The sequence below is a fragment of the Trachurus trachurus genome, assembly GCF_905171665.1.
Source record: "Trachurus trachurus genome assembly, chromosome: 4".
Lineage (NCBI taxonomy): Eukaryota > Metazoa > Chordata > Actinopteri > Carangiformes > Carangidae > Trachurus > Trachurus trachurus.
Window position 1 is genome coordinate 22,953,498 of NC_139898.1, and position 143,471 is coordinate 23,096,968.

Sequence of the window (143,471 nt, forward strand, 5' to 3'; positions counted from 1 at the left end):
TGTTTTCATTTTACTTTTTATTGTTCTTATGCATTTGATGTTTATTTGCGTTTTATGGAGGTGAAATGTATTGCATGCTGTTTAAAACAAAACCTTTTGGTTTAACAACATCAGATGATGTTAAAATATCAGTTTTTGATTTTACTATATATTTTTTTGTCTTTTTGTTTTTTCTGGTAATATTTGTGATCAGTGACTTGAATATCACACACTTCACTGTCTAAAGGAACATTAGAAAACCTGGAAATGAGTGAGTTCATCTTCACCAAGATTTTCTTTAATTGAGAGAATTTCAATCAGGAGACACATATTTTATGTTAAAACTTTGAGCTTTTTATCTTTTTGTTTTTAAGCCTTTTAAGATTTAATATTTCATGAATAAAGCAATTTTAGAGCATTTAAGATAATCTGTGTCACAAGGTTCTGAATCTTCTTAATGACTGGTCCAGAGAACCAGATGTCTGATTTTATGTAAAACAATGAAAAACCTGTAAACAGTGACAATCAGAAGGCAAATTGAAGTTGTTGATTACTATATATCCCATTGCTTGATTCCTATTTGTTAACCAATCAATAAATCTCATAAATCAACTCATATATCATGTGTGCCTGAGTTTTTATCAATCATTCATATAGAAATATCTTGATTTGATTCTTTTGATAATTTGTTTGAGAAAATGTTGTTATTGTGGTCAATAAATTAAATCGAAGCCATTTTAAAATAAACCCTAATTGGATTTATCTGTTAATGTGTTTTTCAAAACTTTTAAGACATTGGTTTAATTTTTTGATATAGCTAATAGTTATCTCACTCAAGATAGGTAATCAGTCAAGGTGATAAAGAACTAGTTCTGCTCTCAGAACTTCACCAAACTAATGTTGCCTTGATTATACTGTATACCATGTGCACCACAATAAAAAAAAAAACATAGTGCTTGCTGATATGTGACAGATACCAAGATTTATAACCTCTGTAAAATTTAGACACCTAGCCAAGGCTATTATCACAGCATGACGTGAAACTCAGGAACAAAAGCAGCCAAACCACAACCGCAATAACAAAAGTTGTTCTCACGTTCTCATGTAAATAAATTACAACATTGTCTTTTGTTACAAAAATAAAATGAAACCCAACCAACTTGACACACGTTGGACTCATCCACGTCAGACTTAAGAACATGAGAAACCTTTCCCCCCCCCCCCCGTCATTATGCATCATATTACAAATGCTTTAACATAAGTGTATTCATTTTTAGGGGCTGAATCCTCCTCTGATGACTGCTGGTCAACTGTTATCACCTGCTGTGATGGCATTGTTCAGGGCAGCAGCAGCCAAACAAAAAGGTTGCAAATGACAGGACGTCACAAACAGAAATAAAGAGCGAGTTTAAAAAAAAATATATTCATGCAACAAAAGTTGGGGCTGGGCAGTTTCTTCACCAATGAAAACTACACCTGAGGAGACAAGTTGACAAACAACCGAGAAAAAACAACTAAAAATAAAAAACCTCACTTGTATCAACAGACAGAAATGTGTGTTTTTTTTTTTCTTTTTTTGAACAATAAAATGTGATTCATGACATAAAATGTAAAGTTGTGACGATACACAAGATACACTGGCATATGGTCATAAAAAAATGTCAACACCAACTTACAGATGCTTAAAAAAAACAAAGAAAAATTAAACTCAGTGCAAATGCACAGCTCTTCTCCCAGTGTGATTTCTGCAATGGTCGGTCCAGAGGAAAACACCAGAGACTTAATTTTTTTTATCTTCATGTACTGAAGGAGTAATCGCTCTGTATAAGAGGACGTGCTGCTGAGGGCACCGAGTCGTCCGTCAGTGCTGGTTCTTCATTCCCTGTGGTTTGCCTGGTTTCTTATCCTGCTGCTGCTGCTGCTGGCCTCGACCTGGGCCGCTCATTCCTCTGCCACGCCCGCCAAACAGACCTACGGAGACACAGAAGAGAAACGTATATATGTTAATTTTGTCAAAAGAGATTAATCACTTACAATTTGCCTAATTTCATTTAGGTGGAAGTCTTCCAATGCAAGAGACGTGGTTCAGTTAAAGCTGAGGTTTCTAAGGTGACAAGTCAGGAAGAGAGACAGTGGGTGAAAACAAAACTGAGGCTTTTCTCCCAAGAGCCACTAGGGTTTATAAGTCACAAATGTTGTGTGTGTTAAAAGAAAAAGATGCTCTGCCGTTAAATAGATATGTAAAAGTTATTTTGAGTTTGTGTGTGGTTTTGGTGCTGCAGAAGGAGCTGGTATATAACAGAGGTGAATGCACTGAAGAGAAAGCAAAGTGTTTTCACACTGCATTTCCCATGAGCCTCCGTGCGCACGGTGAAATTCTTGGATCGGCGCGAGACTGACGAAAGCAAAAGTATTGCCAAGAATGTTTTCATTAATCAAGAACGAAAGTCAGAGGTTCGAGGTAGTGCCATTAGAATAAACCTTTGGGCAATGTAGCTGCTTTGGCAAAGACTTAATGTTGAATTTAATTAAATTTCAAAGGCTATTCTGCCCTCTAAGTCCCAGTCTTAAATAGGCTACAGTTGTATCTCCCGCATCTTCTACAGCTTTTCTAGTTTTAATACATTTTATAGGATGATGACAACCTTCCAGCTTAACTGTTCACATCCAGATAGATATAACACACAACACATTCAAATTACAGATGGGGTGAAGTTTCTTCATCTTTACACTGTTGGCGTTCAGTGGTTTCTGCAATCTGGTATTTTAAGCACAAATCCTGTGTTTATTGGTCCTGAGTTGGAACCACTGGTATCCACATAGCGAAAACTGAAGCAGGATTGCACTTTTTTTTTTTTTTTTTTTTTTTTTTTTTTACATTGATCAGAGGGTTAGCATATTAACACAGGGATTGGTAAATCCAAACAAGCAGCATTACCAAGAGGGTAAAGGAATGGGGAGCACCTGGCACCATGATAGCTCTCTACTGACATCTGCTGGACAGACAGGGAACGGCAGCGTCTCAGATTGTAGGAGTGATTTAATGCATGGTAATGGTATTGATTAATGTGGCTAAAGGCAGAAGAGGTAGAAGGTGGATGAAACAGACACCATGTCAAAATCGTACTTGTCCACCATTTATATAATAGTAAAAGAAATAATTAAAAAAACACAAATATTTGGTGCTACCCAAAATTAGAAACACTTCTCAGTACAGAGTAATATGTCCAGTAAGACAAGGACTAAACATTATGATTTTTGAATAGGTCAATAATGAAAGAATTATTCTTATTTATTTCAGTGTTGGTTGCTTCTCAAGGTGTGTCATAGGTACCATCACTACAGCTATTACTTTTATGACTAAAAGTACCGTCCATAACTAGAAGTAATGACAAAACTTGTACAATGCCTTCTTCTCCAGTCTTACCTTATTTTAATCACTGCATAGTGTTTCTTTTAACTATTTATATTCAATGGAAGGTCTAATGATAACCTGTGTCTAATGTTGGAGCCTGAGATTGTCTTTCAGATATAGAATATACTGCCACCTAAAGGCAAACATTGTGGAAGTCTGTGTGTGCATTTTAAGATTATTGCAGAACATGTCACTTAACATTGTGAGCATAATAATCCGGCTGGCTACCACTTGATAGTGATAAAAAACTACTGCCGCTGGGGAGTGTTCATCAATTCTTAAAATAATGAATATAGGTAGCGGTACTCTAATGTAGTTCAAGCATTTGCTAAACTTTAGAATCACCATAAATCAGAGAACTGATAATATAATCTGCTGTAAAGGACTATTTACTTTACTTTTTTGCTTGATTGCACTTGAATGTGCCATGTGTTATTTCTAAGTGTATATAGCCTCAATATTTACATTAAGTTAATTTTAATACTGTATCTGCTCCCACTTTACCTGCCCAGGGACTACAGGCGGCCATTAGCAATTGTTGCTATAACCTGGCTCAGAGCATCTCTTCTTGTTTTACAAGATTAATGTTTTTTTGTGCATTGTCCCTGTTTTAAATATATAAATTCATTCATTCATTCATTCAAGTATGTTGATGATGACAGTAGAAAGATAAAACAATTAGTTGATTTGCTGAAGAATATCATTTTGATAATTCTTTTACCCTTTAAGCCACTGAGATGTGAAGATTTGTGGCTTTTCTTTGTCAGGCAACAGTCTGTTTGAAAATAGCTAAGGTATTACTGGTACTTCAGGTTTTAGAAGAGATAATTGTGTTATTGCTCAATGAAAGCAAAAGCCAAGACTGACGCTCCTTTTCCTCATAAATGAAAGTGAAACTAAGTGCATCCCCTCAGTCATAAAGCAAGTCATCAGCTCAGATTTTCACTCTCAACCATGGAAGGGTGATGAGCAGAGACAAGGTAGGCTTGCACAACAAATTAATGATTTTCACTGACTCATGTAAGACTATTGTGTTGAGGCAGGGTAGACATGAATTAATTGTTTGTTTGTTTGTTTGTTTGAAATGAATTGTTGGGTCTGTGTTTTTGGAAATGTGTTTGTTATTTGTTCAATCTCTTTGTATTATCTGCTTAGAGTATTCTGAATTTAATTCGCAACAAGATTAAATTTAACTTTGTGCTCTCTGGTGAACTCTGTGTTTATCGATAAGCCTGCGCTGTGTTGTAGCGGAAAAATAATCGCAGATCAAGGCGAAGAAGGAAGTGAGACGAAAGTATAGTCCACACAACCTTTTATATGTCACAAGGCAACCTCGTGCATAACACGTAGATTCAGGGGCCGATGCGTCTTTAAGAAGTAACACGAAGTCTACTTATGTTCAGTAGCCTATTGTTTTTTTTAAGTCTTTAAATTGGATTTTACGTTGTCGAATCGCTTTATGCAGACTTTATTCTCTGAGTAAGGTAACATCCACTTTTGTTGCATCGATGTTGTTGAGTACTTTCCGCATTAACGTCGGCCAGATCAGGACACTTTGAATTTGTTTGAGGCTAATTAGATGCTTTCATAACAGCAGGGCGCTGTCCGCCAGCTGAACGAGGCAGACATTTGTTTGCAGTAGGCTGCGCCAAGGAATGGGCAGCCCCTACGTTTATACGGAAGTTGCGTAGGGCTGCGCAAATTACGCACTAGTATGATGTCCCTCTTGTGTCAACGCATGTGTAAAAGTCAAGACAATCGAAACTCAAAATTGCTAACTCAGCTAGTCAACAGATGCCAAGTATCTCCTTGTTATGTTCGACTCTGATCTCCACACCCATCTACCTGCACTGGGGCGAGATGTATCAGATATACAGACAGACATCCAATCATATAATTAAAGCAGATATCAGTGGAATGTTTTTGTTAATATAAGTCCTAAATAGTCCTATTTTCCGTCAGCAATCACTTACATGAAGTATTTCAGCCTAAACACGAGTCTCTCCGTCACTCTGCTCTGCTGTAACCCGAGGAGAAAATTTTCCTTGTGGGATACAAGTGTTATCCAATGAGGAGAGAGAACGGCATGAAGGGCTGTGTGTGCAGCCAAGGGATGCGCGTGAATGTGGTGACGTAGCACGAGGACCAATTGATGCCTGACAAGGGCGGGGGCTGCTAACTCATGGTGCGTTCAAAGAAACTCGTACTTTGTGTTTTTCCTTCCTGTGAAGTCATACCAGTTCGATCTGGTACGAGTTCACGGGTCGGAAGTTACGAGTGGCCGTTATAGGGAACTTTCACAGACAACAGGATGGTAAAAACACGAGCTACGGGTTACCTGGAACGCTACCAAGTCGTAGTTGTGACTTGAAGCTGTAACTTACGGTTTCAAAAGCCTGCCTTGAACGCAGCATTAGCCGAAACGGCCGTGAAGCTGATATCTGCTTTAACTGCAACATTGCTGACACTTTTGTATCCAGTTCTGAGTTGGTAGTACATTTTGTTTCAGTGGCATCAAAGAAAATTGTAAAATTTGATTTGCCTCAAGCCGCAGGAACCATGATTATAATGCTTATATTGTAACTGTAAATGCTTGCTCCCTTTACCATTTTTCTGTTTCCACAGGACATGCATCATGATTTGCCCTGAATGTAAAACTTCATGGGGAAAATCATTTAAGTACTGTCCTGAGTGTGGTATCAAGTTATCTGTTTTGAGTCCAAATAGCACCCAAAGTAAGTTTCCAACCAAACTCGACTTTATTAATTTCTTGTGGTTATTGTATGAAATATAACTAATGTAACACCCATCTCTTGATTATTACAACACAATGTTTCAATGTTAAATGACGTAGTGAGTAGCTAATGTTATTGATATAACAAAAACATTTGGTATTTTACATATTCATAAATGACGTATGCTGAAGTTTACAATTTTTCATTTTCTTATGCCAGCTGTATAGAGTACAATAAAAAACTGAAACTAATGCATTTACTGTGTTTAGAAATATGTAATGAATGTCACATTTATTGTTACACAGATGTGAGCACATCAGCACCTCAACCCTTAGTCGTGCATGAGAAGAGCCAAAAAGAGGGTCCAGGCCAGGTGCTAAAAGATGTTAAAGAGGAACAGGAAACTTCTGCCCCAACAAAGGTGAAAAGGCTAACATGTCTTTCAACAACACAAGGCAGCACTTTACAGTACAACACCGCCAGCAATCATAAGGATTATGTATAAGCAACAAAAAACAAACACACAATTTAAAAAGTGGAACTGAGTTGTGGTGTTGGATATCATTGTACATACAGTAGATGTTCTTTGCTACATATGAGACATAAAAAATATATGCAGATTTATATATTGTTATTTTATTCATATTTATATTCTTTTCAGGGACAGTTGGCTTGTGATGACTCAGAACCTGCAATAGATGATGCTGCACCAGCGGACCTATCAAATAATACATCAAGCACAGCCACAGTGGACACTAGTACCTCAGCCTCATCCATCCATCAGACACATGTAAGAAGAGAGGAAGAGAAGCTGTCTAGTACAGTTTCTGAAAGTAGCCCTCAACCACACAGTGGAACAGCCAGTGGGAACCCATCTGTTTCCACAACACCTCCTTCTCCAAAACCCTCCAGGGATGAACTGACAAAACAAAAAACAGAGGGCCCATCAGGTATTAGTGCAGAGGCTAGCAGCTCTGATGCAGTTCAGCTTCCTGCTGACAAGTCAGGTAATATTCATTCTAGGCTGTCTAATTCTACGTCTTCTCTAACATCAACTGAAGAAACTGTCTCCACTACACCCGGATCATCTGAGCAAACACCTCAAGGATGCAATGTGGTGTCAAAACACTCTGGTCAGGATGAAAACAAGTCAACCAACAATGAGACACGAAATCTGTCTGGCAGGCCAGATGCCAGTGAAGATCATACCAAGACTGAGCAGAATGCCTTCGCTCAGCAAACTAAAGACCATGCTGGCGGAGATAAGAGCTTGTGTGGCTCAAATGAAAAAACTGTCAATAAATCTAAAGAGTTTTCTGCTACTCCAACCAAGGAAACAACCCAAACCCCTGAGGTACTGTTGTCATCAGTCAAAATGTAGTGTTTTATTCCCTAAACTGACTCAAGAACATCATAAAGCATCAAATACTTATTGCTCCTTTTTTCTGAATTCCTTCACATACACAGATAGATAATAATGGTTGTTATATTTGACAATTTTAAACTTGTGTAATGATTTTCATTATTCTCAGGTTACAATAATATACACTGTGACATGTATCCATGGCTTATATTCCTGGACATAGATTATTCACTACATAATAATATTATTTACTTGTCTGTTACCAACCAAGACCAAATTAGAATATCACAAGTGAAACCTTGACATTTAGAGGTATGGTTATTCCACTCATTCTTAATGCAAGGCAGTCATTTTCCTATACCCTTCATATACTGTACATATGTTCTTTGCTACATATGAAACAAAAAAAATGTGAGCAAACTTATATATTTTTATTTTATTCATATATTTATGTTTTTCTTTCAGGGACAGTTGGCTTGTGATGACTCAGAGCCTGCCATAGATGATGCTGCACCAGCGGACCTGTCAAATAATAAATCAAGCACAGCCACAATGGACACCAGAACCTCAGCCTCGTCCCTCCATCAGACACAAGCAGGAAGAGAGGAAGAGAAGCTGTCTAGTACAGTTTCTGAAAGTAGCCCTCAACTGCACAGTGGAACCCCTGAGATAAACCCATCTGTTTCCACGACACCACCTTCTCCAAAACCCTCCAGTGATGAACTGACAAAACAAATAACAGAGGGCCCATCAGGTATTAGTGCAGAGGCTAGCAGCTCTGGTGCAGTTCAGCTTCCTGCTGACAAGTCAAGTGGTACTCATTCTGGGCCGTCTAATTCGACGTCATCTCTAACATCAACTAAAGAAACTGTCTCCACTGCACCCAAATCATCTGGGCCAAAACCACAAGAATGCAATGTTGTGTCAAAACACTCTGGTCAGGATGAAAACAAGTCAACCAACAATGAGACACAAAATCTGTCTGGCAGGCCAGATGTCAAAGAAGATTACACCAACACTGAACAGAATACCTTCACTCAGCAAACTAACCGACACAAAGACCATGCTGGTGGAGATAAGAGCTTGTGTGGCTCAAATGAAAAAACAGTCAATAAATCTAAAGAGTTTTCTGATACTCCAACCAAGGAAACAACCCAAACCGCTGAGGTACTGTTGTCATCAAGTCAAATATGTATTTATTCCCTAAACTGACTCAAAAACATCGTAAAGCATCAAATACTTATTGCTCCCCTTTTCTTAATTCCTGTGCATACAGTGATAGATAATATTGGTTGTTATAGTTGACAATTTTTTAGACAGTGTAATGGTTTTCATTAGTCCCAGATTACAAAAATACACTGTGACATGTAGCCATGACACATAATCATGGATACAGATTATTTACTGCATATTATTATTAATTTATTTACCAAGACAAAATTTGAGTATCTCAAGTAAAACATTGAAATTGGGAGGTCTGGTAAATCTGCATTATTCCACTCGTTCTTAATGCATGGCAATCAGACTCGTATAAGACTTCAGAGACTTGATGTTTTAGCTGCATACAAGTTGATATCCTGAGCATCTATACTCTTAAACTCTCTCCTTCTCCCACAGGCGACTGACCCTGAGTCAGTTGACCAAACAAGCACACACCTGGCTATGCAACAACAGCAGCCCGTCAATAAAAATGTAGACTCCAGGTCTCCCAGAACAGAGGGACTGGATGTTCAAGTGGAAGCAATTATTATTAAGGAGTCCACTAAATGTCCACACATGTAAGTACATTACAGTAGAGTTTCTAAATCTAGCCTAATTAACCTTAACCTTGAAACAACACTTTAACTTGTGGGATCAATCATTTTGGAACCACAGAACTGTGAGAAATGGTACTATATAGCGCTCACAGTTTTCAGTCCTCAGTAATATAATGAGCCCCCTACACACACACACACACAGGCTATGGTGGGTGAAAAAACATGAAGAACAAGGCACCCATACACTCATGTCCACAGCAATATATTACTCTTCTTCTGTGTTGGTGCCCTTACCGGGCAAATAAGCGGAACTATCACTTTATGTTGACGTTTATTGACAAGGCTTATTACTTCTTTTTTTTTCTTTTTCTAGGTCATCTATCGGTGAACAAATACAAGTGTACTTCCATGCTATGACCTTCAAAGACTTCGATCCAGAGAAGGACTTTGTTTGTTTACATTCTGAAGCATTGTTTGGAAACTGGAACGGTCATAGAATGTGCTCTAGGTATAACTTAGTATTTCCTATTTTCATGATGATATCAAAACATCTCCTATGTAAAATTTCTACTGGAAACAAGATTGTAATTCTTTTTTCCATACAGTACATTCCTTATTTTCAGTCATGGATCACTTATCTGCATGTGTCTTCTACCTACTTGTCTTTACAGGCTTCTGGGGGACAAGAGATATCTTGTTGAAACATTGGTTATGATTCCCAAAAATAGAATTCATGAGAAAATTCCCTACAAATATTCTGTTTTCAAGTGCGGAAGAAATTACGGAGACTATGAGATCCTCTACCTGACAGAAGAAAATGTGTACATCAACAGGTGCCTTTCAATCAGGCAGGATCTCCTATCACACAAAGGTAATTTAAATGGACATTGGTCAGACAGAATTTTTCCTCATGACTTATTTCACTCAAATGTTTTTGTAAGATTTTTGTATGTATAATGCACAGTGTCTAAACTTGTGAAATACAAAACATTTTCCATTTATAACATACTTGCATAGTACGTACATCGTCATATTGTTTATTTGACCTATGTTTAACCTAATATATTCACACAAGACAGTGCTAAAACAGGCAGATATTGCTTCTGTAAAAAAGTATCTCTGAAAATTTTCCCCTGGGTGATAAACTCGCCATTACAGATTTCACTATAAATCATACAAAACATATTAAAAAAAAAAAATGTGTTGGCTCAATATTGGTAGAATAGAAGCTGCCACCTTCATTAGAGAAAGTTTACAAATTGTCCTATTAATCTTATCTGGTTCTTAAAAATAAGCATCTCTCTCATGTCAATCTTGTATTGTTGGACAGATGAGTGGCACCAATATGATGACGTGATCCATGACAAGATGATCAGTTTCTGGTCTTGGAATTCTGCCAAAGACATTCTACTGAAGGGGAGAGACCTGGCTGGCAAGGAAATGCTGAAAACAATACTTGATGTTCTTACAACCTGGGATGAACAAAATGTGGACAATTTCTTTTCCATGCTAGAACAGTTCTTTTATACATATAGCTGTCCTGTGCTTCATGATGGCAGGGAAAGACCATGGGGATTACCATATGGTCAAGAACAGGTAAAAGTCAAGAATGTTGTTTTACAACAATACTATGTACTGTACTCCCAGAATGGTCCCCTAAAAGCTACTTGGTATAAGTCATTACTTTTTTTCCTTTATAGGTTAAAACACTGCTAAAATGTTTCTTGGAGGAAAACATCATTCCTGAGCCAAGCAGATGGAAAGGAAAACCTGAATTCCTCTTACCACCTCTGCATGCTGGAATTGTCAGTTTGCTCATCTACAACAAGTATCTGCCGGAGAGCATGATAGGTCAACTATCTCATCTATGCGATCTTCTTCGTCTGCCTCAAAGGCCACAGCACCATTTCATCCCTTTTTGGGAAGATTTTGTCAGGCCACTACAAGATAAAAAGAGGTAACTACTGGGTGGTTGAAGTTCAAGCATGAAATAATAGAGTAATAAGAGAGTGGTGTTTGATAAATAACAAGCAAGAAAGGGATGGAGAGAAAAACAAAACAAGACTGTATTCCATAAATGGAAATATAAAAGGACAATCTATTGCACGGACCCATTCCCAAACAAGGTATCAGCTGTTAAATTCATATTTATTTATGTAGTGGTGTATTCTATTGATTACTAATTTATGTGCATTGGTGCCATGCTGCTGTTCATGCACAGTTTGAAAATATAGTCTTTTCTCTTTTTGCCCTTCCGTCTTCACTGACTAGTGTATCTTGTCCAGTATAACTGGAGCCTGTTGGTCCTTATTGTGGATAGATTTAAAAATATCTGATACTTTTGTCATACTTTTTACACCAAAAAAGCAATGGTTTTGCCAGGAGCATGCAGAAAAAAAAACCTTATTCATGCATTTAATAGAACTCTTAAAGTTGATCTGAATACAGGTCTTCCATCAACATTAGTTGGATTAGAAACAAAGTTTCTGATGCAACATAATTTTAAAAAGATTGTAAAAATGTCCAAATATTGATTAGTCTTCTTTTATACAGGATTGCCATCATAAATTTAATACACTCATCTTCTTCACTGTCACAGTACTATTGCAGGTGCTGTTGGGATGCTTTGCCACAATGCCAGACAACAACATATTGAGAAGTGGGTCTTGCTCATTCCACTGATTCATTTACTGAAAGGAGAAAGCAAGCCATTTGAGCCAGCTCCACCGGTCCTGAATCAACAGTTTGACTTCCGCTTCAAGGGGAGCACAGAAACACAGATCATGAAAGACCATGCATACCTTGCGGATATTGATCGTCGTCTTGTACACTCTTGGATGTCACTGCTGAGTTTGGAGGATCTAATGCCCCTCATGTCCACTGTGAAAGTGGACCTCCTAGACATTCTTCATCACATACAGTTTAGAGTCAAATCTGGAATATGTCACTCAACCTACAAAGTATGTTAACCAAAAGCTACTATTTGTATTTGCTTGAATTGCCTCATCACTGTTGACCTATGTCTACAAGTAATGTTGCCTTTGTTCTTTGGATTGTAGGTTTTGAAAGAACTGGCATTGCATCTCATCAACAGAGAAAACCATCGTAGTAATGGGTAAATTTAAAAAGCTATCTGTCAGATTTTCGTGTATGTATCAATGGTTGATGATATGTATACACAGCAATAAATCATATTATCTTCTCATAGTTTCAGTGATCAGTATGGAGAGTTCTGCCTGAAAACTGCAGTAAGGCTTCTTGGCTTTATCTGTACTCACACAAAAGATCCAGCCCGCTGTGATCTCCCCCTTCACTTCCTTGATCTGGTCTGTCTGATTACCAAGGCATATAATCACAATGATTCCCAGGTGAGCAATATGTCTTGATACCATCATGTCGTAGACTAAATTTAATCTTTATTATAATTTTTCTTTTTAAATTAAAAAATGCAACTTTGAGTACAAAATACCAGAACAACCATTAAAGGAAACAAACCTTTAATCTGATCTAATCTAATTAATCCGAAATTTCAGCAAAATCCCAAACATATCGAGCAGGAATTGCTGTTAAGAGTCCCTAAGTGCAGACAAGCAGTAACATTACAGATGCAATGCATCAGGCATGTGCTCAGTTTAACCTAACCCTCATATAGTTTTGATGTTAATGTCAGGCATCATAAGTAACCATTTAAATTCTGATTATGTGGCCAGTTTTTCCAAATAATACCTGTTAGAAAATTTTCTCTGATGCATTCTGAGATGGTAAGACCCATTGGTGATACTGGCGAGACCATAGATATATATCTATGGGCGAGACTGCTAATTTACTGCTGTGTCTGTTGTCTATGGGGTTTTGGATGTGCCTGAATGATATGCAAAAAAAAAGCTATTTCTGAATCTGGAAGTGTCCGTCTTTAGGGCTCTGTAGTATCTTCCAGATGGTAGTAATGCAAACAGGTAATGAAAAGGGTGGGAGCTGTCCTTGATGTTGCAGGTTGCTATGGCAGCAAGACCTTTAAATGTCCTCAAGGGGGCAGTGGGAGATTGGTGATGTCAGCATGCCTTCTATTATGGTAGAAAGACATCATCTGTTTGGAAATAAAAAATAATAATAATGACATGATTTTGTTTTGGGCCTGTACCAAACAAGTTGATGTTTGTGCATCCACTCTTGTAGCTGCTCTTTGGGGCCACTACTTGTTTTTGATGTTTATCATTAAAAATAAGGTACACATCAGAGCTAAGATTTAATGTTTAAATGAGTGCAAGTCACATTAGAAATTGAATGTTTATATGTTTTCATTGAAAAATTGTCATTATTACTACATAGAAAAGAAATTAAAAACATAGTTATCCAATAATTTATACATGCTATCTATCTCAGTCAAGAGTGAGAATTCATGAAGAGTCGATCGGGGAATCATTAGAGACAATGAGGGAATGGCGAAGAAACACCTTCCAAAACAGGCTACTTGCACCTGATGAAATGCAGGTAAGAAGAAATGGATTTCACATGCACATTGTTCTCTTTTATTGTGTTACATTGATTTAAAAAAAAAAAAAAAAAAAAAAAGACCAGTGGTGTTGCCATTTGATCTTATAAGCAGTATAAAATCTGTTTGTCTTTTTAGGTGTGGAACCAATTGCTCTCACTATCCTTTAGTCATGAGGAACACACTTTAAGCTGGAGAAACACCTTCATGATGGATTTTGAAGGAAAACTAAAACGGGTAAGACTCTATTTGTGTTTACATTCTTTCCATGTAGTCTAGTCTTCAAAAACAAAACTAAGAATATGTGCATTTGGGATAGGTACGACCAATTGATCGAATTGGAATATACTGTGAAAAGATGGAAGAACTGGGCAAAACAAGTTCATTGTTATGCAGCACAATGGAGAAATGTGCAGTGGATGCAGTTGAAGGTCTTTGTCAGGTATGATTCTGAGAAGTACACACAATTAATTGAGTCAATACATCTCCAAATACCACCCTGCCCTAGTTGAAGTACTACTATGGATACCTAATTGGTCTGCATGATGTTCTTTCTTTTAGCAAGATAAATCTGGCAAGACCCTTTTAGCTCAAGTGGAGAAATATGATATCACAAAGTTTGGGAAGCTGATGTCTGTTGTTGTGCTGAAGACGTGGCCCACAGATGCTAAGGGAGTTTGCATTGAAGGCGATGACTTGATATTTGAGTATCTTCTAAACTGGCCCATGGCTAAAGCTGTCTTCCAGATGTCAGGTAAATGCATAAATTTAACATAATGTACGACCATTACCAGGTATTTGCTGTTCATTAATGTATGGTGTCACATTCGTAGCTGTGTGTGTATGCATTTCCCAAGGTCTGTGCATTTAATAATTATCTCACAGTACAAAAAATTGTATTGTTGTACTTTTTTTTATTTGCACAGTAAATAACACATTAGGATCTGTTAAATAGTTGATGTTCTATGTTTGTTTTTCAGGTGCAAAAGTAAGGCTCATTGACAAACTGTCAGATGAAGCAAAAATCAGGATGACTTTGGCAAGTTCAGCATTCAAATCTGTGTCAGAGAAGCTCCTCAGTGGAGAAATCCAAATGAAAACCTTAAACCAAATCCTGCTTAAAAGAGATGAATTCATTGAGTTGTTGAAAATAGGTAAATATAAATATTTATTTCTACTACTTATATATTATCTATATTTCCTTATAGTTTTTACTTTTGATTATGTATGTATACATCCAGTAGCATTATTGAAATTTACATTTATGGGTCCTGAAAGATATCTAGTTGCTTTAATGGAGTTTTGAGATCCCCACCATTGAGACCTCAACTCCATTGAAAAGAAAATACTGTAGATAAATTGAATTTGAGAAACTCAAGGCGTAATTGTCATTCTGACGATTGTTCCCCACCATCTGCTCCAGATGCAATATGTAGCAAATTTGAACCTTTTTGTTATTCTGCCCCGCAATTCTTCAAATCTATGTTCCAAAACTTTGGTACCGTTAAAACATACACTTCCTTATAATCACTGTGTTATGGGGAAGCCTTAAGATTTTTGTGTGTTTATCTTTGTTGAGTTCATCTGTTCTTGTTTGTCTAGATGGGCACTGTGATGATGGTCGCTGTAAAGATGACAGAAACATAAGAAGATTACTGAAATCAAGAAAAGATGAAGTAGAAGCTGTCTACTATGAGAGGGAACTGGCCAAGTGTCTTCTACAAATGTGTCACGAGCTTCCTCAACATATCAAAGGTAGGCAGTGACACACAATTATGCTATTTAAGGTTGTTTTTTTTAGAGACGTAGTCTTACAATAAAGAAGATGCTATACTATGGCTAAGTTCATCATCATGAGTCACATTATTTACTCTAGAATTATATGTATTGTATTATGTAATTGTTGAAAAATAGAATTCACTTTAGTCACTTAAGAAATAAAAGTATTGTAGAAGAACTACACACATTTTTAATATTATCCTTTAAATCCGCAGTTGACTTTGAGGGGTTGGACAAAAAACTTAAACAGAACTTCGAGATGATGAATCTGGATGACTTTATGAAAGTTCACACTGTTGATGGAGAGACATCTTCTGCAATTGAGAAGGTCACTTATTTCAAACTTTGTGATGTCACTCGTCAAATGGCCTCAGAACTTCTTGACATTAAAGACAGTTTAATCTTCAAAATGTGTTGGAGGATCCAAGTTGAAGAGCTTTTAAAAGACCAGCCTGATACAGAAGACACTGAACATCTTGATGGAAATGAAGAAATCTATACTCTTGAACATTTTTACAGAACATTTTTTCAGAGCTGCTACAACAAGTACAAAGAGCTTTATGGTAGTCTGAAAAGTGGGAAAGTGTTGCTGGAGGAAATAGACAACATGGTTGACATCTATAAAGACAACTATGAAGAGTTGCAGAAAGATTTAGACATCATGTGCAGAATAAATCGATCTGATAATAGAAAATGGATAAAAGTAACAGTTTCCCAGATTCAACACTACCATGATCTTCATCTGGCAATGGAATCTGCCAAAATCATCATGGATATCAGGAAGACACTATGTCCTGAAGGAGACTTCACCGTACTCGAGAAACTGCTACAAATGGTACATTTACATCAATATATGGTTAATAAGAGTCTTTAAAGAAACATCTGTCTTTACCTGTAAGATATTAACAGATATTACTATAGATTTGGCTTCATTCATAAAGGAAAATGTATTCTCTTGTGTATGTAGCTGTTGTAAGTTACTGCTCCTAAGTTCATATTTCTTGTTGAAGAACATGATGGTCTTGTAATACAGAAATTCTCTGAAAAATAGACTGAAATGTGTGGAAAAGTGGAGGTTAAAAAATCATGGGGCGTTGTTTAGCTCAGTTGGTAGAGCAGGCTATAGTCCTCGCTGCAGCCGGCTCCGTATCGAATCCCAATTCGAGCGGCCCTTTGCTGCATGTCATTCCCCTTCTTTCTGCCTCCCCATTTCCTGTCTGTCTCTACAGTACTACACTATCAATTAAAAGGCAACCCCCCATGACACCATGGTTCTACATAGAATAACGTTTGATGAAAAGTAGCACTATGTCACTATAAACTGTTGTGATAATAATGAATGAAAGTTTTTATACCCTATAGTGGATTACTGAATCATTCAGTCTGTGATTTAATTCTATAAATGTATCTCTTTCAGAATCAAGCTGACTTCAAGAAAAACAGCCTGAATTGCATCGATGATACCTTAATTAATGCCAAAAACATTCTTAAGGACATTACAAATAATCGCAAGGAATGTCTTCAGGCAATCAGTGTGAGACAAAACTTTGTGCTGTGGGTAAAAGAATCACTTGAAGGTACAGTAGATGCCAATGTTTGTCACCACTAGTAAAACACAAAAACATTGTATCAGCTAAAGGAAATCTGTAATTGCAGATATTAATGAGCTCAAAGTCTTTGTTGACCTGGCGTCCATCTCTGCTGGAGAAAATGCCCTGGATGTGGATCGAGTGGCCTGTTTTCATGATGCTGTCCTTGGCTATTCATCCATGCTGTATGGACTGAAGCAGGACTCTGACTTTGAAGACTTTAAGACAGCGGCCACAAAACTGTGGAAGGCACTTGAGAATGACAAATGTATACCAATGAAGTTGGTGAGATTCAAGCCTTTTTGTTTCCATCATACCTTATTGATACTACAATTGAACCACATCCCATCAAAATAAAGTTAGCACATTATTTGAAGTGAAAGGGTACAGCATACACATACAGTAAATGGTTGCCCCTCTTCCATGCCTTGACATCCTTCAGAGCATACAAACACTGTAAACAGACCTAACACCTGCCCATCATAGTGCTGTTAGAAGAACTGTGTCTACACCTTCCACTGAGTGTGGAAAATACACAATCAAGCAACACATCTCACACTTAGGCCCCATCCACACGAAAACGCGGCTTCACTGAATCCGATCTTTTTCTTAATCGTTTTGAAAAAAATCTCCGTAAACACGGCATCGTTTTCAGAAATATCTGCGTCCATACTGATCCAGTGAAAACGACCCAAAACGCTGTAGTACCTACATACTGCAGGCGTGTGTGTGGAGTGTGTGTGTCGCTGCAGCGCTGCCTGCCACACATAAACACTTAAAACAGCTGAAGAAGACGGGAAGTCCCCGCTGTAATTCAATAGAAGAAGTTCCCCGCTGTATTCAAACTCAAACATGGGATTAAATGTTGACAGGGAGTCGTGTCAGAGTAAATATGATGATCAGTGATGATTAAACAGGCGCGATTCAGCCGCAGCGTCTGAGCGACGCGACGTTAGTCGGCCGTTGTTGTTGTTACGTGCATAGACTGTCAGTGTGCAGCTGCTGCAGCGGTGTGTGTGTGTGTCTCAGGTTACAGGTAGAGCGGCGGGGGGCATGACATCATCGTTTCTGAAAAAATCCGTATTGGCCGTCCAGACGGAAACGCTGGGGCGGCGTTTTCAAATTTTCCCACTCTGGGACCCGTTTTCAAAAAATACCGTTTTCACCCCCTGAAAACGCCGGATCCGTGTGGACGCGAGGCCAATCCGATAAAGTATTTATCCGGATTCGGAAAAAAAACGGCTTCGTCTGGACGGGGCCAGAGTTTCAATACTCCAAAAAGTGCTCAAGAAAGTTTTAAACTAATTAAGGCAAGGCAGGCCGAGCAGACAACCCTGTACACGCTCATGTGACTTAACAAAAACTTGATTATTTAATTTACGAACAGCCCGAATTAGAGTTTTAATGTCTGGTGTTTGATTTCAGAGGGATACAGCACGCCATTTGGAATGGTTTCAGACTGTTAAAGAAAGCCATGGATCTGTTGAATTTTCATCTCTGTCTCTGGCTACATCCATCAATGAGAGAGGAATATACATCATCAAAGCCCAAAATCAGAAAAAGGTGAACTACATGAAATTAATATTTTAAAGAATTACAGGACTACTCAAAATAAAAACATGATAGTTCTATTAAAATTATAAATGCTTGTAAAACTCCAAAACTTGGCTCAAATCACTTAACAAATTAAAGAGCACTTAAAAAATGTTTGTTAGTGCAAAATATTATATTCTCATTATGTTCCTATCTTTACAATTGTCATTACAATTGTTTCGTCATTGTTAACAAGGAAACTAGGAAACAAACATTAGTACTGTAAGTGCAATGAGTACTTATTGCTTGGGTAATTATCCTATGAGACAATTTTGAATTTTTTTAATTAGCTCATAATGTTTCCCTCTACAGCTTGCATTAGAGACTTCCCTGTTGCTCCAAATTCAAGATGGACCCGAGAAGAACATGACATGCACCTATGAGGACCTGAAAGAATTACAAAATAAGCTTATGCTGATGTCTGGGAGAGGGGAACAAAATCAGAGTGAAGTGGAACAGTTCATTGAGGTGTTGTATATTAACTATATATATATTTTTTGTTTTTTTTAAATTTTGTCAAAAGCTTTGTAGTTTAAATTGGTGTTCATATAAGCTGCGTTAAGTGTAAAATTAAATTTTATAATGTATGGTTTTTGTATTGTTTTCACATTCCTGTTTATTTTTGCTTTATTTTACTCATATTCAGGTGTTCGACAATGTCCAAAGGCTTGCCAAAGCATTTGTAGACCTTTATGCTGCAGGGAACCCACTGTTCAGGTGTTGGGAAGCCAAGATTTATTGCAAAACCCCGAAAGACCCATGTATTAGTATGGAAATCAACTTTTGCAAGACTGTCCATCACATCCAATTATGTGGAAGTGTAGCTGACCAACTTACAGCGCTGTCCAACAAGATGGAGTTGTTTCTTGATGACTGGCAAAACTTCATGGGCAAACAGAGATCTGATCACTACTACTTAAACTACTTCACAGCAGAACAACTATTCTACCTTTGTAGTGTTGTGACTGAGACAAATCTAAATGCCGAAATAGAGGAAAATGCGTTGATGATGCTTTCTTTTATCAAACCAAACTGCACAACATCGGATGTCTGGACCACTTGGGGAAGATTTTGCAACCAGTTCAAGTCTGACAGAAGGATGAATGAATGCATTCACTTTCAAAGCCTCTTTTTTCACCAGGATGACAGTAGTATGTCTTCAGTTGAACCAGAAGATAAGACAGACCGGACTGTTGGTTTGAAAGAGCTGGAGGAGTTGTGGAATGGCTACATGAAGAATGAGGAAATATTTTTCCATGACCTCTTAGACATAAGGAGTTTAGGGGAACTCTTGATGTTGATGACTGTCACTGACAACCAAAATGAAAATGAATGGGAAGAACCAGTGCTTTCAGAGACAAAAGACCATTCCCTCAGAAGACGGCTCCCAACTGGCCTCTCCTCAAAGCAACCTAATGTCATAGTCTGCCAACGCGATGAGGTCCTGATCTCAAGTATCTGCTTGTACATGACCAGTGACTATGAGCCACTGCCAAGTTATGATGAGGTTCTCTTGTGTACCTCTGCAACATCACATGAGCAAGTAGAGCTTTTCCTGAGGAGGTGTCTCACACCAGGTGACACTGGTCAGAAGATCTACACATTGCTCTGGGCAGACCAACTTACCTATGACGTGAGCTGTTCAATGGAGAAGTGTTTTCAGAAACTACACTCTCTGTTTAAACATGATTATAGGCTAGTGATCTTCTGCAGCTCTGACAGGGAGCACACTTACATTCCCACTGCATTCAGCCAGTACAAAAGAGACTTTGTGCCACAAGAGCCATTGGAAAGGATCCAAAAATATCTGTCAAGACATCACACAGTTGTGTCAGATCAGAAAAATGTCCTGTTCAAAGGTGGCCATTGTGTTGGCATTGTTGCTTCCCAACGTGCTGGAGTAGGTAAGCAGTAGTTTTTCTTTTTGTTCTTCTATTGTCTTTCATTTATTATCTGTTCCAGAGCAATGTAAAGGAGTTACATAGATCAACTAATCAACTATATAAAAATGCTGGTTCCTATAGTAGTGCATGATATAATTGGATATTCATATATGTAAGTAAGCCTTATATCCCACATGTCTTATGCATGTGTTAACAATATGCACTATGGTTTTTAGTTAATTGATTTTTATTTTTTATTTCACTTCACTTCCCTTTTTATTTAACTCAAGACCACATAAATGGTATGGAGCACAGACATTAAACAATATCAATAAACAAACATAGCAAGAGGCAAGTCTGTACATGTTTTCCATGTCTGACACTTGGAAAAAACATCCCACTTGAATAAAGGAAGGACGCTCTTCAAACAGGCACCTAACTTATAAATAATATTTAATTTATCAGATTGTAGTAATGAAATTAGTTAAAACATAGATGGGCAATTTGCATAATACTTTCTTTACCTTCTAATAATTTCAAACAAAGATCATAAGACTGCTAATGTTGAAAATCCCCTTTAATTTGTATAATTTGCATTGGCTGTCAGTTATACATCATTCTCTTTAGAAAACAAGGTGTACAATTAAACTGATTTAAACTCCCCCCAGTTATTAATAATACCATGATTTTGTCAGCTAAATTATATATTGCGCTTTCACTTTTTCAGGCAAGTCATTGTATGTACAAAGGTTGTATGAAAAGCTGGAAGGGTGTGCTGAACCAGGAACTGCATTTAAGAAGTGCATCCCACTAACTGACCATGAGGTTGATGACCACAAGGTTCTCATGTCTTTGTACGACACACCAATACAAAATGATATCAAAGTGTTTCACTTTGATGTCACATCCTCGGTAAGCAATATTTATATACGTATATTTTTTAACAGATTGTTTTGAAAATAAAAGTTGCTGAATCAGTAAGATAGAAAAAGTTTACTTTGTTCAATAACCCTTTACTAACTACACAAATTTTGATTAACAGGTGCAAAAAGGCTTGAATGAATTCCTATTCAAGCTTTTCTTCTTACGGTACATGATGGATTCAGATGGACGAATGTGGCGCTGCAGCCCAAAAGACTTGTACATCATTGAGTTACTGGAACCCATGAATTGTTTGCCCAGATATGTCCAGAGAACTGTAAGTTGAAATTTACTGTTTGCCAATTTTTCATTATCTGAAATCATACTATTGCCGTTGTTTATTAATTATATTGTTGTTTCATCCTAATCTGGTGAGATTTTTTTTTCTTACACTTTATTTTTAGGGACAAAAGGAAAACTTTGCATTTTCAGACATTTTCCCGAAGGTAATGTGTCGTCCACCAAAGGAAGTTATGACTTTGGAATTGAGGAGAGAGGAGAATGTTGACATGGAGACTGATGACCCCCTCATGGATGATGAATGTTTCAGGAGTGAAGCTTACCAAAGACCATACCAGTACCTCACACGTTTTCACAACAATCAGAATCTTGACAACTTCACTTACCAAAGCATTGAAGGGAGTCATGGAAAGTGTATTCAGATACTCTTAATCCACTGTGGCATAATAGATCCATCATGGGCGGAGCTACGAAACTTCGTCTGGTTCCTTAATCTTCAGTTGCAAGACTGCGAGAACTCAGTCTTCTGCAATCATAAGTTTGTTGGAGACACTCTTCGTGGTTTCAAAAACTTTGTGGTCGAGTTTATGATCTTGATGTCCAAAGACTTTGCCACCCCATCACTATGCATCACTGACCAGAGTCCAGGAAGACAACACGTTGAAATTACTGGTCTTAATGAAAGAGACTTGGCGCCATTCCTCATCAGAAAAAGGTGGGAGTCTGAGCCTCATCCATACATCTTTTTTAATGACGATCATGTGTCCATGACATTCATTGGGTTTCACCTCAAACTTAATGACCAGAAAGGGGTTGATGCTATACATCCTTTGACAGGAGAAGTGATACAGAAAAACATCATGACTCAACAGCTGTACACTGGCCTAAAACTTCAGAGAGTCCCTTTTAATACAGACTTTGATCAGCTTCCACGAGCTGACAAGATTGAACATCTCTGTAGTGTGCTTGGCGTCAAGTGGCCAACAGATCCTGATGAAACATATGAACTGACCACTGATAATATCCTCAAAATGATGGCAATCCATATGAGATTTAAATGTGGTATCCCCGTCATCATAATGGGTGAGACAGGATGTGGTAAGACAAGACTGATAAAGTTCATGTGTGAGTTGAGAAGATGTGGAGCACCTGCAGAAAACTTGAAACTGGTCAAGGTTCATGGAGGAACTACTTCAGAAATGATTTACGAGAAAGTGAAGGAAGCAGAGGCTCTTGGAAAGGCTAATAAAGAGAAGCATGAATTTGATTCAGTTCTTTTCTTTGATGAAGCAAACACCACAGATGCTATCAGCAGCATCAAGGAGATCATTTGTGACAACTCTGTGCAGGGACAACAACTTGCTACTCAATCAGGGCTGCAGATTATAGCTGCCTGCAATCCATACAGGAAGCATACAGACAAGATGATTGAGAGGCTAGAGGCATCAGGATTGGGCTACAGGGTCAGGGCTGAAGAAACTGAAGACAGGCTTGGCTCCATCCCTCTTCGACAGCTTGTGTACCGTGTTCACGTTTTACCCCCCAGCATGATTCCTCTTGTTTGGGACTTTGGACAGCTAAGTGACTCAACAGAGCAAATGTATATCCAACAAATAGTGCAAAGACAGGCAGATGCCAACTTGGTTCAGAAGCACTATATTCCAACTATAACTGAGGTAATGTCAGCATCACAACAGTTCATGAGGGAGAGGAAAGATGAGTGCAGCTTTGTCAGTTTGAGAGACGTTGAGCGTTGCATGCAAGTGTTTGTGTGGTTCTACAAAAATCACCACATGTTTGCCAGGGAACTGAAGGCATTTCATCAAGAGAAAAAGAAAAGTAAGGAAAAAAACACATTTGTACCTGCAAGTGACAAGGTAATCTGGTCACTTTTGATGTCCACTGGAGTGTGCTATCAGTCCTGCTTAGAGGACAAAAAGCTATATCAAAAAACTATCAGCGAGCTGCTTTCTGGTCATTACACCCTAAAGGAGATACAGATACGGTGGGAAATGCAACTTATGCAGGACCTCCTGCTCAAAGGTGTTCCTATGGGCAAGACAATAGCCCGAAATGAGGCTTTGAAGGAGAATTTTTTCATGATGGTGATCTGTGTTGAGCTAAGAATTCCCTTGTTCATTGTTGGAAAACCAGGAAGCTCCAAGTCACTGTCCAAAACTCTGGTTGCTGATGCAATGCAAGGCCCTGCCTCACACTGTGAACTCTACAAGAAACTGAAGCAGATACACCTGGTGTCTTTTCAGTGTAGTCCCCACTCAACTCCTGAGGGAATAATCAGTACATTCAAACAGTGTGCCCGCTTTCAAGAGAGTAAAAATTTGGATGAATACATCTCAGTGGTTGTTCTTGATGAGATTGGATTGGCTGAGGATTCCCCAAAAATGCCGCTGAAAACACTGCATCCATTACTGGAGGAAGGCTGTGTCGATGATAACCCTAAACCTCATCAACGGGTTGGGTTCATTGGAATTTCCAACTGGGCACTGGACCCGGCGAAAATGAATCGTGGAATATTTGTGTCCCGTGGAGATCCAAATGAGCAAGAGCTGATAAAAAGTGCCCAAGGAATATGCTCATCTGAAGAAAAGGTTCTTGAGAAGATCAGACACCTCTTTGTGCCCTTTGCTAAAGCGTACATGACAGCATGCGAAAAAGGTGCAGGCTTTTTTGGCTTGAGGGATTTCTACAGTCTGATAAAAATGGTGTTTTCAATTACCAAAATCTCCAATGAATGCCCTACTCGAGATGAAATCACCAGAGCAGTCCTGAGAAACTTCAGCGGAAAAGATGATGTGGATACCATGGCCATATTTAGTGAAATACTCTGGAATGATTGTGCAAATGTCAACATCACCACCATTGATATGGTTGAGGAAAGCATCTCAGCTTGCCAAAAAGAGGAAAATCGTTACCTCCTAATCCTCACAAAAAACTATGCTGCTCTTGAGATTCTGCAACAGATATTTCAACGCCACCACATTCACCCAGAGATCATCTTTGGGTCTAGTTTTCCAAAGGATCAGGAGTACACACAGATTTGTAGGAACATCAATCGTGTCAAGGTTTGCATGGAGACTGGACAGACAGTTGTGCTTCTGAACCTTCAGAATCTGTATGAAAGTCTGTATGATGCACTCAACCAATACTATGTGACACTAGGAGGCCAGAAGTATGTTGATCTTGGCCTAGGAACACATCGAGTGAAATGCAGAGTTCACAACAATTTCAGGCTCATTGTCATTGAAGAAAAAGAGGTGGTCTACAAACAGTTTCCAATCCCACTGATTAACAGGCTGGAGAAGCACTACCTTGACATCAACACTGTCCTCAGGGATGAGCAGAAGTACATTGCCACACAACTGCAGCAATGGGTTGATGATTTTGTCTCCTCAAGTGGTCGACGCTCCACCAAAAAGCAATATGATCGAAAGGACGTCTTCATCGGTTACCACTCAGACACATGCTCATCTGTGGTCTTGCAAGTAACTGAAAATCACAGTGTTGAAACAGATGATCAGACCGACCTGGACAAAGCCAAAATCATACTGCTGAACTGTGCTACTCCAGACTCAGTCATCCGGTTGGACAAATCCAAACTGCCGGATGAGGAAAGAGAACAATTAACATCAGATTATGTTAAAGAAGAGATGCACAGGTCATTGGGTGACTACATATTGTATCGCACACAGCAGATGGAACTGCCCAGCTTCTTTACTGAGGTAATTTTTTTTACTCTCAACCCTAAAAACACAGCCTGTAGAACATATCTTGCAATTTTGGCTCCAGCGATACTATTTTTGTGCTCAGTTTAACAAATATGACTGGCACAATGCATCAGCAATTTGGCACACAGTATGTCATTCCAGGCAAAAAAAATATTGAAAATAACAATTTATGTAGAAGAAGAAGAAATCCAAATGTGTAACTGTTGCCAAGGTCACTCATGCTCAGATTTGATATTCTTTGTGTATTAACATTATTATTGATCTTGATACACATTTTTCATTTCAAAGCTATAATTTTACTGTCACTAGTTGACCACGGAGGCGGCAGTCTTAATGCCTAAGACATGGTTGTTGTTGTTGTTGTTGTTGTGGTTGTGGAACAGCCTAAATGTTTTTAATTAACATGGTCTTGTATTACTGGTACAGGCACGGGGACAGCGCTACCTGTATTTAACCTTGTGTTAAGGTAGCTTTAGGTTGTCCATTTCCCCCATTTTTAATTTTGGAAGTAACAAATTATTTTATCAGTAATTACAAATAAGAAATTGACTGCATAATAGTCAGTTAATTATTAATTTGTTCTTTTGCTTCCTGCTTAATTTGTTATTTTTCTTTTGTAAAGGTCACAACATTTTCCAGGCTGCTGACTGCCGGAGACACTCAAGAACTACAGAATGTGACAAAGCTTGAAAACATGAAGTTGCTATCACTGCACCAGTTTGACACAGAGTTCTCCTTTCTTAAGGAAATCAGGTCTGTTATACAGTACAGTATATAAGCCTCAAAAGCAAGTCATTCACTGAATTCAGTCTAAACAGTGACCTTCACCCACACGTGTGCTTCTAATTTCTTGGGTTTCTCATTAGGACTTTTAGGACTTTTTTACTTTTCTGTAAACTTACACTGTGTTCTTGTTGTGTCTTCGTCCTGGAATTAGGGAATTTCTTGGCTCAACACGTGAAGACAAAGTACTCATTATCCAAACAGAGTATGAAGAAGATTCGCACAGAAAGAATATTCTCTCCTCAGCCAAGTGTGTTGACAATATTCACATTATGACTTTAATAACATCTTCCTCTACCATCATGTAAAAAGTTCACATTTTTCTCACCTTTAACTTTTTCTTATGTTTAATGTCTGGATTTCTTAGATATTCATGCATCAATGAAATAAGCAAGCTGACCACTGTGGACAACACAAAGATATTTGTGTACTTTGTCACCAAGCTTCCTCGCATTGAGGGTGGGACCTCCTTTGTTGGGTTTCAAGGCGGTTAGTTCTGCTGTTACACACACACACACACACACACACACACACACACACACACACACACACACACACACACACACACACACACACACACACACACACACACACACACACACACACACACACACACACACACACACACACACCAGTCCCCATATGCAATAATGATAATATGGTGATAATAATTTCGAAAACTCTGTTCATACACAAAATTTTGTTCAAAGTGTTTCACATTAAGAAAAACAACAAAAAGATGAGCAAAGAAGAGCGAGAGATTCAGTCAACACCTACATGTTGTGTCTTCATTCGTGTGGCTTTTTTTTCCCCCAGGCCCATGGACATCTGTTCACATTGATGACCTCAGAAGATCAAAGGAGTTTGTGTCAGATGTTCAATCCTTGAAAAATCTACGCTTAAGTGACCTTTTTAAAGATCCTCCTAAAGGTAATGTATCTAAAACTGTTTTTTAAAGAATGTAATCTATATAAAGTAATTCAATAAATGATCTCATAATTCTGTCCTTTCAAGCTATGGAGAAAGAAGAGCACATTGACGTGACACAAAATGATGACTCCCCTGTAAGTTGAATTTACTATTCATATTATTAAACCTGGATGAACTATAACCAAAGTAGAATTTTCCAAACTGTTGTATGTTTCAGCAAAATTAACTTAAGATATTTAAACACAAGGGCCTATGACTGAAATAGATAAAAGTGTAATTATGATACTGTGGCAAATAATTAGAAGGCAGTTCAGATTTGAGAATTGGTATCTCTGCTTTTTTTTTTCTTTAGTCTTTAAGACTCAACTGGACATTCATTGACTTACTCTGTTAGACAGTTTAGACGGTCTGACTCCTGTGTGAAAGATGTGGCCTGTCAGTTACTCATGGCCTCTGAGGGATATTCGACTCGCTGAAATTTTTCCTCTTCAGATGTTGCTGTTGTTTTTTTTTTCTTTATGTTTTATCTTTTTTCAGGATTTGGGAGATTTGTTTGATACTAAAGATCTGGTGAAGAGCTGTGTGCAGAGTGCAGTGAGCATGCTCAGAGACGCAGAAGACAGTGGAGAACTCACCACGAAGAGAATTGAAAACCTGCTCACACTTCTGGATGGAAGTCAGACACAAGGTTAGACAATCCATCTACTCTGTGTACAGTGCAAGTGCAGCTCTCTGGGAAAAACATTATTGTAAATCAGTTTTGTTTTAAAGGTTTGTTTGCAAACATTGTGAGGAAGCGTCTTCACATGTTGTTAGAGGAATATGAGGCCACTATGCACAATCCAAGAAACTGGGTTTTAAGTGAAGCATCCAATGTCACTGCTCTTCAAGAAGGAGGAACATTCCTGTAAGTCTCCTCTTTGTACCACGCACCTTACCAGTCCACATGGCAGTGTCATCACTATATTTGCATTCAATCTTTATCTGTTGTTTACTCATTACTTATTTATGTGTCAAGTTTCCTTTAGTATGAAATGAAAATGTACAACTGTGATTTCAGGTTGAGCAATTTGAGATGACTTTACCACTCTCAGCTGTCATTTGTAATACATCTGCAGCTAGTTAATTTTGAGAAAGTCCTGTGAATATTTTGCAGACACACATTGTGGAGGAAAATCCAAGCAGTTGTTACTCCACTTCTGGCCAACTTGGTCTCAGTCATCGACCGAGATTGCAATTTGGACCTTCTGCTGTCTGGTGGGGATGACATCAGGAACCTCTGGCTTGAGATATTTGGGAGCAAAGAGATGCTGCCTGTACCCTATGTAGGGGATGAAAGACAGTGAGTAGCTTTTGGTTTGTAAGACCATAGGTCAGCTCAAGCTGTCAGTTGCTTGTTCTGGTTGGTTTTTGAATTAAGACAAGTACAAGTAAAAATACTATTAATATTTGCATTATGGCTCTCTTATATCTACAGGGTATTAATGGTACAAAGCCATATCTTGGGTGGCACCACCCTGCGTTGCCTCATGCCTTTCAGCTGGTGGATCAAAGACTTCCTGGATGGGCTCATGATGCACACATCCAGACATGAAAGTAACTAACACATTGTATAAGTAACATGCATTAAATGTTAAGTTTAAGAATAGCAGTGTACAAGTATTGGCTTTGTAATGGGAAGTCTTCTATTAGTCTGACTCTATCTTTTCTTTGCAGCTCATTCACCTGGTCATTTCCAAGACTTGTTCTTGACTACTCCACTTGGCAGTTACATGGCTAAAAATGTGAATGCAAAAATGGGAAAAGATTTTTTTTGGTCGTACCTGCAGGATTTTGTTTCCATGTCAATGAAAGTGGCATCAGATGAAGAATTAGAGGTGAGGGAAATACAAGTGCTTTGTTCCTGCATCCATTTTCTGAAAAACCACCACCCTTATTGACATTTCTCACAGTTGTTGTGTTGTGTTTTGATGCTACACATGTGAGAAAACTGAACTGAACTCATGTAAGATGCTACTCGAGTGTAGCTATGCTTAAATCTAAATAATGTAAATGTACTATTATCCTACCTGGACATTCACTCCTCAGATCCTATGTCAAGCCCTGGCCAGCTGTGTGGATGAAATACAGAGACGAAAAATACATGAAGATGACCTTTCTCTGCCTCATGTTCACATCGCTTACCATTTCTACCAAAGTCGTCTTCAGAACCTCTCGAGGATGATTTCTCTTCAGCCTGAGATTGTTAAAGCTTTGCGAAAAAACCATCACAAAAGACATTGTCCAGAGATGGTAAATGGATTTCTAAATTACAGCAACATTTTCTGAGGAAACTTCAAAGACTGCAAGAAGAAAACACATTTATGTCCAGCATGACCTGTTTTCATATTAGATGAAGTCTGTTTAATTCATCATTTGGTTATTGAAAGGCTCACTCATCCATTATACTGCAAGAGGCCATATTCATAACTCTCAGCTAAATCAAAGGTGGCATTCTGCAGGGTACACAACACTGAAATTATATAGTACTGTACATAATTGTGGAAAGTAGATAATTTCCTCAAATTAGTCAGAGGGTGCTTTAAATTTAACAAATACTGAATCACTTCAAAAAAAATTGTTGCCCTGTAGGTTTTGGATGTCCATGCAGCCATGGCTTGTGTTGAGTACCTGGAGTCTCATGATTTAGACACAGACGCTCTTTGCCAGCGCTGGCTGAAGCAAGTTAAGAGGCTGCAAGCTTCATTGGAGCTGATTTGCTCCCAGCAAAACACAAAACAGTCTGGAGAGCGATGCAAAGAAAGACTCTATGTCAGGTAAGTCAATGATGCACACAATTGTGTGTAAAAGAAAAATATTTTTGATGAAATGTAATACGTCTTTCTCAACAAAAAAAAAAAGATTTAAGATTATTTTAGACGCTATATAGATGGCTACCTTTCATTTTGGAGTTCCATGTTCTTTCTCTGTTTGCACAGAGTAAATGGTTTTGTGTGTCCATGTGTCTGATACACAGGTGATCTGTCAATATTTCACACTGTGGTAAAAATGCTACATGTGCTCCTTAATGGCCAAACTATTGCAGTGCACAAAAAATAAGTTAGAACTTTTAGTAAGTCAAAAAGTAAAGCAGAGTTTGTTTTCTTTCTAGATCTTTAAATGAAAATGAAAGAGCCAGTTTATGTCACACAGTGTACAACTGTAGAGAAGTGATTATTCAAGAAATCTAGGGAATTATATAGGAGACTAACTGTGATTATGATCTGTAATATTTTATAGTAACAGCTGGAAGCGCATCCATGTCCTCTCTCTGTTTGTGGAACACATGCTGCTGGGTTTCCATCATGAAGACAATCAGCTCAGGAAGCTAGTGTTGAACCATATTCAAAACTTGAGCAGGGTGAGTTGATTTTTAAATGACCAGTACATTCTACAAAAACATGCATATACGTAAGTTGTGGTCTTTATACAGTTTGATCCTCCTTTTCAGTTTTAACTTGTATCTACCTAGAGGATAATTTTGTTGTGATGTGATGGTCCTTAGTCTGTTGGCACATTTTTGCCCTATTACTGTTGAATTTCACATTTAACGGATAGTTCTACATTTTTGGAAAATTTGCATACTGTATTGCCATAAACCCTATAGTTTTACGGGTAGGTTTGTTACCTTTAATTGTCGTTGCATGCTGTTTTTAGATTGGTGGGGCAGAGACACGAGCTGCTCAGCTATCGCAATGGAGACAAACTGTACTTTCGCTTTTCCCTCAAAACTCATCAAATACATAATCCAACAACTCCAAAACGCTCTCGTGGAGAAGTTTGCCCTACTGATCTAAAATCAGCTTGCACCAACAGTTAAAAGTGATGAACCGACCCCTAAAACTATAGGGATTATGGCAATAGGCAATTTTTCCAAAATGTTGAAGAATCCCTTTGAGTCCAGCAAACTGATTGACTTGAAAAATGATCCATATTGTTAAATATATGTTTGATGTGTTCCTTTCTACCTATTAAGGTTTTGGAGGGAAACTCAGATGTGAAATCACTGAAAGCTTTTCAAGCTGTGATTGAAATACTGAAGTCCTGTAAGCAGAGGGCAAGTGACCAGATTTTCAGGTAAGAGTTTGTCCATTTGATGTTCTTAATTTGTCCCTAAGTAAATTTGATAGATGTTGGTCCTGCTTTCATAAAGGTTTGGACCTCAGTGTGTGGTGTGTGTCAAAGAGCCTGAGGAACCCGTGGGGCTGCCGTGTGATCACATCTGCTGCTTGACATGCATCATGGCCAGCCTGGATGCAGGACGCACTTCTTGTCCCAATTGCAGGGAGCAGTTACCAAATGACTTTCAGCCTCATGTTTCTGAAGATATCAGGTGAGAAAAATCCAAAGCTGAAACCATCAAGTACATGAACTTGATTGCCACAGCACCACAAGAGGAGCTGTTTTTTCACTGTAAATGATCAGTGGTTTAGTTTATTGAGCATAAATCAGATCACTGTTGTTCCTATTGTGTATAATTCTATCCAGCTGAATTTGATTCTAATACGTCATCACACACTTATTTTGAACAACACGCAATCTGCTCTTTTTAGATTACCAAGCAAGTGGCTTGCACGCTGTATGTGCTGTATGTGTACATATCTAGTGGGTGTGAGCATGTCAGTGAATCAGGGGATGTTACTATAAAACATAGCATCACCCAGAGGATGTACAGTGACACACAAAGTGAAGCAAGAAAGTGACAGAGTCTCTAATGATAATAAACAAAGATAAAACATCATAACTTTTTACATTTCATTTGCAGGGCTTCTTTCAAGAAGAATGCCAATTTCAGGCAACGTTGCAATGGTTTCTTCATAGACATGCTCTCCACTGTGTGCTTCAAAGACAACATGCCACCAGCCCCGGGTGTCATCGCCCATCTGCTGTCTTACATGAGGGTTGAGACAGGTATTTGCCTGGAAGGATAACCATGGTTTTTGCTTTCTTTTCTTCACCTTATTCTCTAATGAACTTGGGAGTTTTTGAGCTTTGACCATTTTTAAATAAAAAATATAACTGGTACATGTTCAAATATTGATTGATTGATGGATTAGTATTGGCTGAAATGTACTACAGTCAAAATCTGATCTTTTCTTCAGAAAACTCCTGTGTTTTTTCTCCATCACAGCCTGTTAGTGTTGCATTGCTCCAAAATGCAGACAATTGCACATCTCAGATAAATCACTCCTCTCATAGTTACTAACATTTTCTCTAAATCATTTTTTCAACTAGATGATGAACAGATTCACACCAAAGATCTGTCACCTTTTGACGAGTCTCCAGATAACAATCCTGTTGTACGATCTGTGATTCTCAAGTTGCTGCTGAAGTTTAGGTGGGTAAATGTGTCATCTCTTGAATTCAAAATGCTCTCAGCAGAGAAAATTGACATTGTGACGTAGCATTGCTGGTTTATTGTACAGCAGGAATTTGTAGTGAGAGATTTTTAATCTAATCTGCTTCACCATATGAAGCTCTTCTGCATTGGACCAAGTTTATGATGAACTTTTATCAACTGTGTTTCAGCTTTGATGAAGTCGAGGAATATTTGCAGCAGTATTTGTCATCTGTTGAAGAAAGCAGATTTGTGGATGAGGATGATGAAGCAGAACTTTATGCCCTGTACATCAACTGCTTGGAGGTAAAACATTTATTAAATTATGAAATTGAACAGTATTATTGTGTTATGTTCAACAGTGTAGGAATTGACCAATATAAGATGGATTTTCACAACACACTTTTTTGTGCTGGATTGTGGAGTTTTTTGGGCAATGTCAGGGTACTTGTAGTTCTACAATAATTACAACTTTCACTCATTATTTAGACAGTTTATAGTCAAATACCCTGCAGTATTTGGGACAGTTTCAGTTTCAGCTCATGGCTGACATAGGTCAGTTAAAGTGAAAGTTAACTGATGGTTAACTGGTTTTTGCAGGACTCCATGTGGGAGAAAATGCCTCAAGAAGACAACAGGTCTGAAGAGTTTTTCAGGAATGAGACACAGTTCCTTCAGTTCTTCTTGGATAAAGTCAAATCTGTGCCAACACCAGTGTCTATGGAGTATCTACAGCACATCGCCCGATTGCGTCTGTCCCTCACGATGGCCACCAGTATCATCACTGACTGTCTGTCTGGTAAGATATTCTGTAAATTCATTACTGCTGACAGTTTTTATTGGTTAGCAATGAAAATAACTACACATATGTTGGTTAATAAACTTGCAGACAACAATGTCCCAGATGGAGTAGAAGATTTCCTGAAGGTGGTAATCAAACTCTGTGAGGACAGTGAGAATGATTGGTACCGCGTTTATCTGATCCGCAAGCTCAGCGAACGCAATGGTGTTGAACGTGTCCAGACACTGGTGACACAACCGGAGTTCAGGTGGCTTTTCCCCCCAGAGATCCATGAGCAGGTACATCACCATTCATGAGAAAATCTGCCATGTAAAATGTTTAAATCATGCAACAAGTAAACGTCACCATTGTTAAATCTTTAAGTCAACAGTACTTGATCCAGTTGGTTCATTTTATACTGTGCATTGACTACAATATGGAAATAAACCATGGCATGAGATGTAGACAACTTATTATTCTCTTCTGTCTACATTCGTGGTGTGAGCAGAATGAAGATGGAGGCCAGATGGACCAGTATCTTGTATACGGTGAAGAATACAAAGCAGTGAGGGATGCAGTTGCAAAAGCAGTTGTGGATGGTGAAGTTGACCCAATAGAAGAAGTCTGTGAGGTATTTAAATTTAATTTACCAAACTCTTTGTTGCTACAGTAATATTCCTTCATCCTGTAAGTATTTTAACAAACATTGTAAGGGTATGCAAACTTTGTTATTTCCCATAACACATAATATCTGGCAGGCCTGGAGTTTTGTATCTTTTAGCCCTTTAAACAAAATGGAACAAAAACTGTTTTCTGTAAATCTAGATCTAAAAGTTTTAAACTACTTACGAGGATAAAATTGGACACATAGGAACTTTAAAGGGGCATCCTTTGTCAGAACCTGAGACCTGTCATAATCATGGGATCATGTGGCCTGCATAGCATGATGTAGTTACTTGCCTCTCCCATTTAGAATTGCAACACATCACCAAGGAATCGAACAGTGTTCATCATCCTCGCGCTTTTCCGAGAAGTTACAACTCTGTACAGGTCTGCCAACGCAGGTCTTCATCCAACCGCTGAGGTATGAATGATAAATATGACCGTGACTGTTAAATGTTGCAAAATTAAACTTCTCCTATCTGTTAAGCCATCAGTCAGTGTTTGTGTGTGAACATTGTCTAATATTTTCTCTGTAGAGATGCCAAGAATTTGAAGAGCTCATTCAGGGGTCAAGATTTCTGCATCAAAGAGAAGTAAGGCATTTTGCCTCAGCGTTGGTTCACAACAGGTTGGGAGACCTGACCATTCACCCTGGAAATACTATTGTGGAGAATGCTGTCATCGAGCTGACGATCCATCTGGCAGCTGTGCTGCTCACTGGAAGCCACCACCTGCTGATGCCACTAAAGCGACTTGGTCTGTTTCCTGAAAATATGCAGGTAACCATGTCTCATATCTGCCTTTTTAGACTGTCAGACCTCTTCGGCTTCAGCTGCTGTATGCAACAAATGATTTGATGCTTCAAGGTGTACAAAACCAATGTTCCTTATATATACAGTGATTTGAATATTCAGTTTTAAATAATGAATACAAAATACAATATCTTTCACTAATTTGTATACCCCGCCCTCGTACATACATTATATAGATATTTGAAGCAATGAAGCACAATGCAAATTCATTTCTAAGCCCTCTGGTTTTTAATACCAAAATCCAACAGTTTGAAGGAAAAGCTCTGCAATAATAACAAATTATTTACGTGAGACCTTAATGCCAAATGTAATATTTTCATTTGATTCAACCCAACAGAGGGCCTTTATACCTACAATGCCTGATGACATGTTAGCTGTTGCTCAAGCCGCCATACAACAAAGGCATGGGCAGCTCACTTGGTATGGTAAGTATTGCATTATTTTTTTTATAATTTTCTCAGCAGATTTTATTTCCTATAACAGACTTTACAGACATTGAATGTTAAAGGAGTCTTGGAAACCCATCTACTAAACTTTAAGTTAAGCTTTCTCAATTATTATGTAATCATAAATGCTATTTTCATGGTTCATTGTTTTCCAGTTTGTCCGAACAATCATCCATGCTTTGTTGATCAGGTAAGGTGTATGTATACATTTCCATTTAATTTATCATCACAGGCATGCAGCAGTAACAACTTAGAAATCAAACTTCTGAGTTACAATGATCTGATCTGATCTGCTGTGTTTCTCTGCAGTGCGGACTGCCCACGCAGAAAGGCAACTGTCTTGAGTGCGGTCTGGAGGTCGGAGGGGAGCACCATATACCCTTACCTGGATTTACATCAATTCAGTTGCAGCAGTGAGTGTCATAAATGGCCACGAAGCACATTCAAAATCCCTCTCTGTTTACTGGCTGATCTATCTATCTATCTGTTGTGTTAGGGATCGAACAAGGCCTGGACACATCCTGGGAGACCCTGAGCGGAGAAACAACCCAGACGCCCTAGACACCAAAAACATGTCTCTGACTCCGTTCACTCTGGTCAGACTGGTTACACATTTAGCCATGTTACTGGGAACCTCAGAGAAGTCCCAGGTGAGCAGAAGTTGACTTTTTTCAAAGTTTATTTTAGTGTAATTGCCACCGTTTTTGAGTTGACACGTACAGCCGTGATATCAAATTATTAATTATCTGTTTTTTTTATAACATACTATATTGTTCTATTTATAATATAACTTATAGTAGTTATAGTTTTGTTCCTGTCTTTGAATCTGACATTATTTTTCTCCCCTTCCCTCTGCTCCTTTAGTTTGTCCAAAACATCATCCAGCCTCGTGTGGAGGATGTCTGCTTGTTTCTCACTCAACACATAGAGACTGATCTGGATCAGTTGTCGCAGGCACTGGGCAGAGGAGTTGATGACACCATTACAACTGTCCACTTGATGCTCAGATCCCTAAAAGACCTACAGCAGGGCAGTCACTGTAAGCCCACCAGTCTGTCACTGTTCTCTTCTAATTTTAACTTTATCTGATTCGTCTAAACAATGAAGTCCATATATCTAGGCTAATTGAGAGAGACCGTTCTGTATGAGCCCAAACTGAATTCTTATTTCTCATATCTCTGATGTGATTTGGTATACAAAATATATTTTCTTTGTCCAGCTGGTATTGATCCCAATCTAACAACAAAAGCATCCAGAAACCTGTGGGAGACTACTACGGCTACAGAAATTATGACACCTAAATTGAAGGTAACACACTATTGCATGTATTTTTCCCTTCGAGAATGAGCTATAATATTTAAAAATGATATTAAAAGTTGCTACCACCACTCCCTATGTTTTGTGTGCAGGATCTTGATCAGCTCCTAAGAGAAGGAAAGGACAGCATCAGGACCGACTCTCGTGTATCTTCCAACTTCATCATGAGAACAACCTTTGGTGATGATTGTACCTTCCTCACATCGCTGCCACAGGACTCTCAGGTTCACAGCTCAGCAGTGTGGAGCTGCAGAGAGAGGCTCTCACTGCTCAGCCTGACCCACACTGTGGAGCATAATGACCAAAAGGAGGAGCTGCCTCTGCTCTGGAAGTTCCTGCAGAAGGTGAGCGAGTGAGATGTGAAGTTTTAACTAAATGGCTCTGAATTCACAAATCTGTCCAGCAGTGCGGCACTTAGCATTTAATTAGATGTTTTAGGCTATGACATGGCTATCATCTCTTTAATTTGAGTTTTTCTTTTCCAGGAGAGAGAATTTCGACAGATTAAATTCCTCCCAGACATCGTGATCCTGCAAAAACGATTAGTGAGAAAGTTCCAGAACGCGTCTGACCAGATCGTGGGCTCCATCCAAGAATTCATTGAGAAGCAAACAGGTAAAGCTGTGCAGTTCATACACCTAACTATGCATTTACACCAAAAGCATCATGATCGCCTGCAGGTGCTCTGGTCCCGGGCATCGTGTTACTTGCTCGGTCTAGCAGGCGCCTGCAGAAGGCAGCCAAAGGGGCGGTACTTTGAAGCTGCGCTGCAGATGTGTCCATTTAGTCTCTCTCAATTTCTCCCACTGTGAGAATCCCAGTCTGCAATTGGCCACTGCTTCGGCGGTGACGCTGCTCACGGACATAAAGTTGAGCTTCTCTCAATTTCAAATTGATGCTCTGGTTGCATCTAAAATCTAATGGACTGACTTATAGTAGGGGCCAGAATTTTTTTTTACTGATCTTCCAAAGAACCAGAGACATAGAGTATGGTACAGAAAATATTTTCTTTCTAATTCAGTTTTTTGTCATGCAGACATCCTAAACATTTACTCTTGTTCCAGAAATGAGGTCATGGTTTGAGAAACGTATCGACATCTTCTTGAAAACATGGAATCTGCTCAGAGTCTCTGTTACCAGCAGTAAGTACAGTAAAGCACATTGGGCCTCATTCACGAACCGTTCTTATGAACAAATTTGTTCTTAAGTCCTACTTACGAAGTTTTTACGAAGATTGTGGCATTCATGAATGTTTTCTTATCCAGAATTTGTTCTTATCTAAGAACAAAATCTAAGAACAGTCAGGAGTATACTTACGCACTTTTAGGTGCTGAGACTTCTGCAAAAATAACCGATTATAGCGTTTTCTTTTGTTCTGCAGTTGTATGACATTATATGATTTGAATAAGAATTATTTTCTTATCTTTTATGATGTTTTTAATAATCATATATATTAATAATAATAATTGACAAATCATTGCAGTCTCTTAAAAAACATTACAGACACTAAATTCATATCTTATCTTTTTTTGGGGGAGGGGGGGGGCATACAGCTGCCGATATGATTTTTTTTTTTCCTAATTGCGGGCTGCAACAGTGCACTTACTGTAAGTGTTCACACTACACACAACTGTTTTTTTTTTTCATATGTGATAATATGATATTTATGATGGCACACGTGAGAGTGTGGTCTCTCTGATAACAACCGAAGAGCTGCATCCACTGCTGACGCTACTAAATATAAATATAAAAATATAAACTAAATATAAGCCTTTTGTTTGTTTCTTTGTTTCATTCCTGTCGCAGTAGCGCCACTTCACTACTTAAGTTATTTTTACGTTTGGAGTCTGGTGCTCCCTCCCAGATTTTCATTTGCGCATTTCAACTTTCTTTCTCACTCCACCTTCTCTGCTCAGTGCCTGTGGTCTCTGTTTGCACACGGCCCTGCAGTCTCATGCCCTTTTACAGGCATTGATGGGGTAGTTACCTATGCTAATCCTATGTTAATTAGACTCACCTGGCACACGCCCTCAACTTACGAGGAGATGGCATTCATCAAGTAGGAACACAGCTGCGAACAATTCTGAGGCTTACGAACGCGTTGATGAATCTGACGTAGGGTTTTCTTAAGGAACTTCTTAAGAACAACTTAAGAAAGAATCTAAGAAGGTTCTTAAGAAGATATTGGTGAATGAGGCCCATTGGGCCTCATTCACGAACCGTTCTTAGGAACAAATTTGTTCTTAAATCCTACTTACGAAGTTTTTACGAAGATTGTGGCATTCATGAATGTTTTCTTATCCAGAATTTGTTCTTAACTAAGAACAAAATCTACGAACAGTCAGGAGTATACTTACGCACTTTTAGGTGCTGAGACTTCTGCAAAAATAACTGATTATAGCGTTTTCTTTTGTTCTGCAGTTGTATGATATTATATGATTTGAATAAGAATTATTTTCTTATCTTTTATGATGTTTTTAATAATCATATATATTAATAATAATAATTGACAAATCATTGCAGTCTCTTAAAAAACATTATAGACACTTAATTCATATCAGTTGTTTTTTTTCTCTTTTTTGGGGGGGGGGGGGGGGGCATACAGCTGCCGATATGATTTTTTTTTTCCTAATTGTGGGCTGCAACAGTGCACATTACACACAACTGTTTTTTTTTCATAGGTGATAATAAATATGATGATATTTATGATGGCACACGTGAGAGTGTGGTCTCTCTGATAACAACCCGAAGAGCTGCATCTACTGCTAACGCAACTAAATATAGCCTAAATATAAATATAAAAATATAAACTAAATATAAGCCTTTTGTTTGTTTCTTTGTCTCATTCCTGCCGCAGTAGCGCCACTTCACTACTTAAGTTCTTTTTACGTTTGGAGTCTGGTGCTCCCTCCCAGATTTTCATTTGAGCATTTCAACTTTCCTTCTCACTCCACCTTCTCTGCTCAGTGCCTGTGGGTTCTGTGCACACGGCCCTGCAGTCTCATGCCCTTTTACGGGCATTGATGGGGCCGTTACCTATGCTAATCCTATGTTAATTAGACTCACCTGGCACACGCCCTCAACTTACGAGGAGATGGCATAAGAACACAGCTGCGAACAATTCTGAGGCTTACGAACGCGTTGATGAATCTGACGTAGGGTTTTCTTAAGGAACTTCTTAAGAACAACTTAAGAAAGAATCTAAGAAGGTTCTTAAGAAGATATTGGTGAATGAGGCCCAATGTCTGCATCAATGTTGATGGATGGAGGTGGTCACAGTGAATGCACTTACCTTGCATCTATTCTTGTAATCTTCCCCTTTTCTGTGTAATTTTGCCTTGATAATGAATTTCTAACCAGAGTAATGCACTTTGTGATTGTTTGTTTTCATATAAGCGATCTTACCTGACATACAGTACTGATTCATTGTTGCATGAGAATCAAGGAATGATTTATCCATCTGTTCCAACCCACAGGTGAGATAAAAATTCCAGATGAGTTTTGCAATGATCTGGACCTGGACAGTGACCTGCAGTACCTCCTGCCCCGACGGCAGGGTCCAGGCCTGTGCACCACAGGGCTGGTCAGCTACCTGGTAGCACTACAAAATGAGCTGGTGTACGCTGTGGACAGCCACACCAGAGAGGACAACAGGTACATAACATACAAGTATCTGCATAGAACTGTATCTCTGGTAACACTTGATGCTGTATTTATCTTCCTTCCCAAAGAGCAGGGGAGGAGTGCCTTAAAATGAATTTATGTTGCCAATTTATGTTGTGTTTGTGTCAGTGACATCTGACCCCCACCTTTCTGTATCTTTAGGGCATTATATGTAATAAAATGTTATGATCTAACATCTATTACTGCAGCAGCTACAAGGTCAGTGTGGCGGAGTTGGCAGAGCAGCACGTGATCCGTTATGAGGTGGAGAAGGACCTGCTTCCTCTGGTTCTATCCAACTGTCAGTACAGCTTGGAGCGTGGCCATGAGACAATATCACAGTATGACCTGCCCAGGATCCAGCAGCAGATCCTCACACGCTTCCTGCAGGGAAAACCCCTCATCACCTGCACAGTGAGTCCACACAGTCAGACTAGATCAGATGTATTATATCCGGGTGAATCCAGCCAGAACTAGAGAGACAAACATGTTCTAGATCTGGTCTGTCATTATGTACCAGAACCTAAATGATAAGAAAGCCTAGTTGGTATTCATTTTGGTGGTTAACAAAAAAGTAAAACACTTTACTAGGTAAATTGTTGTTGATTTGCAGTTCTGTGCTATCTAACTTGTTTTACAATCTTATTTCTATGTTTTCCTGCTTCACCTAACTTAGTGTTCTTCATTTTAGGGAATTCCTACTCTGGTCAAGACACAAGAGAGAGACAATGAAACCATTTTCAAAGCTGTAAAAGGAAAAGTGCAACAGGTGAATGGCTGCGCCCTGCATTCTTAGAGAATTACCAATTTTTACATTATAAGCCACAGAATTGTGTTTGTGCTTTTGACTACAGTGTACACATGTGAGGGATTTAGGAGAAATCTTCTTTATTTCATGCAAACACACCATATTACATATACACTTAAGGAAGTATATTCAAAACAGATAAAATAACATTTTCATCAACAGTTAACAATTTTTTTTCTCTCTATCGAAAAACAAAAGCTTTTACTCAGATATTAACAATAATTTTACAAAACATGTTGTTAAATGGCAGGTATTCATCTTATAAGTAATATATCTGCATTTATAGACATTTATACATTCACTGAATTCTACCTATACAGTTAGACGACATGAAAAATGTACATCCAGTGTTTACACATACATTATTGTGTCGAATTGTGTTTGTAGTTATTGCTTAATTATTGCTTAAGGATTCAATCTCACTTTATTTCTCCTTCAGGTGCCTCTGTCCTCTCTGATCCGAAACGCTGTGTCCAGAGGGCTGGAGTCCTACAGTGAGGTGTGTGAGGCGTTCAAGATCGTGGAGCTGCTCCTGGGTTTCCTCGTAGTGACCGGTGGTGAGCCCCTGATGACACTGGTCAGCTACCTTGAGGATGTGCTGAAGATGGCAGACAATAACCATCACATATTGAAGGTCAGTGCATATGCAGCCTCTTTGTCAGTAGTGACTGTCACGATTCCTAGACCAGACTGAATAGTTATTAAAGCTAAATAAACATCTCTAACAACAGAACTCTAGTGAAGTGAGAGCTTAATCCACAATTATTTAAAGCAGAAGTGAGTGATCCGGTCGTTTTCGCTAATGCTGCGTTCCAGGCAGGCTTTTGAAATCGTAAATTACAGCTTCAAGTCACAACTTACGACTTTGTAGCGTTCCAGGCAACCCACTCGTGTTTTTCCGACCTGTTTTACCGGTGAAAGTCACTATAACGGCCACTCGCAACTTCCGACCGGTGAACTCGTACCAGATCGAACTGGTACCACTTCACGGTCGGAAAAATACGAGTTTCCTTGAACGCACCATAACAGTCCTCGTCACTACGTCACCACATTCACGGCGTTCCTTGGCTGCACACACAGCCCTGCATGCCGTTCTCTCTCCTCATTGGATAAAAACTGTAGGATACGATAAATGTTTTCTCTTCGGCTCAGAGCAGAGCAGAGTGACTGAGAGACCCGTGTTTCAGACCAAACACTCTATGTAAGTGATTGCTGTCGGAAGATATAACTATTTAAGACTTATATTAACACAAATATATCACTCACTTCTGCTTTAAGGAACTAATATATTGGAAATACATTGGAAAAGAGGTAGCTTTGTCATCCCTGGAAAAATCCAAAACAGAGCATAGCTAAAATTACCGCCATTGTGAAGGCGGGTTACTCCAAACTGTTTTCTAGTTCATGCTTAGTTATTACTTCCATGTTGTGGGTGAAGAAAGTGCACAGAAGCAGGTGCCTTGTTACCACTGTGCCTCTCGTTAATATCCAACCACAACAACTGGACACGAGACATCAGTGTCTTAACTTGGAACACGTCGCTTTTCCAATCAAAGAAATTCAATTATCAAACAATTATTTAGTTGTGTGTCAATCACCCCCAATAATCATTGGTAAAAGAAGATGAGATACAAAACAAAGCTCCACAAAAACAAATTTCATCAACCTATAAAACTAAAGACAGTTTTGTCGTGCTGTTTGCCCTCAGACTGTTTACTCTGCTGTGTTGTTTCTTCAGACTCTGGGCAGATGTTCCCTCAGACACTGTGTTTCACTGTGGCAGCTGCTCTCCTCCCTCAAATCTGAAAACATGCTGCGTCTTAAGAAGGTAAGTCGCTTTTGTTCCATTGCTAATGGGCCGGTTGCTCATTTTAGCACGTACTTCGAACACAAAACTTCAATTTAATACTCACAGAAAATACTTCTCTCCATGTTTCTATAAAAAGGAGCCCTTTTCTGGATATCCAGCTGAGTACCAGCAGCCGCTGACAGAAGAAAACAAGAATGAGCTGAAAGGCTTCATGTCCAGGGGAAACATGGACCAATGGTTCCTTGAGATGCACGAGTTCGTCTTGTTGAGACTGGGCCGCCCACGAGCCACTGATGACTACAAACCTGTTTGGAGGTGAACCTGCTGAATAGATGATAATAAACATTTCCTTAATAACTCACTTGTTCCTCTCGTAGCCCTAAGTAAAAGAGATGTGGATTAAACCCCCTGTGATAGTGAAGTTGTGCAGCCAAACATTTTAGTATTTTATTGACAATCCCAAATACTTAGAAAATGTGTATAGATAAAACATTGAGCGCAGGTTTGATCATTCAACTCACTGTTAACATTATCACATCACATACTTGTTTGTGTTAGCTCCGCTGTCACACCCGATGACCGACTTGATATTGGGTAAACATGTATTGTGAAAATGAATGATAGGCTATGGTTAAATACATGGTCCTTTCCTTTAAATGATGCTTAAAGTTGTGTGTTAAACTTCCTTTATTTTCCTCCTCCTCAGCGTGAAAGAAACTCTGGTTGCTCACATGGACCAAAAAGAAGTGGAGGTGCCTCCTCACGTGGAGGAAAGTTTCCCTGAAAATCTGCAGCTATCCCAGATTGTCGAGACCTGGAAATTTGCCATCACCACCAAACAGGAGTCGGTGATTGAGGGATGAGCTGGATGAGAATATTTGAGTTAATCAGATTCATATGTTATACATTTTTGCTTTTTTTTTTATTTCTCTAAGATAATTATGCATGGAAAGATTTGAAAAATAACCTTAAGGTACAAACAATGAAGCACACCAACACTGGTTAAACTTGAGTGAATGTTGCCTTGTTTGTGTTAAGTTGTGACGAGCCAGCGGCTCATTTACTTTACTTACTGCCTTTCCCTGATAAAAATGTGATGTTTAAGTGTCTTAGTCTCATTTGAAGAAAATCTCAGAATATACTCAGGAAAATGTTTGACTTGAAATGAGCATAGATTGTAACTAACTTTTTCATCATGTGTTTTGCATTGTGTTTACTTACATTTTTAATATTTAGTTTGTCAACCACCAAAATCCAATGATTAAGAGTTACGAGTCTGTACGGTGGTATGACGTCTTGTGAAAAATTATGATACTGCATGTTTTCATTTTATTTTTATTTTTATTACACACTGAAGTGTATTGTGCATTTTATGAAGGTGGAATGTAACATCAGATGTTAAAATATCTCTGGTACAGTTTTTGATTACCTTACCTTATTTTTGTTCTTACTATTTGAAGATGGTGTCCTCAATGACACACACTTTGCTGTCTCCATGAATATTACAATATTGGATACGAGTGAACTCCGATTTTCTACCATTGAGAGAATTTAAATCAGGAGACACAACAAGGCAAATATATTATGTTTAACTTTTAAGATTTTCATCTTTTTGTTTTTATGCCTTTTAAGATTTAATATTTCCATTAATAAAGCAATGTTAGATAATATAGAAGAGTATCTGTATTAGGTTCTGAATCTTCTTAATGACTCTTCCAAAGAACCAGATGTGCCTGATTTTATGTAAAACAGTGAAAAGCCTGTAAAATGGTGACAATCAGAAGGCAAATTGAAGATGTTTATTGCTTGATTCCAATTTGTTAACTAATCAATAAATCAACTAATATAAATAGATGTGTGTGAGTTCTTATTAGTCATTCATACTAAAAATATCTTGATTTGATTCAATGTTGGTATTATGGTTACTAAATTAAATTAACGCCATTTTGTCATGGTTAAGAGATTCCAAGATAGGAAATCCCTCAAGGTGAAGAACTACTGAGACCACTTAACTTACTAATAAATGAAATTTGCCCTGATGATATACCATGTGCTCCACAGATCAGAACTGCTTTATCACTGACAATTTAAAAAAAAACATACTGCTTGCTGATCTGTGACAAATACCAAGATTTATAACCTCTGTTAAACTTAGACAGACACCTGAACTTTGATTTCACTCAGTTTAAACTGACAGGACCAAAAGCAGCCAAACCACAACCGCGTTAACAAAAGTTGTTTTATTCTCACGTTCTCATGTAAATAAATTACAACATTGTCTTTTGTTACAAAAATAAAATGAAACCCAACCAACTTGACACACGTTGGACTCATCCACGTCAGACTTAAGAACATGAGAAACCTTTTTTTCCCCCCCGTCATTATGCATCATATTACAAATGCTTTAACATAAGTGTATTCATTTTTAGGGGCTGAATCCTCCTCTGATGACTGCTGGTCAACTGTTACCACCTACTGTGGTGGCATTGTTCAGGGCAGCAGCAGCCAAACAAAAAGGTGGCAAATGACAGGACGTCACAAACAGAAATAAAGAGCGAGTTTAAAAAAAAATATTCATGCAACAAAAGTTGGGGCTGGGCAGTTTCTTCACCAATGAAAACTACACCTGAGGAGACAAGTTGACAAACAACCGAGAAAAAAAAACAAAACAACTAAAAATAAAAAACCTCACTCCAGTGTATCAACAGACAGAAATGTGTGTTTTTTTTCTTTTTTTGAACAATAAAATGTGATTCATGACATAAAATGTAAAGTTGTGACGATACATAAGATACTAGAGGAGAGGTCTATAAGCTCTGACCGATACACTGGCTTATGGTCATAAAAAAATGTCAACACCAACTTACAGATGCTTAAAAAAAACAAAGAAAAATTAAACTCAGTGCAAATGCACAGCTCTTCTCCCAGTGTGATTTCTGCAATGGTCGGTCCAGAGGAAAACACCAGAGACTTAATTTTTTTATCTTCATGTACTGAAGGAGTAATCGCTCTGTATAAGAGGACGTGCTGCTGAGGGCGCCGAGTCGTCCGTCAGTGCTGGTTCTTCATTCCCTGTGGTTTGCCTGGTTTCTTATCCTGCTGCTGCTGCTGCTGCTGCTGCTGCTGCTGTTGTTGCTGCTGCTGCTGCTGCTGCTGCTGCTGGCCTCGACCTGGGCCGCTCATTCCTCTGCCACGCCCGCCAAACAGACCTACGGAGACACAGAAGAGAAACGTTTTGTCAAATGAGATTATCACTTAGAATTTGCCTAATTTCATTTAGTTGGAAGTCTTCCAATGTAAGACAGGTTCAGTTAAAGATGAGGTTTCTAAGGAGACAAGTCAGGAAGAGAGACAGTGGGTGAAAACAAAACTGAGGCTTTTCTCCCAAGAGCCACTAGGGTTTATAAGTCACAAATATTAAGATGCTCTGCCATTAAATAGATATGTAAAAGTTACTTTGAGTTTGTGTGTGGTTTTGGTGCTGCAGAAGGAGCTGGTATATAACAGAGGTGAATGCACGAGGAAGCTGGTCAATGAAAGTGTTAAAGAGACTACAGCGAAGTGTTTTCACACTACATTTCCCATGAGCCTCCGCACGGACAGTGAAATTCTTGCCAAGAATGTTTTCATTAATCAAGAACGAAAGTCGGAGGTTCGAAGACGATCAGATACCGTCATAGTTATGACCATAAACGATGCCAACTAACGATCCGGCGCCGTTATTCCCATGACCCGCCGGGCAGCGTCCGGGAAACCGAAACTAGGAAATGCTGGGCGAGTCGACCACTAAATAATATAATAATATCAAACTAACTATAAAGACAAATGATATATTTATCGAAAATGGACCCATTAACAAGTATGGGTAATGTAGATTCATCCACATTAATATGAGACTCTTTTATAACCAAATACAAATTACTCGTGGTCTCTTTAAGCTGCACTGAACACAATCTCCTGTCGTCCAACATCAGAGCTGTAAGAGCTGTGCAACAATCAAGTTGAGTAAAAATGTCACAGGTTCTTTGACACATCGAACACCAACGAGGAGGAAAACTTCTTTTAAATTTAGAATTTGTTTGGATGAATGTGTCTTTAGCAAGTTCATCTAGTAATTTTTAACATCTTGAACTGAAGCTTCTGACGCATGTTTTGTCGGTACGGGCAAGTATCTGTCTGATGAACAGGGAGCGTTTCCACTCACCTCGGCCGGCTCCTCCTCTTCCTTTGCCCTGCTGTTTGTTCTGCTGGGCTCCTCCCCGTCCGCGGCCCTTCGACACCACCTCCTCCTTCACCATGTCGATGATCTCGTCGGGGATTCGCAGATACTTGATGGTGCTTCCTCTGATATAGCACTCAGGCATCCTCCAGAACTTATCTCCATCCTGTCAGAGTTTAGTCGAGGGGTCAACACAATTTTTTTTGTTGTAGACACCTTTTTGTTGTGTTGTATTGTAAGAATTGTTTTCTTTGTTGCCTGTGTTCTGCATTTTTGTGTTATTATTACAGGATGGTCTCATGTAGTAAACAAAGTGAGTGGAAATTTGTTAAAACATGACAACACTAACATTTAAAGGGATAGTTCGACATTTTGGCAAATTGGCCCATTGCCATAATCCCTATTTTAGGAGTAGGTTCGTTCTAAAAATAGCTTGCACCGACAATTAAAAGTAACAAACCGACTGCTATGACAAGAGGGATTATGGCAATGGTACAATTTGCCAAAAAAGAAAACTAGGTTTCTGCCTGTTACACTGACAGAGAGATGCTCCTGGGCTGAACAGCATCCTCTTCAAACTACATGTTAACAGTGGCCTGCACAGACACGAGTTCAGCTTTACCCTTGAGGTGCAGATGACTTCTCTCAGATTGATGTTCATCCAGTTGTCACAGCTGACCAGGTGACCGTTGTACGTCTCTCCATTCTTCAGCTCCACCAGCTGAGCGGGAAGTAGGAGATAAACACACACAGACATGAGGTGGGTGACAACAGCTACAGCTTTTCTCTGCTCATGATGGGATAACAACACACTTAATAATACAAAGCAACTGTAGGCTGCACAGGTGAATAAAACAAAAACACTCAACTTGAGTCTGTTCAACAGAAAAACTCATTTCATGCTAAACTAATAAATCAATAGATAAACAGCAGTGTCTTCTCACCATAGGGTGGTTCTGGGCAGTCTTCAGCAGAGACAGGGGAAGCTGCAAAAGGACATAACAACAGATTACAGAGAGGAATTCACTCACCATGAACAATATTATTTAGTTATCAGAGTATATTAGACAAAGTATTTAGACATTTTAGTTATAACTTCACTGAGAATCCAGTTGTCCTTAACAAAAACTTTCAATATCATCCTGATGTAACGAGCAGTAGTCAAATAATAATGACAACAATTATATTATTGCCCTTTTATACATATTTAAACTTGATCTGGACTCATGTCACTGAGACCAGGTGTTTGGTCCCGACATAGTGTGGACTGGATTCATCTTTTATTTATGTGTTAGTTTATTTAGTAGAGTGAATAAACATTGCTGTAGATGGGCCAGAGTTAGTCAACAAGGCTGTTTTTCGTCTGTAGTCCTTAACAGACCATTAAAAACACGTCTACAAAGACAAAACAACCACAACCAGTGTCTCTGTGTGTGTGGCGGTCCAGGGTCCCAGTGTTAGTTTTACAATGCGTCTTCAACACCTTGGACATTTTGTTTGTTTGTTTTTCTTCTAAAGGTTGCTCTGTCTGTACTTCACATTAGAGTTAATAAGCTTTTCTCCACTTGAGCACATGCAGCCTGTAGCAAAACAAAAGCTGTGTAGCTACTGTGTTTAATTTAGCTTCGGTTGCTAACTTCACTTAGCTCTGCGGGACATTTACCGGGCTTCATTACTATGACCCGAGGGATCAGAGCAGAGCAGCAGGCTGAGCTGCAGACACTGTCAAATATCACTACTAACGCTTTGTGAGAGTCCTACAGTTAAATACTCACCATTGTGACTGTATCTCTTAAAGATTTTCGTTGTCTTGTTTTCTGTCTCGGCCCTTCAACCACACGGATTTTGCCTCCTGTATTTCTGCTTCTTCTTCCCCTAAATGAGTTTCCGGGCGGCGCCGCGGTGCAGCGTTGAGACGTGCTGCCCTCTAGCGTCAAAACACGCACTGAGAAATCATATACAATCAATAATCATTTATTACTAAATGAATGAACGCATCAATAAATAAATATGCATATGATGAAACGTGTATTCTTTCCACTACCATCAATCAACCCACCAGGTAAATGTTAAGGCTAAAACTACTTGAATTAAAGGGGCTGGTTATTGGATGTATCAACACTATTTTCAGATATGGATCAATACATGTGAGTGTTTGAACCAACAGAGATCTATAGACAGAGACTACAGAGTTCAGAAACAGATATGATCTATAAATCAAGTTTATTACAGTTGTGTCTCAATAGGCTAGATACCTTGAATATATCTATATTAGATCTCTATCTGACTTTCAGTGAGATAAAGGCTTGATGACATAATTGTCTGTCTGTCTGTCTGTCTATCTATCTATCTATCTATCTATCTATCTATCTATCTATCTATCTATCTATCTATCTATCTATCTATCTATCTATCTATCTATCTATCTATCTACAGACATAGACTACAGAGTTCAGAAACAGATATGATTTATAAATCAAGTTTATTACAGTTGTGTCTCAATAGATACTTTGAATATCTCTATAGATCTCTATCTGACTTTCAATGAGATAAAGGCTTTGGATGACATAATTGTATGTCTATCTATCTATCTATCTATCTATCTATCTATCTATCTATCTATCTATCTATCTATCTATCTATCTATCTATCTATCTATCTATCTATCTATCTATCTATCTATCTATCATATCATATCATGCAGGCTAGTGTTTGAATGTAGTGGCGGTTTCCTATTTTAAATTCCTAAACCTTGGTCTTTTACAGGCTTTTCTCATCATATAGGAGAATTATATCTTCTTCTCTCTTTTTTTTTTTTTTTTTTTTTTTTAAGTTTAAGCTTCTTTTTACAGTCTATGCTTTATACCAGTTAAAGTTTCAAACAAATGTCCAACTTTAACACAACAGCATTCATAAAAATGGGTACAAGTTGTCACCATAGACTGTAAAGGTTGTCACATAAACAGTAGCGCGTAATGGATGACGCAATCACGTCACGTCTCACGCAGCGCGCTGAGAAGAGGAGCGTCGCCGGTAGTTGAGCTCTTTGAAGCAGCAGCAGTCATCAGTCTGTAGCTGTGGTGGTGAGTCAGAGGTGTCGCTGCTCCGACCGTGGCTCAAAAAAAAGTCAAAATAAAAGACCGAGAGAAGGAAAATAAAAGCAGCTGATCCTCCGCAACAGGAACGGGAGATGGACAACAGTAAACGGACTGTGGTCGTCACAGGTTTGGCCGTTTTGTTTTGTAGTTTTTTTCACCCAGTTGTCATTGTTGTCGTTTGTCGCCCCGGCTGAAGTGGAGGAGGAGGAGGAAAAGTTGGTGGAAATGACAGTTGTAGTAGCGTTAATGGCGTCAGACCGCTGCTGCTGCTTCACTCCGCTGTTGAAGGAGATGTTTTGTACACGGCTTTAGTAATAAAACATTGTTATGTAAGGTTATTTATCAGAAAAGACTGATGACAGGCCCGGCGAAACTGTCTTTTGTTTTGTTTTTGTATTGTAGGCTATGTCTTCTCTTACAAGGCCACGTATGGCAACATTTAGTTCAAGTCAGCTTTGACAAAATTTCGCCCATATTCACAAATGAGACAAAGTTATCACACATTAGTTTGTCGGTATCAAAGCAGTTAATAATAATAATGTCTTTGTCTTTTATGAGCATGATTTAAGGAATAGCCTAATTAAATAAAAAAGAGTGATAACAAACCAAGTAACGTTAGAAAAAGTAATCTGAATTTATCTGTAAGACAGCCAATGCTTGATGTTACCTTGCAATTTAATTAAGACATTTATTAACTCCTCTATCAAAGGTTAAGTGCCTTAATTTCTTATATTGTGAGTTTGTCCACTGTCAAATAGTTGGACTTGTTCTCAGCACCAGGCCTCTCTCCACACAGACAGAGGAGACAAAGTGCTTAAAAGTAAATAACCTAATAATCAATAGTCAAATGAGTTATTATGTTCCAGTATCAAAATCTTAGTCCATTGGCTTCTTTACAGGCTTATCCATTTTACCTACTGTAGTATATAATGACACAACTTTGTACCACAAAATGTAAATCTGGAGCCACATTTTCATTTCAGCTGTGTATTATCAGTGTTTCTTGAGAAGCTGTTTTGCATGTTTAATTTAAGAAACCAAAATTTGCATGATTTTTTATTTAAACAAGAAAGTTTGTGTGTGATATTGATATATCAATGAAAATTAAATTGTTACTCAGGGTTGTTTTTTCTAAAAGCAACACTCAGTCAGTGCAACTTCCCTCCAAAGTGGCAAAGTGCACAAACTACAGTTTTGTTTTTGCTTTTTTATCATTTAATCTGAAACAGAAGTAGCAGAGACAGCGACTTAGTGTTTTCAGACACAAAGGGGGTGCAGGAGCTCACAGTCCCGGCTGATCGAAGATGTGTAGATTGCCTGGGAACAGCAACCTTCACAATAGCTGTCCGGCTGGCAGCTGCTGGCCCCACTCTCTCTCTCTCTCTGCTCCTTTTCAGCAGCCTGTCAGACAGACAGACCCCCCTCCACCCAACCCCCAGGGACCCTGTTGACCCGAGGAAGTGTGGTGGAGGGGGACCAGTTATAGATCCTTACATAAACAAGCCTGAGTGAACATAAATTGGCTGCTGCTGCTGCTGCATCTTTTTTTTGTAAATTACATGGGGTGGGTGGAAATGTTACTTCAGAAGCTATAAACTCAAATAACAAACCCCATGCTGCCGTATCTCAATTTTTTTTTAAATGTAGAAATACATAGAATGTTATACAGTTTTATTATGAATGCATTCAGCAAAGCTTTGACTGTACCTTGCAGTAAAACAAAACATGTACTTTAAGTAGTTCAAGAGCTTGTTTAGCTCATTTCAATTGAAGAGTAGGAATACAATTTCTCCTTGTTCTGTTTTCACAGCTGTATTTTATTCCTGTTTGTCTCTTTAAGGTGTCTTTAAATCACTCCAGTATTTTTCTCCTCAAACCAAAGATGCTTGTGAACAGTATGCGATTAGTACAGCAAGTGAAATAGCAGACTTTTTTTTTTTTTTTTTTTTTTAGGTTTTGGGCCATTTGGAGAGCACACAGTCAACTCCAGCTGGGTAGCAGTACAGGTACGTTTGAACCCTCTATTGCTGTTGTAATGTACATATAAATGAATAACGTTCAAATGCTGAGACTGTGCCTGAATTTGTGATGGGATTTGTAATTCAAGGGTAACAAATGTCCTTTTAGTGAAGAATAAAATCCAATCTTTCCTCAGGCCCGTGGTGGTGTTAGCTAGACGTGAACCTGTTCGTACGGTGGCTACATGACGCTGTGATTGTGGCCGGCCGGCTTCACGCCGTGCAGCAGCAGCGTGTCTCAGAGGCTCCCCTGTGTCCTGTTGGGGAACCTGCATGTGGGGGGATGATGGTGGTTGTCAGGGTGTCTAGACGGACTTGATAAGGATATTAAAGGCAAACAAAAGGCCGCTCTGTGGCGGGGTCACAGACGTGGTCAGACAACCCTCTTTTCAATGCAAGTGGGGGTCAGTGGCCGGGGCTATTGGTCCTGCAGGGGGACGACGACGGGGGGGGGAGGAAGAGGAGGTGTTGGCCGACTGGCTGTGAACCTGACACAGATTTGTCTTATTTATAAAATGCATGATTGCATCTTTTATTTCTTGTTTTTCTTATACTTGTGCATCAAAACAATGGTGTTGCAAAGGTTAAAGCAGCGGAGGAACATCTGTCCACCTGCTTCTTTTTAAAAGACTGACCCCAAAAAGCAGTTTTATGACATTTCACAAAAACACTTGACTATATCATTATCATTATCATTATCAAAATGTACTGTCTAATTGGATATGTATTGTGATGGAATTGAAACATTGTTTTAATCTTGAATATGTAAAATATTGGACAATATTTTGGGCTAAAGATGGCTTCATCGGATTAACTTTATATGTAAACTGGAAAGAGGGTGTAACAGTGGATAGGGCGAAAAGAGAATTTAGTTAGATCTATGTCGTTGCTGATATCACACTCTTTGCAGAAGCTCAAAGGTTTAATTTTGTCCCAGAAACAGCAGTTTGGTGCAAGAAATTCATCACAGAGAGAACGACGAGAGAGAACTGAAGTCTCTAAAGACAACCGAACAGCTCAAGAGATGTGGCTTTAATTGTGTTTAAATCCACAAAATGACAAATGTGGAAAATATTTCAACTTCTTTTTGTTCATCATTCTGTTTCAGGAACTGAAGAAGCTCGGACTCGGCGGTGAGGTGGACTTGCACGTGTACGAGGTCCCTGTAGAGTACCAGACGGTCCAGAGTTTGCTTCCTTCGTTATGGAAGCAGTATCACCCACAGGTAAGAACAACAACAACATGGGACCTGTTCACATTGTTCTTACTCAGCTGTATCTACTTGTGTGTCTGCCCAGGTCTCAGGTCAGACATAATCTCAGGTCTGTGTGTAAAGGCAAATGTGATAATTGGATCTGACGGGCTGTGAGAACGATCTGATAATCAGAAAAGTCAAATATTCTCCTTTTCCTTTAATTATAGACCAGTTATTCAACAAATTACTGGCTTGACACTAATTTGGAAATTTGCACTTGAGCTGACTTGAAACTGTGTCTTATAAATTACTGATTCAATAAAAAAATTAGCTACAGATTATTTTTACAGACACATGAACACATCTCAGAAGTGGAAACAGAGACAAAGCAGAAAGAGCAGTCGTTGCACATATTCTGTGATTTTTATTTTTTATGTATCGTTTCGTTCCGTGGGACAGAGATATTCTACTAACTACTTTTTGTGCTGCTTGTTTTCCTTTGCTTTCTCAGTTGGTAGTTCATGTTGGAGTCTCGGGTATGGCCACTACTGTCACGTTGGAGAAGTGCGGCAGGAATCACGGCTACAAGGGTCTGGACAACAGCAGCTTCTGTCCTGACTCGCAGTGCTGCATTGTGGGAGGCCCGGACTGCATTGACTCAGTTATTGACATGGAATCAGTCTGCAAGAGGGTGACCGCCTCGGGGCTCGGAGTCGCTGTGTCGGTCTCCAAAGACGCTGGAAGGTAATCTTTATTTTTTCCAGTTTGAATCGGCCTTTTGTTTCGCTTTTGCCTTTAACCCCTCTGGCTGCACCGCATGCGTGAGCTGCTGTGGGGTATATGCTGTTAAACGTGTTTGTTGACTTGACTTTGTTAAGTACACAAGTCAGCCAGCCCCAGACAATAACATGACTTTGTTAAACACATAAACAATATTTACTTTCTGCTTTGTGAAGCAGTGAAAGTGCTGTAGCAAATTACAAGAAAATAGTCATCAGTAATCTGCTGCAAAATTGCAGAAATTCATAATAGAAGCACAATTTTACTGTTACAATAACCATATCTGTCAAATGATGATGCCCGCAAACCATTTTACTTGTATTATTGAAGCCTGGGGCACTTTTTGGAAACATTTTATTTGAAAGAAATTCTTACTTAACTTAATATATAACTTCATCAATATTTGATAAAAAATTCTGATAATAATGTTTCTTTTTTTTAACAAACAGTCGTAATATAACATAAAAATGAATGCATTTTTGTTAAGAATTCTTCAAATTTTATATCTATGAGTGGGACACTTGACAGTCGCAAAAACAAACAGTTCCCTCTAGTGGATGAACTCTGTAATGGCAAAACCTTTTACCCAATTCCTCAAAAATACTCTCAGCTGCCACGTTGTTAGTAACACAGAGCTAAAACCAAGAGGTGTTGATTCAACATACTTTTTTATTTTGGGGGTTGTAGTTTGAGATGCTGCTAAACTGTGCGACTAAACTGTGCGACATCACAGACATAATTCACGCTACTGAATTGTTTTGCATTTTAATAGCACAATACAAGTCAACAGTGCCACAAACTACAGCCTCCAAAAATGATGATACAGGTGAATGAACACCTCTCTTTAACAGTGTCAGCCAAAAGAAACATGAAAATAATTAGTGTCTTGTTGTGAATAATAACAAAAAATATGTGTGAATGTTAACACAACATTTTCATTTATTTAATATTCTTTAATTCCTGGCCATACGCTGTAAGACTGTCTCCCTCTTTCTCTCTTTCTGTTTGTCTTTGTATTTACCAGAATGATGAAGGTACAGGGGAGTGAGAGGAGAGCAGTTGTTGACAACAGATAAAAAAATTGAAGGAGACAGATTAAAGAAACATCAACATAAAATGCCAAAATGAGTGAGCGGATGTACAGTTCTTGTTACAGTGCAAGTGATGTTTATGTATGGAGAACTGAGACAAACAGGTACCGTTTGAAATGCATTGATAAATGCACGAGTAAATCACCTCCATTATGTGACCAACTTTTATTTGATCTTGCGTCTAAATGCGCTGCTCTCCACCCTGACTGACAGATACCTCTGTGATTTCACCTACTACACATCTCTGTACCTGAGCCGTGGCCGCTCCGCCTTCATCCATGTGCCTCCTCTTGGAAAGCCTTACAGCGGGGAAGACCTGGGCCGCGCGCTGAAGGCCATCGTCCAGGAGATGCTGGAGCTCCTGGACCAGGCCGAGGAGAAGATCCACTGCCAGCAGCACTTCCTCTAAGTGACCTCCATTTGCCAACCAGCCTCTCCAGCACTCACCACACAAGAGAAATTGCACTTAACCACAAGTAGCCAATCTTACTTCTTTTTTTAAACTGTTATCTGTTCTTGTTCAAAGTGAAAACTTCAGCGTATAGGGTGTTTTCTGTTTGCTTCTCTTTGTCTTAGGTTTCTACTTTTTGTTTTGCTAATCCTGATTGACTTATGTTTTAAAGTCTCCCGAAGGTGAGAAGCCTGAAGACAACCTCTGATCCCGTTGTAAAGTAAGCTTTTCTCCCACTTACAAGGAATACAGAGTTTAAAAATATGGAAACAGCTACTGGTTCACTAAGAAAGCTCAGCAGCAAAATGCTGCTCATATTTGCTGATATGCAGTTAGAATAAAGACCCAGAAGGTCTGAATGTGGCAGATATTACAACCTGTAACCCCAAACGTGACTCCTATTATTGCACCTTATAGGGTTAGGGTTATTAAAATGGCTATAGAAGTCACATTTGGGGGAAAAAAATATGATTTGACTTTTGTAATGCCTCATCCTCAAGTTTTGAGTTTCACCCTATCACAAGATGTTTCCATCAAAGGTTGTGTACACCTCGATGTCTATAAAAGGCTAATTTACATGATATATTGTGTTTTATGTACAAACCTTTAGTTGCTAATTTCGGTTTCCTTCAGATATTTTTTCCAGCTGCTCTAAAGCCTAACTGTGCTGTTTCACGTTAGATGTTGAATTGTTTCTTGAGTCCTTTTTCTTTATAAGAAGTTGTGAATTTGCCTTCTTTTACAAAGGTTATTTAAATCAGGGAACGGGTTGGTTCCAGCTCATTTTCCCCCCTATTTTTTCTTGGCCCAATTCTGACAGGAAAATCCCAAATTCACCTCACTGAGATCTGGCCTCGGGCTGTGCAATGTTATTTTACAGATCTCAAGTCTGTCGAATTAGGAAGTTCACATTCTGGGTTTGTCAAAAATCTATCACGGCTGCACAATTATTTAAGAAAACATTGAGCATTGCAGTTAGGACTATAAACGTAACCATTTCTTGACCATTTCCTCTCAGTGCGCTGCATTTTAAGTACTGTACCAAGTTCAACCAAAATATTTCATACAGTGTAGATTGTATAGTCATTAAAATAACTGAACAAACAAGGAACTCACATCCCTGCACTGGGTTTTTGGGTAGTGAAATCTTTTGCACTGAATTGGGTCATTGTTGTGTAAAGATGCCTGTCACAGCATTACCTCTTTATGGCACTGATTTATACCTTAAAGTGTGTAGAAAACCTGTGATGAGGGCTTGTGTTTTACTGTTTGCAAAGTTACAAGAACAATTTTCGAAGTTCAGGTGTTTTTTTTTCTGAAATTGTGCAGCCATAATTGGTATCACTCAGTTAAAGCTTTCTGTCGCTCCCTTCATTGAATCAGATGTAGCTGCTTATTTTACCCGAAGATTCGATTTGATGAAGTTGGATGCTTAATTGAGTCAGAATTGGGCCTGGACTTTCTTTTATTTCTGTAGCACTTTTTGTTTGTGAATTATTCATTATCAACTTTTTTTCTCTTTTTTTTTTTCCAGGCAATGTGAATGCTTGCATTTTGTATTTTTATTTTCAGTCACTTTAACTTGAAATATGTAGCTTTCCAGATGTACCGTACACTTGTCCATTGTTTTATCCTCACCCCCCCCTTTAATTATCATTATGCATGAGAGGTGATGTATGCTTTATTTTCCTTAACTTTGGTATGTTCTGACCTTTACAACAAACTGCAGCATATTCCTTCACTGTGATGGTGCCACTCCTGGGTGTAAATGTTCTGTATAATGTTTTTTTTTTATTATTTGTTTGTCTGTTTCACTGTGTTTACCAGCATTTCTGTGGCTGCTGAGATGTCAATGCAGGCCACACCACCTAACACATCTTCAGTTTGAATATGAATAGGTATTAGGTATCTACATGCCGCCTCAGTGCCCGTTTTATACCCAACAAAACTACCTGCCTAACATAGTTTTAAGCTTTCATACTGTAGCTAGTTGAAAGAAAGTAACTGAATGCTGCACTTGGCATTGCAGAAGTAGTCATCGAACTTTTAGTTAAATGCGTGTTGTGGTTTTTTTGAATTTTTTTTTGACACAAGTTGCTGCCAGCGAGTTTGAGTAAATTGTTGATTTTTTTTAGCAATGTGTGCCATTTTAATTGCTTTCCAGAATCATGGTCACTGAACAGAACAGGACTAATCTTCTTGTCAGACCTAAGGTTTATTTTAGCCTTGTATCTATCTTGGCTATATGGTTTAAAACTCATAAAGGAATTACTGAAATGCTGGGCAGATTTTTAGATCTGAGTTTGCAGGTGCTTATGTTTTACTGCGTGGTTTTATTGTGAGTGCAGAGAAGTGAAAGGGTTGTGGAGGAGTTGCCCCTTAAAATGTCTGCTCACAAATGTGAAAGCCTCAAGTTTACATATGAGGTGACCTCTGACCCTGACTCTCTCCTGTGCCTTGCTGTTGTTTATGTGTGTTATGAAAAGGCCTTAAAAATGTTCAGCGGGTCAGCTCAAAGATGTGTTACTGATGCTGTCCAGTCAGATGTGTGGCTACCTCAAAAATCCTTTTTTATCTTAGTGTGTGCTCTGTTTTAATAACATTATGGCTCTGTGATTTGTTGTGAGTTCTTCTGTCTAGGGAGTGTTCTGCTTCTGACATTAACAAAGCAACGTTACAATACGTAATTTTGGCTTTGTGAACTGAAAGGCTTTGAAGTAAAGAGAATTAAAGGATTACAAGTAATGTCTTTATGTCTGTTGATTCAACTTTGTGTGTTTTCTTTTTCTTTTTCCACTATTCACTAGTTATGCCTGATGAAAGCATGTAATTGACTTGTCAACTGTGCAAATACACAGTTGGTACAGTGGGCATAAAAGGCCTCACTCAAAGATCATAAATGCTACAGTGATGCATCGCTCTGGCAAAATTATTGGCCGTTATCCTGCACGCATGGTTCCAGCACCTAGGTATGTGCAGTAAGTGGGAGGTATTTCCTAATACTAGCATGCAGTCAGAGCACCAACTATTTAAAAATGAACTCACGGGAAGTCTAAGTATGTAATGCTACTGTTTGCAATTGATAGACAGAGTAGAGTATTGTGCACAATACTCTATGAACAGTAATGCAGTCCATGTAGATGTTTTAAGTGTGTTACCTAATCAGTTTACTAGAGTTTCACTTCACCACTATTTATTTATCTCGTTACAAACAGGGCAGATCACTGTACTGTATATTGATGTGTCCTAATTAAATATATGCTTGATATTATCAGTGCTATTTTTATTAGTAGTAGTAGTAGCCTACTAAAAAGTGAACTCAAGGTTGAATGGGGATAGGTTTATCAGCATTCAATATGCATGTCATGATACAGTTTTTTTTTCTCCAAATTTCTTTATTCAATTTCTGTAGACAGTACAGAAAAGTAAAACATTTTCACATTATATCAGAGCGTCTGCATTAGAGTGAAAGAAAACCCCAACATGAATCCCACTATCCCTCCCGACAACCCATGTCCGATGTAGTCACAGTAAACAACGAAATTGTTACATAGCAACGTAAGTGAATAATTGAAGTACAGTAAGACAAAATAGAGTAAAATAAAAAATATTACAATGATAAAGAAGAAGGGGAAAAGGTAAATAACAAATAAATAAATCAGTTTTATGGAGTGCTGTCAAAGATCCCTTCCGGATTTTCCCCGGAAAAAACATCGGAGTGAGAGCTCCTCCCTGCGTTGACTCGTCTCTGGTCGACGTCCTACAGTGTAAACGTCACACTCTGCGAGTCTGTCGCCGTTTCCGTTGGACCTGCTGCTGGAGCTGTCGAGGTTCTGATCTGTTCCGTTTTTGTTTGGATTCAGGGTTCAGACTCTTGGCGTTGGCCCCGCTTTTTAAACGGCTGTTGATACACAAAAAAACCGCAAGGATTAAGTTTAATCTACGGGCGAACAACCGGAAGAATCGTTCACTTAATAAAAGCGAAAGTTGCGAGTCGAGATGAGTGTGGAGGCGTACGGGCCAAGCTCCCAGACCCTCACCTTCTTAGATACCGAGGAAGCGGAGCTGCTCGGAGCGGACACCCAGGGCTCCGAGTACGACTTCACCGACTTCACCCTGCCCAGCCAGACGCAAACTCAAGGCCAGACACAGCCGAGCCAGCTGGACAGTCAGGTTTGTTTGTAGCTTTTGATTATTTAATTTTTTTTTACGATAGAGCGCGGGTTTTACAGACGTTAGCGACGGTTAGCTCACATGCTAGCTCGTTGTTATTATTGGATGTAGCGTCTCCTAGCTTCACGCCAGCTAGCTGTTAGCCGTTAGCGCGTCGCTGGCTAGAAAACACCGTCAACTTAACCCTGCAAAGTAATGTCAGTTTTACTTTATGGTGTTTTGTTTTTTGAGTTATCCGGAGCTTCCGGTTCAACTTTAATAACCAAATGTAATCTTCAAGCACCCTGACATCCTGTCAACTTATAGTTAACAAACTGGGCATTTCCGCGCCCTAATGGCTAGATGCTAATCATTAGCATTCAGTTTTCCTAATTCCTAATTTTATTTGTATAAAGCCTGTTTTGCTACAGTTCGCAATTTATAGACATCCCTCCATCGATACACCATGAACAGTAACATTAACGCAGTCCATGTTATCAAACACTGTAGATGTGTTTACCTTATCAGTATACTAGAGTTTCACTCTATCACTATTTATTTATCTCGTTACAAACAGGACAGAGCACTGTACTGTATATTGATGTGTGCTGATCTGATATTATCAGTGCTATCATTATTATTATTATTATTAGTAGTAGTAGTAGTAGTAGTGGCAGGAGTAAGGCTAGGCAGTTTTTTCAACAAACAGTTTGTGTCAAAGTGCTTTACATAGCACCATGCCTTTAGATCCCCACAACGACTGAGGAAAAACTCCCAAGAAAGTCCTTTTAACAGGGGAAAAATAAAAATTGGAGAAACCTCAGGGTGAGCAACAGAGGAGGAATCCCACACACAGAGCTGGCAGACAGATGTGCAATAGATGTTGTGTACAGACAAGAAGTTTGTTTGTTAGTTTGGTGAGTAAGGATTGTGTGGTTCTGCCTGCAGATAAATGGTCCTGATGAGGGTCTGCACAACGGTGGAGTGGATGACTCCGTGGCCAAAGCCAGCCAGCTGTTGGCCGAGCTCAACTTTGAGGAGGATGAAGAAGATACGTACTACACCAAAGACCTGCCTGTGCACGCCTGCAGGTACCATGCATGCAACCGCAACCGTCCTGCAACACGTGGTTATGCTGGAACTGATTATTAGTTTAGTTTAGTTTAGTGTATTATAGATCCCCATTAGTCTCACTGCCTCAGCAGTTCTTCCTGGGTCCACAGTTACAATATTAAAATATAGAAAAGTTAATATGCTCAATCTGAATATACACAATACATATACATACATCTAAATATACACATACTTGCATACACAGAGATTCATTCAGAGAGATGTTGATCAAAATGTGTTCATTTAGATGGATAATTGTGCTGCAGTTAAACTCATTTGCACTATACATGCAGACACACTAAATTAATTTAAAAGTAGACACATTTGCTGAAACACGTGTTCTTCTTGTGAGCTTCACAAATTACAGCCAAAAGTACAGTCAGAAGTGCGAATAAAGTTGATTCATCACCTTTCAAATACAAACTGAATATGTAAATGTTTGTGAAGGGAGGTTTCACTTTCAGGCCTGTTGTGTTAACTGCAGTTTGAGCTCCTTTTACCTGATTAACCTCCAACTGAGTGTGCATCGCTGAGGAAATGTTGCACTGCAATAGTTTTTTGGATGATTGCACTACACTGTCACGACAATATTAATTTTCACTAAGCTAGAAGGTTTTCAGATAGCATCTAGTTAAAGTCAATTAATTTATCATCATTTTTGCTTTGAGGCATTATTGAGAAATTCACAAGGACATGATTTGATTTTTGGAAAAAGAAGGATTCTGTGTTTTTACAGCACTTAAAATCTGGTTTGTCATATTCACAGATCAGTTTCTAGGCTGAACAGATTAAGGGGTGTTGGGTGTGTAATTCGTTTTTAATGTATATCTATGTTATTGAAGGTTACTGAACATCAACAACTTGAAATATTATTTGAAAAAAATACTGAAATGAAACCAGGAGTGTGTAAAAACGCTGCTGTATGGATTGTATGAACTTTTGAACACAAACATAGAATTGTTCTGTCCTCATACAATATTTTTGACTCATTACTGCAGTAATTCACGTGCTACTTTGTGACTTTTCAGCTACTGTGGTATCCATGATCCAGCATGTGTGGTGTACTGCAACACCAGCAAGAAGTGGTTCTGTAATGGACGTGGCAACACATCTGGCAGGTGTGTAATGAATATCTCTGTATCAGATCACATCATATGTGTCAAAACATGAAGCTATTGAATTTGACTACTGCAACAACTCAGGGTTTTTCTGCTACTATATTTTCACGGTATGATCGTTTGATATTTTAATATTTGCATCGATCAGATCTGCATGGATTCAGTGTAAACAGGCCTTTTCATTGTGTTTGCGGTGAGAGTAAAATGTTGTAACTTAAGTTTATTTCCTTTCCAGCCATATTGTGAACCACTTGGTGAGAGCCAAATGTAAAGAGGTGACACTGCATAAAGATGGGCCGCTGGGCGAGACGGTGCTGGAGTGTTACAACTGTGGATGTCGTAACGTCTTCCTCCTGGGCTTCATCCCAGCCAAGGCTGATTCTGTGGTGGTGTTGCTGTGCAGGTAAATGCTGGCGGAGCTGTGCCCACAAATCCAGCAGGTTTGGTCAAGATTGCCCTTGATGACAGCTTTGAACCTCTCATTATAAGCTATTCAGCAGCATGAACTGAAAGCAAAACAAACATTTTTGCTTTGCAATAGAAAGTTTATCACAATCTCCAATCAGTTGTTGAGATTGAGACGTCACTGTGGATGAGTTGTTGTGCACCATGAGACTCCAGAAAGCCGTACCCATCAGAAACGGATGAAACCTCAGCCAGAAGAATTGGTCATTAGCTGAGACGAATGTTTATGGCAACAAAATAAACTTCTCCAACTGTGACAGATGAAAGTTTAAATATCTTTTCATGAACGGATACAATTATAGCCAGTTTTTGATTGGCCAGTTTTGTGCTATGAGAAAACACCGGGGCCTTCCTGATAAGGAACCCTTAATTTGCATATTAAAATATACTGAGATATGTACCGAGCAGAACAGTTTACAGTTGAGAAAAAACAACTTGTCAGTGCAGAATATATCACATCTTACCTCAGGCCTGAAGCTGGCATCACTTCTGCAATTTTATTACTTATCAGCCAACACATGTTGATATGTCTTTGAGCTACTTCAAAGCAGAGGAGTTGCAGTTTGTTACAGTTATAAGACAGCTGTTTGACCTCCACCCCGCATCAAAATATGACTTTATCCTGACAGACCGTTAACTAGTTTTTTCTTCTCTCTGGCAATTAATCGAATCTTTTCTATGTCCACATTTATTCGAGCAGAAATCAGTTTAAGGCGGGAAAACTTAAATTGTCTTTTGCGATAATCTGATTGCTCCAAAACCCCTGAACCCTCTGTTTCCATACAGGCAGCCATGTGCCAGCCAGAGTAGCTTAAAAGACATCAACTGGGACAGCTCGCAGTGGCAACCGCTGATCCAGGATCGCTGCTTTTTGTCCTGGCTGGTGAAGATTCCCTCAGAGCAGGAGCAGCTTCGAGCACGCCAGATCACCGCCCAGCAGATCAACAAACTGGAGGAGCTCTGGAAGGTAGGTGTTCATTATATCACTGTGATATAATATTCAGATCAGTGCTGAGACCAGGCCATTGCAAAGTCCATGTGACTAGTACAGGCTGAAGGGCTCTCAGTGACGGTTGATTAGCAGGTTTGGTTTCTCCCTGTCAGATACTAATTTGTCAGTCAGAAGTGGAATCAGTGAAGAGTGTGATTATAATGTGCATCAGGTTGATAGTTGCGGTGACTTTCCTCACAGGACAATCCCACTGCCACCTTGGAGGACCTGGAGAAACCCGGCGTGGATGAGGAACCCCAGCATGTTCTACTGCGCTACGAGGATGCCTACCAGTACCAAAACATCTTTGGCCCTTTGGTCAAACTGGAGGCTGACTACGACAAGAAGCTTAAGGAGTCCCAGGTACCTGAGCAACATTTTTGAATTAGAGAGTTTTTCCTTGTGGTTTTAGGCGACATAGAAACTCTCTTCAAAAGCACATGAATCAAATCTGTAGTCTTGTAAATGTCGAGTGCAGGTTATTTCACTCTTTTACAGTGATCAGACCGTACAGTTAAAGGAATAATTCAACATGTTTGGCAAATTGGCCCATTGCCATAATCCCTATAGTTTTAGGAGTGGGTTCGTTACCTTTAATTGTCGGTGCAAGCTATTTTTAGAACGGCGGAGCAGAGCCGCAAGCAGGTCTCATAACGTTCCGTTATATTCTCATAGCGTGGTGAATGTGCAGGTCACAACTTGTCCACGAGAGCGTTTTGGAGTTGTTGGATTGTGTATTTGATGAGTTTGATGAGGGAAACCAAGAACTCCCATGAGCCTCCGTAGCGTAGCTGTGAGCAGCTCGCGGCTCTGCTCCGCCGTTCTAAAAATATCTTGCACCGACAATTAAAGGTAACAAACCTACTGCTATGACTATAGGGATTATGGGCCAATTTGCCAAAAATGTTGAACTATCCCTTTAAAATGTTTCCTTACCGCAGCTGTGATCTAGATCACACTGCGATATATAAACCACATGTTTTTATGTGGTGCAGATCATTTTGCTGTTTAGGTGCACCCAGCAGGGTTTTATGAAAAGTGTCACAGACAGAGCTGTGATATTTTATACCTTTGATATATTATAAGTATTAGTTGATGATATATTTAATAATATTTTTCTTTTTCAGACCCAAGACAATATAACAGTCAGGTGGGACCTGGGGCTGAATAAAAAGCGGATTGCCTATTTCACACTGCCCAAGACGGATTCAGGTGGTAATTCTCCGAGTTTGACTTCCTCCCATGTGGTTCTGTGGTGCAGATAGAGTCCCTCCCCATTCCCCCTCCGGCCCTCAGAATTGCACGCAACCTCCCCAAATCCTGCATCTTTTGGTGGCATGTGTACTCGGTTTTGATCTCGCCTCTTGTTTTTGTAGTGGCGTTTTGAGCAGTTTTTTTTTATATTTTTTTTTAGGTGCACGGTATTGTATCATTTAGTTTGTGATGTTAGTTCCCTAGTTTATTTTAGGCCATTTTGAGCATGGATGGGTATCTAACTTTGTTTTCTCTTATTAATACTCAGATATGAGGCTGATGCAAGGTGATGAAATCTGTCTGCGTTACAAGGGAGACCTGGCTCCACTGTGGAAAGGCATTGGCCATGTCATCAAAGTCCCTGACAGTATCCTTTACAGTGTTACCAGTTGATCATCTATTGCATTACAGCGTCCTCCAGCCCAGACTCACTACACTGGCACCAATCCCAGACGGCAGTGCACAATCTAACTATATAACATAGCCGCACCAACTCCCATCTACTAGACATATTTCGCAGACATTGCTGGACTTCCTTAACAGCCTGCCTTTCAAGATTACGGGGATGAAATTGCCATTGAGTTGCGGAGCAGTGTTGGAGCCCCTGTGGAAATCCCCCACAACTTCCAGGTGGACTTCGTGTGGAAGTCCACTTCCTTTGACAGGTAGGCTGAAATCTATTGGACCATAACTTCCAGATGTGCTGGGAATATGTATGTTCTTCTTTGTCAAGTAAAGATCTCAATGCATCTTCAGTCTTAATGTAAGAAAACAAGTAAGTGGTAAATGACCAACATTTGTGTCTATGTTGCTGCAGGATGCAAAGCGCCCTTAAGACGTTTGCGGTGGACGAGACCTCGGTGTCTGGCTATATTTACCACAAACTGCTGGGCCACGAGGTGGAGGATGTCACCATCAAGTGCCAGCTGCCGAAGCGCTTCACTGCTCAGGGCCTGCCTGACCTGAATCACTCACAGGTCAGACCTCACTAGATACTTGTGATTTGTACATGTTGTCATCTTTTACTGTGATAAATCATAGAAACAGGTGCACAGATATATTTTAAATGTACAATGAGTAGGCTTGTGGCTGTGTTAGCCATAATTTGAGGAGACAAACATGTTATCTGTTAGCTCTTTAATGTGGGATTCTCTTTCAGCGTCAATACATTAATAATGGATTACTGGCTCTGTGTTTTCAGGTCTATGCTGTGAAGACTGTGCTGCAGAGGCCCCTTAGTCTGATTCAGGGACCTCCTGGAACTGGCAAGACTGTCACCTCTGCTACTATTGTTTACCACCTGTCCCGACAGGGCAACGGGTAAGAATGAATTAAAACAAAGATTTAAACGAAAGAAAGAGGGGGAAAATGGTAATGTTATAGTTTTTGTTGGTCTGGCACAGTCTGCTAACTTCTCTGTGATGCATATGTGTGTGTGTGTCCCCTGCAGCCCAGTTCTGGTGTGTGCGCCCAGTAACATTGCTGTGGACCAGTTAACTGAGAAGATCGACAAGACTGGACTGAAGGTTGTCAGGCTGTGTGCCAAGAGCCGAGAGGCCATTGAGTCACCAGTGTCTTTTCTGGCACTGCACAATCAGATCAGCAACATGGACAGGTCAGTGGCTCAGGGGGGGAATTCAGTCACCCAACATTATTATATCTTGATTCTTGCCTTATACATGAAGACATTTTGAAATCAGGGGGCAAATATGAATAATACTCAAGCTTTAAACTTTTTTTTTCTCAAACTCAAAACTTAAATAGTCATGATTTCACTTTGAGCCTCAAATGTTGCATGTTTTAAGATGGATGTTTCATGTGTAAACAGTAATGAGACTATCATTGTGGCCTATCGTTACCAGTGTGACTTTCATCAGTCTCAGTGAGTGAGTCGTCACTCAGATGTGTGTTTGTCTCTATAGTATGCCAGAGCTTCAGAAACTACAGCAGCTGAAGGATGAGACTGGTGAGCTGTCATCGGCTGATGAGAAACGCTACAGGGCCTTGAAACGCACCGCTGAGAGGGAGCTGCTCATGGTGAGGAGGATCCTCAGTGTGTTATAACAAAACGACCGAAGCTGAGATTGTTACTGTGAATGGCCTCACGTCACTAAAGTGGTCAGCCACAAATAGTTTTAGCCAAGCAGATAAAGCTCCCTCTCATCATGTTTATCACTGCTGATGACCGGGAAGTTTTCCTCTCCTCTCACCTGTCCTCTCTTCTTCATTAGAGGCAGTACAGTCTTACTCTTATCATAGAAACACCTGACACACCGATTAATGATTTTCCTCGTTGTTTTTCCAGAACGCTGATGTGATCTGCTGCACCTGTGTCGGGGCCGGAGACCCCCGCCTGGCCAAGATGCAGTTCCGCTCCATCCTGATTGATGAGAGCACCCAGGCCACCGAGCCCGAGTGCATGGTGCCTGTGGTGTTGGGAGCTAAGCAGGTACGCAGTGTAATGTTTACCCCAAATTATTAATGTGGTGATATTCAAATATCACTTGGACTGACCTTGTTTAATATGTCAGAGAGGACATTTGCTCATCACTACAAGCCGCTTGCGTTGTAACTATATTGGAGCTTGTAAGACCAGGAAAGGTCTACCAAGGTTTTAGATTACAGGTGCATCTCAATAAATTAGACTATAGTTGTCAGGTCTACCAGAATAAGAGACCATTAAAAGGCTCAGGAAACTTTTGCATGTGTTTTGAGTTAATTAGCTGATTAGCATGTGACACGATTAGGTCATAATAATTAAATTTTTCCACAATATTTTAATATTTTTGAGATACTGAATTTTGGGTTTTCCTTAAATGTGAGCCATAATCATTACAATTAAAAGAAGTAAAGACATGAAATATTTGAGTCTGTGTGTAATGAATCTATATAATATATGAATTATATATTGAATTGAACTACTGAAATAGATTAACTTTTCCATGATATTCTAATTTATTGAGATGCATCTGTATATGGGCCGCTGCCTCATGATTATTTTGTATCATGTCGACACTGAGAGACTGCCACTGTCATCATATACCGGATTTTATTTGTTAAAATTGTAAATAACATGAATTATATCTGTTAACATATATCCTGAAAGAAAAGCCTATATGTACAGCTCCAGTATTATGCAGTTATATAAACCCAAACCCACGTTATATTTGTGTGACTCATCCTCCTCCTCCCAGCTCATTCTGGTGGGTGACCACTGCCAGTTGGGTCCCGTGGTGATGTGTAAGAAGGCGGCCAAGGCAGGTCTGTCCCAGTCCCTGTTCGAACGCCTGGTGGTTCTGGGGATCCGGCCAATCCGTCTGCAGGTCCAGTACCGCATGCACCCAGCTCTCAGTGCCTTCCCCTCCAACATCTTCTACGAGGGCTCCCTGCAGAACGGTGTCACTGCAGGTTTGTCAAGATTTCAGCTGTTCTGTTATCTGGTTTGATAGGGGAGCATAATAATTTTCAATTTAGCCGGTACACAGACTACAAGTCTTAGGATGAAAAAGATACTAAATATTTCCTTGTTTCCGCCAGCTGACCGCATCAAGAAAGGCTTTGACTTCCAGTGGCCGCAGCCAGACAAGCCCATGTTCTTCTACGTGACTCAGGGCCAGGAGGAGATAGCCAGCTCTGGGACCTCCTATCTCAACAGGTAGTTTTCTTTACAATGTAACTAAAAGCTCCAAATTAACATACATGAGCTGCTTGCTTCACAGCTTTTACATCAAAACCAGCACCACAAGTTTAGATAGTTGCAGAGTAACAACCAGTCCAGTCAAGATTGATTTACATGAATTGGTGGTGAAGTCAATGCAAAATAGATATATTTTGCATTTTATCAGTTTACTCCCATTAACTTGAGAGGTAAATGCCCCTGCTGATGTTTTTTTAAGGACTGAGGCTGCCAATGTAGAGAAGATCACCACACGGCTGCTGAAGGCTGGAGCTAAACCCGACCAAATTGGCATCATCACCCCATACGAGGGTCAGCGCTCCTACCTGGTCCAGTACATGCAGTTCAGTGGCTCCCTGCACACCAAACTCTATCAGGTACCACACACACACAACACAGGAGGTCGCAAAGTTACTTCCAGATTTAAAATGATGTCAACTGGGCAATAATTGAATGGTTGTGCTTGTGTGACTCGGTCAAAGGTCATTACTCAGGAGAGGTTGTTTTGTCTGAAGGCATCTCAGACATTTGAGATAAAAGTATTTTCAAGATCAAGTTGACAGATAATTGTCTTTTCATTGTCTCTCTGGCATTAGACAAATGTTTTTTTTTCTCTTGTTCTCACAATGCAACCTCTTCCTCCTCCACAGCAAGTAGAAATTGCCAGTGTGGACGCCTTCCAGGGCAGAGAGAAGGACTTCATCATCCTGTCCTGTGTTCGTGCCAATGAGCATCAGGGCATCGGCTTCTTGAATGACCCTCGTCGTCTCAACGTGGCGCTGACCAGAGCCAAGTAAAAACCTCAATAAAACTTCAAAGGAATCACAATGGATTAAAAAAACTCATTAGTTTATGAGCAGCTACTTTGATTTAACTACAGAAATTAACAATCGTCTAAATCAGATCATCCCATCCCTGAACAGCAGTATTGTGTGTGTGTTGTGACTGAAGGTATGGTGTGATCATTGTGGGGAACCCCAAGGCGCTCTCCAAGCAGCCGCTGTGGAACAACTTGCTGAACAACTACAAGGAGCAGAAGGTCCTGGTGGAGGGGCCCCTCAACAACCTGAGGGAGAGCCTCATGCAGTTCAGTAAGCCCCGCAAGCTGGTCAACACCATCAACCCTGTGAGTAGCACAAACTGAGAGCAGCCATCGTCCAATAGGGACGTACAACAATAAACACCATGACAGATGAATAGATTGAGCTGTTCAGAGGAGGATTTGTTTTGCTACCTGTTCACAAAACCCCTATTCAGCCTCACTAGAGGTTTATTTTTAAAGTAAAATTCCTCCTTTCCCTCTGCTCAAATGTCGCATTTGTTCTGTCCTGAATGACAAAAAACTTTTATATCTTCAGCTTTTGATCTACTGGACAAAATAAGACATGTGATGAACTTTACTTAGGCTCAGGATATGGAGATTAAACCAAGTGGTTAATTAATAAAATAATGTACAGATGATTAGTCAATAGTGAAAATAATGATTTGTTTCAGTAAAATGTGCAAAGTAGGCAACTCTACTAAATGGCGACTGTGTTGTGTTTTCCAGGGGGGACGTTTCATGAGCACTGCGATGTACGACGCCCGTGAGGCCCTCATTCCTGGCTCCGCCTATGACCGCAGCAATGCTGGTATTTATTAAATTCTTTAATATCTTAATGGTATGGCTCAAGAAATCAACCAGAGACCAGCTCTTTTAACACTTTGCTGGATTAACAGTCCATCCAAACCTTGTTCTTGTCTGGTCTTGTTTTGATTTTTTTAAATACAAAAACTGACCTGAGCTTTGTTCGATGTTTTCTCCTCCAGCTGGACGTCCGTCCAACATGTACTTTCAAACTCATGACCAGATCGGGATGATTGGGGCAGGCCCAGGTCATATGGCTGCGATGAATATCCCCATACCCTTCAACCTGGTGATGCCACCAATGCCTCCACCCAGCTACTTGGGTCCCACTAACGGTCCTGTTGCAGGTACAGCACATCACTGAGATAACTGATGACCAGCAGTTTCTAATGGTTGGGGGGACTGAATGATGCACAGAAAAAACATGTTGTGGTTATTTTTGACATTTTTGATACTGTGAATGTGATGCTTATTAGTATAATAAAGCATCACATTCAATAAGCATTAGGGAGAACCAGGATGTGGTCTTCTACCTGGTGTAGTGCCCTGTGTTATGAACTCCAGGAAAACGCTGACAATCTACAAGTGAAGTTACAGACACTGAAATCACACCCTGTCTTTATTGTCCACCAGCAATAATACCCTTGTCTGTCCCAAGCGTCACTTACAGGGACACTTCATCCATTTAATAATATATTATGACCTCGGAGCAACGGTCAGCCACAAAGTTTGTTTTGAGTCTTATGTTTTTTTCCTGTTTTTTAAAATTCATCAAGGTCGTGGAGCTATGAAGGGTAAGCCTGGGCGTGGCGGGCGACAGAGGGTCCGTGGCTCTGGAAACCAGGGTACCAGTCAGGGTAATGGACCAAACAGCCAGGCCAGCCAGGACGGGGCCTCCCAGTCCTTCTCCCAGGGACCACTGACCCAGGGCTACATCTCCATGAGCCAGCCCTCTCAGATGAGCCAGCCTGGCCTCTCCCAGCCAGAGCTCTCCCAGGTAACACACCTAACAACAAGTTATTGTTTTTTTTTTTTAATCATCTGTATTCAGTAAATCCTGCAAAAAGAACTAATTGATCTATTGTATTAAAGCAGCTGAGGGTGTCCTGAGCTCAGTGATAAAGGCCGTGGAAATCTCCTGCCTCTGAAGATGTCTGCTGTAACGTTGTGTCTGTCCTCTTGTTCTGCAGGACAGCTACCTGGGTGATGAGTTCAAGTCCCAAATCGATGTGGCTTTGTCCCAGGACTCGACTTACCAGGGTGAACGTGCATACCAGCATGGTGGGGTGACTGGACTGTCACAGTACTAAAGTGTAAGTACATGAAGTGTGTCCATAGCTGTAGCTCATTGGTTTGGACAGAGCATCACATCTTAACATGAATTATTTTGTATATAAAAAGGGGACTGTGGGGTATTTTGTTTTTTTTTGTGGCCTAGATCAGACTTTTTAAATTCTCAAAAACTAATAAACGCTGCTTTTGTGTCTTGCAGGATGCTTAAAGAAGGGAGCTAGGCTTGAGCAGAGCTTAGTTCATCAGCTTTTTAATCTGGGAAATAATAAAAACATAAAATGGATACCTGTTTTCCTCTGCTACAACCGAAGCACCACCGAGTGAAAGCGACGGGATAGCGAAACCAAACCAATGACCAGCGAGAGAAATAAAAGGGTAGAAGAAGAAGAAGAAGAAGAAGAAGAAGGCACGAACAGATGGGCAGGGACATGGCAAGAGAGGCCGAGTGAACAAGCGAGAGGCAGGGACCGATGCCCGTGCAGAGTGAAGGAGGGAAGTCAAGAGGATGGCGGCGTGTGGTCGAGCTGCCGAGGGAAACAGGAGAGATCTCAACGGTCTCTCATGGGAATCCAAATGAGGCTCAACTCCCAATAAACAAATCCACCCAACCCCCCCCACCCCCACCCCAACCTCACATCACAGCCACCAGGAAAGAAAAGGAGAGCTCTGAAAGTTTTTTTTCCACTCATCTTCAGAGGAGGATACAAAGCCTCCCAACTGAATTTGAAGAACGAGTTCTCCAAATCTGGTCGGACATGATTGCAGGAAGCCTTCAAACAGGCAACACAAAAATCCCACCCACCCCCCGTGAAAAGTCCTTTGGTTGCACAACCTGTACGACGGCCCGGACTATTTTAAATTAGACCTGTCAAGGGAGGAGAGCGGCACCAACAACCATTTCCTGGGCCCAAAAACCCCAGCAGCCTCTGAAAGAAGCAGCGGTCGACTCGACACACCCTCTCGGAGAGGAAATAAAAACACGGTTTCTGTGCTTGAGTCTGATATTAAAGAGCCTTGAATTGAAATGCCTTTCATTTGCCTTGATAACCACTGGCTCATTCATGAGGTCTTTAATGGGGTGGTTTCGACCACACGTCAGTGGTGGAGTGGCACGGGGGATTTCAGACTGTTTTTTCAAGGCATGAGGGGCGATATCCCAACGATGTCGCAATCATCATGGGACAGTTTTTCTTCTCTGAAGTACCTTTCTTATCACAGAGCACAAAATTGCAAAAAAGTCATTGAAACTATCAAACATGACCAGCACTGAACATTCAACTCAGTGTCACTTGATGTTTCAGCGAAGGCTTTTTCCTTATTTTAATCCTTTGAAGGCAGGAGGAGTTGTTGATGTCCGGCAGTGCTTCATGACCAGATGTCTTTTTAAAAAAAAAAACACTCTGTGTACGCTTAGATTGGCAAACGCTTGAATGCTTTGCATTGAGTGATTCCTCAGGGGATTGTGGACTGTCCACACTCATCACACAGATCCCTGCCTGAGGTGAAAGAAACCAAACAAGAGGAGGAAAGGAGGAGGATGGTAGTCGTGGCAATCAATCCACCACAGGTAAAGAGTAGAAAAGGAAGGTGGCTGAGGAAGAGAGGGATCCGAGTTTCCATATCTGGAAAACAAGTTCAGGTCATTGCAGTGGTCAAAACCTTAGTGGGATACATGTGGCTGGAGGACTTTTCAGTCCCAGCAGAAGGCCACAGATTTGACCCAGTGTCATTTCACTCACAGCAGGATGATTTTGTGAATTTTCACATGCTGATGGCCGTATTGACCCGCTGCATGAAGTATACTGCCTATCTGAGCAGTGGCCAAAGTCTTCAAATTTAAGGATAATTAGGGGTTGAAAAATTCAGACTTTTTATTAAGGAAATCTGTCAGAAGTCGCGTTGACCCTGTGGTTTAATAATCTTAATCTGCAAGGATTTGTGTGGATAAAAACGACACTTTATCCCAGCGGTAATGCCGTCAGTACTGATAAGATGACGGCAAGGAGTTCAATGAAAAGCGAATCAGTGCCTAGAACCAATCACCTTCAAACGAACAGCTGCAGCACAAGCATGAATGTAGTTAAATCAAACTACCAGCATATAACAAAAAAAAAAAAAAAACCTTTCCGACACCAGAGGGCTCAAGAAACCCACAGAAAAAGGACTTGTCATATTTTATTTTTTTAATAAAATCAGGCCAGGCAATGAAGTCAGTGAGTTTTGCAGCTGGGTTGTGTGAGGGATGGACGAAACAAAAAGCCACCTTCCTTCTCTGTGGAGTAAAACAAAACGGGCTGGTAGAAATTCTTTTGTGGACTTTTGAGTTGTGCAAAGCTGTTGTCGCCCTTGTTGCGTATTCCTTGTGGAGTTTCCTCTCAAGATTTACGTGGATCCTAAAAACCCTCTTCCTGGAGAACTGTGAACCAGAACCCTGAGTTGATCCAAACTTTGCTTTCGTCAGATGATTTGCTGCTTTTGTGCGTCATGTTGTTCAGTTTAGCCGTTTTTGTGTAGGTTTTACCAAAATCTGTTGTTTTTTTTTCTTCCCCCTCTTTTCTTTTTTTGTAGCAACTTGGCTGACAACAGGAATGCGGCGTACGCTGTTTCCTTTCATTATAGAGTTTTGTATCTTCTCCTCAAACTGTTTGAGGGATTGTAGTTTTGTAACTCTTCCAGGAAAGACGCTTTCTGAACACAGTTAAGAATGTACTCCACTGTTGTTTCTCACCTGCTTCTCATTTCAGCACACATTCGACAATCATGTTGTGAGTAGACGTCGTCACGTTTAATTGACTTAGAGATTAGTCCTGTTTTGTTGACGTTGGCGAATCTTTTCATTTGTGCGATGAATTAGTTTCTCATATCAAGCCGTTCCACTGAACTCCTAACATGTTATAGCTTTAAAAGAAAAAAAGAAAAACCTGCTGCCATAATATTATTGCTTTGGTGTTTTTTTTTCCCATCTACTGAGCCACAATTAATTGCAACATGTGCAGTGATCATTGACGATGTTTCAGTTGTAGATGAGTTGTTTAAACATTTGCATCCAAACCCTTGATTCTCTACATCGACAGGTAGGGATTAAATTAAATTAATGGAGTAGCGATCTCAATGTGATGTAAATACCTATTTGAGTCTTATTTGCAGTGAACTTTCATCACAACATGATTATTCCCTTGTTAACCTGAATCAATAAAGGCTGTCAACCTGAGCGTTTGTTTTCAATGGCATTCGATTTATTCATTTGCAGTGATATGAAAATATTACAGATATTGCACACGTATTAAAACTGGTATGTACAGGAATATGTGAGCGGGAGGTTTCATGCAGATGCCTGCGCTGCTTTTTTCTGTTTCTTTTGTTTTCTCTTTGTAATTTTCCTCTTCAGCTGAACGTCTTTCTGTCTCTGAATGCTCTCCTGGATTTTCTGTTTGAACTTTTTCTTCTGGCTCCTGATCTTCTCCAGCTCAGCCTTCCTCTTGGCCTCCAGGTCTGGGTCCTGCAACACGACAGCGTTCATTAGACCTCAACAAACATCATACAAGAGTTTATTAAAAAAGTGAACAAAAGACAGAGAGTTACTTGAGGTCATGCTTTATTTTACAGGACTCTTAACTGCTTCATTACCAAGACTGTTTTCTGAAACAATCTTGATTTATTTATTAGTCATTTGAGTTGATCAGCAGATTGACTTCCAAATGCATTTCCTTGAAATAACTAAATTTAAATCCTTGTTAATATTTAATCATTGTTTACAAGTAGAAACACAAATATTCTCCACTTGTCCTGAACTCCGTGATTTTCTATATTTTACATTATTTAGCTGCATTGTTGTGCACTGAGATCACCTGTAAAATAAAGTGAATTTGACCTTTATGTTCACATAACAGTGAAACTGTCAGCGTTTTAGTTGTAAACAGAAGTGAACTTGCCTTCCCCTCCAAGATCAGCTGTTTCCTCTTGTTGATCTCCTTCTTCTCATCAAAGTCTGTTGACTCAAGTTTCTACAAGACGGAAAAGGAGTTACCATCAAAACATCACATCCATTTCAACCTGGGAAATATAAACAGCAATGACCGGAGAGTGGTGTATAATTTTTAGCTGTCAGTTTCAATTTTGGAACAAATCCATCATTGATACAGTCTTGAATAGCGGAAACATTCATCTGACACCAGGAGGTGAAGTGATAATGAATATGAGGAGAAGGGTCATCCGTACAATTTCACACTTCCGTCTGGTCACGTTGACCTGAGTGAGGGTCTTCAGGACTTCTTTCTCCTCCACAGGAAACTCCTTCAGCTTCGTCTCTGCACAAACACAACGGACCAGTTTTTGTTGTTGTTTAATTGAACTGTTACTTGAACCTTTGCTGAAGCCGGTGTTCCTGAAGCAACCTGAGCTGCTGTGACTCATTCAAAGCTTTATCAGGTACCTGTGGAGCGGCAGAGGTCACGTAACTGTATCCTCTGTATCTGGCCTCAGACCTGCTCACATAACAACCAGCCTCCAAATGTTTGTCCTTTGACTTTCATGATACAAATTAAATGAAATTGAAAAATGAGTGACATCAATAGACCATTTTCTATCAAAACTAGCCTGGAATAATAATTTAAGTTATAAACCATAACTTGAATTTAATATTCTGGTCTTCAGTCCACATTTTCTAGTTCTTGGTCTTGTCTCAACTTCATTTTCACTCAAGCTTGGCTCTGGATCTGGAGTCAAGACCACAGCTGCAGTGACATCTCTCTCTGTCACTCGCTCACTTTGGTTTATGTAATGTAATTCAATAACTTTAAGATAATTAAAATGGTTCTAACAAAAGTATCTGCTTCTGTAACCATCTGAAAAACTTGGTTGCACCAGTGTCAACACTGGGAAAGACTTCAGCCGGTTCTGTGCTGTGTTCTGTTCAATTCAAACTTAGTTTAAATTAGATATGGTATAGATTATAAGATTTTCCTTTCTTTTAAGATACAGAATAATGTAAATATCACACCACATGATTATAATGAGTACTGGTACTGAATACGGTACAGTGGTCTCGCATTGGTTTGGTCTTGGTCTTGACTCGTCTCGGGTTAGACGGTCTTGACCACAACACTACCTTTTTCTATCAAGGCAAGCTTGGGATATTAATTTTAAGTTGTCAACCATAATAATGTTATAGTCAATATTTTAACACTATTTTAGCTGACAGCAGCTTTGGATCAGAGTCAACTGATCCAAAGACACAAAGGTTTTTTGTAAACGAGACTTACGAGTCTGTTCTTCGATGGAGTGGACCAGGTGGATGTCGTACTGCGTCACCAGTGTGATGGACACGCCGTTCCTCCCTACGGATGACAAAAACATGGTCACATCTAATTTTAATATCCAGAGGAAAAACATTTTTAAAAGAAAAAAAAAAGAATAAACTTGACTTAGGAAAATTTTCAAAACAAAATGACAGCTGTACCAGCTCTTGCAGTTCGTCCGACTCTGTGGATGTAGATCTTGGGAAGGCCGGGCGTGTTGTGGTTAATGACGACCTGGACGGTTGGAATATCCAAACCCCTGTGGGCATAGGTGCGATGACAAATACATTTTGACTGTGATTCTGAAAACAGTGCGTGTGTGTTGATGAGCGTAATGTATCTAATAAGCTTCTTACCTGGAAGCCACATCTGTCGCTATCAGGATCCTGTAGACGCTGGCCTTAAACTTGGCGAGGTTTGCAAACCGTTGTTTCTGGAGAAGATAAAGAGCGCGTTTATTCTGCAGGCCTATTCATGCGGTATAATCCCCTCTAATCCCTAACACTAACTGTCTCTATATTATCACCAGGGTTTTGTGCTCACTTCACGTTTCTTTGTCCCTTTAATTGGACGAATATGATTTTCACATCCAGCACCGGCTTGTCGAGCAGCTCTGTCGACTGGAGATAAAGGACACACAGCCAACGTTGGAGGAAACCTCTGTCTTCACCTCTCAAACTGAGCAAAGTCAAATTCTTTGTAAAAACAGATCCCAGTGCAATTTCTCCTTCAACTGTCCTTCCTCCAACGTGTTAGTGTCTCCCTAAAAAAAAACGCCCTCCAGCAGCCGTCATTACTGAAGTCAACTTCAAAAACGCTGCTGGACTCAGTAGTGAAATAAATTCTCACCTGTTTCATCATAGAGTGAAGGCAGATTGTTGGAAAGTTAAATTCCCGCAGCATCATGGTGAGGATTTGGCAATTTCTGGAAAAACAATGACACACAAAGCGTTAAAAAGTTGTTGGTTTTTTTTACATGAATTGCACCAAATCAATAGCCAGGCTAGCGCCGCCTACTGGTTCCGGCAAATTTCATTTGCCTCAACAATGTAGTCAGGACACTAGCAATGCGTTTCGGTTTGCTCCGTCCGCCAGAGCGGACGGACCAATCAGCGAACAGACGGGTAAGTGAAGGCGATGACGTTGAACTCAAGCGCTCAAGATTAACCTATGAGCTTAACCGGTGTATAGCACACGTGACCACCAAGCAGCAGCGATTAGTTGACGCAAATGTAAGCAACCGCCTCCCGGAAGCAAACGAATCCCTATGGCTCGTGTTCAGACGCTATATGAAATGTAATGAAGTAAGCGGCTGATGCATCAGGCTACCAAATCAACACTCACTGGTCACACTCAGGTTTGAATTTCAAAGCCATGAATAATCTTCTCCTTTTTTGCCAAATATCTGATCTGATCATTAAATAAATAAGTAAAAGTAAATAAATAATTATTTTAAATACAATATTTGGTTCACTTCATCTACACACGTGCATATAAAGGTGGAGACACAAAGCCAACCACGACCCATTGGAGCTGTATTAACACACACATTGTAACCGCTATAAAGGCAGAAAGGAGGTACTGATACATTAGAAACTAGAGTTACACAGGAACACATTTGTACGTGGCACTGAACCACTTCTGAGCTTCTTACTTGCACGTGCTGGTGAAGATGATGATGGACCAGTCGTGGTGCTCGTCAGTGAACTTCTGGATCAGGTGGATCAGGTAGGCGTCCTTCACCTTCTCCGGAGTGAGGATGAACCTCTGGTCCAGCTCGTCCACCGTTCTTGTCCTGTCAACCACAATACGACCGATGGATTCACTCAAACGGCTAAAGATCAAGAGGAGGTCAAGTCGTCGACTTCATTTCACAACACAAGTTTAAATCTTAACTTGTGTTGAGACCTTTTGACAGGAGAACATTCACTACACTTCTGCTTAATCAAATTTAAACATAACGACCACACAGAGAAACTCCTGCTTTGCTTTTTGTTTTAAGTTGCACACTGTTCAAAGTCAACTTTATTTGTCGATGCTGCTACAGGATATACAGAGATTGATCTTATGTTTCTCTCTGTTCTAAGTAAAATAAATACACACATACACATTTAAATATAGATGTTTTAAAAAATATATAATAAAAAGTATGTATAGTGCAAATGAATATATGCTGTGCAAAGTGTGGGTGTGAGATTCTGTTTGCAAATATGGATGCAGATATGAATTTGCAATATGGATATGCACTGTGCAGATATGTATGTGGCATTTTTGTTCTTGGTTATTAGTGTAAAGTAGTGTCAGTGTAAAGTGGCTGGTGCCAATAGTCTGTGCATGGGGGGAGTTCATGGTGGATTCACTCTCTCTGCTGAAACTCTGATGTAGAAAACAAGTTCATTGTATTTTCTATTCCACATCACAACTCTCTGTCGTTTGACCCTGCTATCTCTGCATATCTGAACCCTGTAAATCTTTCTAATGGCAACAAATCCAGCAGAACACTCAGTCAACCACACTTAACATTTTGCCGCTCATTATTTGCACGACTCTCTCTCCCTCACATCAAAAGGCGAGAGATGCACTTGAGGCGTTATCTGCACCTCAGATCGGATTTAAACTGAGCTTCCAAGCCGCCGCTGCTGTGTCATAAGTTATTCAAAAGATTCAAGGCAAAGACAGAATCTGATATTAGATGCTTTTCTTTAACAAAGACTTATATTCACAATTCAAAAAGCTTCACTCCTGCATATGAAAGTCTGAAACAGCTTCGGTCTCTGGTTATGCGACAGAGCAGATACTCACTCTGACTTGCTCTCCCAGAAGAAAGGTTCGTTCATGGCGATGTTCTTCAGCTCCTGCAGCGTGTCGGTGAGCGTGGCGCTGAACAGCAGCGTCTGCCGTTTGGCTGGTAAAACCCCCAGGATCACCTCCAGGTCCTTGGTGAAGTCGGTGCAGCCCTGCTCCAACAGCCGGTCCGCCTCATCCATAATCTGACAAACAAACACACAAACAAACACATCTTATTTTAGGGTTTTCAAGTATTCGTCCAACTTCCAAAGTTTGACGACACAGTTATGAAGGGTGAACAAAGAATTTAAATCATAAACCTAGTTTCCTCTGATAGAGATTATTATGACTTTTAGTATATTTAACTTAAAAGACACTTTCAAAAATCAATATTTCACCACCAGATTTTGTTCTTACTTTTCAAGAGCGTACAGACTTTAAAGGAGCTGTATAAATCCTCCCAACTAGGTGATGTAATGTGAATGAGTGATGTAAAAAAAGTTTAAGACATAGATAATAAACTGTGACTCCTCAGGGTTTAAAAATGAAACAGCTCTGTAAAATCAAAGACTGTCTTCTCTAAATCTTTCTGATATGAGCAACTACCTACTGACAGTTTGACTGCTGTAGAATAAATGAGTTAAAGTGAGTTTGTTTAAAACTCCTGCACTCACCAGGAACTGGATCTTGCTCATGCTGAAGGTGTTGGAGCTGCGGATGTGATCAGCCAGGCGTCCCGGCGTCGCTACGACCACATGCGGCTGGTTGGACAGCTCCAGGGCCTGGCTCACCATGTCTGTCACAATAACACAGCACACAGGAGAGATGTTTGTGTTTACGCTTTGTGTGTCTGCAGCAGCGGCTTCTCCTCCTGCCCAGCACACAGTTTTAAAACTGCAGCCTTTTCTTTCTTTTTTTTTTTTTATAAATCTTTTTATTGGATTTTTCAGTTGCATACAACAATAATTCACACATACAATGTATACAATAAAAGAAGAATCGTGTAGAAGGTTAGCAATTAGTTGTACTACACAGTATGTAGAAAGCAGCAAAGATTTAAACTGAGCCAGAACGGCTTCTACAAATGAACCGTAGTTAACCCAATCCCTTCCCACCCACTGTTAGGCAAAAAGAAAGAAAGAAAGAGACAACCACAGCCTTTTCTAAAGCAACATAACATAACAGAGTTGTGAACAGAAAGTAAAACTGTGTCGTTACCCATTCCCCCGACAATGATGCAGTCCCTCAGACCCAGAGGCTTCCCCAACACTCGAAACTGCTCAGCGATCTGATAGGCCAGCTCCCTGCATGACATCACAATCAGGACATTGTTAGCTGGAAACATGGCAGGGAAGGTATCAAACCTGTTTCTAATCACAGCATTTAGCTCAATTACCAATAACACATTTGATAGAAACAGATTTATTATAGAATAGTATTCTGTTTTCCTGGTGGGAGGAAATGACAGTAATCTGTGCTGACATCCTGACTGATAACCTTTTAAGAGTTGAAAGTAGTTTGGGAATAATTCATTGTCTATAAAGGTAATCTCCTTTAAACTTTTTTAAAAAATTCCTTTTGTTCTTGTTTTGTTTTATCATTATTAATGTATTTTGATTGTTTATCTCTTTGTGTAATTTCCCTATGATATTCTTTCTTTTATTATCACTTTATTATCATATATATTTTGATTGTTAATTTGTATATGTTCTGTTTTCTTTTTTGTATGACATTATATTTCATTGTTAACTATAGGTGGAGGCATCTAATAAGCTCTTTGAACTTTTGCCTCTTCCAGCACTATAAATTATTAAATGGTTCCTTTTACTGCAAAATAAATCTGAACCCTAAATTTTATAGTTCAGTTTAAGATCACTTTAATCTGAAGACCACACAAATTCCATCCTAAAACATTAGGATGACATAACGCTGCTGCTGCATGGACAAGTCTGTGTGATTATATTGTGTGTAAACGTGTAGCAGTGTCTCCAGGCTTCCTGTTACCTGGTGGGAGTGAGCACCAGGCAGTAGATACCATACGGGTCCTCTGACAGTTTCTGCAGCACCGGCAGCACAAACGCTGCCGTCTTCCCACTTCCAGTCTTGGCACAGCCCATACAGTCCCGACCTGAGGTGAACAAACACACACAACACAAGGAAACCTTTCATTTACTGGCTTCATTTCCTGTGGTCCATCCGGGTTAGGGGTCTCACCTATTTCACACCAAACTCTATGAAATAAAAGCATCTTTCTGTGACTCCACACTTGTCAGTATTTCACACAAACCTACCTTCATTATTGATTTTTTTTTTTTTTTTTTTTTTATCTGGGGGTATTTCCATTTAATTTTAGTTTCACACAATTTGTTTTGACAGACCACTGTGTATTTTTTTTTTTTCATAAAGTGCAATCATTCAGAATATACATTGACTTCAGACTCAGTTAACAATAACATGTGAACAAAGCTCAATACAGACGCAAAGCAGGGGGGGTAGAAGAACAATCATACTGTGTATTTTAAAGGCAACGATTATTGGAGTGAACATATGTAAAAACGTAGTTTAAAAAAGAAAGAAAGGTTGTATTGTGTATTTAATCAGCTGAAAACAACCGTGTGCTATATTGACAGCTTTCAATTGAGAGCCACTACACATTGAAATGATAGGAAAGTTATCTAGGAAACATGACAGGTAGATCCCCACGTCTTGTGTTTTTAACATGTGGATTTATTCAACCTTTTCATCTCTCTTACCCTCTAGGATTGGTGGCATGCAGCTCTGCTGGACAGGAGTGGGTTTGCTGATTCCCAGCTGTTTACACTGTTGGATGAGCCAGTCCGAGAGGCCGAGCGAGGAGAAGTCCGCCATGTCCGGTCCGCGTCGCTCCTCGAAGCTCAGTAGCTATTTCTGTGTCAAATAAAAAACGAAATAACCACTAAAACACACTATTTTGATGCTGGGTAAACCATCCTCGTGTGGTAGTGGTAGAGTGGTCGCCGTGTTATTACGTAACCAGCGCGACGTCACGTCACGTCAGTCTTCTTCTGCAGGTTGGTGGAGTGGAGGCGCGTGCTGTCGCCCTCTGCAGGTCAAACACCTTTCTATGGTCTGCTCCGAGTAGATAGATGACAGAGTGGATCTCAATCATTTATCAAACCTGTGTACATTAAAATAATGGGTGTTCGCCAAATCTGACGTTAAAAGTTACGCACCACAGCTTTATTCATAAATAATAAATAGCACTAGAAGCATTTTATACTATGCCCTTTTAATTTGTGCACACTGTCATTGACAGGGCTACTTTTACTCAAAGTGCCTCTATTTTTACTCTTCTATTCTGTCTGCACTGTGGGTTAATGTTTGCTGCTCTAACACAATCATTTCACATCCTGGGATCAATAAAGTACATATTAATCTTGATCTTAAATAATAATAATAAATCATTGAGTCTATTCATGAGCTCCTTTGTAGACATGTGTTGTCAGTGGAGCTCTGGCGTCTCGCCGATCTACATTAGACAAACTTACTGCTTTTTATGTATTTTAACCACCAAATTAAGTAGGCTACTGTAAAAACATACAAATTGAGCAGATTATCACATGAAGTTACATAAGACATAGTGGAGAAGCACAAAATCAGAATGACAGGCAAGTTGTCTATTATTATCACTCACCATCATCGTCATGGTTGAAATAAAAAAAAAAAAAGATAAGTCAATGAAAAAAGTGGCAATGAAAAGTCAAATCAAGTGTCAGGGGCCCACTTGACTTCAGTATCTTTTCAGGGGGCCCAGAAAATACTAGCAACAGCCCTGCCAGCGTCCCTCTACTGCAGGGTTGGGTAACAGTACTGAATATATGGGCTCTTGTGGTTTCAAATTCTGTTGATATTGTAATACAACGCTGCATATTTATAAACCTAAGGAATCAAATGACCACAGTTCATTCCCACACTGGGGCTTTATGGGACAACATCCAGCTTTACCATGTTGGTAAGTTGGTGTCGAACATTGTTCCGAGCGAATGGGTCACAGAAAACTGATTATTCTAATCTGATCTGACTTTATGTTTATGTCATCCTTCAGTGCTGCAGAAGCAAAAAAAAAAATCAAAGCATATTAAAGCTTTTCCTGGGCCAAATTGTCGTAACCTAATTCTGACAAGATCACAGCCGTGTAGAGTCGTGTAGACATCTAATCCACATGCTCGTGAAGCTTATCACCTGCTCCCTGCTTCTTGACTCCAGCACCTGCACTGACAGATCTGGATTATATAAGGAAGCGCCTCGAGAACCAGAAATTGATTTTATCCGTTTCCTTTATCTGTTTTTTAACCAAGACTGACACTAACTTGTGACTGGCCTTAAAACCATTTTGGGGAGACAGGGGAGGAATTAAATCCGAGAATGAAACAGGTGTCAACCCTGTGTCAGTGTATAAATATTGAAGATCTGTCACACTGTCTCATCATTTCCCAAAACAATGGGGGGATGCATTTGTTGGGATGTGAATATGAATCTTACTGTTGGCTCAGTATTTTTGAATTAATATATATATCCAGTTTACCCCGGTCTTATGTCAAATGTTTGATATCCAGGGCTGTTTGTGTGAAAGCAAAGATGCTATTAGAACCTGAAACAGCCAGTTCTGTGTGTGTTGTGTGTTACAGCACGAGCAACAGCTCCCACAGCTCTGAGACTTTGTTAAAAAGGTGCTTCAGCCTCAGTAATTTCAACTCAACTGGAGGAAACGAGCCTCAGTGTGGAGCAGCAGGAAAAAAACACCGGTTACAGCCCAAGGTTTAAGTTCAAGGCTCACAGGAGACTGCTTCACATAATTGCTGAATAAAGCTCGCTGACATTTTCAGGCGGATGTAAAAAATTTCATGGTACAATTATCGGCTGCATTAGCAAAGGGGATTCTCAGGCTGAAATTATGTGTGAGGAGAATTAATATTATGTTTATGATTTTTTTTTAAAATCTTGGTGGCCATTAATCAGATGAGGAACACAGGCTATTAAATACACAGCATGACACAAAATCAGACTGGTCTGCCTAATGGAGAAAGTAAAAGGTTTTTATTGATCATAAACTCAGTCTCACATAATCTTCAAGCTCTGGATGTGAAGCTCTATTAGATGGTTGAAGGGTCATTTAAAAGTAGAAAGATTTATCCACACAACAGTGCCTGCTGTTCAATGCAAATGTCAATGCAGAAGGAGAATCCTCATTAGATTCTGCAGGTGTGTGCAAATAAGAAGGTCGGTTATCCATACAGATCTATTAGGTGCCAGGTGATGAGCATCAAAACAAACTGTGTGCAGATATGAAGAGGTGATCAGTGGATTCAATGTCCGTATAGGTGCAAGTGATCATGGACTGAGGATGGAGTTATATGTCACTGTTGCACCATCATGCATTAAATAAATTGACAGGTATTTCTAATATTGTTTTCCTATTTTCTTTATCATTGACATGATGAATCAAATAAAATATAGACATGAATCTTGCTTTATCCATATCTGGTCTTGTTTCCCAGTTGTTTTGTTAACACAGCGAGATAATGCAGTTTAAAAAGCGCTGCAATGATGCGTTCACAAGTTGATTTAAACATCTGAAAATTGAGCATCGACACCTGAAAAGCATTTATTCATGGACTATGATGTCAAAACATGTTCTTAATTTGAATATCAAAGCTCTAAGTAAACATGTTAAATAAAACTGGAGATTTTCATCGTACTCTTTCTTCTCTTAAAGTTCAGACACTGAGACTAAATGCAAGAACAGCTTCTCTGTCTACTCTAGATTGTATTTGCTGTGCAGACGATGCCCTTGTTTGTCTCCTCATGCAGCCAGGTTTTTGTCTTCGAGTACCACCTGCCACGGCGAACGTGAAGAAGTTACTATGAGCTTGATTCAGCCACAGCTTGACTGGAAGGGGAGAGAAATTGTCACCATGCAGATCCATCTGTGTCAGCACACAGGGCTGCCAGAGGTGATTAATTCCCAGAGGACTCGAGGGTCAGCTCCGTCCAGCCCAGACTGTCCAGCTGTGCTGCAAACTGCCTCAGTCCAGCCGAGAAAAGTGTCTTTCCTGTATCAACACGAGGGTTGTTTGCATGTGAGGCAGAGATCTGATGCTCCCCTGCCGCCTGCAGTTGGCTGCGCTGCTGTAACAGGCCACTGAGCAGCACCATTAGTGCACAGGAGCTGCTCCCGTTGCTCTTCCACTACATTTGACTCCCCGCTCTCCCATTTCCAGCCTCTATCCATGCAAATCAGTGGTTTATTTTAAATCCGTGGTGAATCCAAACCAAGGCCTGTGTGATTTAATGAGGTGAGGAGAAGCTCTTTCTAAGCATGATGGCAGTGAATTTTTTTTAACAAGGAGAAATAGATGGGTAGATTCTGTCTTCTTAAACCAATTAGCAACTCCAAGAAAGTTTTACACTTTCAAAAACACTTTTCTAAACTGCCTTAACATAATTTAAACAAAATTCTCATATTCAAGGCATTTTATAAGTTTATTTTACATTCATATATACATATATATGTCAGTGTTGGTATAAGTCAGTGCACATAAGGTTAAAGTTAAAGTTACCTATTATTCTACTTCTTCTTACTTATTATCTCCCTGTGGAGTAGATAGATAGTTTTGGATAGAGGGACTTGCTCCCTCAACATGACTGAAAACATGACAGTATTCACTCCTTATCTATCTATCTATCTATCTATCTATCTATCTATCTATCTATCTATCTATCTATCTATCTATCTATCTATCTATCTATCTATCTATCTATCTATGTATCTATGTACAGACAGAGACTCTAAACAGAGTTCAGAGACAGATTTGATGTATAAATCAGGTTTATTAAATTTGTGTCTCAAGAAATACCTTGAATATATTTATATTTATATCTATTTATATTAGAATATAATATATTAGATCTCTATCGCTATTGTGTGACTTTCAGTGAGATAAAGGCTTTTGATGACATAATCGTGACCATACAATATGACCCACACCCTGATTATTGAATAAATGCAAAATACTCCTGTAGTGTAAATGTAGCACAGGGAGCTTATTGAGCTTTATGGTATTTTTTTTACAATAAGATTTACAGTCTTATCATTTTCTCTATGTCATCATTTGATGGGATTGTCGTATAGCTCTTCATAAACAGCTTTATTCTGAATATTATCTGGTTCAACGTGAGATCAGCACAGACTGTAGCCTACTCTACATCTGACTGATTGTTTGCTGAAGCTTTGTTGTGAACAAACATTTGGTTTCCGTACTTCATTTCTGAGGTTTCAAGCTTCTTTTTTTTTTTTTTTTTTTTACATTGAGCTCACACTCATAAATACACACCGAGGGGCTTTTAAGACAGTCCGCAGGTCATTTCCACATATTAGGTTTCACATTCTGACATTTAGGTGGGAATCAGGAGGAGGAGCAGCAGCAGGGGGGTGCTAAAGTGTGATTTGCTCTGTGACCGTCAGGTGGCGCTGAAGAGGCCGCACGGTCCCATCGAGAGAGTTGAATGGGATCCCAGTGTGATCTGGCAGGGAGGCAGGAGGGGAGCAGAGCACAAGCACCGGAGAGGGTTTGAGTCTGAACCACTCCGCTGCCCGACTTTCATCGACATTTCTCGGCGTGTCCGGCCCGCAGAGCAGCAGCTGCACGGTCCACGGTGCGTAATTACGCACGGGCACGCACGAGACATATCCACGGTGTTGCTCGGCGTGGACACCCGCGGACAAAGGAAGGCAAAACGGGGGCTGGAGTGGGCTGGAGTACAACAACTGACTTGAGAAGAAGAGAGGAGTACAGTCGGAGGGGGAAACGGGGGAATTTGGAGTCGGAAGTGATTTGTCTTTTTTTTTTTTTTTCCTCCAGAAATGTAACTTAACGTCTAGGATTTCAGAGACGAGAAGAAACAGTTTGGAGCCCGAGGAGAAAAAGGACAAACAGTTTTAGTGGAGTGGAGTCTTTCCTCTGAACAGCATCCAGATCCTCGGAGCATGGGGTAAGTTGGAGATTTGTGTCTAAAATGTGCAGCTGCGATGTGTTCAAGAGGCGAAATGCTTCAACCCTGAACTTGGTGGTGACTTCTGTTGTTCTGTCCCGTTGAACGGAGCGATCTCTTTGTTTTAAAGCGGGTTTTTTTGTTTGTTTGTTGAGAAATCAGCCAGAATCGGTTGACACGTGACACGGCGCTGTTTTACTCTGTTTACATTGTGTGGGATATTATCGAGACAAATTCGTCCTTATTCGTGAACCGACCGTGGAGCTTGACCCAGTTTCTCCAGAAGTCTGGGGTCTGTGTTTCCACACCTGAATGTCAGCAGCTGCGACCGCGAGGAGGAGGGCGAGTTTTACCCGCTGTGGGACCCGCTCGGCTGCTGCTTTTTACATTTACACACACCCACTGACTCACACTGAGACTGAGGTTTGTTTTATACTGGACTGTGTGGTGACAGTTTTCTGGTCATGTGATAATATAATACACAAAGGTCACGCATTCATCCTTCAGTTATTGTGACTATCTGTCCTCCTCTGTTTGCATCAGACACACACACACACACACACACACACACACACACACACACACACACACACACACACACACACACACACACACACACACACACACACACACACACACACACACACAGAGGAGCTTGGACCTCTTACAGTACGTTTGTTGTGCAGGGGGATTCTGGGTGGTGGGTTTGCTTGGAGAAGATCCTGGTGTCAAGCTGTGCTCAGTCTCATTAACTCTGTGTGTGTTTGTGTGTTTGTGAGAGAGAGAGAGAGAGAGAGAGAGAGAGAGAGAGAGAGAGAGAGAGAGAGAGAGTGAGAGAGTGTGTGTGTGAGATGAATTATACATGCACTATCAGCTTGGTTCAAATACACCTGATCCTTCCTCACATTACCACAGCCTTGGCTGTCAGCCCCCTCCCCTCTGTGTCGGTTTAGTGACACACAGATTGAGATGCTGGTGTAAGAGAACACTGTATTAGGAGCATATATTATACTAATTTATATGGTATATTCATTCTAAGGGCCATTGTTGATATTGGTTTTGCTCATGCTGTGTTTTCAAAGTGACAGTGAGATGAAACAAACATCCTGGCCTAATTTGTCATGAAGCATAATCTCACTATCAGACAAAAACACGTTGAAATGCTGTTTATAGTCTGTTTTATTTAAACAGACTATAAACAGGTGGAGGGAGGTGTCACAGTATTTGTTTGTGCTCCACTGGTTCCTGTCTACTACAGCTGCATCACCAGTCAGTGAGTGGATCCCACAGAGGACAAGTGAGTCCTTCAAACGTCCTTAAAGCAGAAGTAAGCGATCTGGTCGTTTTGGCTAACTTCGTTAGTTAGCAGCCCCCGCCCTCGTCATAGATCTATTGGTCCTCGTGCCTACGTCACCACATTCACGCGCATCCCTTGGCTGCACACACAGCCCTTCATGCCGTTCTGTCTCCTCATTGGATAAAGGTTGTGGGGTACAAGGAAGTATACAAGACGTTTTCTCCTCAGCTTACAGCAGAGCAGAGTGACTGACAGACCCGTGTTTCGGACCAAACACTTTATGTAAGTGATTGCCGTTGGAAGATATAACAATTTAAGACTTATATTAACACAAATATTCCGCTTACTTCTGCTTTAAGGCCTTAAAGCTGAACCTGGGATGCAGATACTGTGATAGTGTGCTTCAACTTTGTTGAGGTACTGAAGAATGTCACCTGAGCACCTGGGCATCTCAGTGGTCTCTCTATTATGAATGAGTGAGTCTTACAGCTTCACTCAAAGAGGGGAATGCCAGTGACCAGCCGTACAGATACTGTGTCTGTATCGGTCTATTGTGTCACTCTGGCTCTGCGCCACAGGTAGAAACTATGTCCCTGCCAGGTATTTGAACCTGCTGTGCAACATCCGCAGCTGTAGGAAAACTTTTCAGTTGAAGCAAAGGGCAGCTCAGTTTGTTTTTGTTTTTTGATGTTATATGTTTGATGCTCTAACTTAGTATCCACCCAGCATCACCGTCTGCATCAAAGAGGCCGCGGGGTCCAATCAGCTTGTCCAACCAGGATCAGAAAGGGCCAGGATGTAAAGGCTGCAGCTCCTCTCCCCTCTCGACAGAAGTGAACACCAGGAGGAGGAGATGGTGGAGGAGAGTCTTGATCAACAACCACTTTTATGCCTGCAAACAAAACAAGTGTAAAGTGTGCAGGTGCTCATGCTGCGTACATCTTGTCTCCCAAGTACTTCATATCATCTGAACCCCCGTGGATCCGTGTGCAAAACTGAATATGAATCCGACAGGATGGAAATCCTTTGAAATGGCTTCAATTATTTACAGCCAGTAGCTTTCACATTCTTCCTGTTAAGTTACATATGTATTTGAAGGAGAGCAGTTAAAGAGGGCCACCTGAGTGCATCATGGAGTTAATGAAGTGTGCAATTAATTATGGGATAGCGAGGGAGGCTGTGGCTCATTTCTTGGCCACATTAGGAGGAGGAGCGCCTTCTCTTTGGGGCTGTTGATTACTGTCAGTGTTTAGCTCGTCACTGTGGGTGTTAATGAGGCTCCGACAGCTTCCAGTGTGACCAGGATGTTGAAGCGCCACTTTTAAATAAAGCTGTGATGTCAGAGTTATTCTTTGACTTTCCTCACATCACATGAATGCTGTTTGGTGCAAATGGGATTGTCTTTTGTAAACTTGAGTCTGTCTGAAGTGAAGTGTGTGTGTGTGTGTGTGTGTGTGTGTGTGTGTGTGTGTTTGTTGTGCAGCTGCTGTCCTGCGGAGATTCTCTCTATTGGATTTAGCAGCGGGCATAAACAGAAACTAAATGACTCACATTGGGGAATCAAACTTGATCAGGGGCTTCCCTGAATACTGTCTGAAAACTTCCACAGGTTGGTACATTGTTTCACTTTTATAACTTGGATCCTCTTTCCTCTTCTCCTGCTGCAGAGGAGTTGTCTGCCAGCTCTAAAATGTACCCGCTACATCGAGAGAGGTAGAAACACCGCCGTCGTCTCGTCGTACTCTGTGTTGTGGCTCTGCATGGCAGGGATGGGCGATATACACTAGTCACGCTGAACATCTGATCACTGTTATTGATACTGACGATTGGCTAAATCTGCTGAAATGCCAGCAAAGACTTTAAGAAATGTATTCATAATTAATTATTGTGGTGGATTTACAGTGGCTGAAATTAAAAGGAAAGCGTAAAAACTAACTAAATATTTTCAAAGGAGTCACTGTAAATTTAAAATAGGGCAGCTTTGAATGCAGAGTGCATTTGATTCACAAATATCTGTACTATCGATACTTTGGGGATCAATCCGCCCATCCCTACTTTATCAATCATTTACTTATTCCGAGCAAAATCCACCTTCATCTCATCCCCCTGATGTTTATCCTCCATCAGCGTGTGTGGAAACTGTAGCCGTGCTGTTAACTGTGTTAGATCTGATCCACAGAGTGGAGGTTTCATGCTTGTCATGATGTGCAGATGTTGTCAGCACAATCTCCTCCTCTTATTGTTGCCGCCCGGTGTCTCTTTCATCATACCGTCCGCCTGTCATTCGCTCCATTGCAGCCCAATTGCTCCATATACTTTTTTGGATTGTTGTCAACGTATATTTTTTTGTTGTTGCAAGATTGTGGTGTGTTTTGCATGTGAAACCTGAGTGTTCAAAGTAACCACAGCTGTCAAACATACGCAGTGGAGTGTGAAATCCATTGTCTGTCCAGTGGATTCATGGTGTAATATCACAAAATGGGAATCCCCAAGAGATCAAGTCAGTTGCTCAACTGACCCGCAGACGCTTTTGTGCATTCAGCCGCCTTTTAAACCATCTGGTGATTGACACACAAAAAGGTGGAGTATGACATTAACCAGACGAAGAGTTCAAATAGTCTTCATTCATATTTCAGAGCACATCCACACTCTGAGGTCTCTGGCTGGTTTTAGATTATTCACCTGCAGCTATTTGGATAATCAAAAGTGACAAATATTCTCTGGTGTCATTGCATGGGTTATAATTTTTTGTGGGTTTTTCACTTTTTTTGGACATTTTATCGACCAAATGATTAGTCAGAAAATAATCATCAATGACAGAAGCCCTACTTTTATTTTTGTGGGGCCTTATTCTGAAGAAAAGACACTGAAGGGGCTGTATAAGTCGCTAAATCTTACAACAAAGTTTGTCATTTAGGAACACTGCATGCTCACAGCTTAGCACAGCGACTGGAGCCCTATTGCATAGTGTAACTACTTCACCACAAAAAAGAACTATACTCTCCCTAAAAATGATCAATCAAGTCTTTGTGCATAATCAAACAAATAACTAATGAGAAACATAGAAGTGTGCTGCAGTCTACCCACTTGCTATCGGTGAATATACAGCATGTAGGTCACAGTGTGATCATCAATCTATATAATGTCCACAGAGGTGGAGATATGAGAGGATGAAGATGTTCCTGCCTTCCTCCACAGCACCGACGACGACGTCACACCCACACCTTGGTTTCACTGGGATCATGATCAGTAAATCTGCAGCATCGCACCACTAAGAAAAAAGTGTCGGCATCTTTACTGCTGTTTCAGAGACGCCTGAAATTAATGACTAAACAGTCATCTCCCCCCCTCCCTCTCTCTCTATTCACTTCATTTCACCATGTTTTATTGGCATGAAAGTGAAAAACTGTGCCACCGGAGGACTCAGATGAAAGATCGGCTCCTCTCTCTCTCTCTCCCTCCCTCTTTCCTTATCTCTTTCTCTCTCTCTGTCTCTCGCTGACCTTCAAATTTTGAACACAGAAAACACTCTGGCTTTGTGTCACCTTCATAATGTGAGACAGGAGTAAGTTATCACTCAGACTCCTGCAAGAGGAGCTGACCTTCAGATAAGAAAAGAGCTGTGCTGTCGTCTTAAAGACAACTATAGAGCTCGTGTTTCAGGCTTTTTTTCCCTCCTCCCAGATGTTTTGGCAGCTACGGGGCCTGTGGTTGTGTGGTGCAGAGATGTCCTTGTAAATCAGAGACGCAATGAGATGCTTGGTGTGTTGGTCAACATCTCCTGATCAAAGAGGACGTAAAACTCGCAAACCATAATCCTTGTTTTACTCCAAAGCTCTCCTCACTTTGTGCCAGTGTAGAAAACTCTGTGCATGTTGGGTTGTGGTTTGCAGTGACTTGTTGAGCCGCTACAGTACGACTTAGCGTTTCCCCTGTGCTGTGTAGCTATTTCGGTATGTGGTTGTAGCGTGTCATGTTGCCGGACTGGGCCAGACACTTTCGCTGGCTCAGGAATGTGGACACGAGGCTGCCGGCTCAAAGAGGTCAGAGGAAGCAGAGCCTCAAAGGAGAAATACTCTCAGAGCAACAAAGAGAGAAGAAGGCTTTTCCTGTTCCTGTAAAGCCCGAAGTCCCCAGAGGCTGTGAAACCACAGCAGAGCTCCAGCTGTGTGTTGTCTTAATGCACAGAGGGTGAAACACGATGCTCTCATTTAGAATTTGACTCCTTTTCAGATGGATGCAGAAACCAGGTCAAACACAGACTTATGGGTCAACACTTGCTATTCAACCTGACAGGCTCAACATGAAGTTTTTTTTCCCCTATGATATTTCAGGATTATAATTCAGCGCCTGAAGTTTTTGATTCGTTTGGTTTGAAAGATCTTTGAATCTCAATATCTGATGGTTTGATATAAGCTGTAATGGAAATGAGATTGCATCTGTTTTTGCTGTTACATCTCCAGTGTAACAGCAGCAATAATGCAAAGCTGACAGCTCAATTAACATTGAAACTCATACAGAAACACTTCATCCGTCCTCTCATACTGGCTGTGTAGAGATCAACCCATCCTCAACAGATTTTAATATAAATAATCAGAGCAAGTCCTTGACCAGACAGTCAGTCAGGAAGTCTAATGACTTGTTTTTTTTCTGTTCCTCCTCTGCAGCTCAGTGAGGAAACACAGTCTGTAGAAAAGAATAAAGGACTTTTTAATTTAACTAAAAAGGAAAAATACTCTTTATAGGATAACGAGTGACTGAGGCTCACATCCACTCTTGCTCAGAGAGAAGAGCTGCATCGCTCGGTCCCTCCACAGTCTGGACAGGATGAATAATGATGAATTTATGCTTTCACTGAGGCTTCTTACACTTTCCCCTGCCGAAGTTTTGAGGGTCAAAAGGCAGCAGGTGTTGTATTCTGCAGAGGTTGTAAAATCCCGGGAGGCCGATTTGTGTTTTGTGATTTGCGATGTTAGCAGGATTATAAAACTGACATGACTTTGAACTAGTGGGAACAAAAGATAATATTCAATTTACAGCGATATAGTACATCAGGGAATAACAGCAAATCATCACAGGTGAGAATCCGGGGTCAGTGATTCATTGAAGGATGAACATATTTTCAAAACATGTCGTACGGCTGCTTGATTTATGTAAGATGAGCCGACTTTTTCTGTTTTCTTCTGCCTCAATGGCAAATCATCCAACCACAACATTACTACTTCATTTCTTTTCCTCTGAAGATGCACAGGCACACAGAAGTAACGGTTACAGTGACTTAAAGTCCGACAAATCACTGGGCTAAATGCGTTACAAAGATGAAGAGTGAGATAAGAGAGAAACAGCAGCTGGACGTCTTGATGTGTGGTATCATCATTTGCATACATCTTGACATAGGGAGGTCTTTCTAATCTCACTTTGAGATTACACACATGTCAGACCTACTATAGACCTTAGAGATAAAGATGCGTGTAGCCTCTGTGATGTCAACAATAGGTTTCTGAAGAGCGGTTTAGAGTAGGTAATGTCAACTTGTGGCGGCATTTGCTCAGTGACGTGTCACTAAAAGTAGCACACCCTTAATCAATACAAATATATCCTCCTTGTACAGTTGTTATGAAGGAGGAAATGAAACACAGGGACCAAAACTGGCTGTAAATGTGTTTTTCTTTTCTTAATTGTTTATTTTTTGTTCATTTGTTGCTCTTAATGTAATGTTTTAAACTTTTTATTTAAGTATAATCACATTTTGAGAACAGTTAAAGGAACACAAGATCTCACAATATGTAAAGTGAGCATAGAGGTTAACAGGTGCACACTGTCCCAGAGGCATTTCATCAATTATACACAATGTAAATGGAGAGGAAGATGAATTAAAGAGGAACTATGCAAATTTTTTACCTTAATTAAACACCTTCAGAGTAATTGTGATGGTTAAATGACTTGTAACGGGGAGAATGGCTCCCTGCCTTCCCCCTAGGGCCTGTTGGCTGAAAACCAACCTTGCAAGATCAGTGCCTCCTCAGCGACCTGGTGTCCCAGCTCTCGCCTCGACGACTCCACGACACAAACACGCCCCGTAATGCGCAATCTCTTGTTTATGACAGATAAGACTACACAAATATACACTTAATAAAATGTATATGATACTATATAACGTCATACGCCTTCTTGCTGGCTTGGTTGAAAACAAATGCACATGGCTGGGGAGGAGGGTTAGCGAAACAGCGAAAAAGCGATTCTCCTTTAAAGAAATATGAATAAAATAAGGGCTATGCATTGCAGATAAAGATACATATCTAACTGTTGCTGTGTTGATAGGACAGTGGAGAGAGACAGGGAAGTCAAACATGTTTATTTCTGCTGTGAAGTTGGCCGGTGTAACATGTGAGTCTATGGGGACCGTGTCCCTTCAGAGAAGTGCAGATCTTCAGTGTTGGCTTTGCTGTTCAGCCTCGGAGGTTTCTGCTCGATCAGACCGTCTGCAGGCTCTTCTGGATCGCCATTTAAACTCTGAGACATTGGCTTTTAGGACTTTTGGCAGTGGGTTTTACAGCTTCAACCTCCCTTATACCCCCCACCCCTCCTGGCTATTTACAGCCCACAGAGCTTATAGGCTTCATTATTGGCAGTTTGAGGAGCATTTTCTCAGAAGAGGCCGTCGGTGTCTGACCGCAGGGCTGAACGGGAGGATGCAGCTTCTGTTTCACAGCTTCACAGATCAGGGATTCTGGATGGGGAATCGGTGCCGGGGTTAAAAGGGAGATGAAGGGGAGCAGCAAGAGAGGATTAAAAAGTGATGAGTTGCGGGGAAAAGACACACGGCACAACCATGGTGTGTGTGTGTTAGTGTCTGAGTCAAGGCAGCCAAACAATGAGTAAGGAATACGTTTAAAGGGATAGTTCAACATTTCGGCAAATTGGCCCATTGCCATAATCCCTATAGTTTTAGGAGTACATTCGTTACCTTTAATTGTCGGTGCAAGCTGTTTTTAGAATGGCAGAGCAGAGCTACGCTACGGAGGCTAATGGGATTTCTTGGTTTCCCTCATCAAACTCAATCCAACAACTCCAAAACGCTCCCGTGGACAAGTTGGGACCTGCACATTCACCACGCTATGAGATGATAACATAACGTTACGAGACAGAGTTGTTTTTGAGGCAAATGCAGAGACTGCTTGCCAAAAAACTGCCCCATACGGGAACATGCGTCAGCGGTTTTGCATGAATTTACCTCGAAAACAACTCCGTCTCGTAACCTTCCGTTATTATCTCATAGCGTGGTGAATGTGCAGGTCACAACTTGTCCACGAAAGTGTTTTGGAGTTGTTGGGATTGTGTATTTGATGAGTTTGATGAGGGAAACCAAGAAATCCCATGAGCCTCCATAGCTCTGAGCAGCTCGTGGCTCTGCTCCATCGTTCTAAAATTGCTCACACTGACAATTAAAGGTAACAAACCTACTGCTATGACTATAGGGATTATGGCAATGGGCCAATTTGCCAAAATGTTGAACTATCCCTTTAAATAATTGTACACCACTGAGCAGCTTCTGTGTTTTTATGGGTGAAAATGTGTCACAAATGTGAGAATAAGCGCTGATATGATACTTTGTAATTGTGACATTAAATACATCCAATTTGCAATGGCTTAAAAATTACTTATGATGCACCTTGCAGAGGCATTATGGATTTTGTGTATGTTTCGGCCCTGACCTCGACATCATGGAGTCAGTCTGGGAGCACATGAAGAGACACTTTAATCCACAGAATAAACTGGCAAGTTCTCCTAAGGTGGCTGCAACAACCTCCCCGCCAACCACCTTGAAAACTGTGTTTCTGGGGAACACTTCAGCTCAGTAAGGGGCTGTTGAAGAGTGACAGTTTTTGTGCTGGTTTCATCCTTTAAAGAGCCGCCCCGCTGTGAAATCAGCAGGGCATCTCCGGTTCTTTTTTGGATGTTTTTTTTTTTCCACCCCTTTATTAAACCCCATGATGCATAGTGTTATGATGTTGAAATAAAAATCAAAGTGTAATAGAGCATCAGAAGAAGAGAAAGTCTGCTATAGGTCAAGTCTTATTACTCTGGCGTCCACTGAGTTATGGATTTTAGGCATCCATATCAAACTATGTCCAAAATTTTGATATAGAGCTGCAGCCATCAGTAGGAAATTGATCAGTTTCACTTATTTTTCAAGCAAATATGCAAAACATTTCCATTTTCTGGTTTTCAGTTGTGTGAATTTGCTGCTGTTCAGTCAGATATCACAATAAACTGATAATGCATCTCTGGGTTTTAGGAAACAGATTTTATAGACCATTTATAGATTTTAAAATTATATTTCCAGCTCAATTGGCTCATTCACGTGTCCTCTTCTCCTCATTTTCATGGTGCCTTCAATTCAGGTTGAAAATGTGACTTTTAAATTAAATCTTTCTTTTGATGCAAGAGCAGCCAGAGTACAGTTAAACACTGACATACTTTCCATGAGAAACCAAAAAACGATTGCTTTGATCTAGTTAAACTGAGCAGCACGTGACATTCTTACATCACCGCCAGTTCGTATCTCCAGTATATGAGATGTGATGTCTCTATAGGAGCTAATGAACCGTTATCAAATACGTCCAAGCGGTAATTTGAAGCCGAGCGCGGAGGCCTGCAGTGCACACAGCCACGTAGTTCAGAGCAAAGCCGTCCAGCCCCCTTGTATTGTCATGGCTCCTGCATGTAGAAAGCTCAGCCCTCCTACTGTCTGACTTCCAGCTCGCCCAGATGGAGCTATCACAGAAGTCCCTCTGTTTACGGCCTTTGCTGCGGGCGAGAGCCAAATACCGTTGTAATATTTTCCTGTCCCGCAGAGGAATTATTTCATCTGTGTGAATGTGACGCTGAGGAAGAGCTTGCCTGCTCAGCAGCAGCCTCTCCAGGAGACAGACTGGGGGGAGGAAAATGGGTTGTTTGTTTTGCTCAGTCTGACATTTCATCAGATGTAGAGTTAGACGCATATCCCTGAAAGTCATCTTAATGCTGCGAGGTAATTAATTCATCATGAGGTTGGGGTGTTGCCCGTGGCCTCGGGGCTGCATGCCTCCCCCTCCCCTCTGTCTGGTGTCATCGCTGTGTTTAATAGGAGCCGTGGAGGATTAAAGAAACCTTTAAAACTTCTGCCATCAGCTGTGGCTCAGCTGCTTTTTACTCTTCCAGGTCTCTGACAACAACGGCAGAATATCAAGTAAAGGGTTTCCTTAAGGCAAAACTTTCAGAAGTTTCTTTGAGGCAAATCGCTGTTAGTTGGCACCACATCAAAATCATCAGATGATCCAGCAGCGGTGACTGCCTCTTGCGACAGACTGCTGAATACAAAGATGTGCAGGGAAGGAGATAAAATGTCCCAGGAAGGCATGAGAAGTGGTCGTGCCCACAGAGGTTTGAACCACACTTGAGGATTCAGCGCCGTTCCCCAGATGGCTCCGGCTGCCTGGGCTCAGATCCCAGCAGAGCGCTCTCCCTCTCTCTCTCTCTGGTGTCTCCCAGGTTTTGCCTGTCTGTCTTTTTCTATATCTCCTACGCTCTGACCCTGAATACTAATAAAAAAAAAATATCCCAAGGAGAATGTACCAGCTGGTCCTCTTACATGAAAAAGCAGTTTTCCAACAGGCTGTTGTGTCTGTAAGAAACTCAGCTCGTAAAAGCTTCCCAGGTAGATTTAACAGATCTCTGGAAACGTGCAGATAAACATACAGACGAATATATAAGAGATATTTCATCTTTTGTAAAGTGAATAATAGATGTAGAGTAAATCATTTTGATAGGATAGAAAATTCTCAAGCAAGATAGTGAACAATGCACAAAACAAAAACACTCGGTCTCGAGGAAACTGTAACAATTTTTTTTCCCACAATGTTTCCCACAGATCTACCAATCAATTTATGGAGGCACTTGGCACATTTATGTTAAAGATCATGTCAGTTCCAGCTCTACATGATTCACATGAACTGATTTGCAGTGGTTGAGCAGCGAGGAGCTCAGTGTGTGAGGATTTACATTAGTTTACTGCGACATTTTCGACTCGTCGTGACCCTCTATCATCAAAGTGCAAAGAGACTCATAATAAATTAATATTGTTCTTAATCCCAGTGGTTCCTGGTGGTATCTTTATCTTTTTTCCCCACGCTACACATACACAGACATTGTAGTTTTGAAAACAGCAGAGTGAACCGATGTGATGACGTCACGTTTCTGACCCTGTTAATTACTGAGCTGTGATGTGAACACTGCTTTCTCTCCACCCATGCATGCGTTGACCGTGTATGAAGGAGGGGGAGGGGTGGCTTGATGTATGTATGTAATATATACATCACAGCATCAGGCGGGTCCCGGTCTCCACGCTGAATGAAAATTACTCCTCACGTTTACTCAAATTCTGTTGACTTCAACTTTATTTCAAAGGGAAGTTTTGCTATAATTCACACACAAAGAATATGATTAACCTATAAAATACAATTCATTCAGCAAGATTAGAGCGATTAGTTAAAATTAGCTCCATTTTATATTAAGTTTCTGCTGCTTGTTAAAACATCAGTAAAGATTTAGTGTAAGAGATAAAATGCATGCCACTCTGAGTCCATGTATATTTTCACATTCGATTTCGCTCATTTTTCTGCCATTAATACAAATTATAGGTAAAGTGTTGAAAGAAATTTGACATGAAGCAGCGAACATTAAAATACATATTGAATTATTTAAGACATGTTTTTTTTCTAGAGCAACACATAGTTTTTTGCTGCTGCCTCCTAACATAGAGCAGACTGCTTTCAAAGTAATGTAAATGACGACCTTACACAACCCAATGTCGAAAAAAGTCGAACCATCCCGCAGAGCCCCTCGTATCCATGTTGGCTTAGAAGTTGAGTTCATTCTTGATTTCTTCATGTCATGTTTTTTTAATCTGTTATATTTTATCTTGTTTCATCAACTGATGTTCAAGGACAAGAATTCACTGTCGGTCTGGACTTCAAATCTGGAAAAAATTAGGGAGAAATGGAAGTTTTAAAAATCTTACAGCTCTTTTTTTGTGACCACGTCCTGTCGACTGCTGTTTCCAAGCTCAAGAATCATCATGCATTGTGAGGTTTTTCGTCTGAATGTGTCTTCAGTAGTCGGCCGATGCTGTTGCTGAAACCTTTGGAAACGCTGGGCTGATTTCAGGGGCTTCACTTCTCACTTGTTTGCACTGACTGCGTCTCCTCTGGCAGCTCTTCAAGCTGTCATATATGAACAGCTGTCTGCTCCTGCCCTGTCATTTGCTCTCTTATACTCTCACAACACCTGATTTAATTAAAGGCTGCACACTTTCATATTAATCATGTCTGGTGTGTGTGTGTGTCGAGGTACAACACACTGTAGCGCACTGGGCAACACGTCTCTGTACCTCACTGCATTAGTTTAGACAAGACCTCCTTTGACTGTCAAGCTGCTGCTGCTGCTGCTGCTGCTGCTGCTGCTGCAGTATCTGCTCTGCCTCACCTCAGGAGGAGTTTAATCCAGTTTCATTCTGCTCATATGATCAAACCTTGACGTGATGCATCCTGTCTAAGCTGATTAGCTTGACGGGCTTTTTCACAGAGCGGTGTCGAGATAGGCCAAATGAGTGACGGGACATTCATTCCTGTGTGATCCGCTGTGACGGCTGCGGGATGATGAGCAGTCAGTCATCATCTTCTCATTAAGATGAGAATATGATAGAAAGGAAATCCTGATTGAAGCCATTTTGCTTTGATGTTAATTCCTATTTATTTTGGCTTACTGGCTTAATGCCTTTAACGCCATAGTTATCTGTTACGCAGATAATTAGTTTTATTGAATATAATTAAGTGCTTTCATGGTGCTGTTAATGTGCTTGATCTGTGTCTGATGGTTTGTGCAGGATTTTACCTCCTGACAGTGAAATACACATCAGATTAAACTCTTCCACCTGGATAAAAATACCTGGATGTTTTTTTTCTTTCATTTCCTTAAGAAAATAGCTTATTTGCTAATTTCATTAAATGGCACACATTGATATGGAGGAGCAGTGTGGTTTCATCTCGATCTCTGTTGCCATCAGCCTTACAAGCACTTGTAAATGAAACGGCCACACTCAAGGGCAATTGCATAGTATAGCCTTTAAAGGTGATAGAGATGATAACTCATGCACTTCAACTCTCAGCTGGGACATTTTGATGCAGTGATTAAACGTTTGGATATGATGTTCATGTTAACCTACAGATGCCCTGTGTGTAATAGTGTGCAGTTATTTTCTTTATCAGGAGGCAGACTGAATTTTAAGCTCTCTGAAAAGTTTTTGTAATCATAACTGAGCTGCAATAAAGACAGACATAATATCCATCTCTTAACACCAAGGGCAGAACCAAAAGACGTTTTATCTGCTTATCCCAGCTTCAAATTTTGTGAAATATCCAGACGTTTCTTATTTCAGCTTTATTGTGACTCACAACAGTGATGACTGATAGCATGTTTATATACATGGCACCTTTTCCATATCCTGATATTGTTGTTGGAAGCAGCACTTGACAGTTTGCAAGACCCAAGGCAGACGGCCGCCCTCTCTGAGCCCAGTTCTGTTGGAGGTTTGTTCCTGTTTAAAAGGAAAGACTTATGGATATTATACAATTTATAAATCAATTTGAATTCATAGTTTCTTATCAAACGGCCTTTCATCCGCATTTTGACTTTTTTGGGCAGAAAAGCACAGGTGAGATCATGAATGGCTCAGTTCCCTGCCGTGCCTGTGAGTTGGCATGTAGGACAGCAGCAGGGCGCTGGATCTGACTCACCAAAATGAAACAGAGTCATTATTAATGATATAAATTAAAACCTGGGCCTTTCCGGCTATTACATGTGTCAAAACGTCTGCTGTAGAAAAGGCCCGTAGAAGGAGGTCACGAGGCAGGAACGCATTGTATGATGTGAAGCAACCTCCTGGGCTGATGCCCAGTGAAACAGGAAATTGGTACATTAAAATCCACAGCTATTCAGTCAGACTAGTTCTCTAATACTCTGCTAGCATCATTATTTTTCTTTTACTCTGATGGGACTCTGTTGTCCTGTATACTTCATATTACTTGCACTCAGAAACTCCATCCAGTAAGGGTTCATTTAACAAATCCATTTGTTTCTGCCCTCAGAGAAATGAAATAAAAAAATTTCAACAGCAGCCAAACAAACATTAGACTGGACCCAGAGGCCGGAACAGTTTTATTAAAGGAGCGTCCTGTGTGCCCTTCTCGACTGAAAATCAAACCTCTTTTTGAGTTCTTGTGCAGCCGTCACAGAAATCTCAATTATGTGGCAGCAACCAGATAATGTCACAGTTTTTCTCCAGCCTCTGTGAGGAGTTAAAAGGATGTTTATCATAATATTTGAACCAATAAATCAAGTGTATCATCAGTTTGTCAGGTGTCTGCAGCTGCTACTGTCCTGGACCGGGACGGCACCTGAATCTTCCTCCCTGGCTGTGCTGTCCTTCTCTATTGTCAAATGCAGCTTCTCTAATCTGCATCGAAACAATAGCAGCTATTGTTTACGTGCAACTATACAGTAATTCCAACCAAATTCAGTGGGAACAATGCCTCCTATAGCCAGCGCTGACCTATATAAACGGTTATTTCTCTTGCTTAGACAAAGAGCAGAGCCTCCTCCCAGTGCACATTATCCCCATTAATGTTGGTATATAATTGACTTGCAGTGACAACGGCTCATTGCATACATTAACATTATGCAAACTCTATTAGCTGTGTAATGTTGCATGAATTCACCAAAGTGCCCGTGTAGTCGTCCTCGTCCTCCTGCGAGGCTCTGCCCACCGTCCCCACAGCGAGCCTATGTAGTTTGCCTTCAAAGAGAACAGGACGGCTAATTGGACAGCTAGCGGTTAGCAAATCTTCTGCTTCATTTGCACCAATAGCCTCATTACAATACGAGAGCATCGGTGACCTCGAGGTCCCTAAAAAAACAATCACATTTAGGAAATTGGACGTGTTTTTGTTCTATTTATAGCTCTTTGCACCATCATTGTGTGCACAGAGGGAGAGACCGGGTCCCAAAGTGCCATGAAGTCAGCAAGGTTTTCCCTCAAAGAGATTAACAGAATGAAATGATAATGATACCCAATTAATTTTAATGATGTGTACAGATGTTTTAGCCTTGAGGCTTTGATCCGTGTGCTAAGAATGGTTTCCATTTTTTCCCCCCTATCACGCATATATTTTAACATATTGCATGTGAGGAGGACGCATTTAGCAGGACTGCCACGTTTCCTTTTATAAGGAAAAAACTCATGAAAGCTGATTAACTCAAGTGTATTTCTTTTCTTCTGAAGTATCCCATCCAAAAATAACATATATAGGTAGCATATTTATGCACATGCTGTAAAATATGAAGAACAAAGGCAACATCGCTGCCGAAGTGGCTGATGTAATCAGAGGAATCTCAGTGGTACTTGTATTAAAAATTAAAGCCAGTGGCTCATTAAAATGAAATAGAAATGAAGTAAAACAATACAGGAAGTCATGTAGTATCATGGGTTTTGACATTTATGTTCAGCAGTTGCAGGTAACCACGTTCTTACAACTTCGATTTAGGGCGAAAGGTATATATATTCTCTAATATCTAAAATGATATTGGCATAGTTAACTTTAAAAGGTTCAATACCCTCCCTGCCACAGTGGCCTTGGCACCATCTATGCGCTGTTGGCCAGAAAGTTTTCTGTTGCAGACACCACCCTGATAAACTGGAGATAAATTTAAGTTGGGGGGGCTTACAGCGTTGAAATATTAATTTCAACGATGTCCCAGTTGTTCAGGATTATTCACAAACTGGCAGTAAACAGTTTTCGCTGTTTAAAGTTTATGCAGAACAACAAATATCTCAAAACATTTGTAAATAAAAGCACTAGTGTGGCTGAACAGCTTAGATGAAAATCTAAAATAAGCGGAAACTAACCTCATCAGTGTGTTTTAATGACGGATGCAGTTGGACAATGTTCAGATTCACGTCCCCTGAGGCGTCTTTCTGCATAGAGAAACTGTCTCACCTCAACATGTGCATGCAAACCCTTGACCTCAGTCCCACTGGTTGTGAAGGAGCTGAAGGACAAATGATGAGGTCTGACTGAAAGTGAGGAATTCACCTCCTGTTGAAAGTGACACAAGTGGTCAGGAAACGACTGATCATACAACATTCAAACAAATTAGGTTCAATGGATGATTTATTGTTTTTTTTATTGTCTGAGTAGTATCGATCTACAATATGTAAAATCTGCTTCACTGTCTGTGCTCTTACAAATAAAACCATGTCACACTGTAAACAACCGAGTAAACCGTTCTTTTTTGGGCCCGTTTGTAAAACAGAGACATGTTTTGCATATTTGTGGAGACAGTGTGTTGTTGTGTTGTGTCTGTGGCTTGCTATGTATAAAACAAAGGTAAAAATGTGCTTTATACAGAAAATGTTACTGAAATAAGTTCAGAAGGGACACCAGGCTATTTTTATAGAAAGGAGATTACTACTGCATCACTGCCAGCAGGTGCTCATGGGACAATAACAAGCACAGAGTAATGGAGGACAACACTAATGAATACCACAAAGCCTTGTGTTTGTTTTTCTCTTTGGTTCGTCCAAAGGTTTGAAATAAGGATAAAATGAAAACTTGGTGGTATTTTTTGCCACACAGATGTCTTTTGATGGTACTCCAGTACCAGAATATACAGTAAGCAAGCTGCTAAATAAACATTTTGTAAATATAGCTACCTGCCTAACTATTATAGGATATGTCTTACAGATTACATTTCCAACATGCAGTAATTTCTAATATGTTAAATCTTCTGCTCTGAGATTCTGCTGCCACATAAATATGTCTCCATGTCTAGTGTTTTTTTTTCTTTAGGGTTACAGATTCAGTTAGAATTGGTTACAGATTCAGTTAGAATTGTTTTAATGACGTGGTCGGACTCTGAAAACATCAAATTCATTGACTGCACTTACTTTCTGTAAATTGTGCCGTTGCTACATAGGCTACTGTAGTTAACATTAGCATTAACAGCTGTTTAACCAGGATTAAACTTCATTCCTTTTACTCGCCAACAATCATCTCCAGAGGTGTAAAACAACAGTTTGTTAAGCCTTTTCTCTGCTGAACGGAGGTTTCATAACCTCTTGTCTTGTAAAAGCAAAAATGCTGCTCCCAGAGAGAAAACGAGTCGGCTTGTTCATTCAAAACTAAACACACGGATGCCACCCCTCTTCTTTTACACACTAACACAGTGGGGGGTTTTTCAAAGTGTATTTTCATGTGCATTACTGTAAGATATATAACATGTCATATTCAAATCATATTGACCATGCTCATCTTATTGTCATCAAGTCATGAACTGGTGTCGACCTGACGTTCTGCGGCCTTAGTATGGAAAGTTTTGGGAATTCCTGCACTAACTCATCATTAACATGTTTCTTTGTTATGTTTTTAAAGGGAGCAGCCGATCTTCAGCGCCAGAGCTCATGTTTTCCAGATCGACCCGGCCACCAAACGCAACTGGCTGCCGGCGAGCAAACACGCCGTCACCGTGTCCTTCTTCTACGATGCGAGCCGCAGTGTCTACCGCATCATCAGTGTGGGTGGGACTAAGGTGAGAGCTGAATGCACATGAATGCACACAAACATGTGCATACTGCTCCATATGCTCACTCACATCATACACACACATGCACACACACACATGCATAGAGAAGTGTGTATATATAGCCATGCGAGTGGTCTATTGGACAGGGAACAGGGAAAGGTCACAAAAGGCTGTGGTTGGTGACAAAGATGGAGGAATGTGAGCTTTTCATTGGTTGGAGCACGGTCTGCAGAGCGTTGTTTAAGTGTGGCAGCACTTTGCTCACTGGGTGACACACAACATGCTCCATATATCTTTTAGCAGGTGACATTTTCAGGTCAAGACGCACAAAGCCGGAAATTCTGCTGAGATTCTTTTTAGAGCAGAAATATCAATTATCATTTGTAGACCCACATTTTTCACATTTGTGTATCAAGCAAGCTTTAAATTTCCTCATCAAGCTGTTTCTTTTGTTTTTTGCATAGACTGAAGGAGTATTACCTCTGCAGTACTGTACTGTACATACTGTATCTTGTTGAACTCAGCTGTATTTTTCCATATGGTATTTTGTATTATATTATTGTTTGGGCCCTTCAGTTGAGTAGTATCATGTTCTCCTGAGTTCACATTTGATGTAACCTCCCCTGTGCATCCTATCCTGAACCTCCTGAGATAAATGGAGATGGATCAGTTTTGCTGTGTTTGCGTTGGACCGTGCAGGTTGTCAGCAGAATATTTCTAACACATCCACATCGGTGATGCTGCATCCACATCCACAGCAGCACCGAAGCATCTGGGAGTCGCAGGCAACTAACGAGATATCTTCTTAGCGCCAAAACGAAACTCTCTTCTCTTTGTTGTTATCAGCCAAGTGCGCCAACGTATTGTACTGAGATTAGAGGCTTTTGGAAAAGACACTGAGGAAATCTATATTTGGCAATAAATCCTCCTTATCAGACTGATGATCTGTTTCTGAACAGATCACCGCACACCACAACAAGCTTTTTCACTTAGCGCTCTCTCTGTGTCTGTGGTGGGGTCTTTAGCCCTTATCTGCACGCAGCACATTTGCCTGTAGATCTCCATGATGACTATTTACCCACGACAACACAAGCTCCAGACTCTGACGACTGCATAATTCGCATGGCGCTGTTACAATCAGGTCCTCACTGAAGCGCCCAGTATTTAGCATTGCTAATGAGCATTAATTAAAAAAAATTAAAAAAAATTAAAAAGGCTTCACCATCAGCCTGTTTGCTGTAGCAAGTGCTGCACAGTGAGGAGTTATTAGCCTATTGATAACCTGATGAAAATCAACATATTCTGGTCAAGTACTTGTGTAAGAAAAATAACAATGCTCTGTAATGAATGTGGCATTCAAAGGCGACTGGAGTTATTAATGTTGTTCCTCACTGGCTTTGTATATTGTGAATTACTTGTCCTTGAAAATTACCTTCTTTTAAAAACAGGACTGTTTTTTATAGTGTGAAGTAGTGCAGCACAGCAGCTGGTTATGACAGAGTCAGAGGCAGAACACCTTCATCACAGCTGCTGCAGCTTTGTAGGTGTTTAACTTGAGAACCTAAAGAGGAAATATGGTTGAAGGAAACAAATTAATAAAAGGCAAAAATAAGAATGTAAGCTATTAATTATGCATGTTTTGTAGTGAATATATAATATACAGTACATCATGTTTAACATCCCTCTCTATTGTGGCTCCATCTTTATTAATACCACTTACTATAATACTAGTATCACTTATGAAAACAATGTCCCACTTTCACACCAAGGTCATGGATTTAATTATTGATTAATTTGACTATTAATCACTTCTGTTATTCTCTACGGTGTCAGGCCATCATCAACAGCACCATCACCCCCAACATGACCTTCACCAAAACCTCCCAGAAGTTCGGCCAGTGGGCGGACAGCCGGGCCAACACCGTGTACGGCCTGGGCTTCTCCACCGAGCAGCAGCTACAGCAGGTAAACATCACCCACAATCCATATTACATATATATATATATATATATATATATATATATATATATATATATATATATATATATATAACAGCAGAATTTGTTTAATTAACTTGATAACTTGACGTATAAACAAATATTTAGATGGGTCAGAAGTCACAATACCGACATAGTGAACTAAACTTCCTGATTCTCCTCTGTAGTGAACTGAATGAAGATCTGGACAAGTGTGTGTTTACTGCAGTGTTGAGTTTTCTGGTTTTCTTGGCTCTCAGAGTGTGACCTCTGTCTCCTCTCTCCCTTGGCCTGCAGTTTGCAGAGCAGTTTAAAGAGGTGAAGGAGGCAGCTCGTCTGGCCAGAGAGAAATCCCAGGAGAGGTTTGAACTGGCCAACCCCGCGCTCAACATCGCAGCTCCACAGGTAAATGCACTGCTGTGCTTTTTATAAAGCTTTCATGTGTGTACCCAAGCATGACTTCACACTTATTGTGGTTGGATTCCCCAGGTGGAAAATGAAAACTCTGTATACTTGAATGTATAAAGTTTTTTTTCTAAAATAACTAATCTGACAAAAACATTAGAGGTCGATCAGTCAGGCTCTGTAAATGCCAGGAGCTAATCAGACAAAATAAGTGAGTAATAAGGAAACATTCGCAGAGTAATATATATTTTTTAATGCTAATTTATTAGTAGTTTTGTAGCATAACAAGAAGTCACCTCATGAAAACTTTTTCATTTGCTGGTCTGGAAGTCAGAGAAGTTGAGTTGAGTTGAATTGGGAACTATTTTCTCCCAGAGGGGAGACAAAAATACAAAAAGACTGTCCCCAAAGGGACCTGTGGATTATCCTGAGTAACTGGGACATTGTGTCTGAACAGACAAATTGTTGATTTTTTTTTTCTTATTTCTTAGTTTTAAACGCCACTGGTACTTTATTACAAAACTTATCTGAAAAGTTTTCAGTGCAAGTATCAGACCTGAAAAGTTATTTTACACACAAAAAAGACGAAACTCCCAGATTGTCTGGATTTGATCTTTGATACGAGTGGACAACAGGTTTGTGTTGAATTTAGGTGAAACTGTGACATGATAAAGTTTAAATATAACGTAATATGACAGTGAACTCAGTGACTGTGTTTCTATTTTAAACGTATACAGAACCATGAGGAATTAGATGGATCCCCATCTGACTGCTCCATTATTTCTCCCATTGGTTAACTCCATTAAAAGATTTCATGCATGACAAATGGAGAATGAGAGAGACGCCGGCGTTGAAGGTGTTTGGAGGGGCAATAATGGCCAGGACTGAGACAAAGAAGAATGAGGGATGGGGAGATGGGAGGGAGGAGGATGGGAGGAGGAGCTGATTCATCTATAATTGAGGGGAATCTGGCTGCTGCTGCCGAGAGGACAATGGCCAGCTTTTATTCTGCCAGCGTCTGTGATTTCTTGGTGGACCTGAAAACTCTGAGGTGCAGTTGGAGGAGTGAAGCGCAGAGAACTGCAGTAGAAACTTTTTTTAGTACTTCACCTGTTTTTCTCTCTCACACAGAAAAAAAGTGTGCACAGTAACGACATCACAAGTAGAGTAGGTACAAAGCAACAACAGAGCGATATTCACCGGGGCGACTCTGACATTTACAGCATCGACCACGACAACACAACCACTACTAACACACCAGGATGTGACTGTGATTCAATTATACAAACATCATGAAGGACACAACGTCACCACACAGCTGCTCTGCCAGTCGTGTTTATCAGTTCGTTCTTCCCAAGTAGTTTTTCAGCTTAGTTGTCATGGAGACATAGATTTAAAACAGAGTAAAGTGCTTGTTAATGTTTTTTTTTTTTTTTCTCTGCGTGTGCATAAGTCTTAACAAAGAGCCACTCAGCAGGTCTGAGAGACTGCAGAGTCACGCCGTCACCCTCGACCTCCTCTGTGAGACCGGCCGATAAGAGACCATCGTTTGTCTTGTCTGTTTATTTCGCGCTGGCGAGAGAAAACATCGGTTGGCGCCACAAAAAAACAAGCATCATTACCATGAAGGTCAACAGCGCAAGAAGCCCAGAGCAGAAATTGAACAATATTTTTTCAGTCTGGCTGACATTTAACAATAAAACTTTTTTTTTTTTTATTAAATATGTTTTTTTCGCAACGCCACAGGGCTTGTATCGGTTTTCTCAGAGTATTGATGCTGAAGCTGAGCGAGAGCTGAGAGTGGAAGGTCAAAGGTCAGATTGATCAGTACTTTTCCCATAACCATATTCCATCGTTAGTATTGTGTGTCTTTTTGCACTTATAGCTCAAAATAAGTGAAATCCTGTTGTTCGGTTTTGTATTGCATTAGTGTATTTGACATTGATCAATGACTCTGTTTTTGGCTGTCGCTGTAGTGGACTAACGCTTACTTTGCAATCTGTCCTGACGGGACAGTGATACATTAAGACAGGAAATGATCAGAGAAGGGAGATCAGTATTACACACACAAAAAACAACCTTCAACATCACTGTCAAAAACTGTGTATTTTAAGCAAGCAGACACTTTTATATAAAAAAAAAATCATAATTGTAACAAAGTGCTTTATAATAGAGCGAATGCAAAAAGAAAACCATCAAGAAAAGGCATAAAGGACAAAAAGAAAAGAAGTAGAACATGTGTCAAACAGAAGAACGGATTGAAAGCAGATGATCCTGTTTCGCACACGTCGCTGTGCTGATGTTGTGACTCTAGTTTTACATGTGCAAAATGAATTTCATGCCCCTGCATGTCGCACACCGGTGGCAGAAGAACTTACTTACTTTACTAGAGTCCATAGTTGCTGAATAACAGTTATTATCAGCAGCAGAATGAACGTATTTATTAAATTATGACATGTAAATGGTCAGTTAATGTTTATGTTGTTGTTTGTGGAGAGGCAGCTAGGTAACACCTTATAATAAGTATACACTATTAAGCCTTACGCATTAATAAATACTGAATTCTTCATTTATAACGCATGAATACTCATTAGTATGTAGTTTGTGAATACAGTTAGTGCTTATCAATGATGAGTAAAACATGTTTAACTGTTTATAAACTACATACTAATGAGTATTCATGTGTTATAAATGATGAATTCAGTATTTAATGCTTAACTAATGCTTAATAGTGTGTACTTATTATAAAGTGTTACCTGGCAGCTATTTTAAACAAATGACCATAATTTAAGTTTGAGTTGATATGAAGTTTTAAAACCTTAATATTCGATGTAATTAGTAAGTAAAGCTGTGAAATTCATGTAGTTCAGTAAAAAGTACAGTAGAAGAGGAGTATTAAGTTACCTAATGTGCTTAGTTGGAGGTCAGAGGTCAGGGGTCAGTGACAGGGCAGCAGGCAGAGGTGTTGCATCCTGTCGGCGTGGCAACCAGAGAGCTTGATGAGCGTTCAGCGCGTGAAGAAAAGAAATAAAAGTCAGACAAGGTCAGATGCTGCCGTGCAGCCTGTACCCATTTCTCTATAAGACGGCAGGCATTGATTTTGTGTCGCGCAGTAAACACAGAGGTGTTGTCGAGCGGTTGTTGTGGTTATTATCACATCTTCCCACTTCTGACTCGCCCCTGCACGCTGTAAAACACCTCGCTGCCGAGTAGCTCAACCCATGTAATGTTAGAAATATAACCCAATCAAAGCTGTTATGGCGGGTGAGTACATGATGGTGCTTTGCGGATGAAGTATTGATGAGGTCCAAAGTGGCTGTAATGCCTGTTAAGGGCTCTATGTGGTTTTTATATACCAAAGTGTGTGGTGTGTGTGGGTTTGTGTGTGTGTGTTTTAAATCTTTCTACAAACTCTCAGAAATATTGATGATAAAAACAAAAACAGGGAAGATTTAGAGTTTTAAATATGGAGCTGTTCATCAAAATAATGTTCCTTCATGATGTGAAAAACCGTCCTTATATCATGATAAACTAACAAACAGAGTAAATGCTGATGCACAGTGCTGCTGGAGAGAAGCTGCAGCATCGTGTCCTGCTCTTATTTCCTCCCTCAGCCAGTGGATCAGCGGAGTTTGCGTCACCTCCAGCTGGTCAGTAACGGCCCTGGTCGGTAACCAATGCACAGTGTTGCAGAGCTGTATCTATGCAGCCTCGGGCTTTACAGAGCACATATTCTAAGTGTGATATGTTGGCTGGCAGCAGGGGATCTTCATGCAGTAAAGCCTCGGCTTTCAGGCATATTTGCAGAGCTCAGAGATAAGATGGAGGAGGAGATGGTGGAGTCGGTGAGATAGAAATGAGGAATGATAAACAGACAGCAACACAGACAACATTGTGAAATTGACAAGTGCAAAGATAATAAAGTGATTTGTGGAAAAATAAAAGCATAGCAATAATGGTGCCCTCTGGTGAACACATAACCCTTTTAGGATTAGTGCCTTTTCATATTGTAAAACACACACAAGCCCTGTAACATGGTTTAAACAATTATTCTCAAGATTAAAGAGGATAAATAGTCATGAACATGTTAAAGTATTAGGAAAGATAAAGAGGATACACCTACAGGGCCATAACAGTTGTGTTTTTCTTGTTTCTTCTGCCTCTGCTCAAATTATTTATTTATATGCACCAGCAAGGACAGTAGGCGAGTATGTGAGTGGTGAAGCCCTCCCCCATGAAACTGCCAAAAGAATATTTTCTAAAACATCTTGTGTTTGTGGATCTGAAATAAAAAATTCAGTTGTAATTCCTTCCAATAAAATGTGATCACAGACATTAGGGTGACTCGCGCAGACAGGGAGAGGGATCAGAAAACTCTGCAGCCACAGTCTGTTACAGGGAGATAAGAACAGATACACGGCAGAGAAATTACTTCTTACAAACAAAATTTTAAAAAAATGAACACAGCCATTATAATTGAAATCTCCACCACATCCTGCTGAAGTGACCAACACAGGCTGGTTGGCAGGTTAAAGGAAAGATTCAGCTAATTTAAATAATTTAAGTTGAGAAATTAACAACACAAATATCACCTTCAGTGTGTTTATTGTCACATTAACCATTAAAGCCCCGGTACAGACTTTTCATTTAGTGTTGATTTTGGCGGCCCCTGTGGACGAAAGCGGCGGAATGAAGTCTGCATTTCCCACTGTCATGAAGACGTTTGTCTGGCCGGTGCGTGTAGATTTGTTTTGGAAACGTCGGAAAGAAGACGGGACTTGCTTCTTTTTTTTCTTTTTCTTTTTTAGCAGCGTAATGTATCTATTCGTGTCGTTTCGTCAGTGGTCCGACCCGACCATGCCTTCCAGAGGTATAGAATTAGACTACTTAGAAATAGCGCATCTTCACACTGGTGGGCTCATTTGCTGTTGTAGGTAACAGAGACACATCAGCAGAAACCAGAGACCTTTGTGTATCCAGTTAAAAGCTTCGTACAGGGGCTTTAAAGAAGGAGAAGGAGAGGGTAAAAGCTGGGGAGATCCTCACTAAATGCTGTGTTTGAGAGCATCTGAAAAAAAAAAAAAAGTGAGCAACTGACAAGACGAGTTAAAATAGTTTTCTTAAAGTGATGGATAAAAGGTTGACAAGTGCAGCTGACTCCTACTGATGTAAATTGCAGAAGGACAAATTTTAAATGACGTCCCGTCCTGTTTAAAATCAACGCTCTGGGAACATGGTGTGTGTGGTGTAAATGAAGAGGCATTTGAGCTTATCTGACCGGGTGGTGGCATCTGTCACAGTAAGTGAAGTAAAAGGTCAGGAACCACGGGGCTACACAGTGAGGGTGAATAAAGGCCTTAAAAAAAAAAAAAAAAAACGTCTTGTTAAAAAACCGTCAGCTGAACGTCAGTGTGAGCGCAGCGGGATTCAGGCGCTGTTTTCCTCCTCTGACAGGTAACAGCTGTCACTTGTTTGTGTCTGCTGATTGGAGCTGTTTCCCCTCCACATCTCCTCCCCTATATGGTGTCTATCTATGCAGAGGCAGAGGAATGCCACTCATCAATATTTTAAACTACATACTTGGCATTAAAACCACCCTGTGTGTGTGTGTAGTGGGGAATACAGGAAGCCTAAGCATGTGCCTCTGATGCATGGACACATGAATAAATAAAGCAGGTTTGTGGTCTCAATGAAACAGGAGCGTCGAAACAGGAGCTTTATAAAGCTAAGGAAAAGCAAATGGACTGAAGCCGGGATAAATAAGTAAACAGTGTAGATGTGCTGAAGAAGAACAGTGCAGTGCAGTGACATCATCATGAAAGCTCTTAGGCAGGCAGTTTAGTATTCAAAGTATCTGGGATCCCATTGATTACAATAAATTACACGACACCCGAGAAGTTTGTTAAAATGGATGTTTTTTTTTCTTGCATTTTAATTATACTTTACTTTGTTGGTGATGAAATAAAAGAACAAATTTGTTCCATCTCCATCTCTGTGACTAAGTGCTCACAGTGTCCCGGGGATCACCTGTCACTCAGACAGTGTGGGCGGGACTCACGGGCTTGTTTAGCATTCAGTTGTTGCAGTTGCTGCTCCAGCTGATTACCCTTCTCTTTTCTGAGCCAAAACAAATGAGAGACATAAAATCCATTAGTTCTTGTTCAGAAACAAAGAAAACTTTAAAGCTCTTATGGCCTGGAAAGAGAATAGATGTAGAAGAAATAATAATAGTGCTAGTAATAATAGTGCAAATATTGGTTTTAGTTGTCTAATAATTCTTTTTCTTCCCTCTTTCTCCTCAATCTCCCCCTACCTTCTCCGTCTGCCTGATGCATCATGGGACACATTTCCTCCCTCAGCTCTCCCAGGTGCGTTGAAAACACACACACACACACACCCTTCAACCCACAATCAAAAAGCAATACAAAGACAAGCGTCTTCTGTTGTCTCAGGGACTGCGGTGTTCATAGACTCAGCGTTGCATGGACTATCATACTCAATAATTCATCTGGAGTCTGATCAAAGTTGACTTCAGAACAAATTTAGCTTCAGAAAGCAGCTTGTGTTTGCTGCGGAAGAGGGAAAAAAAGCTTTGTTAAACAGCAGAAGCTACAACACAACATCTAATTTAATCTGCAGAAGTTACAGCACCATGCAGCTTAATTCACCAGCGATTCCTCAAAAGTGAGAAAGTTCAGAGATCACTCACTTCACTGACTGATTGTGAAATATCCAGAGAGAAGCCGACACACAGACATTTCCTTTTAAAAGTGAGAAATCCCTGCAGGTTCTTTTGAACTCGGGCTAATTATTATTACTTGGTCTTGGCAGGTTTGTCCTCTAATGTCTCTGCCTTGTTTCTACTCAGCCTGTTAGCGAACAACAACAGAAAAAATAACTGCTGTAAATTTGTAATCCCATTTATGATTTAAACATGATCCACAGTATGAATTATTCAGGGATACGCGCAGCCGATCCGTTGGCTTTGGGGGCCGGACTGACTGGAGTTGCCTCAGCTTTGATTTCTTCCCTGCTCTCGGGTTCCTTCCTCTGGACACGACGCTCATCCACACTGTGGAGTTAACTCTTGTGTTTTATTTAAATATCCATCTATATGGACGTACAGAGAGCTGCGGAGCTACAGATGATAAACCGTTGTCCTCGAGGGGGAATATACCCAAGCTAGATCGAATTAATAATACAAGCTCTTTCTACAGTAAGTGCAGGGTTGTAAAGCTTCACCGAGGCACTTGGTTGTTGACAGGTTCAGGTTGCTACGCTGAAACACAGAGGGCAACCAGGGGAGGATGACTGGGTGGGTGGGTGAAAGACTGAACGCATACAATACCACAAACTGGGGAAAATATTTCACAAAACAGTGCTTGGACCCATTTCTGGGCAGCAGGGAAGAAAAATATCAAAGCAGATTGGTTAGTCTGGACTGTGCCAGGCTGGAATCAAGCCATCTGCTATTCAAAGTCTCCTTTTTGACAGGAAGATGAATGATTTTGCTTGTACTGTATCACCACCATTCAGTTTTTTTGTAACCTTTAATTCTGTCGGACATTGTCAATGAGGTAGAAGGAAAACGAAAGCAAAGACTTTTATGTTGCAGATGTAATAGTTTTTTTTCCCCACAAAAAATATGAATTTATATGAATGTTCGACTTGGTATCTCCTGGTAGCCACATTTGTTCACAAATAACTTTATGTTTACATGCAATAAATAAACAAGGAGCAAGGTGAAGACATTTGTTGTTATCAGATATAACTATTTTGTTTGTAGCCCTATACCCAAACTTTTCAGACTAAATGAATGAATTATTAATGCTAAACAACACTGTGTGTTAGTATCGATGATATCACAAAGCAAACAGTCTGTTATCCAAACAAAGAGCCAGTCAGGTTGATCATTCATCAATTATCTAGTTCGCATCAAAACCAGAAAGAAATTGACACACATGTCTTTGCATATCACTGTGAATGTATCATCCCTCAGTTGGTGTGTTGTTAAAATTGAGTTGTTTGGCAGATACTTTGGTTCAAAGCCGTGACAACAAAATATAGTCAGAGTTATAGGATATAATGAAAAGCAACACAACCTAACACAAACATCAAAAAGGCACAAATGTGGATCAGACTTAATCCTATCAACTTTGACTGAACTGAGACGAGATTATCTTTAGATAACAAGTCTGTTACAATGCAGCTACAATATACAAGATCTGAGATAGAAGATGGAAGAAAGGATGAAGCGCAACTTCAATTATGATGTTCTTTCTTTCTTTCTTTCTTTCTTTCTTTCTTTCTTTCTTTCTTTCTTTCTTTCTTTCTTTCTTTCTTTCTTTCTTTCTTTCTTTCTTTCTTTCTTTCTTTCTTTCTTTTTGTTTGTATATCATGTAATATCTCACACAAATTCCACATTGACCTTCAGAAAGAGGAACTTGACTTCAGTCATTTCCTGTTGAATCAGTCCGGTCAGATCTCTAAGACTATGTGAAGAGAAAGCAGCTGGGCTCCACACATAGCTGCTCACTTTGCATGGAGCCTGTTTACAGGAGCCCAGATGGGACATATCGAGCGCTGACAGGTGGAGTTGTGTCCCGTATCTGTTTTGTTCTGATGACAGGTCTGAATATAGAGACACTAACGGGCCTGTCAACAGCTCAAGTCTGACTGGACCCCTGAGCCAAGATCTAATTAAAGGTGCTTAATCCTGGATCAAAAAGTGTAACATCACATCCGCAATCAGTTATCTTTGTGATGTTGGTGTTAGAAGAAAATAGATAGATTAGGCGTGCCGTGCTCACACCAAAGGTCTCCAGAGACGCTCAGGTGCCAGTCCAAAAAGTTCAAATTGTGTAGAAAAGCGACAGCAGTCTTAATAAGTGATTGCACTTGCTTTTAAAATAAGGTGCACAGCAGCAGCAGCACAGATAGGCGGACGCAACAGAAGAAAACTACAGTGTGGATCAGAAAGATTTTACAGTGTCAGCATAAACAACTCAGAGAAGAATCACATCTTTAATCAGTTTTTAACACGTACTACACAAAGGGTGCTGGTGAATCTAAAATTTTTTATGTTTTATACATAAACTAATGAGTTCAAATTACTTTATTTGTCTGACTAATAGTAGAACCCCCCCCCCAAATATTCTGTTAATTTGTAAAACATCCAATCCTCACCTTATCCTTCTGAAAAATCTGAAGAATATTGGAATTGGCAAAGACAATTAATCTGTTACCAAAATATTTGCTTGAATTGATTCATTTTTGCGTCTCTCTTCTCCTTTTCATTGGTTTCCAAGAAGCCCTCATTATATATTATACATGTTGAATGAAGCAGATGCCATGTTACAGAGCAGCTTTTATCTCTACCGCAGAGCTCATGTCATGTTTGTGTTGTTGGGGTCATGTGTTATTTGATCCAGGAGCTGTCGGAGGAGCGTCATTCTCCGCCGCTGCTGACGGTTAATGGGCCGGGTGAGGAAAAGCTGTTCCGCAGTAAGAGCGCTGAAGTGGAGTTGACAGCAGAGAAGGAGCGAGTCAAGAAGATGCTGTCTGAAGGGTAACGATGATCATTTTTTTGTCATTCAACAAGACGTTTTCGCCTTTTACTCCTGTGTGCACCAGAGTCTGGTTTTGACAAACCACGATAAACACTTCTTGTATTTTACATCCAATAAGTACTTTTTACATTTCAAACAATTCCCTTTTTCAATTTTGCTTTCAGAATTTGTAATTTGTCTCTGTTAATAACCAATAACATCCATGCAGTGGTCAGATCACATCCACATCGTCAGATTACAAAAGAACGGGGTGACCTGATAGTTGAACGTTTAGCATGCACATAGCGCCAGTGCCCTGAGCAGCATTTCCCTGGATCTACCCTCATTTTATGTTTTGCTTCACTGATGCTATCAAATAAAGGCCTAAAATATACCCCAAAATAATTATAGAAAAAAGGCTCAGTAACACTTACAGTGACTTTTCAGTTTTTATTTATCTCTTGTAGCACATGGATCCAGATTGTTGCATTGTATATAATCTGCATTATTGCTGTTATTGTGCTCCATTGTGTAGCTTTATTTTCCCTTTGAAGCTAACACTTTCTCCACTCTTCCTTGTGGTGTAAATGTATTTTATTTGACAACACGTTATAATACATTTTTCATGAATGTATTTATTTTTAGCTGTATTTGTTTAAGAAGGAAAAAAAAGAATCAATAATAGAAAGAATCTCAGAACCGCTGATGTTTATCGAGGAGTATTTGGCTCGCAGCAAAAACAATCCACAGCAATAATGCCCAAAACACATAGACATAAAACACACATTAGAGTGAAGAAGAGAGAGAGCAGCATGTGTGTGTGTGGGAGTACTGGGATGAAAATTGTATTCATTTGGGTTTGGAAAGTTTACGACACAAGTTGTAATCCAGTGTTTAAACCTCAGCTTGGATACATGAGCAGATGTAAAAGCCCAGAGCATGCTGCGCTCTGCTCAGTGAACAGTAGTCAGTCAAACGGCTTAATTCCTGTTCTCTGCCAGAGGAGGAGAGGAGATGACGACTACAAGTCATTTAATTGTGGTATTTAAACAGCATTTACATTCAGCCACTTTCACTGAAAGCTGTTCACAGGTTTTTGAGACATCCCTCTTGAAAACGAACATGAAAACGAGTTCCTGCGTCAGAGCAGAGCGTCACATCTCATCTCTCTCTCTACCTGGAGATTTAATTCTGAACCCATATGGCCACTTTCCACACAGGGAGTGAATTCAGAGCTAAATATTACAAGTTGACACATGGAAAAGCATTTAGTCATCTCATCAGGGGCAGTGTTACTCATTTCTTCTAGGGCTCTGGAGGAACTTGTCAAGTTTGCGATCCAGGGTAGTTTGTTCCCACTCGTGATCAGGAACTCATGCATATTTTCCATCTTTCCTTGTTTTACCACTTCTCTTCACCATCAGGAACTCATTAGGACATTTCAATCCGGTTACCGGGTTCATGTAAGGAAATAAGGGAATCTTTAAAGAAAAGAAACCTTGGAAAGAGATACAGAAGAAGGATCCTATATCCATGATTACAACCCAGATACACAGTATAAGATGAATAACTAGTATTGTAAATGTATGTTGGGTGAGAAAGGAGTGAGGGTGGATGGAAAATATTTGTGGGTATATCGTCTTCAGGGACAAGAGTGGCTACAACTGGTCCAGAGGATTCAAAGTTTGAGTCATACAAGAGACGGCTCCCTTAACAGCAGTGATTTGACTCGAAGGATAACGACGTACACTTGTAAGGCTGTGCTCCTTTACCCTCTGTTTTTTTGTCAGCAAACATCGCAGAGGTGTTAAAGTGTTGTGAAACAAAGACGTTACTTTAACCTCCTAAGGAACAGAACAGCTACGATTAAGTAGAAAAGCAGCAGTGAGTCAGAGATTTTAAAAGCTTTTTCACCACAAAGCACAACATGTTAGTCTGCCTGGAAACCCGAGCAACAGGTGGACGCTCACACCCCCTGTGCTGCTGCAGCGGCGGTGTGTTTGTGTTTGTGTCACATGCTTAAAGTAGAAGAGGAAACTGTCCAAAGCCATTTTCAAGCTCTTGCTGCCTGAGTCATGGCCCAAGGTTTTGATATTGCACATGTGCGTGGGTGTGTGCATGTGTGTGTGGGTGTGTGGGTGTGTGGGTGGGCGTATGTCAGTCAGTGCCTACAGGCTAGCCAGGCTCGACTTGTGCTGAATTTAGCTACTCATAATTATTGTCATTAGCATTTCCATTATTGATCACTCAACCCTCCATCTGATAACAGGAAGCAAAAAAAAAAAAAAGTCGTGGCTGCTTTACATCCCATTATCCCACTGATTTTACTGTATGATTGTTATGAGCCTATCTATGCAGTCTTTTCCCTCCTGTTGCTATGGTGAGTAGTTTTTACGGTTGCCAAGCTGTTGGTTTGGTCGTCATGGCAAAGACTCAGCTTCCTAAACTCCATCATCTCTTCTGAAAGCTTTCTGGTTTATTAAACAATCCCCTCTGAGTCCTGACCTTACACCGAACCTCTTCTCTCTTTACACTTCTTAATAAAGGAGTTCTTTTTTTTGTTTTTTTTTGTTTGTTTGTTTTTTTGCATAGGGCCCACTGGTGTAATTTTCCACTGTTAACGGAGCTGTTGTCTTATTTAACAGGTTACAAGCCAAATTGTTTTCAAAGATCCACATATAAACACCTGAAATGACAAACAATTGTGAATAATGTTATTTTAAAGGGATAGTTCAACATTTAAGCAAATTGGCCCATTGCCATAATCCCTATAGTTTTTGGAGTAGATTCGAGACGGAGTTGTTTTCGAGGCAAATACAGAGGCTGCTCGCCGAAAAACTGCCCCTGAAGGCAATGCGCATCAGCTGTTTTGCATTTATTTACCTCGAAAACAACTCTGTCTCGTAACGTTACGTTATTATTTCATAGTGTGGTGAATGTGCAGGTCACAACTTGTCCACAAGAGCGTTTTGGAGTTGTTGGATTGTGTATTTGATGAGTTTGATGAGGGAAACCAAGAAATCCCATGAGCCTCCATAGCGTAGCTCTGAGCAGCTTGCGGCTCTGCTCCGCTGTTCTAAAAATAGCTTGCACCGACAATTAAAGGTAACGAACCTACTGCTAAAACTATAGGGATTATGGCAATGGGACAATTTGCCAAGATGTTGAACCATCCCTTTAAGACAACTCTTAATTTGCTTAATTTACTTCAAATGTGTAAATACTTTAATTTAAATACCAAAGCTGAACACCCTTAGTAGTTAGTGCTACCATTTGTTCAGGATTGTTGCAGGGTTGCAGTGAGGGTATAGGGGAGAAAATTACACTTATTTAAACTTCTCTGAAACATCTGAAATCCACAGGATTATGGCTCATCAAATGAATGGGCCATCACACTTCTCCAAACAGCTGTTACAGCATATAAACATAAAAGTTGCATTGTACAACCTCATTATCTTCTGCATTTTGCTCACCAACAGTGCTGCTTCTTGACAGTGGTATCCAATCAAAATTTGAAAGCTGTGTCAATCTTTTTTTTCTTTTTACAATAACAATAGATCAAATTACTACAAATGACACATGATGTCAATTTCATTGCCTGCAGTCAGCTGTTTTCAGTCAGACAAACTCACAGCATGTAACATACCTAGGAGCAAATGACAGATAAAAGTCAAAATAAATCAATCACCTGGAGATTGTACGGGAGCATATGGCAGCTAAAGAGCCTAATATTTCCCTTAATGAGATGGTAGAAACCAAAATTAGAGCTAAAAGAGTTAGTATTAAACTGTCCCCCTTCTCCAAAATAGCTATAAACACTGTACTACCGCAGCTTTAAATGACTCTTTCTGTGACTTCTCCTCAGGTCTATGTGTGAGATAAACCTGGAGGCCGAGCTCTTCACCCTGCAGGACAGTAACGCCAAGCTGGTGGAAGCGCTGCAGGAAGCCAACAGCAGCGTGGAGCAGTGGAAGAAACAGCTGGCTGAATACGAGGAGGAGACCGATCGCCTCCGAGACCAGGTGACCGTGTAGAAATGACACCGTGCCATGCAAAACCCCAGCAATGCTGTGGTTTGTGTTTTTCCTCAAGCCTCATCACATAATTGTTCAGAAACTCAGGGAGAACATATTGTAAGAGATGTAAGAATGAATGTAGCCTATACTTAATATTGACTACAGTTACAGAATCATTGTTAGACTCCATTACTGACTGGAGGTATTTTTTCAATTGTCTTGAACCTACATTTTAAAAGACACCTGCAAATTAATCAGAAATAAGTATTTTCTGAATTCTCCGATGTAGTATGAGGCCCCATAGCCATCATTCAGCTGTCTAAAGCAGCAGCATAGGAGAATGTGAAGAGTAACAAAGTGGTGAGAAAAACACCACTCAAAAGAATAACAGAGCAGAGGCTACACAGGGTGACACTTACTGCACTGTGTTATATTGTGTGATGCAGTTTCATGACTGCCTGTCCACTCTAGTCTAGTTTTTAACAGTTCAACATCACAAAATATCGTGATTTAGCTTTTTTTTATTTATTTTTTTTTAAAATCACAAACACTTAAAAGTTAGCCAGTGAAACTTGCTTGATATAGGATAACCCCCCTCAATAAACTGGATACACTTCCTGTTTTTATCCCCATTGTGCTGAGTTGAGCGTTTTCAGGTCACCGTTTCATTATTTCACACGTTAAGGAGGAAATTTCTCTGTGTCTCTGACTATAGTTAATAAATCAAAAGAAAAAACATTATTACAGCATTATTAAGAAAATTGTAAAATATATCTTGCCAATTCACTTTAATTTACCTATAACATGTTAGGATCTTTATTCTAACTTTACATCATACTCTTATTTATTGTCCAGTTTTCTGTTATACCTGCCCTGTGTGACCACTTATAGATGGCCACTGGGTGTGATGATTTTATTTATTCATACATCTATAAGTATCACATCAAATCCCCACATGGGTTCGGTCCGTTCCAAACTGCAGATGCATTTTTCACCCAGCCCACTCGCCCCTCAGCCCAGCCCTCTCCACCCTACCCTGGGATATTTCTGTTGACAGGCTCCCGTGATAATCGCAGAGCCACAACGCAGACATTTCATCTTTAATTTAGGGATAGAAAATTATGCCCTTGGTCAAGCTTAACAAGGCTTCTTCAGTGCGACAGAATTAAGTGCTGCCGCATCCGGCCCGCAATGAAACTATTATCACCAGTGACAGAAAACAGGCCCTTTTTTATTTTTAGCCCTCATTGTGGTTTCATCTCTTGCTACGAGTCCAGGTGAAGGTTACCCCCACAAATACATGCACACACACACACACACACACACACACACACACACGGAGCTACACACACACTGCAGCAAAGTCAACCAGGTGGCTAGAAGTAGAGCAGGCCTCTAGGGTTTGGCAACGGGGTGTTTGAGGGGGGCAGGGATGATTTTTTTTTTTTTTTTTTTGGGACAGGACACCCTATACTGCCCACCTCCCTCCCCCTTCTCTGCCCCAGTTGCAGGAAGAAGATAAATCACCGTAGGAGCAGAAGGAGAGAGCTAGGTTGGCGTTGGCTGACTCGTTCTCCCTCGTCATCCTACTCTCGGCTTCAGCCATGTTGGCGTTCATCTGCCGCACAAAGGCTCTGTGTTTATTTTCTGGGTTTCTGGGTTGACTCTGACCCTGCTCCGTTCCAGCTAATTGGTCGTTGTGACTTTGGCAAGACAAGTTCTTTTAAGTATCGTCAACAGAAAGGCAAAGTGCAGACAGAATACAGGTGAAGACAAGAAAAAAAGGAATAAAAACGTTCAATGTTTTGCGTACTTGACTTGACGTTTGACTTTATATTCTACAGATTTATCTGCTGCAGTCACGTCTGTTGCAATTGCAAATTGTGTTCTCAAAACTACAGCTGCTGTGTCTTTTGGTTTGTGTTGGGTTGAACAAAATAAGATGCATATACACTACTTGTTTTTAATTTCTCAAACTGCCCACAAGCTTGAAATGATCATTTTGAGATAGAAGCACAAATAGAAGTGTGGTTGTTTATATTTTGGTCAAGAAAATATTTTATGCACACATTTTTATCCTATTGGAATAAAACAGCTGATAACCCACAGTGAACACAGACAGAAAGACATTTCTAATTTAACTGGAATATGGTAAATAAATAATAAATAGAAACTCACTGTATCTGCTGTGATGTCTTACTCGGCTTCACTGCTCTTAGATATACAGCATCTACGTATGCAACACTGCTGGTTGTTCAGTCTCCTGTCGGTCTATTAAGAATAAAACATTCCTGGATACATTAATATAGAAAGACACCCTTTCTTTCTTTGTGATATTTGTGCGGATTTCAAAGAGAGATGGAGCTCGTGCCTCTGGGGACAGTGGCTGTCACATACAGAGTGGCTACAAAGAGGTTGAGTCCTCTGGGATCGTGTGAACCCCAACCCAACCCCCCCAACCCCCCCAACCCCCCCGTCCTCCCATCGACCCAAGCCCGACTTGGATGGCGTGCGACGTAGCGTATAGCGTGGAATCTATAAAGAGCCACTCTGAAATTGCCAGTGAAAATGCAGAGGAGATGCTAAAGGGAGAAAAAGGGAGAAAAAGGGGGAATGTTGACATGGGAGCAGGAAAAGCCTTCCAGCCCTCAGACACACACGTACACACACATTTACATTTCAGACGTTCAGCTGATGCAGTTATCATAGGTCAGATGAAATGTACAGAGTAAGCAGTAACAAATGCTATGATGATTCCTGCATCACAAACCTTACATCCATCCAGTGGAATCAAAGCCAAGGTCATATTGTTAGAAGAAACATTTCCTTTCATCTCTGCTTTATTTAGCCAGCCTTTCCATATCATTTGCTGTCACAGCAGTATTTTTGGTCTATATTGAGGGCTATAAATGGTGATTTTTTTTTTTTTTTTTCCAATGATTACTTATTTAAATCATACAAGCATTTGGTCAATAAATGCCACAAACCAGTGAAAAATTCCCAACATGATTTCCCACCAATAGTCCACACCAAAGAAAGATTTACTATCACAGAAGACTAAATCTTTATTTTAAGAAGCTGGACCCAGGGATTTTCCTGAATTAGTTTAACAATGAAAAGCCAAATATACAAATTGATGCCAGTTGATTTTCTGTCAGTTTACTACACAATCACTTCCATTGTTTGCTTTTTTGTTCTTTTCATTTAAATCCTCACTTTTCCCTTTGCTTAGTTCAATGTTTGAGTGGCAGCTGAGTGATATACGATTATTTCTATTATGAGTAGCTGTGAGTAAAAGATAAGCAGCCAAAGTGTATTCAGCAGACAATTAGCAAACAAATGGTTCATCCATCAGATGTGATCATGTCATGTTTTTATTATATGTGTGGTTTCATCAGCAGCCTTTAAACCGACATGCGTGCAAGCATTTAATCCTGGGTATTCATACTGCTATGTAAATCTTCTTATCTGATTTTCTTAGCATCACTGTCAAGAACTGGTTAGATGTAACTTGTTTAACACAGTTTTAATCAAAATATGTGTTTAACAGGCAATAATTGTGCATAATGTGAAAGGTCAACAGAGCTGAGGTCAGATTTACAAAACAAACAGTGCGATGCAGTGGGATCGTTATCGGTTTTAAAACAGATGTAAATCCTGTTGTTATAAAATCCTGTTGCTTCAAACTGTACAAACACTGGGGACTCAATTAGATTGTTGTCTTAATCAGATTACTCCCACACCGTGCAAAAACATACAGTGTAGTGTTTTCATTTGCAGTAAGCAAAGCCTTCTGGGTACTGAACCCCTCACCATGTGGGTGTCGGTGCTTTGCATCCAGTTAAATTTACTTCAAAGGCTGAAGAGCTTGTCCTTGTTTGGTCAAACTGTCACTCACCCTCCTTTAGCTTTTCCATTAATATGTTAAACACAGGGAAGTGGGTCAGAGAGGGAGAAACAGTTTTCATGAAATGATTTTTCATGAAAGGTCACATCTCTCCAGCAATTTAGAGGAAAAAAAAAATCTCAGTTGCATAGGGGTTTCAGTACTGTGACCATTGGCAGTAAAGCCTTTTTTCCACAGGAAACTGTGTGGAAGTTGTGTGTGTTTGCGTGTCTTTGTCACAGGCTACTTTGGGGAAAAACGCGTGTCAGTTAGTTATGTGTACTGTATGTGGTGGAAAGTCAAGAGCCACAAGAGGGTAAATGAATCAAGAAAATGTCCATGATTGGTTTTTACATTGCACAGCCTAGGAGAGTGTTGCATGATGCTGCTAAACACACACTTGGTTCTGACTGTATGTGTGAGTGTGTGTGGGCGTGTAGGTGATGACCCTGTGTTGGCTTCCCTCGTCTCCGTCAGCGGTAATGATCGAGCACACAGCATGTGTGTACTGTGTGTGAGTGGGTGTGCTTATCTGTAAGGAATCCTATTATTGCATTTGTGCATCGCTGCTGTCGGTGATGTTAGTGTTTTCGCTGGAGGTGAAGGGCCACATGTTATTCTATGGGTTTGGAAAATTATACCACACGTTAGGGTTGTACAAGCTTCATGGCATAACCTCTCGACTGAGACTTGCATCGTTTTGGGTTTCTGTTTATTTTCTCTTTTTACTTTCTCATCTGTGTCCATCAGCAAATTATGGAAAAACCTGGTAACATATCCCCACGACACCTGGGCTTTTCAACTTCAGACTGTGCACTAATTGGTTGGATTAAATTATGAAACTAGACCAGACGGAAACTGTCCAACTCCTAAATTGATTATTGCAGGCTCAGAAAACCAGTGGTGCAGGGTGAAGAGTTGCAAAGCAGTGTTGAAACCAGTAATTTTCTTGTGTCTGTTCTGCTGCTGCTGTTTTCAATCTTATTGTCAGTCATCACATTGCTTATAAAAGACACTTGGATCCATCAAATTTTCATTCACTGTCCCCAGAGAATTAATTCTTTCTTTTGTTGTTTCGATTCACTTTTTTTCCCCCCACTTTGAATGAAGTGTTTTTTAATAACGGTTGGACAGATTGCCATGAATTTTGGTCCAGATATCAGCACCCCCCACTTAAAATGTAATACATTTGTTGCTATCTTGATGTCAAAATTTCAGTTTCTCAAACAATTATGAACAAAAATACAAAAAAACAACAACCCTCCAGCTGTTCTTTGTGTTTAATTAGCGCATGTTAGTATGGTAAACAGTGGTAAACACCTCACTGTGAACAGCTTAACATTTAGCTCTTAGCATCACTGAGCCTAGAAGTGCAGCCTCTCAGAAATGGAAGCATGTCTGTGGACTGTGTTAGCTTGTCTTTTGCAGTATAAATGTATAATTAAGTGGGCCTATGTATTTATTGAGTGTGTGTTTTGTGTGTGTGTGTTCCAGGTGGCAGATCTGGAGGCCCAGCTGGGGCACCCTGCTGCTACTCAGGCCAGTAGAGAGGAGCTGAACCGGTCAGTGGAGGAGCTGGAAGCCCTGCTCAGCGCCAAAGACCAGGCAAGACGCCCATGCACTGTACATCATCTTTATGTATTTACCTCACAACACTGGGATTGTGTGAACCTGAGCCTCCAGCTGATATACATATACCGTTAAAAACAACCTGGAAACATTAAGTTAGACTGTTATCTGTAAATGTATTAAGCTGGGAGAGCTAGAAAACTGATGGTGTCACTTTGAGGATTTGTTCTCTGAATCATTTTTAAGGCTTTTAATGAAATCTCACTGGTTCAATAATCCTGTTTTTGTCTTGTCCAAAACATAATTACTTGACAAAACGTTTCAAAATTCAACTTGACACAGACAAAAACCAAGAAGTGTTTTCTGGCTTTTATTCATGCACTTGTTTCCATTTCTTCTAAGGCCTTGATTTATGTTTGAGTCACCATCGTTTTTCTCGTTGTTGACTCATGGCTGGAGAGAGCTGTGATAACACACCACAGCCTCACAATAACTAGCAATATGAACATAAAGACATGAGACAGGCAGGTGTCCATCTTCATGTCCATGTCACATCAATATTAACCTTTTTGAATCACCTTCATATTTTAATCCAAATTGGCTCTAATATTATTTTTTCCTTGTCGCCTACCGGTATGTATCATCTTATGAACATTTTGTGTATTTTCTGCATAGGCTTTTAATGCAGTGTCCATCCTAATGCATTATGGTTAGACTCAGCCAAAAGCCATTTTCCTTAGATAAATAAGAGGGATATTAATGTGAAATATTCATTGAAAGCAGCTTTCTGCCGTTCTCCGGCCTCATTAACATAACCACATCTGCCCCCATCATTTAAACTAGCTCCACTTTTGGCAGCAAAATATTGCATGGTGATGGTGGTATGTTCCTACTACTAACCTTGTGTATGATAAATGAGCCGCGTGTATGGACTCAGGTATTTTGGTGCAAAGCGAGAGAGAAGGAAACTGGGATGGTGGTTGTGCGTGGATGAGAGCGGTGGTGTGAAGGTGCTGCTGTGACAGTTTGAAATTACTGTGTCTTCAGGAAATTCACAGTCTACAAAGCAAGAAAACAGATGTGGGCGAGCTGGAGAAGGAGCGAGAGGACGCCATGCAGAGACTGCAGGTAAACTGATGAACAGTTTTCCATTTCCTTTTTATTTCCTCAGACTAACTCTGTTTTGCAGGTCTACTTGGTACTGGGAGATGATACCCATTTCTTTCACAATTATGATCACAGAATATATTCTATGTTAGTCCACAACTCAGTTTATTGAATACGGTAAAAGTTTTTTTTTTTTTTTTCAATTAACAAAGAACAGTGTATATAGCAAGAGAGAGATGATGATAATAACACATAACAAAGAAACATGAGGGGGGTGGGGAGGATGGCAATTAGACACTGTGCCATTTTTGAAGCTGATGTAAATTGCAGCCTGAGGTCACACAGCTGTTGAATTACAGTCTACCTAGAATGGGATTGATAAAATAAGAAATGGTTTTGATTTATTTTTCCCCCCTGTTTATTCATTTATCTTTATTAGTTTCTCACCCTTTACCCTCGCAAATTCAAGCTGTCACTCTTAATGGTTCCCATCAGGTCTGCTTTTATGCAGCCTGTAAGTGCACGTTTCTGCTAGCGGACCGGTTGGAGGTACAGATGAACTAGTGGGATTCTGCACAACACTCAGAGATAATGGGATTTTTCTTTTCTATAGCTACGTTTCTACAGTAAATTATAATTATATTGAATTTGTTCTGCACAGTTGCGTTTCATCTCCTCAATTTCCATTGTAACTTAACCTTAGTGTTTGTATTATATCACAGAGAAGTATGGAAACTAATTAATTGAGAGGAAGAAAGGAAAGCATTTCAGTGTCAACATGAATAAACAGAGACATTTGCATCTTTTTTTGTTTTGCCTTTGTACCATATCTCCCAAGTTCAGTCTTTCAAGAAGTTTCTTTTCAAGTTTCACACAAGTGCTCATGGTTTGATCTACACAGACATGACCTTTCTTACTTGTAGTAAGAAGTTCCAGTTTTGTAGAGTGCTGACAGGTGTATGCTGGTTTCTTCTGCTCTCCAGACAGTCAACTAATGGAAAAAATCAAAGCGCCAATACTGTACTTAGAGAGGAGACAGTGCAGCTCAGACCATCAGCAGTGCAGCAGAGAGTCAGTGCAGGTGAAGTGAGGATTTCAAGGAGAATACAAATGGTATTGAATTTCCATGTTAATGCGGAAGATTGCACGTGATGCATATTGCATAGCCTTGATTAGGTCCTCGATCACTTTTAGTAGTGGTGTCAGTTGTGAATTATGTGTATTCATATTTAACCTTTGCTGTCCTTGTGTTTATTCCATAATCTATTCGTCGCTGCTTTTGGCAGCATACAGAGAAACCTCATAAAACACAAAATTGCACATTTAGATTAGCAGTGTGAACAGTTTAAAGCAGTTCCTAATAGGAAATTCTCAGTAAACACCATTACAGTTCACAGCCTAAAAAGTAATGAAAAATTTACATTTGCTTTACTTGTATCTGCCCCAAAGCTGCTGTGCTGCTCCAGTTTGCATGGGCACTATTTGTTACAATATGCATGTGTACTATTGTGTTGACCTTTAAATGTGCAGAAAGAGTGAACACATATAGGAAAATACTGGGACAGACTGTCCATATCATAACGTGTTGCTCAAACAAACTTTGGGTAGAGGAACCATACATGCAGAACAAAAGCAATTATTGTTGGTTATAGAGAGATGTGACATTTAATATTATAAATCACTCTGGTCTACAAACTTCCAGATGTGCCCTGCAAAGAAATATTGATATAGAGAAACAAAGAGCATTTTATTGCTGATGCTAAATGACAAGTTGGATACAACGTGTGCAGAAAATATCTAGGACTACTTTGTGAGTAGAACTGCAATAAAACTGCCCTAACTACAGATTATGCATCTACAGGATCTGGAGAGACAAAACACTGAGCTGGAGGACCGGGTTCAAAGCGCTGAAAAGACGCTGGCCTCCAATCGGGATGAGAGGGAGCAGGCGGTGGGCGAGGTCCAACGTGTTATCGAGGTTCTGGACGTCAAAATCTGTGATCTGAAGGACCTGAGACAGAGCCTGGCCAAACTCGTCGATAAATAACCACAGCATGCAGTTGGGCTGCATCTCCACAGTCAGAGCTGGTCTCCTTCATGTGGCCTTGATTTATTCTTTCACTGATGTAACATCAGAAGAAAAATCAAAGCAGTATGGAGGAAAATGTACAGGTGTCGACCTTCATGTATCTGTGTTTCTAAGCTCAGTGCAGGAAAAACACACAATATCAGAAACCTCTTCCAGGTACCATGTGCAGAATAAACTATCTGTACTATGCATCAGTGTCTCATTAACCCTGGAATAATGATCATAAACAAGTGGCAGTACAGTCTAATTGGCTACTGTTGCTTATTTTCCCATGTCACAGTTCCCATCAACTGCACCTCCTTCAATCCTGAGGAGGATGAAATGTTTTTAACGCTAGATTTGTTTGTAACTTTATGGCCCATTTGCCATCACTGGTAACTCTTGACAGCTTTAGGTCTGTTTCTCTGGAAGAACAGCGCCCTCCTCCTACATTTTGGAGCCATGGCAACATAGTGTATTTTGTCAAAATCCCAACTTAGTGGTTTATAGTGTAAAACTGTAAATCAGCAGCTGCAGGAGGCTGAAAGTCTTTTCAGTGATGGTCCCGTGTGTTTATGGTAACAATATTCATGCCTAAAAAGTGAATGAGGTCATGATTCATTCATGTCAATGCACAGTTCTACACAAAAGCACATTTCCAACAGGATTCAAATGATTTTCTACTTGTTTATTTTTGTGTGATCTGTCTCTATTTAATACAGTGATAAATATGCTTCTATAAGTATATGTACTTTCACTGTCCTTAGAGGCAAAAAGTAAGAGTATGACCTGGAAACAACCAAAAAACGGAGGGCCAGAGAGTTGTTTGCGAACGGCCAGCAGTGCTCTGATTTCCTGCAGAGCTGCAGGTCTGGACACAGACAGTAAGTGTAACAGCAGGAGCTTCATCCCAGCTTGGTTGAAAGATAAAGTTTTATGAATAATTGCATTTTTATAGCTATACTAAACATAAAAAATCCATCATAATTCTGGACATGTGGTTTATAGACGCCTAAAAGTGACGGTCCATAAATGCTGCTTCCTCATTAATTTAACAGCCTGATGCCTGCACCTAATTGTTCGGTACGAATAAAGCTTTTAGATTTACATTTTCGCATAATGTCACTGGTAAATCTCAAAGGACAACTGAAAAAAATCAACCTGCTTTTCTACAATAATAATAACCTTTTAGTTTGTTTTGGTGTCATCCTTCCTTTATTAACACTGTGGAGATGCACCCAGTGGGAGTTTGGTCGGGGTAAGGAGGACACACTGAGGCAGAGACCCTGAATAAAGCTCCAGCTCCAGTTCACCATCAGCAGCCTGGACTGGACTCACACCAGCCAGGACATCGACAAACTCAGAGATGCAACAACCTGCTCCCATTTGATCCACTTTACCCAATGCACAACCATTTTTTGTTTTGCTCACGTTTCATCAGGACTGCTCTATTGTCATCACTTATTCTGTTATTCATGCTCGTGGACAGGTTTACTCACAGGCACAATAATAGCACATCAATGAAAGGTACTGGCTGGCGGGGCGGGTCTGTCCCCTCCGCCGGCCACTTTGACAGGGTCTTCATGTATCACTGTGGCCTTGTGAGTCGAAACCTGAGATTGCACTTGATAATGTTTGTGCCAAGTTTTGTTTTGTTTACATTTTGTCTGTGTTCACAATATGATCCTGTTCTACTTTATGTACTTTTTACTGTTCTTCAACACTACCATTTATCATAATAGTAAAAATAACCCTAGAGAGAGGCTCAGTGAAGCCGCAGAGCATAGATCACTATGAGAGCACTGCATGAGCTCTGCAGAGGCCCCGTACCTGCCAAGGAATGTGAAACTGTGTGCGCATAAGAGTGTGTGTGTGAGAGAGTGTGTGTGAAGTTGTTACTTAAGCAGTGTGCTACATCTCAGTCCTCGCTGGAGTTTTAAAAAAAAGCACAACTGCAGTAGTTTTAGCAAATGGGTACTTAATTGACTTGTCAAGCTTTGTATGTGAACATCTGAGTCAAACGATTGATTTTTGCTTCTCGCCTCCTGATGAGTTATTGATAGGTACAAAGAAGAAGTGCAGTTCTTTTCAGCTGATGACGCAGTAACTGCCAGAGTCATAATAGCATGTCAAATTGTGATTTAAACAGGTCATAACTAAATCTGTTGATGTAATAAACCACCTGATAAACGTGGTAGTTTTATTATATTAACCTGCTATTGTTACTTTGTAAGGCTTGTACCAGTTTGAACAAATGGTTTATTTATGATACTTGTTTACAGTTGACGTTACTTAACTTTAGATTTTAGCATAGGCATTCAAATTGATCACCTCAGTTATGTTCAACCTAATAGAGTAGTAATAGTAATAATGTAATGTTACAGCATTTATCATATTAATTAAGAGGCAAGACTTAGGTTCAGCACTTTGACCACTTATTACACTGTCTGGCATTTCTGGCATCAGCTGCTACCTGCAAGTATCATTGAATTAGCAATAAAGTTTCTAGCATAGATGCTTGTTCATAGTTAATACAAGTAGGCTAATTTATAGGTAACGACTCCTGTTCTCATTCATCTTATCCACAGCTGTGCATTTCTTTTTCTCATGGCTTAAAAAGATAAGATGCGATTGATACCAGCCTTTTGTCAAGCATGAACAAAATACAGAGGGCCAGCGGCTCCTCAGCACGAGCTCCTCGTGGTTAATGTCAGAAACGCTTAGCGTCACTGCAGCCTTATTCCAGTGTATTGTTACCACACAATAAAAACCGTGTGGATTCATCACAGTTGTTTCTTTAACACAAAAATGGAGCAGAGACTGTCGTCTAACTGTAAGACCCCCACTGACCTCTGACCTCTTTACTGAAATGGAGAAATATAGAGTACTGTTTTTTCCTTTCAAGATCAATTAAGTATTGATTTGCTTAAAAGTGGTGTAACAGCATGTTAGTGTTGAAAATAGCCTACACATGCTGTGTTATGACATAATTTACCAGAAAGTGAATTAGAGCTTCAGTATTATTCTGTTAAAAGGAGAAATTAATCTTGTGTTTCAGACTACAGTAGTTTGGCACCTTCCATACATCACACCTTTGTCTCCATTGTGACTCTTCATGGCTGAAATTACAAACATGACACTTTAGCACAGCTCCATGTATGTGCCGTCTATGTTCCACTATCACCATCATGTAAAGCAAAATTTAAGAAAAGTTCATAGCCCTTATTGGAAGGATGATATTCAATATACATACTACAGTAAATGGCAATAAACAGAATGTGTTTGGGTATCTGGGATGGATTCCTCCTTAAATACACTGGAATAGGGTATTTTTAAAACAGCTGTCACCAGCTATAAGAGAGAACGCAGCACCTGAGATGCACCACGGTCATGCTGATGCCACATAAACTGGAATTAACACACAACATCTGTATGATGCTGAACTTTCATCTCCATTGGATGATCAGAGTTAAGCGTGTTTTTTATTGCAGTGTCCCAACAACACGTTTGACCTTGCAGTAAGACTCAAAATACCTCAGAATATTTCAGGTTAGTTTCATCGAAGAAGTAAATGATAAATGAGAGGAAAACTGTCAACTGGCCACAGTTTTGTTGTTTCGCAAGAATTGCTGAATTTGAGGAGAGCAGGTGTTTGTATGGGGTTTGTCAATGTGAGATGAGTTCCTTATATTTGTATAGAACTGTTTAACATTAAAACTTAGTCATGCAAAGTCACTGCTGTGTTCTTTGTGTGATGGGAGGGCAAGAAATTCAGTGTTGTTGTTTTTTTGCATTCACACAGTTTGCACCTAACATTCCCATGTGATTTGGTAGTTTATTAGTTTAACTGAACTATTCTGAGGGCACAAATCCTAGAGAGCTTTTCCAGATATCCTGGCTGACTTTGGAAATAAATGTGTTTCACAGTTATTTCATTATCTTCTGTAGATATTCAGATTAAAATACCACAGATACAGTATCAGTCACTGAAGAAGCTCTTTGAAAGACAGTGGCTTTGTGTCCTTTCCAATCCTGCACCGGTCAATCTGTAATCGATACTGCAGTTTTGTTTTTGTTTTTAAAGTAAACACACATTTATCTGCATTAACTGGACCTGGCTTTACATCCATCACAAGTCATCCTGGTTTACCAAACGTGCAGCAGAAAAAGCCAAGATGCTCTGATGAGACTAGATCAAGCCTATTCTTAATTTTTCAATTCTGTTTTTGTGCATTAACTCTGTGGTATTCATTCAACCGACAGTCCACTTGGACTCTGTTATCACACACACTTGATCATTTCTAGTCAATGGTGGCTCTTTGGTCCTGCTGCTTACAGTAGCAAGGCTGGGGAAAGCTGTTTAGAGTGTAAGTGGCGCACAAAGCATCAGATATCAAACTGAATCAGCTGATTAACAGCAGCAGGAGCTGGGGACGCTGTGATAAACATATCTTTTCACAGCTTTGTAGTGATGGGAGACAGCACAGTACCTTGAGGATTTGGCTAGTCTGAGTACCAGCCACATGAAAAGTGTTTGATAGTATTGTTGTCAATTGTGTTCATTCATTAACGTGCTTTTTATCTGCCAAAGAGTCTCATCGACTCAGGTTGAGATAAGTGGCATGTGCTATTCTGAGGTCAAATTGGAATAAAATGCAAGTCTCACCCAAATTACATCTGCACAGCCCTGGTTTAAACCAGTCAGAAGACGCAGGTTTACTGAGTTACCCAGATTAATTCATGAATAGGCCTCTGACGCAAACTAGTTGGAAAACTCCTCATTTGGCAAACAGTAACTGCAATTTACCACACCGGACTTATCTTGTTTTGGTCAGTGTAGAAATTGTCTTATACAGACCCATATCCCTGTCCTGTGAAGGCACAACTGAATAACACAAGTCAGACCATCAGTATCATTTTCTCACATTTATTTTAACACAAAATGGCACTGATGCCGCTTCAGCCAAAATGTCTACTTCAGCTTCTTCTTGGGGCGAAGGTTGTTGGTGTGTCCACACTTCTTCTTGCGGCAGTTGACGGCACGTGGATGCAGACGAGCATAGCACCTGGAACACAAGACATCAGGAATTAATTTAAGGTAAAGTCTTTATGAAGCAACTTGAAGCCAAAGCCAACTTGTGAGGTCAGTACAACAGAGTCTTTCTTTAGCTGCTCACAATTACTGTGCTTTGCCACTTCAGCCCATGTTTACATGTCAGCTTTCGGGCTCTTATCTCCAGGTACCCCATTACTTTCTAGAACAAGTACGTACAACCACCAACCACTTCATCGCACATTAACAGTAACCTGCACACATCTGTACTTACTTGCGGCAGATCATCTTGTCGCAGTTGTATTTCTGGGCCAGCTGTCTCAGGGAAGGCTCGATGATGCCACCACGCAGACGCAGAACCAGATGAAGAGTGGACTCTGGTGAAGATTAAAACAATCTCATGTCAATCTTAAATTCAGTGACATCCACAGACCTATGCAAAATCTACTCTTTAAAGATTCATGGGGGTCTCTCCTTTAAGAGTTACATTGATGCTGCACTACAGATACACATCTATGACAGTGTTATATGCACATCATACACCAGTATGGCAAAGATGCAGAGTAATAGCACCAATATCCTTAAGATTTCAAAGAACCCCCTGTATTAATTTGTTAAACTAATTCCCTGTCAGTTGCGTAATTACATGATTTCTTGTGACAGTCAAGACACATTCAGTAACTGTTACCTTTCTGGATGTTGTAGTCAGACAGTGTGCGTCCATCCTCCAGCTGTTTGCCGGCGAAGATCAGACGCTGCTGATCAGGGGGAATTCCTGCAAACACAATATGGTTTATTGCACAAGAACAACACAGCAGACAATAATCCAAGTGGCTGAGGAGACTGCTCATGATTTAAACATGTCAAACAAAACATGGTCCTACAAGTGGACCTGCTTGCCAAGTTGTCATCTGCTGTTTCATCAGTGTGTGACACTGTCTGGCCCTCTGATTGGTCTACTAGACGGTCAGATGTCCTCTCACTCATTAGACAGTCTACTTTATTCCCTCATCAGTAAATCTGTTACTGTAAATCAACTCTGCTTTCCCATGTTTGGCCCCAAAATACTTTCCTTGATGGTAAAGAAATGACTCAGACATAGATCTGTCGACAACTGTAAACCCGATACGTTGATAATCAATATACACCAAGTTAGTGGCAAACTCACCTTCCTTGTCCTGGATCTTAGCCTTGACATTTTCGATAGTGTCGCTGGGCTCAACCTCGAGGGTGATGGTTTTCCCCGTCAACGTCTTCACGAAGATCTGCATGTTTGCAGGCTAAAAGAGAGAGAAGTGACGTTAGCTTCAGATGCTAAGTTAGTTAGCTGGGTTCAAACGGCAATTCAACAGCGATAGCATAAAACCTAACCACAGTAAACATAAAAACCTATGTGTTTAGTAGTAATAAGAGCGACGTTTGTATCCAGCCCACTGTTAACATCTGTGAAAACGTGTCCTGGATGTGTCAGCGTTGCTACATGCTAATGCTAGCCGCGGGGCCTCGCCACATGCTGCTGGTCGTTAGCGTGGAAATCCTTTAACAAATTTCTTTACTTTTTCCCATAGAACTACACCGGCGACACTCAATTCATAATATCGGCTGCTATTAGACGGTGAATATTGTGTTTTTATTGACATTCAAACACTCAGACATCGGTAAAAATCGACAAATATACGCCGGACGAAACGTGCACTCACCCGGCCTCTAGCTGAGCCTCAACGAAAAGAGAGCGGAAGAGGACGGCGGCTCAAATACGTCACTTCCGCCTGCTCGGTTCCCTCGGTAATAAAATGTTTTTTTCTAAATGTTTTATTATCAAATTTGAGTAGATTTTTTTTTTTTTTTTTTCCAAATTAGTTTTGAGAGTTACATTGTAATGGATAATAACAGTGACGAGATCTGTGTGAGGGTGTCTCTTAGATTCCTCCAGAAACTATTGTTTAATTCAATTTAAGTTAATTAAAATATTAATTTCTGTAGGGAGAAGAGGGCTGTCCCACAATAAAAATGGAAAGACGTCAACCCAGCCATCATGTCTCCGAGTACAACACCTCCTTCCAAGGAGCCAGGGGCAAAGCTGCTAAACCTGTGACCAAGGTAGAGATGCAAGGAAATTATTCTGACATACCTAATTGTATTTTTTCTTCAGTATTTTCATTTTCTCCTCCACTGTTTCAGCTTTATTGATGTCACAAACTGTGTTTACTATACTGACAGAGTTACACCCCACCGTTATACATGAAATGATTGACACTAAACAGTCACACTATGACCTGGGATACCACTGCCGCTGTCAGCTTTTAGTAGACACAACAGTGGCAAGGAGGTTGACCTTTTTAAAGACACTTTGCGTGAAATGAGTGTTGTTGTCACCAGACTGTAACTGTCACTGTTTTTATGATGTCTCTCTTCAGCATTCCTCAGTGGTTATGGGTGATCCCGCAAAGATTTTAGAAAGAGGGACAACGTACAATGGATCATTCAGCCGTCCAATCCACAGCAGGTCTGCAGCTTTTCTGCTTCATTGAAAAAACTTCCACCACGTGACCCTGTTGACATCCCACACACAAAGATGCCAAACAGTAGAGGAAACTGTAGCTGTAGTAGTTCCAGGTGTTCCCATCTACATCTGACTCAAATGCCTGAAAAATAAACCCATTACAGCTGCCTAAATTATTAATTTCCAAACGTATAATTTGTTACTCTTTGAAAGTTCATACAATTTTGTTGCAGATTATCACTAAAAGCATTCTCTGTATTTTTGATGCAGTCAACCTGTGCTGAAAGAAAATTTGAAGTTCAAGTGTTTAAATCCCTCAAAGGAGACATGGTCAACCACAACCAGGCAAACCTTTAGGGATTATAAAATAGGTGAGTTTTTCCTGCAGTATTAAGTTTACACGTTTTACATTAAAGTTCCCAAAGAAACTAGAGGGCAAAATGTTGCTGTTTGGCCATAACATTAAAATGGTTACTTGGTGTATATCACATTTGTGTTGACATTACATTACTCTTGTCTTCTCTCATATCAAAGATACAATTCACAGCTGGGGTTCCCTTTGATTTTAATCTCAAACAAACAAGATTTAATATGACACTGGGATTACAGATGATAAATTATTATGTCAATCTCAGCCATCATGTGCAGATAAGTCTGATTTATTTATTTTTCAGGAGAACCAGTTGTTCACATAACGCGGAACAAAAACTCCAGTTCTGTCTTCAAAGGAGAAACTGATAAGAGTGGCAACAAAGACAGGAAGTCAGTCACCACCAACAGAATCTCCTTCCCTGATGTGAGATGTGAACAGACCCTCGACTTAATTTATCTTTTGAATTTATGTTGTATAAATTAAAAGCTAATCATTTTTCACAATAGTTTACATTTATGACTTGACATTTGACTAATGTTGATTGAGTTTGTCATGATAATATTTTGTGCAATAAATCCAATCAAGTCATTTTTTTTATCACTGATTTCCTCTTTGCAGCTGAGCCACTCAATACATCCAGTGTCTGTGCCTGGACTTGGGCTGCGGACCAAAAGCCATGTGCACTTCAACCCGCCCCATCTGTCAGGCCTGTACTTCAAAACCACGGCCCAAGAACACTACGGCAGAAAGGGCGGAAAGCAGGCCAGACCAGCAGTCCAATGGCCAAGTGACATACTGAGTGAATCAGGTGATTGATTGGTTATATTTTTGTGTTTGAAGGGAAGTGCATTCAGATACTAAATATGTTGAATCTGTTTGGCAGGCAAGGGAGAGAGCCTCAGCATCACCAAAACTGACTACCCTAACCCTTTGATTGCCCGCAAACGGACACCCTGTGTGTCACAACACAGGGTGAGGATCACAACATTACCCTATTGGTTAAATTCTACTAATTGCTAATTGTGTATTTTATTTTTCTCTATTTTTGTCTGTCTAATGTTACACAGTAATGATTATATTTGTTGTTGCCTTGTGTTAATCAAATAGAGCGCCATCAAGCCTCCGCTGACCAAACACTTCTTCAGCACCACCCATGGTGAAACGTACAGGGCCAAACCTTTGCTCCTGCAAACCCCGAGCTGCAGCCAGTTCGTCTCTCATTTTGCCATAAACTGACTGACTCCCACCTTCGTCCCTGGCCCCTGTGTTCATGATTAAAAAAAAAAAAAAAAAAAAAGTCAACACAACACTTTGTCTTTTGTAGTTTCTGACAAAAACACAGGTACTCAACGGGCAGATGTTCTGAATTTTATATTTGATATTGTTCACACGTTTCTTCTTATTCTATGTTGTATGTTTAGTTTGTGTGACTTGGTACAGACCACCTGAGATATCCTTCATAAGTTAAAAAAAGGTTTGACCAAAAATTTAAATGACATTTCTAAATGAATTAAGTCCAACTTGTCAAAAAAAAAAAGGCAATATGTGACTAAAATGGGTGTAATGTAAACTCCTTTAACTCCCGGAGTTAAACGTTATCCATACTTTTCCCAGAATCCTTTTCAACCACCCCATTAGAAATGGTGTGGTCATGTTGTAGTGTACTCACGTGTGGAACTTTAACCCTGGTCCCAAGTCTCTAAACCTTAATAAATCTATAATATGTTTACATTTCAAACATGCATCCAACCAGAAGCCACTCTGTCACACTGTCTCTCATTAAGCTCTGTGTTTTTCAATGGGCTGCATAAGAAGGCCCATAATCTTGCTGATGAGTGATAAATAAATAAACCTTTACCCAGATCAGCACAGGGGCCATCAGAGTGTGAAATGTTGAAGCAGTGTGCAGCTTTAACAGTTAGGTGGCTTAAACATAAACCTCTGCCTCGCTTGTCATATTTAGGCCAGGGAGGGAGGCAACCTCGACTGTCCTACTTCCACCCTGTTTACACTGTCAATGCCAAACTCCTAAGAAGAAGGTTAGCCTTTGTTTCACAGAAGGATTCTCATTCCCTCCTTCAAGCATGATTGACCACAAACCTCTGTAAAAACAATGCATGTTGTAGCAATAACACAGCCTTGACCCAGAGATGCAGGGTCTGCTGATAAAAAAGAAATGGCAGGCAGACATGTAAATAAACTGAATCTGGAGTTCATCAACCTTGCCGAACAGCAGCAGTTCAGGTATGGGATGGAAAGTTGAGTGGCCAACAAGTCCAAGTTCAGGTCCAAGGGGTTCATCTGTTTAATAGTAGCTTAAACTCCAAAACAAACTAGACTGTGCTCGACTTGCCAAATGCTGAGGAAGTGTCAGCCAATTATTTATTATATCAAGATCGTGGAATATGAGAAATTTGTAAAATGTGCACATCTATGTTTATACACTTCTGTACCATGGCACCATTTTACACACCTGTTGTTGTTTTTTGTGTTCCTGTACGTATATATATGTTTATATATATATATTTTCTATAAAAATGAAAATCCAATAAAGATATTGTTAAAAAAAAAAATGTGCACATCATTGCAGTTTTTGTCCACCTGGTCATTAAAAAAACAACCTTCACTCAGTGAGCAGGTAGCAGGTCTTACTCAAGGACACACGTGACCTTGCTAATTTGAATGATAGCCTACTGTTGTTGATATATGGATAATGCTCAATAATAACTCAGCAAATGTATTAACTATGTGAGCTTATTTCTTACAGAATTCTCCAATTCATTCATTTATTCATTCATAAATATGTTATTATATCATTCATTGGTAAACTTGTGACAAAATTTGTAAACTTCTTTTTCTTTTCATGTTTGCACCAGCATGTGACATGGTGATCATGTGATTGTAATGCTATTGTGGCACATGACAAAAAAAAAGAAAAAAAAGGTAAATGTAAGCACTACTGAAATGATCCTTTTTAAATGTTATGTGCATTTTGGCTTTCATTTAGTTAATTATTCATTATTTTATATTATCTTGCATGTGAGTTTTATTTCTACTAAAATACCTCTATATTCTGTAGAGCTATTCTTTTGAATTTATGAGAAAGACAAAGAAGAAAATACTTTGAGATTTAATAAGTGCATACAATCATGACAGGATTAACCTTTTGTTGATGGGCCCCTGTTGACCCCCACTATAAATGCCAGTTTAATAATTATAGGCTATGGCAACTGAGAAAATAACCAAATCCGGAGTACAGGTTGATTCATCTTTGTATTTTTAAATGTTGGTCAGACAATTAAAAAAATCACATGGGTTTTTGGAATAATGGACACCATTTTCTTATACACATATCCCTGATAATACTAATTTTATAGCCTAATAGAATGTTAATACTGGAATATTAATATTCCTATGATGAAATAACAAAAGCCAATGTCCTTGTGGTTTTCAGTGTATTATTAGTTTGAAATGAATTTGATAAAGTAAACTTTGCAAAATAAAAGAATAGCTCAATGTAAACAAAAATAAAGGTCTTAAAACTGGAGACCCGGGTCAAAGGATGATAAACAGAGATCATAGTTGATATTGCACTTAAATGGACCAAATCATTTTTTAACAGATGTTAGATATTATATGGGGTGGGTGAATCTGAAACTTGCCCAGACCCGTCTAGCTGTCTGAAAGAGCCACTTACAGCCTTCAAAATAAAAGTCTTCGCTGACCATAAATAATAACATAATACCTATAAGGGTTTATTCTGAGTACCGGTAATCTCTCTAGTAGTATTCCCGTTGATTCAGAAAATTATCTTTATAAAGACAAAGTGGAGCACGTGCTGCACAAAAAAACAGTTATGTTTTGAAAATAATATCCGTTATATTCTGACCCACACAGTTAGCGAGGTCTCCCCCCACGTTGTCCACCTCCTCCTCCTCCTGCTCCTCTTTCGTCTTGGTCGTTCGTGACGTGGGCGGACGTGACTCTCGTGTGCGGTTTGTCATTGGTGTAAAAACAGGGAGCCGCTGTGTTTATGGGCGTTTAAACCTGCCACCATTTATAAACCCCGGGTCTCTCCATTGAAGAACATCCAGTCAGTCGGTCAGTCGGTGTGTGCTCTGCTCGTCCTGCCGTGAACCGCTACGTCCTTTCAGTCAGACCAGGCACAGCGCTGCTCCTCCACCAACACCACCAGTTTCTGCAGGTGAGATTATTACTGACGCTTTTAAACGGCGGCGTTTAACGTTCACAACTGATATTTACGGATCTACATGCTGATTGGCTGAGAGAGACCCCCATTAACCGTCTATAAAAGTGACGTTAAGCATGCGTCAACCGCTTTACGTTAAATGTAAACATTACTATTTTCCCCCATAGAGAGTCGTTATCAAAGCTGAAACACAGCTCAAAGGAGTCAGTCAGTAACATATTACTAGAAAGTAGAATTTATTTTATTCTTTGTTATGAATTAAAGGGTAACACTTTATTTTAAGGGGTCCTTGTTCCTGTGTATCTACCTAATTAATTACAGTGTAATTACCTATGTAACCGTATGTAATAACATGTACTTACATTGTAAATACATAGTGTATTTTGGTGTACTTACAGGTCCTTGTTACACTTGTAATAAGAAATGCTTGTGCAAAGAGAGAGGCCACTTTGGCATTTCTTATTAGGACCTGTAAGTACACCAAAATACACTATGTATTTACAATGTAAGTACGGTTACATAGGTAATTACACTTAGGTAGATACACAGGAACAAGGACCCCTTAAAATAAAGTGTTACCAATTAAAGCATTAGATCATTGAGTGGAACAAAAAAAATGTTAGTAGAGACACTACTTTTAAAAAAAACAACCTTTGTAGTGTTCAAGAGTCAATGTAGGCTAACTAACATCTTGATGATCTTATCAACCATTTCTAAAACGTAAACAGTAGGAGTTATTATCTCACTGGCAGGCCTGTCTTGTAGCCTAGTCCCTCTGGCTCGTCACAGACCCTAAGCAGTAACACCCACCCCACCCTTAGGATCCCTAAAAGAAAAACATCAGACATTAACAAGATTATGTTCAGTTGAGTTGCAGTTTAATGGCAAGTAAATATTTATAAGCAGTCCACAAATATACCATAAAAGTACGTAAAAGAGGAATAGTAACCTACTTCATGTATAATTTGTTTGCTTCAGATGCTTTAATTCCTCCTGGCTGTGGCTCTGGTTTCACATGAAAACCAGTCCCACACATAGGCCTATAAAATGTGGGTTTTCTTTTCGTTCATGAAGTATTTTTCTGTCCTCACCTGTAGGAATGACTTTGAACGCCATTAAGTCTTTCACGCTGGACCTGGATGGTCCAGCTGATGCTGCGTTCACTGGCGGGGAGGTGGTGTCTGGCCAGGTGGTCCTGGAGTTGCGCAGGGAAACTAAAGTGCACTCAATGAAGGTGCAGGG

At 40.0% G+C, this 143,471-nt stretch overlaps 8 protein-coding genes across 8 annotated transcripts in view; 5 read left to right on the forward strand and 3 right to left on the reverse strand.

Annotated features, from left to right (window-relative positions):
- The first annotated feature begins 6,023 nt into the window (after window positions 1-6,023).
- Window positions 6,024-44,180, forward strand: LOC310985311 (E3 ubiquitin-protein ligase rnf213-alpha-like). The gene is made up of 61 exons (XM_083970888.1): window positions 6,024-6,129; window positions 6,435-6,550; window positions 7,958-8,659; window positions 9,110-9,270; window positions 11,849-12,209; window positions 12,309-12,364; window positions 12,458-12,617; window positions 13,633-13,740; window positions 13,880-13,978; window positions 14,061-14,183; window positions 14,303-14,495; window positions 14,722-14,895; window positions 15,344-15,496; window positions 15,736-16,355; window positions 16,938-17,097; window positions 17,177-17,394; window positions 18,535-18,672; window positions 19,015-19,170; window positions 19,349-20,606; window positions 21,313-21,497; window positions 21,628-21,783; window positions 21,911-25,486; window positions 26,115-26,245; window positions 26,430-26,525; window positions 26,643-26,764; window positions 27,092-27,205; window positions 27,290-27,339; window positions 27,743-27,893; window positions 27,977-28,112; window positions 28,362-28,547; window positions 28,683-28,801; window positions 28,922-29,082; window positions 29,294-29,497; window positions 29,837-30,021; window positions 30,485-30,605; window positions 31,221-31,321; window positions 31,398-31,577; window positions 32,010-32,155; window positions 32,480-32,582; window positions 32,774-32,888; window positions 33,183-33,381; window positions 33,472-33,662; window positions 33,872-33,994; window positions 34,337-34,447; window positions 34,563-34,805; window positions 35,176-35,263; window positions 35,440-35,474; window positions 35,594-35,697; window positions 35,781-35,934; window positions 36,149-36,323; window positions 36,504-36,592; window positions 36,694-36,945; window positions 37,087-37,216; window positions 37,666-37,743; window positions 40,078-40,255; window positions 40,474-40,678; window positions 40,956-41,033; window positions 41,512-41,706; window positions 42,811-42,900; window positions 43,019-43,197; window positions 43,589-44,180. The coding sequence occupies exons 1-61, from the start codon at window positions 6,030-6,032 to the stop codon at window positions 43,743-43,745; spliced, it is 14,448 nt and encodes a 4,815-aa protein (XP_083827014.1). The 5' UTR covers window positions 6,024-6,029; the 3' UTR covers window positions 43,746-44,180.
- A 927-nt stretch (window positions 44,181-45,107) lies between these two features.
- Window positions 45,108-48,969, reverse strand: lsm4 (LSM4 homolog, U6 small nuclear RNA and mRNA degradation associated). The gene is made up of 5 exons (XM_083969507.1): window positions 48,877-48,969; window positions 48,046-48,087; window positions 47,724-47,822; window positions 47,087-47,267; window positions 45,108-46,091 (listed from the first exon to the last, which is right to left on the reverse strand). The coding sequence occupies exons 1-5, from the start codon at window positions 48,877-48,879 to the stop codon at window positions 45,934-45,936; spliced, it is 483 nt and encodes a 160-aa protein (XP_083825633.1). The 5' UTR covers window positions 48,880-48,969; the 3' UTR covers window positions 45,108-45,933.
- Window positions 48,970-50,154: 1,185 nt separating this feature from the next.
- Window positions 50,155-58,437, forward strand: LOC310984667 (pyroglutamyl-peptidase 1-like). Its single transcript, XM_083969950.1, has 5 exons — window positions 50,155-50,325; window positions 52,153-52,205; window positions 53,326-53,442; window positions 53,924-54,156; window positions 55,497-58,437. Exons 1-5 carry the CDS (start codon window positions 50,292-50,294, stop codon window positions 55,690-55,692), a joined length of 633 nt encoding a protein of 210 aa, XP_083826076.1. The 5' UTR covers window positions 50,155-50,291; the 3' UTR covers window positions 55,693-58,437.
- A 1,076-nt stretch (window positions 58,438-59,513) lies between these two features.
- LOC310984293 (regulator of nonsense transcripts 1) lies at window positions 59,514-74,634 on the forward strand. The gene is made up of 24 exons (XM_083969465.1): window positions 59,514-59,907; window positions 60,835-60,977; window positions 62,028-62,117; window positions 62,353-62,520; window positions 63,369-63,549; window positions 63,775-63,936; window positions 64,701-64,788; window positions 65,096-65,194; window positions 65,384-65,492; window positions 65,645-65,804; window positions 66,029-66,147; window positions 66,278-66,442; window positions 66,750-66,864; window positions 67,133-67,276; window positions 68,022-68,235; window positions 68,365-68,482; window positions 68,724-68,880; window positions 69,154-69,296; window positions 69,455-69,629; window positions 70,053-70,134; window positions 70,313-70,477; window positions 70,907-71,127; window positions 71,321-71,443; window positions 71,623-74,634. Exons 1-23 carry the CDS (start codon window positions 59,734-59,736, stop codon window positions 71,438-71,440), a joined length of 3,312 nt encoding a protein of 1,103 aa, XP_083825591.1. The 5' UTR covers window positions 59,514-59,733; the 3' UTR covers window positions 71,441-71,443; window positions 71,623-74,634.
- Window positions 74,635-74,651: 17 nt separating this feature from the next.
- On the reverse strand, window positions 74,652-82,487 carry ddx49 (DEAD (Asp-Glu-Ala-Asp) box polypeptide 49). The gene is made up of 13 exons (XM_083969466.1): window positions 82,261-82,487; window positions 81,512-81,635; window positions 80,726-80,811; window positions 80,182-80,303; window positions 79,523-79,710; window positions 78,375-78,515; window positions 77,570-77,645; window positions 77,077-77,153; window positions 76,882-76,979; window positions 76,685-76,759; window positions 75,642-75,730; window positions 75,356-75,427; window positions 74,652-74,922 (listed from the first exon to the last, which is right to left on the reverse strand). Exons 1-13 carry the CDS (start codon window positions 82,373-82,375, stop codon window positions 74,746-74,748), a joined length of 1,440 nt encoding a protein of 479 aa, XP_083825592.1. The 5' UTR covers window positions 82,376-82,487; the 3' UTR covers window positions 74,652-74,745.
- Window positions 82,488-87,452: 4,965 nt separating this feature from the next.
- LOC310984305 (homer protein homolog 3-like) lies at window positions 87,453-133,817 on the forward strand. Its single transcript, XM_083969487.1, has 9 exons — window positions 87,453-87,538; window positions 105,365-105,521; window positions 107,349-107,480; window positions 107,789-107,896; window positions 117,328-117,464; window positions 121,310-121,466; window positions 126,841-126,951; window positions 127,963-128,043; window positions 129,884-133,817. Exons 1-9 carry the CDS (start codon window positions 87,534-87,536, stop codon window positions 130,067-130,069), a joined length of 1,074 nt encoding a protein of 357 aa, XP_083825613.1. The 5' UTR covers window positions 87,453-87,533; the 3' UTR covers window positions 130,070-133,817.
- Window positions 133,818-135,003: 1,186 nt separating this feature from the next.
- On the reverse strand, window positions 135,004-136,921 carry uba52 (ubiquitin A-52 residue ribosomal protein fusion product 1). Its single transcript, XM_083969693.1, has 5 exons — window positions 136,844-136,921; window positions 136,312-136,423; window positions 135,832-135,918; window positions 135,418-135,520; window positions 135,004-135,156 (listed from the first exon to the last, which is right to left on the reverse strand). The coding sequence occupies exons 2-5, from the start codon at window positions 136,412-136,414 to the stop codon at window positions 135,063-135,065; spliced, it is 387 nt and encodes a 128-aa protein (XP_083825819.1). The 5' UTR covers window positions 136,415-136,423; window positions 136,844-136,921; the 3' UTR covers window positions 135,004-135,062.
- A 5,041-nt stretch (window positions 136,922-141,962) lies between these two features.
- The window catches only part of arrdc2 (arrestin domain containing 2), a 10,579-nt gene continuing 9,070 nt past the window's right edge, over window positions 141,963-143,471 (forward strand). The window contains exons 1-2 of the mRNA XM_083969758.1: window positions 141,963-142,223; window positions 143,327-143,471. The exon at window positions 143,327-143,471 is cut by the window's right edge and continues 110 nt beyond it. Of these exons, the coding sequence (XP_083825884.1) occupies window positions 143,329-143,471 (143 nt within the window). The 5' untranslated portion in view covers window positions 141,963-142,223; window positions 143,327-143,328. The remainder of the gene's footprint in view (window positions 142,224-143,326) is intronic.

What these genes read in the sequence shown, in the direction of transcription:
- LOC310985311 (XM_083970888.1), top strand. Translation starts at nt 6,030, where the DNA reads ATGATTTGCCCTGAATGTAAAACTTCATGGGGAAAATCATTTAAGTAC. An exon ending in TTGCACCTGATGAAATGCAG is followed by an intron (nt 13,741 to 13,879) that starts GTAAGAAGAAAT and finishes TTGTCTTTTTAG; the next exon opens with GTGTGGAACCAATTGCTCTC. An exon ending in AATGTATACCAATGAAGTTG is followed by an intron (nt 17,395 to 18,534) that starts GTGAGATTCAAG and finishes GTTTGATTTCAG; the next exon opens with AGGGATACAGCACGCCATTT.
- lsm4 (XM_083969507.1), bottom strand. An exon ending in CTGCCCAGAACCACCCTATG is followed by an intron (nt 47,823 to 48,045) that starts GTGAGAAGACAC and finishes CTTCCCGCTCAG; the next exon opens with CTGGTGGAGCTGAAGAATGG. An exon ending in AAGTCATCTGCACCTCAAGG is followed by an intron (nt 47,268 to 47,723) that starts GTAAAGCTGAAC and finishes AAACTCTGACAG; the next exon opens with GATGGAGATAAGTTCTGGAG.
- LOC310984667 (XM_083969950.1), top strand. Translation starts at nt 50,292, where the DNA reads ATGGACAACAGTAAACGGACTGTGGTCGTCACAG. An exon ending in CCAGCTGGGTAGCAGTACAG is followed by an intron (nt 52,206 to 53,325) that starts GTACGTTTGAAC and finishes ATTCTGTTTCAG; the next exon opens with GAACTGAAGAAGCTCGGACT. An exon ending in GGAAGCAGTATCACCCACAG is followed by an intron (nt 53,443 to 53,923) that starts GTAAGAACAACA and finishes TTGCTTTCTCAG; the next exon opens with TTGGTAGTTCATGTTGGAGT.
- LOC310984293 (XM_083969465.1), top strand. Translation starts at nt 59,734, where the DNA reads ATGAGTGTGGAGGCGTACGGGCCAAGCTCCCAGACCCTCACCTTCTTA. An exon ending in CTGACCTGAATCACTCACAG is followed by an intron (nt 65,805 to 66,028) that starts GTCAGACCTCAC and finishes CTGTGTTTTCAG; the next exon opens with GTCTATGCTGTGAAGACTGT. An exon ending in CTATGACCGCAGCAATGCTG is followed by an intron (nt 70,135 to 70,312) that starts GTATTTATTAAA and finishes TTTCTCCTCCAG; the next exon opens with CTGGACGTCCGTCCAACATG.
- ddx49 (XM_083969466.1), bottom strand. Translation starts at nt 82,375, where the DNA reads ATGGCGGACTTCTCCTCGCTCGGCCTCTCGGACTGGCTCATCCAACAG. An exon ending in CATGCCACCAATCCTAGAGG is followed by an intron (nt 81,636 to 82,260) that starts GTAAGAGAGATG and finishes TGTTCACCTCAG; the next exon opens with GTCGGGACTGTATGGGCTGT. An exon ending in ATCTTCACCAGCACGTGCAA is followed by an intron (nt 77,646 to 78,374) that starts GTAAGAAGCTCA and finishes TTGTTTTTCCAG; the next exon opens with AAATTGCCAAATCCTCACCA.
- LOC310984305 (XM_083969487.1), top strand. An exon ending in CCGAGCAGCAGCTACAGCAG is followed by an intron (nt 107,481 to 107,788) that starts GTAAACATCACC and finishes CTTGGCCTGCAG; the next exon opens with TTTGCAGAGCAGTTTAAAGA. An exon ending in TGCTCAGCGCCAAAGACCAG is followed by an intron (nt 126,952 to 127,962) that starts GCAAGACGCCCA and finishes CTGTGTCTTCAG; the next exon opens with GAAATTCACAGTCTACAAAG.
- uba52 (XM_083969693.1), bottom strand. Translation starts at nt 136,414, where the DNA reads ATGCAGATCTTCGTGAAGACGTTGACGGGGAAAACCATCACCCTCGAG. An exon ending in TAAGATCCAGGACAAGGAAG is followed by an intron (nt 135,919 to 136,311) that starts GTGAGTTTGCCA and finishes TTGTGTTTGCAG; the next exon opens with GAATTCCCCCTGATCAGCAG. An exon ending in TGACTACAACATCCAGAAAG is followed by an intron (nt 135,521 to 135,831) that starts GTAACAGTTACT and finishes AATCTTCACCAG; the next exon opens with AGTCCACTCTTCATCTGGTT.